This window comes from Oryctolagus cuniculus, chromosome 1 (assembly GCF_964237555.1).
Source record: "Oryctolagus cuniculus chromosome 1, mOryCun1.1, whole genome shotgun sequence".
Classification (NCBI taxonomy): domain Eukaryota; kingdom Metazoa; phylum Chordata; class Mammalia; order Lagomorpha; family Leporidae; genus Oryctolagus; species Oryctolagus cuniculus.
In genome coordinates, this window is record NC_091432.1 from 230279574 (window position 1) to 230419389 (window position 139816).

General features: G+C 59.0%; 1 protein-coding gene across 1 annotated transcript; it reads left to right on the forward strand.

Annotated features, from left to right (window-relative positions):
- Positions 1 to 882: 882 nt before the first annotated feature.
- Positions 883 to 74339, forward strand: LMX1B (LIM homeobox transcription factor 1 beta). Its single transcript, XM_051836100.2, has 8 exons — positions 883 to 1155; positions 1916 to 2102; positions 66131 to 66363; positions 68603 to 68784; positions 68928 to 69005; positions 69183 to 69249; positions 70653 to 70796; positions 70914 to 74339. The coding sequence occupies exons 1-8, from the start codon at positions 1017 to 1019 to the stop codon at positions 71069 to 71071; spliced, it is 1188 nt and encodes a 395-aa protein (XP_051692060.1). The 5' UTR covers positions 883 to 1016; the 3' UTR covers positions 71072 to 74339.
- Positions 74340 to 139816: the final 65477 nt, after the last annotated feature.

The window sequence follows — 139816 nt, forward strand, 5'->3', positions numbered from 1 at the left end:
ACCTCGGCCGACGGTCGGGGTCCCCGGGCGGAGCCGCTGCGCACCCCGCCGTCCGCGCAGTCGGGCCTCGCTCGGGGCCACTCCTCTTAGCGCGGCAGCTTTTTACAAAATATTAATAATAAAGAAGGCACGGGAGGAAAAAGAAAGCCTTCGCTCCCCAACTCCCAAATCAATTTTTCCAGGGGTGGGGCAGAGGGATTTGTTTCGGAGGCGACCCGGACTTGTGCGAGGACCGGCGGGCCGGCCGGCGCGTCCCGGGCGCTGGGGCCCGCTCGCGGGGCCGGGCGCGGCGCGGGGCGCAGGCCCGGGGCGCGCGGGGCCGGGCGCGGGGTAGGGGGGGGTGGGGGGCGGCGCGGCACTATTTGACGTGGGGCGGCTGGCGCGTCCCGGCGCAGGGATACGAGGCGCGCCAATGAGTTCAAATGTCAGGAAGTTTGGGAGGGTGAGGCGGCCCCGGCCGGGGTATCCCTCCGCCGCCAGCCCCAGCTCTAAACCGAGCGGCCCGGCGGGCGCACCATGGCACTGGAGTAGTGCGGGGAGCGCTCCCGCAGCCCGCGGCCAGCTGCGCCCCGCCCGGGACCCCGCTGCGCCGCCCGCGCCCCCCCAGTCCGCAGGGCCGCCCCCGCGCCCGCCCCTCCCCCGCCCGCGCCGCCACCGCCGCCGCCACCGCCGCGGCCGCCGCCTCCTCCCGTGGCTCGATCCGCGCCGCCGCTGCCGCCGCCGGGCTCCGGCGCTAACAGGCAGGTGACAGAGGAGCCGCGCGTGGCTGCGAGTGCCCGCAGAGCGCGGCGCGGGTGCAGCTGCCCCGGCCCGCCCGCCGCCGGGGCCCGGGGCCAGCGCGCCGCCGCTGCACGCTCGCCGGGGGCAGCGGGCGGCCCCAGCCCCAGCCCCGGCCCCGGCCCCAGCCCCGCGGGGGCCGTGCCTTGCCGGCTCCAGGGCCGCGGCGGGCGGCGGGCGGCGGGCGGCGGGCGAGGGAGCAGCCCGGCCGGCGTGGTCCGCAGCGCGCCCCGCGTCCCATGGATATAGCAACAGGTCCCGAGTCGCTGGAGAGGTGCTTCCCTCGCGGGCAGACGGACTGCGCCAAGATGCTGGACGGGATCAAGATGGAAGAACACGCGCTGCGCCCCGGACCTGCCACTCTTGGGGTGCTGCTGGGTGAGTGCGGGGTGGGGAGCTCGGAGGGTTACGGGCAGGGGGCACAGGCGTTGGCGGATAAAGGAAATGTGTTTTTGCAAGAGGACCCGGTGTAGGGGCGCAGAGGCGGGATTCCTGGAGTGACCGCCCGGACAGGCATCCTGGGGGGAGTACAGGTGTGCAGGGACACCCGCCCGCAGGCGAGGGGCCAGGACAGTTAGAGCCGCCGCCTGCCATCCTCTGCGGGGCCCCGGTCTAGAGTGACCGCTCCTGGCGGGGGAGGGGGCAGCTGGCAGGGGCGATGGGGGACCAAGCGGCCACCTGGGCGAGCCTCGGAAAGGTGCCAGGGCACCTGGGGAGGGGGAGCCGCTGGCAGGAAAATGTCCCGCGGGCTGCCCACACCGCCGATTCGGGGGCGATGAGGACACGGAGGACCGCGACCGGGGCCGTGGGGCGTGTCAGCCAGCGAGCGCCGCAACCTCCGCCCGTCTGCCTGGGTCCCCAGCCGGGCGCCTGGCCGTTTCCATGAACGCCCAGCGCCGGCTCCCCGGAGAAGCGGAGAGCGCAGCGGCCGGCCAGCACCCGAGGCCACAGCCTCTCAGCGCCGGAGCCCGCGCGCGCGGGGACGAACTGCCCGGGGCTGTCCGACCCCTGGCGAGGCGGCCAGCGTTCCCGGGCCGCCCTCGCCCTCGGGTCCGGCGACCTCGGGCGCCGCGCGCCGGGGACGCCGGGGCTGGCCCGCGCGGCGCTGACGACCGGGCTGTCGCCCTGTGCGCTGCAGGCTCGGACTGCCCGCATCCCGCCGTGTGCGAGGGCTGCCAGCGGCCCATCTCCGACCGCTTCCTGATGAGAGTGAACGAGTCCTCCTGGCACGAGGAGTGTCTGCAGTGCGCGGCGTGTCAGCAAGCCCTCACCACCAGCTGCTACTTCCGGGATCGGAAACTCTACTGCAAACAAGACTACCAACAGTAAGCGCCTCTCGTCCTCCCCTTCCCCGCCGCCGCCACCCGGCCCTGGAGCCCGGGCCGGCCCCCTGCCAGGCAGGGGCCGCTGCGAGGGCCGTGCGGGCTGCGCCACTCCGGCTGCAGCGTCCTGGTCCGTGGCTGCTCCTTGCCATCTGTTGTCCCGGAAACCTGCGCTGCGCCCTGAGTTGGGGAGCGAGTCAAAGCCGTGGGCCGACAGGGTGCCTGGGTCTCGCTGAGGCCTGACTTGGGGACCACGACTTGACTTCTAAAGGAAACTGGTGCTGTAGGGAGCCAGGCCGGGCGTTTGCACCTCTCCAGCCCAGGTACCCCAGGGCGGAGGCACAGTGCAGGGCTCTGAGGAGCCCAGGCAGCAGGGAGCCCCCACCCCAGCGGGCCGCCTGCTGCCCGCGGTCCCTGGTGGAGAGAGAGGGGTGTCTCCTTCCTTGAGACCGTTCCATGCATCTCTGGAGATGGCCAGACTCGCACTCGGGAGTTGGGAGTGGTCTGCGTTTCCCTCCACCGGAGGCCTCCTTTCCTGCTGCCTGCTGGGCGAGGACCCTGGTGTAGGCCAGAGCCCGTGAGCTGATCACTGCGTGCTGACTTTTGTCTTTAGCTGTGATGATGGTTTTGTGTGGCTCGGGCGCCCGGGACGGATCAGAGTAGGCGCAGGCCTTTTGTTTTGACCTGCTAGGTCGTGTGCCTGGCCGCGTGAGGCGGCAGCCGAGCAGGGTTGCAGGGATTCCAGGAGTGGTGCTGCAGACAAGCGGGGGCCTGGGAGAACCTTTTGGGGGTGCCCAGAAAGCAGGCGTGGATGGGGCTGCAGCGTGGGGAAGCTGCTCAGTGGTTGAGACTGGGAGAACTGTGTGTGCCCACGCTTTGGGGAAAGGCTGGTGCCTAGGGGTGAGTGCAGCGTACCTGCTGTGCCCAGAGATGTGCCTGCTCTGCCCAGAGATCGCAAGTCCGGGGCCTGACTGCTTCACTGGGGCCTGGAGGTCGGGGGGCTGCAGGCTGGAGTCCTGGAAGGGGCTTTGGGTTCTATCCCTATAGGCTCTGGTCCTGCCCTCCCAGGCTGGGGAGGGACAGGAGCTGCTTTTTGTGCCTTGTTCTTCCTGCTGGCTGGGGGCTCTGCGGGTAGGAGTTGGGGGTCGGTTCCACGGGTCAGCTCTTCTGCTGGCCCCAGAGCGTAGCTGAGGCCGCCCGCTGAGTGTGGAGCACCCCGGGCTCTTGTTGATTTGGGCTCTTGCTGCACGCTGAACCCATCAGCTGCAGCAGGACATGAAAAATTGGGGATGCCGGTTTGGGGGGACAAAAGTGTTTGGGGGCTTTGGGTCAGTTCAGGGAGCACCTCCCTGAGGTGCACCAGCCTCCAACCATCCACGCCCTGCGCTCTTGGCTTCCTGGAGCTGAGCTCGGTCCGGCAGTGTCACTCACCGGCCTCAAGGACTCAACACGTGGGGGCGGGAAGCCTGGAAAACTGGAAATGGGCTCCTGAGTCATCTGTGTGATTAAGAAAAAAAATTTTTAAGTGCGTTGGAAAGACTCTTCAACCTCACCCACCGTAGCCGTCGTCTTACAGAGCCCCTCTTTAAAAGAGGGAAGGGCGGCCCCTGGTTCTCCAGACCCAGAACCCTCAAGTCCCCACATTTCAGCCGGATGTCGCCTTGGAAATGAACGACTAACCCACTCATTTCACAAAACAAAACGTTTTCGACTGCGTTGTCCAGAGTGCATTTGTTTTAAAAAGGAAAGGAGAAGGTCGCGCGGGAGCCCGCTGCCTCCCGCCCAGTCAGGGTGTCCGGAATGAATCCTGGTGCCCTCCAGTTCCAGTCTGGGTCCAGCCGGGCTGGAGCCTCTTGGGGGGCACCATTCTCTCAGCCCACAGTCGCCTCCTCCTCCTCCCCTGTCCCCTCTTTCTTCCAATAATGCCAATTAGGTATCTGCACCAGGCGGGCCTCGAGGCTGTGCTGGGGGCAGGGGGCGGGGGGCGGGGTGGGTTGTTGTCAAGACAATCCCGGGACAAATACCCCGCAGGTCTCGAATCAGCGTTTCCCGGGGAGAGCGAGGCGGAGGAGCAGGCGGGACCTCTTTGGGAAGCAGTGTTCTCTCTGCACAATGAAAATATCTTTTTATTCACAAATCCCTTTTTTCCTTTGTGAAGCGCAAATGCATATTTATTTCATCTGCTCGCAAATGCTTTTCAGACGAGGATCCAGGCAAGCGGGCGCGGAAACGTGCCTTCTCGATCTTGCCGGCTCTGCGGCAGCCGTATTGGGAAATTAACACCCCCCCACCATAACTTTTGAAGACGTTGTCCTCGGCCCGCAGAGGAGCGGCCGGCTTCGGTCCTTGCACAGAGGTTGCCATTTTTAGCGAGCGTCTCCTCCTCCTTTCGATTTGTTCTCCAAGACCCCGGGCGCCCAGACGTGCAGAGTTACTTTACGCACCACGGGGGTGATTTGTAGCACCCGCTGAAGCCCAGCGGGGCGTGCTGGCCGAGCAGAGCCGAGCGCGGGCCACGGCTCTTCTGCTCCTGGCTGGGACTCGGAAGCAGCCTCGGCCCCGGTGCAGACAGAGAGCCTGCTCGGAAGCCGAGGGCAAGCGCAAAAGCACGGACGCCGCTTTCTGCCGTCCACTGGAGAACCCTTTTTTTTTTTAATTATTAACAAACAAACAAAAAATGCCAACATGCCCCCCTCGCACTATTTTTTTCCCCTTGGCGGTTTGGCCCGAGAGAATTATGTAACGCTCCCTCCTCGCCGGTCTGCCTCTCGTCTGGAAAGGGTTTCTATCCTGAGGAGGTGGCCAATTCCTGGAGGAGGCTCCGGAAAGGGGGAGAGTCCAAAAATCTGTCACAAAATGGAGTCTAATCACTTGTAAGACAGCTCCGAGGTCTGGCGACCGAGCCGCGCTGGTGTGCGAGCCGCAGCCTTTGTGCGTCGCCAGACGCGGGGTGGCTGCCGGGGCGGTGCTGCCACCTCGGCGTCCCAGGCTCGGGAAGGCTGCCGGCGGCTCCTGCCTCTGGGCTGCCCCGAACTCCCCGGGCGGCCCTGCCCAGGTAGGATGCGCCCATCCCGGCCGGCCGGAAGGGGACAGCCAGCCTTTGATCAAGCTTCACAAAAAGCCCTCTGAGTCCCCGGGGTGATTTTTTTTTTTTTTTTAAATTTCCCCCAGCTGGCTGCGGTGCGCTTCCCGGCACATTCCTTTCCTTAGAAGTGTTTACACCGGGAAGGGCCTCCTCTCCCGCAGCACCGTGGCCCAGGAGGGAGCAGAGCCAGCTCCCAGCCTTCCCCCGCCAGCAGGGAAGGCCTCCCACGGGCCTGGCGGCAGGGTGCCACCTACCAGCTGCCTCCTTTTCCCCAGTGAGGGCCCCAGCCTGCACAGCTCCCCACTGGTGCCCCTGCCACAGCCCCGGGGCGAGGGCCCTTCCTGGAAACCCCGTCTGCCTCGCAGGAGGAACCAGGACTCTGCCTCCCGGGGTGCCTGCCCTGGGAGCTCTAGGGCTCGCTCCGCCAGCCTGGCTCCCGAGAGTCCTGGACCCCTCAGAGGCGCCTCCCCATGCACCCCCCCCGCACCTGCCACACGCAGGCCGACCCTGCTGCTGAGCAAACGCGGTTTTCCTACTCCTGGGCTGCTGCGACCTTATTTGTTTCCCGGATTATTCTCAAGTCGGGGAAGCTGTGGGGGTCTCCGAGGGAGTGTGATTGGTGGCTCTCAGCCCTCCCCCCACCGACCCCCGCCCGGTGCATGGTGCATCAGAGCCCTGGCATCCACCTGATTCTCTTCTCTACAAGGAGGACCTGTCCACCTGGGGGAAGCACTCTTATAAGGGCTCCCAATAAGGCACCCCAAAGGGCCTGGCACCCTGCCTGGCGTGTTGTTAAAGCCCTGGAAATCATCGCTGTGTCTGTTATCACCCTCCGCGTGGCAGGGTACGCGCCAGACTGCCAACAGGTCCTGTCCTGAGGACAGCTGGCCTGCTGGGCTTGCCTTGCCACACGCCCGCTCCACGCCAGGCAGGACAAGGGCTATGAGGGTCTTTGCTTTGCCTGAGCTGGACATGGGCAGGGTCCTGCTTGCCTTGGCTGTGAAAAGCACCTTAGACCCTGAGTCAGACCTGGGTTCACCTCCCTGCCCCCCCCCGTGTGTGATCTCAGCCAAGAGGCTTCCGTTCTGAGCCCCCCACTTCGCCTTCAGCCAACTAGGAGGGTGATGGTATCCCTCGGAGGATTACCGGCGCACCTGGTGGAGTCTTAGTGAATGTTCCAGTCTCCTAGGGATCCGTCAGTCATCCTTCTGACCTTGCGGGAAGGCGGAGGTGCCAAGTACACTTTGTCAGGGAGCGCAGGTACGGGGCAGCCGTGTTATGCTGGGAAGCCGTCAGTGTGGCCGAGGTCTCCGGATGGCTTGGAGAAAACCATTCTCAGTAATACAGTTTCATATTTGAAGAATCGTGCGTGCTGGTTTTTGTGATTCGAATGACAGAAGATAGAACTCAACGCACATCTGTGGCTGCCAGTGGGCTTAGGAAGAGGGTGTGTGAGCGGGGCGAGGAGATCCAGGGGTCTGTGCAGCTCGGAGAAAGATGAGGTTTAAAAAGAAACCATTCCAGGACGTCGGGTGGAGGGCCCTCCGGCTCAGCCTCCATGGCCTGGTGAGGTTTTTGCCAATGGTAGGCTGGAAGTGCATGGCCAAAGAGCCTCCTCTTGTCCTGTGGCTGTGTAGGTTTTTAGAGAAGGAGCGGGGGTGGGGAAGCAGCCGTGCTTTGGCACCAGTTAGGGAGAAGGAAGGAGGATGCTCTCGGTGACATGAGTTATAACTTCCAATTTGCTGGACACCACCGGCAGGCCTCGGCTCGGGGGCGGGAGCAAGGGAGGGATGGTCCGCTCACCCAGGCCGCTGCGTGTGCCCTGTCAGTCACGCCGGTGCCAGCGGCCCGGAGCCCGTGGCTTTCTGGCTGACCCAGCCGGAAGTTCCTGCAGCCCTCTCCAACCCGAGATTCTGTGCTGATGGCAGCAAAGAGCAAAACCAAAATTACAGACATTCGTGGCCACTGCAGTCAGAAGTGGGGAGGTGCTGCGGGGGAGGGCGGGGTGAAGGCGGACCCGTATTTGAAGAAGTTGATTCAGGAAGGCTGAGGAAGCGGAGTGGCCGCTGGTGCTCCCCATTCATGTCATAAATGTCTCCTGTCATTTGATGCCAAAAGCAACACGATTTGGTTCCCCGGTGGCCTATAGGGTTTTTCTCTCTCTCTCTCTCTGCCCTCTTTTTTTTTTTTTTTTGTAGTAAATGTTTATTTGTTAATAATATACTTTAAACAGCCCAGCCCTGACCTCAAGTCTCCTGAAGCATCCATCTTCTCCCAGAAAAATGTTTCAAAGTTTGTGTAATTTGGGGGGAAGGTGTAACTGACAGGGCAGTGAAGGGCCCGTGTTTGCTTTAACTACTGCTGCGGTGTGGAGCGCTGGGACATAAGGGGCCACTGTGCTCCGAGTGGCAGCTTTCTTGGGTTTCAGGCCTGGCTGACAGCACTTCCTGGATGCCCTTACCTTTGCCTGCCCGGCCGGTACAGATGCATTTCTGCTCGGGCCCTTCCTTTGTTACTCCCTGGGCACTCTCGATGGATCCATTCCGGCCCTGAAAGGAGGCAGGGGTCTGGGGATGTGCAGGCATATTTGGAAATCGGGGCTTTGTCTCAGCTGGGAGCCCGGCTTGGAGGAGTCCCTGGACAAGTGTGTGTGCAGGCTGATGGCAGAGCACCTGGCTGGGAGCTGGGGGGAGTACTGCAAAGGAGAAACCCGGTTCCTACAGTCTGGTTCCAGGAGAAACAAAGCTGTTTGCTTCCCGGCTTCCGGCAGGGTTTGGGGAGTGGGGTGGGGGGAGGTGGAAGGTCCCAGGGCTGCTCAGAACAACAGAGGTGCCCACTAGGGCTGGCAGGAGTGAGCAGGGCCACCGAGCTGCGGGTAGATGGAGGAGGAGGAACTGAGCGTGCCAGCACAGGGGGCTGCAAGGGGGTCCCTCCCCAGCCCGCGGGCGCCCTGCGGGATGCTGCCGCGGCGGACAGCACAGGAGGAGCAGCAGCGCAGGCTTGGGACGAGCTGGGTGTGACTGCTGCTCGCTCCGCCAGCCTCCTGCTTTCCGGGGGAGGCTCTGGTCTAGTCGCGGGATGCCCGCCTCACGTAGTCTACTTACAGGGCTCCCGGGGGTGGGGCGGCCCAAGCCTGCTGAGGTGAAGAGGACCAAGTACCCCCCCCCCCCCCGCCACCTCCTCCAGACGGAGGGCCCTGGGCAAGGCACGTTTTCTCAGAGAAAGAGCAAGGTCGTTGGCCCTTACGGATGGGGAGCAGAGAGCCTGTCGTCTCCTAGTGTGCCTTTAGGGGAGGACTGATGGCTCTCCCCAGCCTCTCTTTCCCCTTCTGTGAAATGGGGGTGATAATTCCAATGTCGCTGCTCTGAGGACTCTGGAGGACAAACCCGACCCCCTGTGGATGTTTTCTGCCTTCCTGCGGGGAAGTGAGCAGCCAGCAGCCCCGTCTGCCCTGCGTGGGAGGCCCCAGCAAGTGCAGCCTCCTCAACGAGCCTGGGCCACCCTTCTGCTCTGCACCCGGCTTTGGGGCCCCTCTTTTCCGTTTTTCTCTGGAGAAGGGAACCCGAAGGCAGAGTCGGGCTGTGCAGGGGCCCAGCGGCCACCGAGGCAAGGTGGTGCCATTGTCCCAGCAGAGCGTGGAGCATGGGCAGTGCCGCCCAGGAGCCACCCTGGTGCATCTGGGAGGAAAGCACATGGGCGCGTGCTGGGGCCAGCGGAGGTCACTGGCATTGTTGCGCTGGGAAACTGAGGCTGGGGCGGTTAAACAGCTTCCCCCGCCCCAGGGCTACTGCGGAGCTGACTCCCCCCCCCCCAACTCGGTAACTTCTGAAGCCTGGCGGGAGCCCTTGGGCCTTCGAGAAGCCCCGGGGTGCTGCCTCCCGACAGTCGAGAGCTTCCCTAGGGCGCCCAGCCTGGAGCCGTCAGTGCGCTCCCGCACGGAACGCCCCCTGGCCTCAGGACGAAGGGGGTTAGGATGAGCGCCGTGCCCGCCGCGGCGCGCGGGCGGGGCGGCCTCCACCCGCGCCCGGCCCTCGGCCGTGCCTGCTCCTCGGCCTCCGTTCCCGGGAGCGGGGCCGCACCGTGAGCGGGCGCGGGTGGCGGTTGATGAATTTCGGTGTCACCAGGGGTTTAGCCCGGATTTGGGAACCGCGCGCTCTAATACGCGCACACGGTCCTGCCCTTTCTAAAGCGCAGCCCTTTTCACCCAGCCGCTGATTTATGAAGGAATCCGATCCCGGGCCGGGCTGGGCTGGAGCCGGGAGCCCAGGGCCCCGCAGCAGCCTCCGGACTCCCTTCGCCTTTCAGGGTGCGGAGGGAGCGGCTCCCGCGGCCCCGGGCTGGCGGGGGAGATCGAGCGTCTCCGTGCCGGGTGGAGCGAGGCCCTCGCCCCTCGCCCCTCCCCGAGCCCTGCCGCCGACCCCCTCCGGCAGGCCCGAGATCAGTTTATGGAGGCGAGAACCCGGCCTTCGAGGTGCGCTGAGGTGGCGGCGCCGCGGCCGCAGAGCCGAGCCCCGCGCCGGCTCCGGAGACCCCAGCCCCCGCCCTCCCTCGTGCGTCCCGGCCCGGGGCTGCGGGCGGGCGGGTTTTTTTTTTTTTTTTTTTTTTTTTTCCAGATTGGGTTTGCAGGGGGGAAATGTGGTTGTATCAATCCACAAATATTTACTCTTAACAGACTTGTATCTGTGGAGATTTCGAACAAAGACAGTTTAGGGGGATTACAAAAACCCTAAACCCCGTTTTTCCCCCGGACTTGGTGCTTTAAATGCCAATTACAGCCGAGCCATATCCAACAGCAACGGGGAAAGGCGGGCAGGGTCCGCAGAGCGAGTGGGGGGCGAGTCCGGCCATTAAATGTAACTTTTCATTATGAAAAGGATTTCGCCGGTTTTATCTTCTAATAAGATTATGTCACGGACACAAGTACCTAGGATGGTGCTGAGTGACAGGGCTCTGTCGTTTAATCAGCGGCTGCGCCGCTCGAACCGCGGGGCCCTTTGTCCGGCCGGGTGAACGACGGAAACTTGCCGGCCTAATCCCCTTATTCATGTCAAGCAGAGAAAAGGAGCGGAGCACCTTACACCATGTCCCCTCCACCCCTGCCGAGGGCGGCGGCGGAAGGAGGGGGCCCCTTTCGTTTGGAGCTGGCCCGGTCTTGCAGGAGGGGAGGTGGCTTTGCCCGAGCCTCAGTTGCCAGTGCCTGTAAAATGGGGGCAAGGAGCAGAGCAGAGCCGAGTTGGGGAGGGCTGGTTTGGCCTCCGCCAGTGCGGAGTGAGGGCCCGGCTGTGTCTTCCTCTCCCCGGAAGAAGTGGCGCACGGGGAGCACGCCCGCCACCCCACCCCCACCCCGTGAAAGCGGGATTCAGATGGAGAGGGAGGCGGCTGGGGATGCCAGGCTGGGCTCCTCCCCGGGGCAGATTTCGTTGGCTCCCTGGGACGGGTGTCACAGCCCCAGCGATCCGGCCCTTCCCAAGCACCGGGCCCCTTTCTTCAGAGGGCGAATTCCTTTGTTCGACCCCCGAGGAGGAAACCCGCTCCTCGCTGGCCTTGGCGCCTTTCTTCTCGATGTGGTCGCCGCCGTCCCACCGTCCCGCAGACCATCCCTTTGCATGTCGCCACCCTGCCCGAGGCTGGGCTGCCTGCTGGCGCGGCTGGAGGTCCAGCCCTGGCGTCGGCACGGGTGTGCGGACCTTAGCTGCCGGCAGCCGCCTCTGTGCGCAGTGGGGGAGCTGCGGGTGTCCCGGGGGCAGCACCCGGTTTCGGGTCAAAAACCAAAAGCAAAACCAACACCCAGCAGAGGAAGCCCTCTGGTACTGGGGCTGTAATTAGCACCCTCTGGGGGCACTGGTTGGCAGCCCAAAGGCCTCTGAGTCGAGTCAGGGGCGCCTGAGCCGGAGGAAGGACTCCGGGGGAATTCGTCTCTGATCTGCCGGGCTCCACGGCTTTAAAAGAGCCTAGACTGTGCTCCGGGGAGCCCCGTGGGCCCTGGCTGTGCTCGGGACGCCTGGCTGCACGAGGCCTTCTCCTGCCCTGAGCCCAGGGGAGGCTCGGCCTGAGAGCACCGTGTCACCTCGTAAAAGCGACAGGCAAGGGCTGTTTTATGGAGAGGCAGAAAGGGCAGGAAGTGATGCTTCCATCGCAGTGCAGCTGCGATGGAGGGAGCCCGATCCAGGCAGGGATGACCAGGACGACAGGGCAGAGCCATTAAGCTCGGGACAGACCCGCGAGTCCCAGGCTCACCTCCCGCCGCCCCTGCCCGAGCCCCCTCTGCGGTCCCCAGCTCAGCCGACAAACCCCAGCCCTTCCTCCTAAGCCGAGGCTGAGGGCGGGGGAGAGACTTTCTCCCTCCAAACACTTGATACCAACTTTGTTTTTTTGGCAAGAAAAATAAGCCTTGTTTGGAAAGGGGGGGGGGGGGTCCTTCGAGGAGAGCGGGAAGGAGCGGCCGGCGGCCGGGCAAACTTTGCAGATTAGGTTTCAGCGCCTCCACCCCACCCCCAGCCCGGCGGCGGTGATTTGTGTGCGGGGGTCTGTGACCCCGTGAGCATCAAACGGCCCGCGGGAACCGGCCGAGTTCAGAGGGACAGTGGGCAGGGGGCGGCCTAAGACAACGCAGATGGTTCCTATCAGCCGGGCCGGCCGCACCCTGGGCCCGCAGAGTCCGCCCGGCGGCCCTGGCTCCTCTGCTGGGGACAGGGAAGAGCCCGGGTCTTCCGGGAAGGCTGCTACCCGGGCGTGCAGTCCACGGCCTCGGTGACACAGGGTGCCTCCTGCAGCTGGTCCGGACGCCGACCGGTTCTGGAGGAGCCTGGCACCCCCCCCCCCACCCGTCTGCCCAGAGCACCCTTGGAGTGGGCACCAGGCAGGAAAGGAGAGCGTCAGCTTCCTACCCCACCCCTGCCCTGCAGGCAGCTGGGGCTGGTTTACGTCATCACGCCCCTCCCCCGAGGGTCCTTATTGGCCTTTTTACCCAGGGAGGTGCCCTGCCCTCAGCCTGCCCGCTGCTGAGGGTCTGTGAAGCCCCCACCTCCCTCCCACACTTGCTTGCTCTGCACTGGTAGAACGCTTCTGCCCCTGCGGGTCCCCCTGAGCCCTGCTCCTGGCCCCAAGGGACCTCGGTTCCTTCCCTCCCAGCCCCAGGGCAGAGCTGAGCAGAAGAGTCCCTTACCTTGGCCCACAGCCTTGCTTTGGGGCTGGGGCTCTGCCCAGTCAAGGAGGGTGCAGCTCTTTTCCCCACCAGCCTTGGGCTCTGAGCCTGCTGCCCCTCCCTGCCTAGAGCTGATGGCCGGTACCTGGCTTTCCTGCAGCCTCCAGGGGTCCTGACCACAAGCAGGCTGCAGCCGGGCCACACCCACGGCCACTTGAGGCCGATTTAGAAGGTTCCAGCTGGAAGCCACTTGCCTGCAGGGTGAGGCCCAGGTGTAGCCAGGACCTGTAACAGGGTGGAGATGGGAACCCCATCAGCATGCTGCCAGGCTGCTCCACGGTTTTTTTTTTTTTTTTTCCCCCAGAATTCTCTCCTGGACTCAGACTCTGGCTTTAACATTGGCTGACTCTGTCCTCCCTGGGCCGGGGTCTCTGGGAAGGGTGGGTCTTTGGAGCGTGGCTCCTAACAGGGAGCCCCAGGTGTGATTCTGAGTTTTCTGGATAGCCTGCAGCCACGTAGGTTTGGGACTTTCATCTTCTAGGCTGGATGTTGAGAGACGAGAGCCAGGTGAGCCGGGCCCGGGGCCGAGTCCTCTTCCCTCCATCCTTCCGGCCTCTTGATTCCCCAGACGCGCTGGGTTTGGCCTTGTCTCTGCGCCGTGGGTCATGGGGAGGCCAGCAGCGTGGCCAGGGCCATGAAGGGCCAGTGGGCTGGCGAGACCTCTGGAGGCTGCGTCTCCCAGGGTCCCTGCCTCGGGGGAGCAGCCGGCTGGGTCATCTGGGCACGGAAGACACATCTGCCCTGCACATGTCGGAGGTGAGCGGAGGACATGTGGTTTGGGACGTGTTATCTTAATCGTATTTATTAGCCAATCCTGAGAAAAGAAAAGAGTTTGATATTGTAATGATTCGGAAAAGATTCCCAAGACTACAGAGAGACAGAGCGGGGCAAGACCGCCAGCGACAGGGAGTCTCATCTGGGCTCGGGCCGCGGCTCTGGAGAAGTTCTTTGGGTCGCTGGAATCTCCACGCTGTGAAACAACACTTTCCGCTTTCATTTTCCCAAGCAGAGATCTGAAGCGAAATTAATTACTCCGCCTTGACTGATAGTTGTTTTGTTGGAGTATGGTTCTAATCCTTATTAACATTCTCTAAAGTCAGCCATGAAATATGGCTTTTACACCACACTCTTTGGCATATGTTTTTCTTTTCCAGGATATTTTTCAGGCTATCTCCCAGGCTCACTGCTGTTCATTAGTTTTGCCATAGGTCTAGAGTTGCCATCCTGAGCGGGTTCCTTGCCGAGTGTGGCCAAGTGGGGCGGGTGGGGGAGGGGGCAGTTGACACATCTCTGCTTGCGACGCAAATTGCTTCTGATTATTGAGCTTTGGATGTTTTCCTTCATCGTGTTTTTATTAAAAACGCCAGTGTCTTGATAGTGTCTTCAATTAGGTTAAAAAAAAAAAAAAGGCAAAGGGAGGTTCCCCTTTCTATAGCAGTGTGTAAAGAAAATAGTTGTTACGACCGCAAAATTGCCATCCAAGCCTGGTTCCAGTAAAGGCAGCCCTGCTTCGACAGGCCCGGCAGGCTGGGTGCTTTTTTGTATTTTTATTTTTTCCCTTAGCATTCCAGCTGCCTGGGAAACAGACCCGAGAGGAAGCCCCAGATCTGCAGGGTGCGCGGGCACCTCGCAGTAGCTAGCGTGTCCCGAGTGTGTGAGCTCCCGGAGGCCCCAGCTGCACGGGGTTCTCAACGGGCAGGCAAGGCCAGGAGCGCACACAGCCGCGGCAACAGGACCGTCACAGCTGCTGCTCGTGAGCACTTCGTCCCGGGCCCTTGGTAGTCTGCGGGGAAACCTGGGGGCCGGGACAGAGACGCTGAGTTGCTTGCCCAAGGTCACACAGCTAGGAGGCCGAAGTGGGAGTTGGAGCCCAGCCATTGTGTGTCAGGGAGACCCTTCAGCAGTCCTTGGGGAGGGCCAGTGCGGGCCTCTTGTTGGGACTGGTGCCCCCGTGGCAGCCTGGCCCTGGAGCTCAGCGCCTGTTGAATGAATGACCAATGTGCATGGCTGCCTGTGGCCTGGGAACAGGCTTCATTAATCTCATTTCCCATCCTGCCATCGGGGAAGGTTGGCCTTGGAGCTGTCCCCAAGGGCACACAGCTTCAGATGGCGGTGACCCGGGCTGCCACCTTCTGGGCAGGGTTGTGTCTAGATGTGGGGCTGAGCCCCTGACTCCTTGGGTCTTGGAGAGAGTTCCTGAAAGTGCCAGTTACAGCCAGGTGCCCACCTGACAGAACTGGGGTACAGAGGGGTGAAGCCATACCCTAAGGATCACACAGCCACTAGGGGTGCACGGCCAGAGCCAGCACCTGGGGGTGCCATGACCTGCCCTGTTTTTTTTTTTTTTTTTTAAGATTTATTTATTTGTGTATTTGAAGGAGTTTGCAGACAGAGGGAGGTCCTCCTGGTTCACTCCTCAAATGGCTACAGCAGCAAGGACTGGGCCAGGCTGAAGCCAGGAGCTTCTTCTAGGTCTCCCACATGGGTGCAGGGGCCCAAACACTTGGGCCACCGTCTGTTGCTTTTCCCAGGCCATTAGCAGGGAGCTGGGTCAGAAGTGGAGCAGCCAGGACTCGAACCTGCACCCATATGGGATACCAGCAAGTCTAGGGCGGTGGCTTTACCTGCTCCGTCACAGCACCAGCCCCAGTGACCTGCCCTGTTGACCGCTGCTCAGCCTCAGGGAACTAGGGCCAAGCCTTCCGGGGTGGGGGGCTCTCCCCTGGGCTGGGCAACTACCCTGGCAGCAGGTGAGGGCAGAGGTGCCCCATGACCTGCCAGATGGGCATAGCTGCATCCCCTCGGAGACCCACTCTACAGATGAGGAGACCGAGGCCCAGGGCACGCAAGTGATGTTCCCGGGTCGCACAGCCGCTGAGCAGCTGATGGGCCTCATGCTCAGGATTGCTGGCTTCAGGTGCTGCTTCTCCAGGGAGATTAAATCATCGTCACCATCAACCTTGTCAGCAGCATCCCCTGAGAACTTTGCAAATATGCAGTGAGAGCCCCAAGGGTCAGAGAGGGAGGGTGATTTTCCCAGGCTTGCACAGCACGATCTGCCCTCCTGTTCAGGGGTCTCGGAGGCTGAGGGGGCAGGGGAGCAGGCCTGGCCGCGCACGGGAGCACAGCCAGCCCTCCCAGGGCCACCTGCGCTCCTGCAGTGCCTTCCTGGCTCCGGGCTGCCGGAGCAGCCACTGGGCAGGCGCTGCCTGCCCTTTGAAGGGACTGCCGCCTGCGTGTGTCACTTTGAACTGCAGAAGGGGCCTGTGGCGAGGGCTTGGCCTCCTCCCATGTGCCCCCCGCCTGCCCACCCCTCCAGATCTTGTTCCAGCCGGCAGGCCTGGAGCCGGAGGGGCGGGCAAGGCAGCAGCCCCCCTGTGGCACGTTAGCCTGATAAGTGAGCAGCGACAGAGCCCTGGAGGGGGCCGGGGCGGCCGCCCACGGCTCAGCCCGTCCCACGTGCTGGCCGAGTTCAGGCAGTCACCCGCAGACAGGCCGTCGCTGCTGCACAGCACAGATGGGAACTGCAACAGCAGTGCCGGTGGCGATAATACTGATCTGAGACGCACCGGCATGCTTTGCAGCTCGGGGAGCATCAGGGACGCCCCTGGGCCGCACGGGGTGCATGCTCTCCTGGCCGGCAGGAGGGTGTAGGTAGGAGGCTGGGGCAGCTAATAGTCAGGAACCCACTGTGGGTGGGGTGGGGCCTCTGGGCTCCCTAAGCTGAGCCAGGATGGGGTGGGCTCACTCTGCCCTCAGGGAGCTCCCAGGCTCCGGGAGTGGAGTGCAGGCTGCGACACAGCCCCTGTGCCTGCAGACATCTTGGGTCTTGTGGCTTCAGACCTGATTCCTTAACTAGATTCTTCTGGAGCTCGGGGCCTCAGAGTTTGAGTTCCTGGCTGTGTGACCATGAGTTCAGTGGTTTACCTCTCTGTGCCTCAGTTCCCTCAAAGCCCAACGAGGGCTGAGATCGAAAGGAAGGAGTGGGCAGGCGTGGTCCTCCTGCTGGGGGTGACGATGTTCCCGTGGTCCCTTGGGCCGGACCTCAGCAGGTGTCGAAGGCACCAGGCCTTGTCTGGAACAGGGCATAGATGGTGCTTAGTAAAAGGGACGAGGGCAGGAGCTAGGCCAGGCTGGACCGCAGGCTTGGCCTCTTCCCTGGATGGTAAAATGAGGATGACCAGAGGACCTGGCTGCCGTGGTTGTCAGCAGGATAAGTGGGATGTGCACCCAGTCAGCAGGTGCTGTTTTGTTCGGGGGAAGGGCCCTGGTCAGTAACCCAGGAGGCCAGCAGCGAGAGTCTGTGCTGGCCACCAGGGCAGCAGCCCGCAGGTGGGAGGCTGAGCGCGGGGACTTGGGGAGGGCACTCCAGGTGGGCACACTGGCAGCAGGAATAGGAGGGGTTAAGCCTGCAGCCGGGAAGGGCGGGCGGGGACAGTGAGTGTGGCCGGAGCTGCCTGGGGCTGCGGAGCGGAGCAGGCAGGGGCAGTAGCTGTGCTGCAGGGTTCGGAATTCATCCTGTGGGCAGGAGGGAGCCATTGAAGGTTATTGGGCAGGGGAGTGATGGGGACTGGAGAGGCACTTTATGGAGATGACACTGACAGCTGCGCGCAGGGTTAGGGACTGGCAGGAGGAGGGCAGGGGAGGGGCATGGGGGTGTAGGTCTGAGCCAACTTCCAGAGGCAGCTCGGAGGGTTGAGGGGAGGGCGCAGAGCAAAGGGAGGCTCGCAGAGGCCTGGGGCTTGGAGCCCCCCGGGTGCCTGGCTACGGCCCTGGGACCCTGAGCTCAGCCAGATCCCCGGATGGGCGAGAGACTTCGTGGGCAAGGGGCCTGTGAGTGAAATTCTTCATTGTGGAGCAGGCGGCTCTGCATTTGCCTTTTGTGCGCCGGCAGCTCACCTGTGTTCCCACGTGGCTTGTCCTCACCCAGGTCTTGCTCAGGCTGTGGCGGTCACCCAGGACACGTCTCCTGGCCTCCATCATCCTTCCTACTTCTGGAAAAGGCCTTACACGAGACTCTCGGGCTCCGTGGCGTCTCCCTGGCTCTGCCTCAACCCCTAGGCCGGGTCTGTCCTTGGCACTTACGACACATGTGGGTTCCTAGTTTTGTGCAAGGACTGGAATCCTCAGGGTGGGGCGGCCCCTGGTGGAGGCCTGTGCACGCTGAGGTCTGAGAACCGCTGTCCAGGTGCCCCTGAGCCTGGCACCGCGCCCGGCCCTGAACAGGTGCTCGGTGTCCGTGAGTCGTGTGGTTGTGAGTGGATGAGAATGAGCTGTGGCTGCCTGGCCGTCTCGGAGTGGCAGCGCGGGCTGGGACTGAGCAGGTGCAGGTCTGGACAATGCTGGGAGTCCTGGGGACTGGCCGGGGCAGGCTCTTCTCCCTCCCTCTGAAAGCCCAGGACGCTGGGGCCAGGCAGGGACATGCCAGGCAAAGCGAGCGTCCCTGGGAGCAGGCAGGGGCAAGGCCACAAGGCCCCCAGCAGCTCACCTCCTCCCAGCTCCTCTTGCACTGCTCAGCCGCAGCGCCAAGGATTTGTATTATCTCATTAAACCCTCACAGGTCTATGGGCAGGGTCTGTTATAGCCCCGTTTCAGAGATGTGGAAACTGAGGCCCAGGCAGGGGTGTCGGCTATCCAAGCTCACACGGCACTGCACCAGCTGGCCCCTGCAGTGCCCGTTCCTGATGCCCCAGGGAAGTGCCTGGCATACAGTAGGTGCTCAGCAAGCATTTGAGGAAGGCAGGAGAAGGGTGGAAGCGGGAGGCCCCGTCTGCCCACCTGACCAGGCAGGACCGGGGTCATCACAGCCTGGCCTGGCCAGGATGAGGAGGGGTGGGGGGCCCAGAGGAGAAGCCCTGGCCTTGGCAGGATCGGGTGGGAGGGGCTCCAGGGAGCATCTCAAATGCCCGGTGCAGGAGCAAGCTCCCTTGCCCAGGAGGGCCTGGAGTGCCCAGGAGGGGCCTTGGCGATCCGGGTCTGAAGACAGTGTCCATTTCAGGCAGGCCCTCGCGGGTACTGGGGAGGAGCGAGGGGGCCAGCTGGACGCCGGCCCTGCTGCGGGGTGCCCAGCCGCATGGCCCAGCCCAGGGACTGTCCCCACCTCCTGCACCAGCCCCTGTTAATCCGCACCCTAGAGCGTCAGGCTCTGGGCCCTGTCTAATCCCAGGTCTCCCCTCTCTGTGAAGTGACCGTCCTGTGTCATTGTAGAGATTAGCTAGAAAAGGATGTGGAGACACTCAGCGCAAAGCTCAGAGAAGAACGAGGGAGAAAGACGTTTCCTGTAGAGCTGCCGTTATGTGGCGTCTGCTCTTCCTTTAGTCACGGCGGGGACAGTGACGAGGCAGCGCTGGCGTGGCCCAGCCCCAGCCCTTGTGGGCCTTTTGGGGGTGAGCTGGTAGATGGACGCTCGTTCTGTCTCCCAAATATGTTACTTAATGCATTCGTTAAAGGAATCATCACGGGACGGATCAGAGCCAGGCCCTCCAGAGCCTGACCCACCCCTCCTGCTCCCCCCGCCTCTGCCTTCCCGCCAGCGCCCCCCCCCCCTCCCGAGGGAGCAGGGGACAGAGACCTGGACCGTCCTGGCCCTGCTGGACTCGGAGCAGACTGCTGCTGGGGAGGCCCCAGAGCTGCGGCCGGCGGGGAACATGTGCGCAGCGTTCAGTGCTCCTCCCCCACCCTCACCTCTGCCCCATCCCTGCTCTCGTCCCAGGTCAGTGCCGCACAGCCCGGCAGGTTTGAGCCAGCATCCTGCGCCTGCCACGTGCCAGCCCCGCCTCTCAGGAAGCCCCTGAGGTGCCCGGGATGTGTCTGTTGTGCTGTTCCCATTTTACAGATGGGGACACTGAGGCCAGAACCTGGCACCGGCAGGCTGACCCCCTTCCCTCGTCTTGCCCGCTCTTCTTCCAGTTGCTTCTTTGTCCTCTACTGGCTCCGTGTCCACCTGTCACGCCAGAACAAGACACCCTGACACTCACCAAGGCAAGGGCTGGGCTGGGGAGGTGGCTGCAGAGGAGGCGCTGGGGCACGGCACTGCTGGCTGGGCGTCTGCTCCTGCAGGGCTGCCTAGCCCAGACGGCGCTCCCGGATCTCCAGCCACGACTGTGTGCCACGTCACCGTCGCACGGTCGGCCGTGGAGGGGTGACTGGGTCACAGGCTGTGGGCCTGACCTTGGGCCCATCACTCTCTGCCGCTTAACCTCAGTTAACTTAACCTCAGTTTCTGCATCTGTAAAATGGACATTCTGAAAACCCAGATCGGAACTTCCAGCAGTGGAACTGTGATATCTGCTCGTGATGATGACAACGGGGAATGTCTCATAAAGCGCAACCAGGGAAGAGAGCTCAGAGAGGTTAAGCAGCGGCTTGGTGGTCACACAGCTGGGAAGCGCGTGCTTTGCTCTGAGCCTGTGCGGAGTCGGAGGACTGCACCACGTGGGCGCCATGAGCTGCTGCCTCTGGGGAGGAGGGAGTGGGGGGGCCTGCAGCCTGCTTTGGGCCGTGCAGTCTGAGCCAGTCCCTCAGTGGTGGGCAGTGCTGGGGGGCATCCCACTCCCATAGCCCAGGAATGGGCACAGGAACAAGGAGTGACGGGAGTGACAGCCCCCGTGTCGCAGAGCAGCCTGGTGGCCACGTCTCCCTTAGGAGCCAGGGCCCCCCGTGGGGCCTTGCCTCTCCCTTTTTTCTGGCATTTGCTGAGCCTGCTGAGGACAGACACAGCCCCCCGCAGAGTGTCCCGTTTCAGGAGAAACATATGTCTGGCAGTGGCTTGGAGGACACCCTGATGGAGGAGGCCAGGCGCTGTGGTCCCTGGGGAACAGACTGGAGGCATGGAGGAGGGCTTCCTGGAGGAAGAGCCATTCAGGCTGAGAGCAGAGGGAAAGAAAGCAAGGAGTGGCTTTCAGGGAGCAATGATTGTGCATGGTCTAGGAGGTGGTGCTGGGACAGTGACCTTTCCTCCAGGGGCCCCTGGAAGGGGGGAGGGGAGAGGAGTCTGGGCAGGGGTGGGTGGGGTGTGGGACACACACTAACCGCTGTGTGGATGCAGGGGAGGGGCTGCGGACACGGAGGGGGCGCTGCAAGGCGGTGCTCAGGTATGTGCACCTGTGTGTGCGTGTCAGGAGCTTCGTGGGTGCTCCACCCTGTCCTCGGGGCCCCACCCACTGCGGGTGCTCCGTGCATACGTGCAGGTGAATGTCAGTGGGCGCCGGGCATCATGCCTGTGAGTGCGTGCACGTGAGTACGCGTGTGTGAGTCCATCCACGATGGAGGGGTGGTGCTTGCTGGGTCTGTGTGTGTGTGTGTGCACATGCATGGCGAATCCTGGGGTGGCAGCCCCTGGCCAGCCTCACTGCCTTGGAGGGAGCCCAGGAACCACGGGCGGGAGGGCAGGCAGCTGTTGGGCTGCTGTGGCCCAGCCCAGCCTGGCATAAGACCGCTCCTGGTCTGGAGAGCCAAGACTGGCCAGAGGCCACCAGCACGGGCTCAGCTGAGCTTTCACGCCGGTGCTGTGAGAGGCGTTGCTGCCGCAGATCGTCCCAGCTCATGGCTGCAGTGCCGAGCCGGCTCACGCGGGCAGGTGGCGGGAGGCGTGTGCTGCGCTGCGCTCGGAACATGGAGCATCTGGAGGGGCAGGCCCAGCGCCTCCTCGGGGACCTGGTTGCTCCCCTGCAATCGAATGCCAGAGCACGGGGCCGGGCGCTGCCTGTGTCGGTGTGCACATGTGTGTGCACACGCCTGCGTGTCACCCTCTGCGTGTGGCCCCGCTGCGAGCACAGGTGGCCATGCTCTGTGAGTCCCAGCATGCGGGAGCGGCCATCACGTGCAGCACGCGTGCCGTCTTGGGGACACTGTGTGGGTGTTGGCGGTGGTGGGCTGTGGCAGGGTGTGGCGAGGGGACACCAGGAGGGTGTGACAGGCGCTGGGCACGTGGCCCCTCCTGGCCTGTGACGTCTGTGGCCGAGGCTCTGCGGCTCTTGCCAGTGTTGGTGGGAATCTCCTCTCACCTTTATCGCAGCTGCAGTGGCCACAGGCAGGTGGGCACGCAGGGTGCAAGGGAGTGACAGGCTGGGCCAGGTGGGGGCAGCCAGCAGCTCTTCCCTCTGGTCTCTTCTCCATGCTGGGGCCAGACTTGGCTTCAGGCCCACCCAAGACCCCTCCCTGACGTGGGAGGCGGCAGACCCTCCATCCTTCCGCTTCTGGCCCCCACCTGGCAGGCTGCTTTGGGGCCGTAGTCAGGAACCCCGTCAAGGCGCCCAGGTAGGGGACTCAGGGCCCGAGTAGGCTCAGGCTACCCAGGGAGTCATGCAGAGAGGGGGGCCGGTCCCAGGAAGCCCCTCCCTGCTGGTAGGCTTGGCAGGTGGATCCTGACACACGTGCTGCAGTGGGTGTGCCCCTGTGGTATGTCCTCACAGGTGTGCCGCCCCGTGTTCCCCAACAGGTGTGCCCTGACAGGTGTGCCCTGGTGGAGTTTCGCTGGGAGGAGCGAGGCACGCGGCCGGGCCTCTGCACCCTCCCGGCTCCCGCCGGCTGCCCTGCCCGCAGCTCTGCCCCCTCCCCCTGGGGGGAGCTGACCCTGACCCCCCACGTCCCAGCTCGGGGCTCACAAAGGGAGAGGAGGGACGAGAGAAATCGCAGAGATTTGTCTTGTCGTGGGCTGACAGCGGAGCGAGTGATTGCCAGGCCCGCTTGGCAGTTTTTAATCATTTTATCTCTGTTCTCGGCTCTCCGGGGAGACAGCCAGTGCTTAGCAGTCTGCTCAGAAAGACCTCAGGGCGCGTGGCGCAGCGGCGGCTCCGAGCTCCCATTATTAGCTGTGCTCTTCGGAGCGCGCCGCGATCTCTCCCGGGGGAGCCGGTGAAAAATTAACACGGGCCGGCGGCGCGGGCGCCCGATGTAACTGTAATTACTCCATTGATATTCCTCGCACAATAGCGCTGTCATCAGTCATTTACATAAACTTTCTCCCCGCCAAGCCGGGCGGAGGTGCCTAATCCTATTGGGTGCCTCCACTGCATGCATTATACATGCGCCTAGGTGAGGAGGGGGCGGGAGGGGCAGGAGGGTGGAGGGAGTCGTTGGGTAGCCGAGCTGAGAGGAGGGGAGGGAAGGAGGAGGAGAGAGGAGGAAAGGGGTGGGAAGGGAGTGGGGAGAGGCTGGGAGGAGACCGCTGGGGAGCCGGCTAAGGCCCCCGGCAGGACAGAGGAGGATCCAAGGGGCTGGAGCCCAACGGGACTGGGGTTCAGCTCGGCTCAGGAGGCTCCCGATGAAGTCCCCAGGGCCGGAGGAGGGGTGCGCCCCCTGGCTGGCCTGTGCCGCCTCCACCTTCCGACTGACCTGGAGCAGGTGAATCGGATCCTGCAGGGGGCCGGCCCAGAACACAGCGTGGCCAGCCCCACCCTGGCCCGCCCCCAGCCCCTCTCCCACCTGGAGGGCGCGGCCCTGCACCCACTGGGAGTGTGGGCTCAGGCTGCCGGCTCTTCGGCTGCTAAGGAGTTAAAATGGCCCTGGAAATTACCCGGTAATGACCTAATTAAAGACTTCAGGGCCACCTACTCCAGGGTGGAAGCTAATAACACAGTCCCTGCGGAGCCCCCTGTTATTGCTGCAGCCTCGCCCCCTGCCCACCGCCCTGGGCGGCCCCCTCCCAGGCCCTGCCTGTGCAAGCTGTCAGGGACTCCTGGGGAGGGGCAGGGCTGAGCCCCCAGCTGGGGCCTGGCGGGCTCTGGATGGGACCGAGGGGAGAGGCCCGGGATAGTCAAATTTCCGTTGCTGAATATTTAATGAAGCCTGGGCGGTTTATTTGGTTGGCCTGTCGATTTTTATTCTTCTGTCAATAGCTTCTCATATGTGGGGCTGAGATGATCTTTAGCAGGGCCTCTCCAGGGACGGCTACCACTAAATGCAATTATGGATTTTATACCTCAATGTGTTTGATATTTCTACTGATCTAATTTGCAGCCTGGTAGTTTATTGTTTGGCATTTTAATGGCGTTCAAATGCTATGGGAAATTTGATTTCTTTTTATAATTCCTCCTTAACACAGTTAATGCGGGTGGCGGGATGGCCCAGATTTGAGAGCCCAATGTATGGAAGAAAGCAGAGGGAAGACAAGAGAACACACCCTGGCGTGGATGTCAAGGTGTGTGTTCCGGGGAGGGCTGCCTGCCTGCCTCGGGGCGGGGCTTCGTGGGCCTTCCCTGAGCTCTGTGCTCCACAGGCCTTGTCACACCACCCCCTCCCAGTGGCTTCAGGTCCTGGCCAGTCTCTGGCCACCGCCACTGGCGTCTGTGGCCTGCCCTTGAGAACCGGGGCTGCACCAGTGCTAGCTTTTGGGACTGGAGGTGATTCTGTGACGTGCCTGGCGTCTGTGTGACCAGTCCTGGCAGAGCCCTGCCACGTTCACCGAGTGTGGCCTCTCCCAAGCCCCAGGTCAGGGATGGCGCCACTGCTGCTCCTGCCTGAACCTCTCCCGCCTGACCTGGCCTCCTTGGCAAGGCTGGGCATGGGGGCAAGGCCAGGGCCAATTCGTCCCTAGCCCTGGGTTCTTGGAGGCCATGCCAGCCTCCAGGCGAGGTCAAGGTCCCCACCTGCTTGAAGCAGCTCCCCTGAGCTGAGCTACCTGCCGTCCTGATGGGGAGTCCTTTAGTTAGCACAGCAGGGTTAGCACGGGAGCCCCCTGCCCGTGCAGGGCAGCCCAGGCCTGGTGACCAGTGAGGGTGGGTTTTCTAGAACATTCTCTGAGGAAAAGGAGTCCGGAGGGCTGAGCAAGCTCCTCCAGTGACCTGCGTGCCAGTGAGCAGGGCAAGGGGTGGAAGGCAGGTGGACTGAGCGACTCCGTGGGCCCTGGATCCCCCGCCCTGGCGGGCAGGCTGCTGGGCGGGGCAGGCTCGGGACCTGGTGTGGAGCAGTGGGGAGCCCCCTCAGGCCTCCTGGCAGGCTCTGAGCAGGCTCCTCTGGGAACTCGAGGTCTCCAAGGGTCCCTTTCCTGGAGCCGGGGCTCTGGGGCTGGCGAGTGAGTGGCACTGCCCCTTACGGGGCACTCAGACTGTGTGCAGAGCAGGGACTGCGCGCTCTGCATGCGGCCCCTCATTGCAGCCTGTCGGTATCCCCATTTCCCGGAAGTGTAGACTGAGGCTCTGGGAGCTTCGTGTCACCGGTCTGAGGTCACAGCTAGTGGCAGGACAGGACAGGAACCCAGGTGTGTGTAGCTGCACAGCTGCTGCTCCTGACTGGGCTTCTAGTGTGGTCTTCAGTGGCTGTGGTGGCCTGAGGTGCTCGGGGAGAGACGGTCGCCCCTCACTGCCTCCTCTCCTGCCTCCCCTGCTCTCTCCAGCATCCTGGCCCCAGTGGCCATCCTGGAGCCAGTCCCAGCCTGGAGGCCACCACGCTGCTGGCAGAGCTGCAGCAGGTCGTGTGTGTCTTGGGAGACTTCTGGACCTGCTGGTCACCCTCTCCACCCTCTGGGGGTCCTGGTCTCACCGTATCTCCCTGGCTTTACCCGTGTCCCATGTGCCTCCCACAGAGCCGCTGTGGACTCCCCAGTCCCACCCTGCATTTTGTCCTCAAGTGTGAGCAGTCCCAGTACCAGCACACACTCACGGAGCCCCCTCCAGACCACGCCCTCACACTCCACTCACAGCTCCACTGCAGGGTGCACACTCAGCCCATTTTACTGATGTGGAAACTGAGGTGCAGAGCAGACACATTCCTTCTGGGATCCTGCCTGACTCCAGGGCTCCCCCAGCTAAGCAGTTATTCCACCTGTAGCTAGTCTCCAAAAAGATGTAGTTAGTTAAAAAGCAGAGTTAACAGAGAGAGAGGGGGAGAGTCAGAGAGAGGTCTGCCATCTGCTGGTTCACTCCCCAAATGGCCACAGTGGCCAGGACTGGGCCAGGCCAGAGCCCGGAGCCTGGAACTCCAGGTGTCCCACGTGGGTGGCAGGGGCCTAGGCACATTAGCAGGGAACTGAATAGGAACTAAAATTGAGCAGCCAGCACTTGAATCGGTGCTCATGTGGGATCTGGCACTGCTGGTGGTAGCTTAACCTGCTGAGCCACAACACCAGCTTATCTTATTTTTAAGACTGATTTATTTAAAAGGCAGAGTGACACAGTGAGATGGATGGGGGAGAGAGAGGGCGGGGGAGGAGGGAGAGAGAGCTTTTATCTACTGTTTCACTCCCCAGAGGCCTGTAACGGCTACAGCTGGGCCAGGCCAAAGCCAGGAACCTGGAACTACATCCAGTTTCCCACATGGGTGGCAGGAACCCAAGTACTTGGACCATCAGCTGCCGCGTCCCAAGTGCATCGGCAGGACCCCGGATTGGAAGCAGAGCAGCCAGGACTCAAATCGGCCCTCGCAAATGGGATGCCAGCTTTGCAAGTGGCAGCTTAACCTGCTGCGCCACAGCACCCGCCCTCGCCCACAGCTTCCTTGTGTGTCCCCTGGGACCTGACACCATGGCCATGTGTTCATGTATGTGTCCCCAGCCCGCCTGGGAGGCCCGACAGGGCAGGGACAGGTCTGTCCTGCTCACGGTCTGACCGCTGCCACGAGGGCCTGGCACACGCCAGATCCCAGAAAGACTCCCGCACGTGATACCCCACGGTGGCACGCGTGCCTGCGGGAGGAAAGCCCTGAAGCCCCCACTCTCGACCTCTCCTTGCCAACTCTGAGATCCCGGGCTCGGCCCCGTCAGCAGCTCTCGGCCCCATCCCAGTTCCGCCCATGCCCTGGGCCTCTCCCCTCCCCCACTTTCCTCCTGGCTCTGCCTGCGTCCACACTGCTCCCCCTGCCCAGGGCCTTCTGCTTCTGTCCTCAGGCGCACCCTGCTTGCTCTGGGCCTCCCCACCACCCCCCGACCCGAGTGCAGCCTCCCCATCACTCCCTGGGCAGCCTCAGCTCGCCACATCGCTTTGCCAGCCAATCACCTGCTGCCCTGGTATATCCTGGGGGCGGGACTGTGCCATCCTCGCCTAGACGCTGGGCCAGGTCTTGGAATGAATGAATGAGAGAACAGAGCGAAACATGGGGAGGAAGCGCTTCTGGGGTCATCTCGGGTCAGTCCCTTCTCATCCGGGAGGTCTGACACTGACTGGCCTCCTGCTCCTTCTGAAATGTGGACAGGCGTGCTGTCAGCAGGTGATGGACAAGCAGCCCCCTCCGGCGACCCACGCTGTGTCTAGGTGTTAAGTGGACTGTCCGCCCCCCACCCCCAGCCAGCAGTGAAATCAGAGCCGAGTAATCTGATGTCCACTTAGGAAAGAAAACAGGACCCCAGGCCTGGGTGCGCAGGGGACAGTCGCCTGCACACGGGGTCAGCCATCAGGGGCCTGATAGGATCTTCACAGCTTGTTGTCCTGGGCAGGCGGACTTGTGTGCACAGCTGGGGGGCCGGGGAGGGTGCGGGGCCGTGAGTGCTCTTGGAGACGGCACAGGAGGAAGTGGGGACTCGGCCGTGTCCGACCCTGGCAGCGCCAGCCGTCTGCCTTGGAGCCTTCAGCTGCATCTTTCACGGGGGGGTGGGGGGGCAGTGTCCCCGCCTGCCCCGTGTCCTTGGGCCAGTCCCACCCCCTCTCTGAACCTGCACCACCTTCTCTTCGCTGGGGCGCACCATCCCCCCTCCTGGACTGTGGGTGAGATGTAGCGATATCCTGTTTGTCCAGGACACAGCGGGACAGCCCCACAGATTAGGTGACCACGCATTCATTGCCCAAACTGGGACGCGTTCAGAGTAGAAGGGGTGCAACTGAGCCTTGTGCTGAGACCGCAGGCGTACCCTGGGCCTCCTGGGGTCTTCAGTCCCCTGTCCATTCCCATGGGTTGAGGTCAGGCACGTCAGGGTGTGCCTGTGGCCTCCCTTGTCTCTCCTCAGCTCCTGGGGTCTGTGATGGGATTTCGTAGACACAGCTCTGTGCATGGGGCGGCACCTGCTCGGCCAGTTTCTGTGTTTTCTCACTGAAGCATCACAACAGCCCTGCGAGTAGACTCTACTTTTATGCCCATTTTGCAGATGAGGGTACTGAGGCTCCAGGGATTAACTGACTTGCCCAGATCTCATAGCCAGGAAGCAGCAGAACCAGAGCAGCTCTGATCAGCTCCCAAGCTGGAGACTTAACCACTGGCCGGCCTTGCCCCTGCCCGGCCACTGCCAGCCGGGCAGCAGAGAGGAGAGGAGGCCGGGCTGATAAAGGGCCATCTGGAGGCCAGGTGGGGGTCCTCCTGCCCTGCCAGGTAACCAGGCCCAGCGGGCCTGGGTGTCCTGCGCCCCACCAGCGGCTTCCCAGGCTAGAGTCTGTCCCAACAGCTCAGCAGCTGTGTGGATTAAAGACGGAGCTGGGAAGAGTGAGCCGCCAACTGCGGTTCTGCAGAACCTGTTTGATGGGTGAGCTATTGATGGAGGTTGGGCCCCGCCCACCTCACCGTTAGCGGTTAGGGTGATGGCGGCAGAGGATGGTGGGGTCAGGCAAGGAAAGGGAGAGCCCAATGCTAAGCACCCCATCCTACTCCCCCCCCCCCCATAACTTGTCCCCACCACCAGCACCACCAGGTCTGCCCCTCCACCCAGCCTCAGGGCAGTTGTCTCTGGGGAGCCCCTGCCCCCGTCCCCAGCACCTGGTCCTGCGCTGTGGGAGGGTGGAGTGAGCTGGGCAGAGCAGGTGAGAGAAAGGTCTTTGCCCTCCAACTAAACTGAGGGGGAAAGCCGCCGCCTCCCCTGGGGCCGGGCCTGCCCCTCCCGAGCCTGTCCCCTGTCCCCTGGGGCCAGCAGTCCTCTGACAGAGTGGATGCAGAGGGAGGTTCCTGGAGGAGTCCGCCCTCCCCAAGCGGCTGTTGGGGGACAGGCGTGCTTCGCTTGGGAGTCCCTGGAGCAGGACAGGCCCTTTCAGCATTGCTGTTGATTTCCTTAGAATTCCTGCCAAGCGCTGACAGGGACAGAGGGCCTGGGGGCTCCCGCTGCCCTCCCAGCCCACCTGCTGTCAGTCTTGCTGCTCCCGTCTCCCACCTGGCCCCAGCAGCGGCAGGCTTCTTGCCTCTGCCTTGTTCCGGCTTGCTCGTGACTTCTGTTCGTGTCACCGGGTTTCTCCAGAACTCTGCCCTCGGCCCTCCGCGGACCCCTCACCAGCACCTGCCGGGAGCCCTGCTCCTGGCCCCGTCCCCAGTCCTACAAGGGGGACAGACAGATGTGGCGTGAGCCCTGCTGTGCTGGAGCGCATCCCAGAGCCTTGCAGGGAGTAGGGCCACCCCTATCGCAGCCCCCCGGCGGGGTACAGGGTTGGCACCGTTTATCTCTTTGACGAGCATCTTGTTCCGTGAGCAACCTGGGAGGAGACAGTTGTGCAGACCCCTTAAGTCGGAGGTAGCACCGGCAAGGCTGCAGGGTGGAAGGTGTTCCGTGCAGGGGCCTTGAGCCCCCCCCCCCAGGCAGGGCAGGCAGGGGCCACTGAGGAGCACCTCCAGGAGCACCTAGTGAGGAAGTGGAGCTCATCCCAGCACTGTCAGAGTCCCAGGAGCCACTCCAGAGCGATGGCGCCTGACATGCGTCACAGGGCAGGTGCAGTGCAGTGCTGCCCACGCCCCGGGGATGGAAGACCTCTCTCCCTTCCTCACTGTGTCTCTGCCCTTCAAATAAATCAACACATCTTAAAAAATAAAAGCAGAAAGGTGTGCTGATCCCTGAGGTGCTCTTCTTCATCCATCCCCCATCTACCTGTGTTCCCACCCACCTTCCCCCACCCACCGCTCCAGCCATCTACACTCATCCACCCCCCCACATCCATCCATCCACCCACCCCCTCCACATCCACCCCACATCCATCCACCCAACCCCCCTCACATCTACCTACCCTCTCATCATCCACCCCCCCACATCCATCCACCCCCCCCTCACATCCACCCCCACATCCATCCACCCCCCCCCCTCACATCCACCCCCACATCCACCCACCCACGCACCCACATATTCACCTGCCCACTCCATCCATCCATCCACCTACCCACCTTCACATCCATCCATCCACCCACACATTCACCTGCCCACTCACCCACCCACCCACCCACCCACCTTCACATCCATCCATCCACCCACCCACACACCCACACATTCAGCTGCCCACCCCTCCCTCGCTCCCTCCCTCCGGTATCCCCGGGTTTCCACTGCGTACACATGCCGTGTTAGACACCTGAAGTCACAGAGTAAAGCCTGCAGGTGGAACATACCCTCCTCATGCCCACTGTGCCTCCCAGTGGGGTCGGGTGCAGCCTCCCAGGGTGAGGTGGCAGGTACAGCACTCCCCCTCCTGCGTGGCCAGGGCTGTTTGCACATCTCTGAGATGAGCCCCTCAGCCCCCGGTTCCACTTGTGGAGGGTGAGTGGAGTCCGGCTCTTACTGACAGTGTCCACACACACGCTGCCCAGCAGACCCTCGTTCCGGTCACCAGGTCTTCCTTGTGCTCCCCCCAGGCCAGACCTGCTGAGGGGCCAGCAGACAGGGTCCCCGCCTGGGGGATCTCACGCTGCACGACCTGTGCTGGCTGTGGAGTTGCCCAGGTAGATAAGCCGCTGGTTCCAACATCGAGGAGGTGTGGGTGGAGCAGGGACAGGTGTGACTGCGCTCTGGCGCTGGGGCTACTGGACACTGGTGGTGGACACTGGTGGTCAAGGAAACCTCTGCTGAAGAGGAAAAGGAGCTCGCTCATCCTGTGGTTCAGTCCCCAGAAGTTCACAACCGCCAGGGCTAGGCTGGGCCAAAGCCAAGAGCGAGCCCAGAGCTCAGTCCAGATCTCCCACCCAGGTGGCAGAGGCCCAAGTCCCTGGACCACCACCTGCTGGCTCCCAGGTGCATATTAGCAGGCAACTGGGTGGGGAAGCAGAAGTAGGACTCCAGACCAGGCACTCCGATGCGGGACGCAGGTATTCTGAGAGGCGTCTTAACCTCTGCCCCAAACACCCAACCCGACAACAGCTTTAGAAAACCGCCATTACAAAAGCAATACATGCTGGGGCCGGCGCTGTGGCACAGTAGGTTAATCCTCTGCCTGCAGCACTGGCATCCCGTACGGGCGCCGGTTCTAGCCCTGGCTGCTCCACTTCTGTCTTTTTTTATTTATTTAAAGATTTATTTATTTTACTTAGAGTTACAGAGAGGCAGAGAGAGAGGTGTCTTCCATCTGCTGGTTCACTACCCAGATGGCTGCAATGGCCAGAGCTGGGCCGATCCGAAGCTGGGAGCATGGAGCTGCTTCCGGATTTCCCATGCGGGTGCAGGGGCCCAAGGACTTGGGCCATCTTCTACTGCTTTCCCGGGCCACAGCAGAGAGCTGGATAGGAAGTGGAGCAGCCAAGACTTGAACCGGCTGCCATATGGGATGCTGGCACCGCAGGCGGCGGCTTTACCCGCTACACTACAGCACCGGCCCTGCTGCTCTACTTCCAGTCCAGCTCTCTGCTGTGGCCTGGGAAAGCAGTGGAAGATGGCCCAAGTGCTTGGGCCCCTGCACCCGCATAGGAGACCTGGAAAAAGCTCCTGGCTTCAGACCAGCCCAGATCTGGCTGTTGTAGCCATTTGGGGAGTGAACCAGCAGATGGAAGACCTCCCTCTCTCTCTCTCTTTCTCTTTTTCTCTTTCTCTGCCTCTCACTATTTGTAACTCTACATCTCAAATTAAGAAAAAAAAAAAAAAAGCAATACATGCTAGGGAAAGTTCAACATATACTGACTATGTAAATAAGGATGTGTGGGTTCCCTCCCACCACACCCCCTAGGCCAGCCCAGACCCTGAAGCTAAACTCCAGTAGGAGGCGGGACAGCTGTAGCTGTCATTCTACACACTTCCGTTCAGTTCTGCACGCGTGACTTCTGGGCGTGGTGCACGTGTGTACCGCATGTACTGTTCGGGGCAGTCCCTTCCAGGGTCTCCTCGCTGCTGGCCCAGGCTTTGCCACACTGGTGCCCTGACAACACCGACAGCAGGGTTTACTCCTGGCCACTTGACCCCTTGATTAGCGCTCCCATCTGCCGTTTGGTTAGCGGCTCCGGTGGGTGCATTGTGTGCCTTCCAGGGGCTCCTTCGGGAATCCCTGCTTGGAGGACACTTGCAACTTGCAGCTCCTGCACGGGGCCGTAGGAAACGGGGGCCACTCCCAAGGCCGCCCACCGCTCGGGGAAGCACAAGTTTTAGCACAGCCGTAGGCCCGGCTCCACAAGCCCTCACTGTACCCCCCAGAAATCTCCCGCCTCTGGAGCGGCCAGCCTAGGGCAGTTCCGGGCATGCACTGGACGGGTTCACGGGGACGCAGGCTGCTCTCCCCAGAGAGCCCGCATCTGCCCCCAGCCCTCCATCCCCCGGTCGCCTGGAAGCCGCCCTCTCTGCCCAGCCCCTCCTGCCTTCCTGACTCTGGCTGGTCCCCAGGGGCTGGGAAGGCAGCTCTCCAGTGTGTGGCCCAGGCTCTGGGCGCAGTGCATTTTTATTTCTCTCGGAGCGTTGTGAAATGCCTAATGCCCAGTAATGACCTCCTCCTCGCTGTACTGGCAGAGGGGACGGTGGAGAAAAATGAACCGTGGCAGACGCGGACTCCATTTGTAACAATATGGAAATTGATTGTTGAGCCAGAGGAATATTTTGTAGTTTGCTTAGCTGTGCTCGGCACTAATAGCCGGGAACATTAGTGAACCCAGGGCGTGAGTTATGGGCACATTAAGGAGGCCTCGAGGCCCCACAGGTCTGCCCGCCCTGGGAGAACCAGGTGGGCTCTGCAGCTGGAGAAAAATGCAGCCCCTTCGTGAGGGGGGCGGGACCAGGGCTCAAATCCCAACTCCTCCCTCCTGTGTGCTGCTACCGCAGGCGGGTGACCTGGCCTGTCCGTCCTGGTGTTCCCTGATGGTCCCTCAGCACGCGGGGCCCATGCACACAGGGACAGCCAGCGGTGCAGCTGCAGGTGACAGCAGGAGGGACGGGGCTGCCTAGGGGCGTTAGGGATCACCAGGATGAAGGAGCCTGGCACTGCAGAGGGCTGCAAGCTGGGACCAGGTCATCAGGGGAGGGAGACCATGGGGGCGGGGCCTGAGTGCCCAGCTCCCCTGAGCTACCTCTGTGGTGTGCTGACTCCCGCAGAGTCAGCGTGATCCCAAGCCCTACCCTTTTAGAACCTGGCCTGCTCCTGTCGTGGGACAGGCACCCACCATCCTTTGCTAAAGTCAAAGCCATCTGCACCCTCCCCTGCTTCTCTCTCCCTCCTCTCCTGCACCCTGGCTGTTGGACTCAGCTGTGCCCCTCTGCTTCCCCCCACCCCAGGCCTCACTATGCTGCCCTGGACAACTGCATGGGCCTCCTCCCGGCCCCCTGCCTGCCGTCTGTACCCCTGCACCCTGCCGTGGGCAAACTTCCTAGGACCGGACCTTGTCCCTCCTCCTTCCCTCTCTAGCACTTTCCAGGGACTGCAGACCTCTGGGAACCTTCGGGAAGCATATCTGCTGGCTTGTCTCCCTGCATCCTCGCAGCCCATCTTCTGTGCGTGTGTGCTTCTGGGCCAGGATTCTGGAACTTGAGCAGGCATCAAACAAACCCCTGGATGCTTGTTGAACTAAGAATTTGCACATCTGACAGAATCCCAGGTGATGCTGAGGCCGCTGTTGTAGGGAACCCTTAGACATCGATTTCATTCTCACCACCAAACCTCTGCACCTGCTGCACCTGCTAGTGAAATGTTTCCCCTTCTGGGGGTGGCGGGGGGGAGGGACAAGCTCCTCTGCAGCCCTGCCTGTCTCTGCCTGTCCCCCCGCATCCCCAGGCGGGGCCGGCCAGGTACCCCTGAGCCCATTGACGAGTGGGCTGGGCAAAGTTTGTGCCGAGAGGCTCGCTGTCCTGCCCAGGAGTCAGCAAGTTGTCCGGGCACGTCGAGCAGGGCACCCGCGGCCACGTGGAAGGACACAGAGCCGGGGCCATCGCTCCCAAAGGCCGTCAGCTCTGAGCAGTCAGCTGACAGGCAGGCAGGGGCTCCAAGGGGCAGCTCCTGTTTTGTTTTAATCACGTCTGAGCTGCTGATGCGGCCCTCCCTGGGGACAGCGAGGGGGAGGCCAGCTCGCGGCGAGCGGTGGAGGTGCCTCTGCAAACAGCCTGGGAACCCAAGTCAGCAGTGGGGCAGGAGGGCCTGCCTCCAGAGAGAGAGAGAAGGCCGGCTGCTCCGCCCAGCCCCTTGCCCTCCCGAGGACAGAGTGGCCGGAGCCCGGCAGGGGCCACCGAGCCACTGGAAGTTGTCGGCCGCAGCAGAACTTGGAGCAGCTCCTTTCTGTGGGTGCCCTGGGCTGCGGGAAACTGCTCGCCCTACCTATTTTAAACACCAGTGTGATGGTTTATGGCCCATAGAGGGATAATTACGGAGTGCAGAACCGGGCTTTTACGGCCCTCCTCCCCGGGGCGCACTTAGGGAACAGTATGTGTCATGTAGCCAATTTAGATAATGATTCTGATAAAGATAAACGGAATTGTTTATTATAAGTAATTGGGACTGCAAAGGCCCAGATGAAGCCAACTCAAGATGTGGGGACAGGGACAGGGCCTGGACGGGGCTCCAGGGCTGCTGCGGAGACTGGCCTGCCCCCTTTCTGTCTGTCCCTCTCCCGACTCCCCCCTCCTCCCCGGACTGGGGACTGAATGGATCCTCCTCCATCCTGCAGCCTGCATAGAGGCGGCCCTGGGGCATAAATAAATCATGGGGTTTTCTGTTGAGTCAGCTGAGCCAGGGAGGCACCTGGAGGGAGAGGCTGGGGGGGGGGGGCCTCCTGACCTGCCCCGGGGGTGGGGGGCAGCCTCGCTTGTCAGCCCCCTGTGCTCCCGAGACCCCTGAGGGCTGCCTTCCTCCTCAGCAGGCAGCTGGCAGGTGCAGGGGGCTGGGGTGCAGGGGGCTGGGGTCAGCCCAGAGCTGAGGGCTGAGGTTTTCCCAAGGGGAGGCAGTGCCCACCCCGCCGCGGGGGGGGGGGGGGTGTCTTTGAGGATAAACAAAGAGAAACCCTTCCATCGCTCCCTGCAGGCGTGTGCGCACACACCCACCCACACCTGAGAGCTCTAATTATACCGCCTGGGTAGGGTCCTGAGAACCGCCCTGTAACCCGCTGCCTGACCCCTCCCCCACCCTGTCCAGTTCCTCTCCCACCTTCCGCGAGCACAGCACCGCCGTGTCCCCAGGTCTCGAGATCAGGTTGGAGGACCTGAGTGGCGGACACCACAGGCTGGGCCATGGAGACCTAAGACAAAGCCCCGAGCCGGGGTGCCTGCGGTGGGGGACACTCAGGGGTTCTGTCAAGCAGGGCCCTCTTCCTCCCGCCCCCTGTCCCCCACCCCGCCCTCCCGCAGAGCCAGGTGTAGGGGCCCCGGCTGGGCTGCCTGAGGCCACTGCTCGCTGGGGTTGAAAGCCAAACCGGAGGAGCCGCCTGCCACGGTGCCTGTGATGGGTGTGATTGAGGGGCTGCCGGCCGGGGCGGCCCCTGTGCCAGCAGCAGCGAAGCCTGCCGGAGTCCCAGGAGCAGCGGGGATTCCCCCCCTCCCCCCCCTTATCTGATCTCCGCGGAGAGAAGGGCTCGGGTTCAAAGGCGGCCTGCTTATCAGCTGGGATTTGTTTGGGATGATAACCACACCTGGCGGGGGCAGGCTTCCTGCAGGTGGGGGGAGGGCCGCCTGCCCTAGCCGCTGGGCTGCTGGGCTCCGGGTGCGGGTGCGGGTGCGAGTGTTGGGTGAGCAGAGCAGGCTGTCAGTCGGTGTCTGTGTGTGACTGCATGTGTGCAAGTCCAGAACAGACCTGTCCCCCACACTGGACAAAAGGAAGGGGCTCAGATGTGGCCTTGGGACCAGACTGTGCCCTGCCTGGCGTCCGTGCCGGCTCCACCTGTGTTCTCCCCGTGTCATCAGATTCCGGGACCACTGGTGGGTGCAGCAGGGACTCCTGCTAAGGCGTGGCCCGGAGCAGGAGGTGCTGATGCATGAGGAGGGGCCAGGGCCGAGGCCAGTGCAGCCGGGCAGGAAAACAAACGGAAGTCCAGCGGAAGGGCCAAGCTACCCCACGGTGGGCACCGCGAGCGGGCGGTGGGGGGCTGCCGTGGGCCTGGCCCTGTTGGTGCCACCCGTTGACCTAGCTTGGTACCCACCCCGTGATTCCTTCCCAAGAGATATTTTTTAAATTAGAATTTATGGTTGAGGTAACTGTCGATTCCTGTGTCCTTGTAAGAAGTCACAGAGCCGCCCTTTACCTGTCTGCTTTTGCCAGTGGTGGCATCTCGCACAGTGTCACAGCTGGATGCAGACCCCGCACACAGATGTGGCTCACATGTCTCTGGTGTCGTGCGCATGTGCGCGCGCGCGTGTGTGTGTACGCACATGTGTGCTTTGGTGCAGTTTGATCAGGTGGGTGGGGGTGGGGTCCTATGTCCACGGGTCCTGGGGTCCACAGGCCACCTCCTCCTGATGCCCTTTTATGGGTACACCCACCCCTTCCCACCTGCAGCCCCTACCTCCTGGGCTGCTTTATTCAGTCTTGGTAAATGCCCCCTACCCCAGCTGGACATCAGAGCACCCTGCTCCCCGTCTGTCAAGGAGACCTGGGCACCACCTCCCCGTGCACTCCCGGGCTCCCCCCACTCCCCACGCTGCCTTGGCTCTTCTCTCCCTGTGCCCGGGCTTGCCAGCACCCCCGCTGCCGTGCTATCACCCAGCACTCTCTCAAACCCAAACCCTCGTCAGGAGTCAGCCCCATCACTGCTGCCCGGCTCTCAGGGAGAAGCTAGCCTGCCTGCCGGCCGCCTCCAGCTGTGTTCATTCCGCCCGTCTGTCTGTCCGTCCACACTGCGGCATCCACTCCCTGGCCAGGGATACGCCGCCGTCCCGCTGTCGCTCCGCTTCCCCTCCTGGGTTGCAGCACCAGTGCTGTCCTGTCCAGGGAGCCTTCCGGACACCCTCCCTGCCCAGGGTGGCCGCTTCTTGTCCGGCTCCCCGTCCCCAGCCCCCAGCCCCCAGCCGATGTATTGTCAGGCTCTGTTTACTCGCCTGCCTTCCCCCAGAGACGGCAAATAACGTGAAGCCAGAGCCTGTCTGGTTCCACGGCGGGGATCGGGCGCCCGGCTCGGGGGTTGGCCTGCCCGATGAATGGGTGGGTGGCAGTACACGGGCCAGCTCCTGTGCTTTCTCCAGGTGGTGAGACTGCGAGGGGCTAGCGTGGTGCCGGGAGAGACTGCTTCTCTCTTGCCCAAACCCCAGAGTGGGGTCTTTCCCACGTGGCTCAGTCTTCTTGCGGGCAGTCTGAGCAGCCAGAGAGAGAGAGACCACTATTGCGTGCCTTCTGGGTGCCTCGCCTGGAGCAAGCCGGGGGTCAGGGCAGTCAGCGGGGAGTAGGGAGCGGGGAGAGCTGTGACACCCTGTGCTGGGTCTGTGTCCCCGCCGTGTGACCCTGCGGAAGGCCTGTGAAGTAGTGCTCGTATCTTCCTCCTGTGGTTCTGGGGAGGGGCCGGGGGCGTGTTGGGCAGAGGAGAGCCGTGCTTTTGAAGGCTGGACTGGCAGCTTGCGCACAGGTGCCCTGGCCTGGAGCCACAGTCAGGGGGTGTCTGCAGCTCCACCCTCCCCTTCCACGGGAGGGTCTGCCTGGCCTCGCTCTCCTGGGTCACCCTCCGGCAGGTTCTCCTGGAGGAGCAAGCTGGTAGGGCTGAGAGAGCTGGTGGCCGGGGTCGCCTGCCTGGCACAGAGGAACTCTGTCCCGTGATGGCAGACAGACAGGAAGGGGAGCCTGAGTTCCCCTTATCACAGGTCGGAATCAGGACTGTGCTCCCGCTGCGTCCTCCGTGCCACCGGCAGCAGGGAGGGAAAGCGTTGTGCTCTTTTGTTCAGGGACTTATTCTGGCCCCGGTACATAGCAGGTGCTCAAGAAACACTTGTGGAGGGGCGAACCGACCTGGGGCACTGAGCCCTGGTGGGAAGCAGACGTAGACTGCTGCTTTCCCCTTGTAAGTTTTATCCATTTGCAAGGCAAAACGGCAGAGAGCGAGAGGCCTTCTGTCCACTGGTTCACTCCCCAAGTGGCCGCAACAGCCACGGCTGGTCCCCACTGAAGCCAAGAGCCAGGAACTCTGTCCTGGTCTCCCAGATGGGTGGCAGGGACCCAAGTACTTGGGCTGTCATCTGCAGCGTTGCCAGACACATTAGCAGGAAGTTGGGACCAGAAGCTGAGCTGGGACTTGAACCCAAGCACTCTGGGCATCTCAAGTGGCAGCTTAACGCACTGTGACAAATGTACCCCTAGGGCCCCCACTCAGCGAGCCTTAGCCTACTCATGAAATTGAACGCCACCGTCCTGGGCATCGGCGGAGTAAGGTTGTAGGGGAGTGACAGCGGCGTGGCCAGTCCACGGCTGCTCTGTGCCTGTGAGTCATTTCTCAGGTGCTGATGCATACCGGCTCCCGCCAAGAGGGTGTGAGGCAGCTTCTAAGTCAGATTCTTAAAAAGCAGAGGACCAAATCCCTAGCGAGTGGAAGGTGCATGGCAACTAGTGAAACCTGCAGGCCTGTGTCTCACGGAAGTGGAGGGTTGAGCTGTGCACAGAGCACCCTGGCAGCCATGAGAGAAGGGCAGGTAGCACAACAGGGTGGAGAGTTCACACCGTCTGACATCAGGAGCCCATGAGGTTGGTTGTGTGTGTGTGTGTGTGTGTTTGTGTTAGTGGTAGGCGATGTCCTGTTATTTTTCTTTCGCGGGTATCTCATGTGAGAAATGGAAGACGGGCAGGTGTCAGAGCCCCAGCCCTCGCCGGTGCCGGCCCATCAGAGGCTCTCAGGAATCCTTTGATGGAGTGAAGTACTACCCAAGGTCCTGGGCGCCTCCTGCTGGGGCTCACTGTTTCAGACAGACAAGGACCAGCTCGGAGGCTCTGGAGCTGGGTGGGTGGGGAGGAAGAGATAGGAGGCTCCCGGGAACCTCTGGGACCAGAGGCAGGCGCAGCTTCCTCCTGCCATTGCGTTGGTTCCCACGGCCTCACCAGGGTAGCACCAAGCTCTCTGGCAGGCATCTGGAACAATTGGCCAGCTTGGTCTCTCAGCCCGGCACCTGGGCATGCTGGGCCAGGTGGGGGCTACATCCGGGACCTCATCCCATCAGAGATGCCTCCAGACATGGCTGAATGTCCCCTGGAGGCCACGGGCACGTCTGGTGGAGGAGAACCACCGAGTTGGAGAAACACCAGGCCTCTGGCCTTACCCTTGGTGTGGCCACATCTGGGGACGTGATGTGCCGTACCCCAAAGCCACCTCCAGCCCAGAGACTCTTACCCTCGCCTACTGACAGAATCATCTGGGGTGGGGACACTGGCACCTGCCCTCCACTCACGTGGCCCCCCTGCCACTTTTTAAGCAACATTTTGTGCAATTTAAGAAATATTATATTTTGGGCCGGCGCCGCAGCTCAGTAGGCTAATCTTCCGCCTTGCGGCGCCGGCTCACCGGGTTCTAGTCCCGGTCGGGGCGCCGGATTCTGTCCCGGTTGCCCCTCTTCCAGGCCAGCTCTCTGCTGTGGCCAGGGAGGGCAGTGGAGGATGGTCCAAGTGCTTGGGCCCTGCACCCCATGGGAGACCAGGAGAAGCACCTGGCTCCTGCCATTGGATCAGCGCGGTGTGCCGGCCGCAGTGCGCCGGCTGCGGTGGCCATTGGAGGGTGAACCAATGGCAAAAGGAAGACCTTTCTCTCTCTGTCTTTCTCTCTTACTGTCCACTCTGCCATCAAAAAAAAAAAAAAAAAAAAAGAAAGAAAGAAATATTATATTTTGTTCTGGGATTTCTAAAAAGTAAAACAAATGGGAAACATGCAAAAGCAAAGCAGTGCCTCTGGTGAGGAGAAAATCCCTCCCACGGCTTCATAACGTGGGCGTGAGACTCGTGACAATAAAACCGGAGAGAGGAGGGCTGAGCACCCACGTCCCCCGCGGGAGTGCCCGGCTCCACGCCTGACTGCCCTGCTTCCCAGACAGCCTCCTGCTAACACATCCTGAGAGGCAGTGGATGGTCCAAGTCCGTGGGCACCTGCCACCCACACGGGAGACCCACGTGGAGTGCCAGGCTCCTAACGTCGGCTTGACCCAGCCCTGGCTTTGCAGGCATTTGGGGAGTCAGCCAGCGGCTGGGTGATCTCTCTCTGGGTCTCTTTGCCTTTCAAATAAAAATTTAATAAATAGGGCCGGCGCCGTGGCTCAATAGGCTAATCCTCCACCTTGCGGCGCCGGCACACCGGGTTCTAGTCCCGGTTGGGGCGCCGGATTCTGTCCCGGTCGCCCCTCTTCCAGGCCAGCTCTCTGCTATGGCCAGGGAGTGCAGTGGAGGATGGCCCAGGTGCTTGGGCCCTGCACCCCATGGGAGACCAGGAAAAGCACCTGGCTCCTGGCTCCTGCCAGGATCAGCGCGGTGCGCCGGCTGCAGCGGCGGCCATTGGAGGGTGAACCAACGGCAAAAGGAAGACCTTTCTCTCTGTCTCTCTCTCTCACTATCCACTCTGCCTGTCAAAAAAAAAAAAAAAAAAAAAAAAATTTAATAAATAAATACATTTAAAAGGTGCTTATCTTTAAAAATCATAAAAAACACATGCATAAAAGCCGTCGGAGAGTATCTTTAAAGACTGCACGGTGAATGATGTGAGACACAGGATGCCCGCGGCAGGCAGGGCGCACCCAGCCATCTGGTCCCACTCAGGTTCTCTGCACACAGAGCATCCGCCAGTGACTTGTTTCCAGGGTCACCCCATCTGTGGAAGCAGGGGCGGGGCCGGGGAGGAGACCCAGGGGCTGAGGATCCCAGAAGCCTCGCTGGGAAGGGCGGCCGCGCATCCTCACTTGCGGAACGCCTGCCGCTTCCCCAGCCAGCGTCTTGGAAGGGGGAGGAGCTTGCTGCGTTCATCCGTCCTGTGGGGCGGGCGGCTGGCTGCCAGGGAGGGTGCGCAGAGTGCCATCCGCCTTGTTAGGCGTGGAACATACAGAGACGGGAGGGGAACCTCGGGGAGTTCCAGTTCTGAGTCCACCTTTCGCTAGTCGCACACGTCCTGTTGTGCAGGCGGCTGACTGTATAAGGGCACCCAGGTGACGGGAGTGGGGAGCTGTAATCCACCTTGCACTGGAAACACACACACATAGACATACATAGTACATACATCAAACACACGTACATGCACACAGTGTTGAGAGGCGGAGAGAGCGAGGGCAAGCAGGAGCTCCCCTCTGCTGCTCCCCTCCCCAGAGGCCCTCAGTGGGAGCAAAGCTGGGAGCTGGGAACTGAATCCGGTCTCCCAGATAGGTAGCAGGAACTTGAGCCGTGCCGTCTGCCTCCCAGGGTACAGGTCGGCAGGAAGCTGGCGGCAGGAGCCAGAGCGGGGTGCGGTGAGGTGGGACGGCGGCGCGCCTCCACCCTGCGCCCTCTCTCCTGGCACACGGCTGTTCTGGCCAGTAGCGGTGCTTTCTTCATTGAGCAGTGCCATCCAGCGTGTCACCTGGGAGAGGTGACGGCAGGTAGAGCAGAGCTCAGAAGTGGGGCTGGGGGACCGGAGCCAGGAGAGCCAGGCTAGCCAGGCTGCAGAGTCCTGGGCGTGAGGAGCAGAGGGGGCATGCTCAGCCCCGTGCAGAGGTCAGAAGTCAGAGGTCAAGGAGTCCCGAATAAGCAGGCCGTGTGCAGTGAGAGTCTGGGACGGTCTAGGGCTGGGGAGCACTCGTCGGCCCTGGATCCTGTGGCCGCTGGTCCGAGGGGGCTCAAAGCAAGCCTGAGGCCTCCGGCGAGGCCTCCAGGGCCCAGGGGCGCCCCACCTGCTGACCCTGTGCCCTCCCTGCCGCCTGCCAGCCCCCTCCCTCCGGTCCAAATTCCCACCTCCTGATTTGATTTGGGCAGGACTAATTAGATATAATTCATTATCTCCCAAAATGAGATCAGAAATCAGGAGCTCTCCCCAGAAGAAGGTGGCCTCGCCCTCATCCATCACGCGTCTAAGTAACCAATTTAAAGTCAGGCGGACGAGCGCCGCGGCGTTATTACCTTGTCATAAAGAGTTAGGGGGAGGCCCCCGAACGAGGCAGCGTTATAAATGGTTTTTATCACATTAGTTTGCAGTTATTTGTCATCCACTTTGCTTAAGATAAATGCTGAACAAGTAATCAAATTATCAAGCCCAAACCTCGCAAAGTCATTTGCATTCATCGAAGCCGGAGACGCCAGGCGTCCAGATGAGGAAGCCCCTGCCCCTGTCAGGCCTCGTTTGGTGGACGGGAAGTCCATGCCGGGCGCCCAGCCCAGCCCCGGACACAGGACGGGAGTTGTGCGTTCCCGGGGCATCGCGGATGGGGTCTGCGGGTCCTCTCCCCCACGTGTGCGCAGAGGGAGAGGCAGGCAGGTGCACCCGCACACACGGGCACGCTTCTCGCTGGCGGTTGCTGGGAGCCTGGTGCCTTTTGTCTGGCCGCAGAAGGGCCTTGTCACAGGCCTGAATGGACCCCTGGCCCCCACTGAGCAGGACAGCTTCAGGCGACTCATGCCCCAGGCCCGTCTGGTTCCTGTCCTGGCCACCAGTGCTGGGCAGGTGGTGAGGAGGGTCCCGGGGCTGGGCGGGCGGTGTTCGGGGACACCCGCTGACCTCCGCCCAGCTGGGCCCAGGAAGGGCCCCCGCAGCAGCAGAGAATGGCAATTTCACGCCTTCCCCCAGGAGGCCGGCCTGGGCCCCAGCTGGCCCTGCAGACACCCAGCGCGCCTCGCCCAGCCCATCCAGCCTCTTCTGCGCACAGGCAGGCCAGGGCTCCTGCTGCAGGCACTGGCTTAGCTTCGGAGTCCGGTGCAGTGTCCACACTGGTGTCAGAGGGTGTCCTGGTGTGGCCCAGGCAGCGCGAGCCTCCGTGGTGACTTGGGAGACTGCCACTAGCGTGGGCGCTGGAGCCCGGCTGTACCACTGAGACGCTCTGGGCAAGTCACTTCAGCCTCTGCCTCATCTGAAAGCTGGGCATTCATGGGACGCAGCACAGGAAGCTACGCAGCGGAGACCTTGCCCGGCCGTGGGCCGCTCAGGTGGCAGCAGAGGGAGGCCTGCGCGAGCTCGGGGGTCTGAGCCCCGGCGTCCCTGTTCCCGTGTTTCCTGAGCAGCTCCCGAGGCCTGGCACCACCAAGTCCGTGGAAGTCAGCGCCCGCTGTGGCTCTCGGGAGGACCGAGGTCACAGGCGACGGGACGGGCAGTGACAGGGGACTCTGGGAGGCACTGCGATGGGGAGTCGGAGCAGAGGCCTGCAGCCAGTTCGTGGGACCCCCAGAATCAACACTTGGGACAAGATCTGGGGGAAGAGGTAGCCAGGGAAGGACGAGGGGAAACATCCCCGAGTAAGACACTTCGTTCACGGTCCTCCCTGGCGGTTCCAAGGCCAGTGGGACACCCACGCAGGGCCCCCTGGCCTCTCCCCAGCAGTGCCATGAGGGCCAGGCTGGGCTGTGAGCAGGGCAGCAGCACTGGGCGTGGGAGTCTTGAAGCCGACTGTGGTCGCTGTGTGTTTATGGGGCAGTGGAGCAGTTGCTGGGCCAGCCCCGGAGGCCACGGAGAAGTGGCCCTCGGAGGAGCCACAGACAAGAGAGGTGCCTCCTACCTCCACCCCTAGCTGGGGTGGGCGCAGGGTGGGGGCTCTGTGGGGCCCCGCCCACTGCTTCTCCGCCCCCAGCGCTGAGCTGACACCTGGGAATGCCAAGCCCCTTGTTGGGGGAGCTGGCCTGCCCCTCGCTGTCCTCCAAGCCCCCAGGGGTCCCTCTAAGGTGTGGTCACCTGCAGCAGGGAGGGAGGACACCTGGCCAGGCTTGACCTTTGCCCCTGCCCTGGAGGCCTGCAGCGCCCCGCCCAGTGGGCTCCCGCAGCCCCTGCGCCTCTCAGTCATCACCCCACCCTGGGAACAGCTGGTGCTTCCAGGGAATTACCTAATGAGTCAACAATGCGCGGATTGTGGAGGCAAAGGATGGCGGCCAGGGGCCCACTGGGCACAGGGACACCTGCGGAGCAGCCCCCACAGGGCCTCCCAGCCTCGCACCCAGCGTCCCACAGACCCAGATCCTACCACCCATCCAGATGGTGCCACTGGCCCGCTGTGTGGCCTCATCCCGGACACCACCTCTCTGGGCTGTGGGTTTTCCTGTATACAAATGGGCTCCCGGGGACCTTGTCCTAGGAAGAGGCTGTGGGTGGCACTGAGCAGGAGCCACGCTCAGACCAGGGCAGCCTAAGGACAGTAATAGTTCCAGACCGACGCAGGAAGCACTCCTGTGTCTGTAGCTCCACAGGATCCTTGCCTGGGCATTGCCCTGGGAGCCTCAGTCTCCCCAGTTGTAAAGTGGGGCGGGGGCTTCTCTGCCTGGTTCCTATTCCTGGAGACCCACTGGCATGGCCCTGAGAAGTCTGGAGAACCAGCCCCCTGGTCCGGTGGGGCAGGCGGCCGCTCCCACCCCTGGCTCGCAGGGTGGGCCTGGGGGCCTGGAGAGGTGCAGGCGGAAGTGTGTGAGGCTGGGCTAGGAGCTGGTGGGCGGCTTGCTGGAGCAGGCCCTGAGCTGGGCACAGAGGCCCCATTGTGCTGGGCCTGCGCGCGTGGCCACGGCTGCCGAGTTTCGAGAAGTGTCTAGACAGCGCAGCCCCAAGGGTGGGGCCGTGTCACCTGGGGCAGTCAGGGAGGCTGGTGCCCTTGGCTCAGATGGGACAGACAGAGGTGGCTGGGGCGGTCAGGAGAGGCCCATACACTGCTGGTGAGGAGGACAGGCTGGACAGGGACCAGGAGGGGAACTGGATTTGGCAGACAGAAAACCCCCGGGGGCCAAAGCTGACTGTGGTGTTGTGTGTCCCGGGGTGGGCGATTCTCCTTCCCTGAGCCTTCCTGGCCTCAGCTGAACACCCTGGAGGGTTCAAGAACTCCGGGGTCAGATGCCAGCTCCGCCGTGCCCGCAGGTGTGTGGCCTTGGCCAGTCTCCTCCTCTGTGACATGGGGCCAGCACCAGTCCCTTCCTGCTTTCCAGATTGATGCTTAGCGCAGGGCAGCGAAGGCTCACGGCTGCGTTCTGGCTGGCCTCCTCCTCCCAGCTGGTTTTGGATGAAACGGGCTTGTAGGTGGCTCACCAGCCAGCGGGGCCTTTCCTGGCAGGGGATGCCAGGGCCCTGGCCTCACCTTGTGGGCAGTGGGCTCTTGGAAGAGCAGGCCACCCAGGGACAGGAGCAGCTGGCCCAGCCTCCTCTGGGGAATCTCCCGGGCCTCCCAGCCTCCCAGGGCGGGCTATTTTTAGCCAGGTGGATGGAGAGGAGTAGCTGCTCTTATCTGCCTGGTATTTTTGGCACTTCCTGACTGACAGGGCTCTGCTGCTCTCCTGCACCAGCCCACGGGGACTCCAGGTGGAGGGCAACGCCTGTCCAGGCCCCCCTGCCTCTGACAACACCCAGGCCACCTGCGGCCAGCCCCAGATCCGAGCCTTTGGGGTCTCCTGGGTGTAGCGGGGAGCCCTGCCACATTCCCCTCCCCCCACGCTGTGTGGTTCCCATGGCAATGAGCAGAAATCCCCCAGCCTTCCATCCAGGAGCCTTGTTTGTTTTGCCTGCCTGAGCCAGGCCCCCAAGCCCCCACCACCACCACCACCACCAAGCCCAGCCGCTCCCAGCCCATCAGCGGCAGGCCTGGGGCTGCAAGAGGATCAATAGCCCCCCTGCCCTTCCAGACGGGCAGGGGCGCTGGGCAGGGAGCCAAGAGGTGTGGCCTCCGAGTCCCCTCCTGCCTGGAGGCTCCCTGGCCGGGTGCATAGGAGGGGGATGCGGCACTGGGATGGCGCGTGGTCCATATGGGTGTTTGATAAATGTGCAGGTTATCCGCGTCCTTCCTGACCTTGGCCTGAGTTCTTTGCCTGCGGGAGCATCAGTTTCTCCACCTGTGAAATGGGGGCGACAGTGGCCTCCTGGTGGGGGCAGCTGAAGCCCTGAACAGGACCCTGGCTCCGCGGGACCCGCTGGTGCCCTGACTGCCGCGGTGGCTGTTGTCGTCCCCGCATCGGCTTGGGGCGTCCCGCTCTGCCCCAGCCTCCCCCGTAACCCGATGCGGGGGGAGGGGCGGGCTGCCGGGCAGGGCCCATTGTTGGCCTCGCAGCGCGGGCCTGGGGCGCGGGGGCGGGGCTGCCAGCTGTGCGGTGACATTCCGCAGCCCTGCTAACCGCCGCTCCTGACTCGGGCGGCTAAATTGAGTCTCGGTTTCCTTAAAATGACTATTTATTGCCTTAATGCAGTACTGCGTATTTACTGAGTGTTGCAGAAAAGCTGGCCCCGCGCGGGCCTTGGCTGCCGCCCGTCGGCGGGACAGTCCGGGAAGGGTGGTGGGGAAGGGGGCGGGGCCGCCCAGTCCAACCCCCACCACCCTCCCCTGGGGAAGGGGTGCTCCGCTGGACGCCCCCACCAGCCGTGGAGAATCGCTGGCCTGTGAATGGAGCAGGCACCAGCTGCCCCCCACCAGCCCCGGGGGTAGCCCGCCTCCTCAGTGGGGCGGCCTGTGCCAGCCTGGGGCATCTCAGCTGTGTCGCCCCCTCCCTCCCACATGGAGACCCCACCCCCAACCCCCATAGCAGGGTCTGGGCCCTCCCTGCGGGCCTCGCCATTGTCTCCAGGGTGAACGCAGACGCTGTGGCTGAACGCAGAGGGAATGCACATTGAGGGGCTGCCTGTGCTGGTGAAGGTTAGGTGGAACTGGTCCTTTGCCTACAGCCACGGTGCCTGGGCACCCAGGCCAGGTGTGCCCAGCACCTCAGTGGTACCCTGCTAACACCCTGCCGGGGAGCTGCTGATTGTGTCCTATTGCACAGATGGGAAAACTAAGGGCTGGTGAGAGGCAGAGACTGGGTCTGAACCCAGATTTGGTGCCTACTCCTTACCTTCATGATCACCCAGGGCCCAGGTCTCAGGGCAGCCCCCCGGGGGGATGTGGGAAACAGGTGCCCTCCCCGGAGGAAGCACCCACTGAATGTAGCCTTGCAGGATGGAACGCCTTCCCCAGGCGGCCCTGGAAGTGGAACAGTGAGTGGGAGAGCGCAGAGCCCCGAGCCCCGGAGGCTCCTGGAGCTGAGGAAGTGGGCGGGGCCAGGTGTGGGAGGGAGAGCTGCCCTTGTGCCCTGGAGTCTGAGGGGGGCAGAGAGAGAGGGGAGGGGGAAGGAGAGTCAGGTGTCCTGGGGCATCTTTATCAGCTGGGGGGGGGGCTCAGGCCCCAAAGAAGTGGGCAGTTTCTGTGATGACCGAGAGATGCTGAAATCATCAGAGCGAGATTCTGATTCCCGAAGAACCAGGAGGCAGCAGGGTAGGGACCAGAGACCAGGGCCTGCAGAGGTACTGCAGGGGGTGATGGGAGAGGAAGAGGGGTGGGTGAAAGGTCAGAGGTCCTGACCTCAGCCCCAGGGGGTGAGGATAGGGGCCTCACCTGCAGAACAGCTGGCCAGAGGGAGCTGAGCTTAGGGAAGTGGCAGGTGGGTCATTTTCCTTCTTTCCCATCTCTCTCTCTCTTTCTCTGTCTCTCTCTCTTTCTAAGATTTATTTATTTGAGAGGCAGAGTTACAGAGAGAGGGAGAGAGGTCTTCCATCCTCTAGTTTACTTCCCAAATGGCCACAATGGCCAGAGTTAGGCCCATCTGGAGCCAGGAGCCAAGGTCTCCCATGTGGGTGCAGGGACCCAGGCACTTGGGTCATTCTTCACTGCTTTCCTAGGCCACAGCAGAGAGCTGGATCAGAAGTGGAGCAACTGGGACTTGAACTAGTGCCCATATGGGATGCAGGTGCCGCAGGCAGACGTTTAGCCTACTATACCACAGTGCTGCCCCCCCCCCCGCCCCATATCTCTTACATGTGTTTTATATGCATGCATATGCTTATATGTACTGTTAAAGTCATTTTTTGCTCACTGTCAAGTAAATTCAGGCAAGGCAGACATCACACAAAATGGACGAACAATCCTGAGCCCCCACCCCCACCCAGAGGCTGTCCAGTGACTGATGGGCACGCATTCCAGACCTCTCCTGTAGGTGGAACAGGAGTGAGCTCCGTGCACACCCAGCCTGTGTAGCTTTCCCCAGGATCTGCTCTGTGCTGGCCTGTCCCATGTGGCAGCGTGCTGAGGGCACAGATCCACCTGTGTCTGTAGCCACAACATAATGGCCCAGGGACAGCCCAGTCGCTGTGACACACACAGTGTGTTGGCAGGAGTCGTGGGACAGAGACCTTCCCCGGACAGCCACAGAGCCTCCCAGGAAGCAGGCGGGAAAGGGGTCTGGAGCTGCGGGGAGGAGGAGGGGCTGGAAGGAGGGTCAGTGCTGCAAAACTGGAGGTGGCTCCATGGTGTTTGGCATCTGAGTGACATTGGAAGCTGGAGAGGACAGAGCCCTGAGGGGCCCTGCAGGCAAGAGCAGGTGCAGAACCCAAAAGCTGCGATAGGAGCTGTCTTCAGAAAGTCCATGGAAACACGGGGTGTGGAAAGGCTGTGCGTGGATTTCAAAATTGTTTCTGTACCAAAATAGGCTTTTTTTTTTTTAAAGATTGATTTATGTGAAAGGCAGAGTTGGGGCTGGCATTGTGGTGTAGCAGGTTAAGCTGCAGCCTGCAGTGCCGGCATCCCATATGAGCACCAGTTTGAGTCCTGGCTGCTCCATTTCCTATCCAGCTCTCTGCTGTGACCTGGGAAAGCAGTGGAAGATGGCCCAAGTCCTTGGGCCCCTGTATCCACGTGGGAGACCCGGAAGAAGCTCCTGGCTCCTGGCTTCGAATCGGCTCAGCTCTGGCTGTTGTTGTAATCTGGGGAGTAAACCAGCAGATGGAAGACCTCTCTCTCTGTCTCTCTCTGCCTCTGCCCATTGTAATTCTGCCTTTCAAATAAATAAATAAATCTTTAAAAAAAAAGTGGCAGTTTAACCCACTGCCTCATGACACTAGCTCCTCCACAAACTATCTCAAATTCTGCATGTGTGTGGAGTGAGGCCAAGACCCTGTGTCTTGCAGAGTTCCAGTGGCTCCGAGGCAGGTGCAGAGATGGGCGTGAGCTCCGACGGCAGCGCCCCCACAGTGCCCAGCAGCTGCTCAGTTAACTTTGGTCAGCAGGCTCCACACAGGAACCACAGAGGCCCGTGGTCTGGAGAGCCTGGTGTGCTCTCCCCGAGAGGTAGTTTGGGGAAAAGAGGCAAGGGATGCAGGTTCATGGAGGATGGCAGGCGCAGGTGAGGGTGTGGTACCCGGGGGTGTGGGCAGCTGGGGAGGGTGGGAGCTGGGCAAGTTGGGGACCTGGCCCTGCAGGGTAGGAGAGGGAGGTCTTTGGTGTCTGGGGCTCAGAGACAGCGGCTCTTACTGAGGCCAAGGATCTTCAGGGGCTGCAGCCTTTGGGGTGAGGGTCCTTCCAGGTTGCAGGCAGAAGCAGAGGTGAGGCTGGGAAGAGGTGTGGGAGTCACTTCCTGAGCACTGTCCTGGGCTCTCGGCATTCACCATCCACTTGTGCCCTCACCAGAAGCCTCCCACTGTCCAGGTGCAGGAAGTAGAACAGAGCCTGTGCCAGGCCCGGGACTCAAGGGGCTCTGGAGCACAGCAGCCTGAGTGTGGAGCAGCCCAGCCCCAGGGAGGCGGAGTGCGGAGGAGGAGGGGCGGAGAAGCGGGGGGGGGGGGGGGCGGCGGTGAGGCCCCAAGCAGGACCGGGCTGACCGAGAGAGACAGAGACACTGACCGGCCTCTGCTGGGCCTCCCCAGCCCGCCTGGCAATGCGCCAGCAGCCACTTCTGGGATGCTAGCCCTTCCAAGATGTCCCCTGGGCCCTGTACACCTGTGTGTGCCCTTGTGTGTCTGTGCACGCCCTGTGTGTGCCTCTGTGTGTGTCCACATGTGCCCTGCGTGTCTGTGTGTGCCTCTGCATGTGTCCATGTGCACCCTGCGTGTCTGTGCACGCCCTGTGTGTGCCTCTGCGTGTGTCCACGTGCACCCTGTGTGTCTGTGTGTGCCTCTGCGTGTGTCCACGTGCACCCTGCATGTCTGTGTGTGCCTCTGCGTGTGTCCACGTGCACCCTGCATGTCTGTGTGTGCCTCTGCGTGTGTCCACGTGCACCCTGCATGTCTGTGTGTGCCTCTGCATGTGTCCACGTGCACCCTGTGTGTCTGTGCATGCCACATCTGTGCCTCTGCATGTGTCCACGTGCACCCTGCATGTCTGTGTGTGCCTCTGCGTGTGTCCACGTGCACCCTGCATGTCTGTGTGTGCCTCTGCATGTGTCCATGTGCACCCTGTGTGTCTGTGTGTGCCTCTGCGTGTGTCCACATGCACCCTGCGTGTCTGTGCATGCCACATGTGTGCCTTTACGTGTGTCCACATGCACCCTGCATGTCTGTGTGTGCCTCTGCATGTGTCCATGTGCACCCTGCGTGTCTGTGCATGCCACATGTGTGCCTCTGCGTGTGTCCACGTGCACCCTGCGTGTCTGTGTGTGCCTCTGAGTGTCTCCAGTGAACTCTGTGTGTGTCTATGTGGACATCCGGCCCACTCGCATGTAGTGCGTGTGTACGTATGTATTACAGTGTGTGTCCCTGTGTGCTTGTGAGTACTCAGGATGGTTCTGGGCTAAGACCTAAGGCTCCTTAGCTCCAGGGCAGGGCTCAAAAAGAGGTCATCAGGGCCAACATCTCCTGCATCTGGGCAGCTTGCTTCTCTGCCAGTGCCCACAGCTCCCAGGCCACGAGGCAGGACGGGAGCCAGTGACCAAGGCAGCAGCAGGGGAGGCAAGGGAGAGGGACCAAGCCTTCAGAGGAGGCTGAGGGCTGGACTCCCAGGCAGGAGATTGACAGCCTGCGGGTGGCACCTGCACAGCCCTGCCCTGAGTCCTGACCTCGCGGCTTTTCCAGACCCCTGGCACCAGGAAGGCACTAACCCCTAGAATTCCCAGGAGTGTCTCTGGCCTGTACCTCAGCTTCCCAAAAAGGCGGCCAGCAGGGCTGGGTCTCCCAAGCAGTCACTTGACTCTGGGTCTGGGGGACCCCCCTCCAAGGGGACCTCTAAAGCAGCTCCAGAGCCTCCCAGGGCAAGCCGGATCAGCATACGTGAGCCAAGGCAGCGGCGGCACCACCACGTCTGTGTGTGTGTGTGTGTGTGTGCACGCGCGCGCACACGTGGGAGCGTCAGCGCTCGTGCCTGTGTGTCAGCGTGTGAGCCTGCAGAGTCCAGTCTGCACACAGAGTGGTACACGCCTGCTGTCTTTGGCTTCAGCAGCAGGTGCCAGTGCACGTGCAAGTACCTGTGGGTCATAGGTGTGCAGACGGTAGGAACCAGCTCAGATCTGTAGCCCTGTTTCACGTGTAGGCACGTGACAACAGCAGGGTTGGGCAGGTGGATGGGTAGGTGTTGGAAGCTAGATGTGCCCGAGTATAGGAACGTGCGTGGATAGTGCCAACCTGCACAGGTGTGCCGGCAGCTGAGTGCAGGTACCTGTAGGCTGTTGGCGGGTGCAGGGAGGTACCTGTAGGTCTGCACTCAGGATACCTGCATCCTGGGGCAGTAGCACATGCCACAGGGAACCCACGTGAGTGGACACAAGGACCAGGGGCCATGTGCACCCACAGACCTAGGCCTCGTCTCTCTGACCCCGCCGGCTTTCCCCACCGTGACCGCCTGGTGGGGACCCTGGGGTGCACAGACAAAGCCAGGGGTGTGCGAGGCGGCAGGGTGGGGGTCAAGGGGTGCACACGGCTCCCGTGCCAGGTCGCGGCTGCAGGAATTAACTCCTACTCTAGCATGCCCAGCTCTGCAGCTCCACGGCCGCCTCCAAGCCCTGAGCTGGGGGAGGGGACCCCGCTCGGAAGTGGGCCGTAAATTTCTGGAGATGCTTTAATTTTTTAAAAGCCCCACGTAGATGCTTTGCATTGCGCAAACCCACAAATATCGGCTAAATGAGGTGCGGTGCCAGAAGGCCCGGCTGGGCCTGCAGCCCGCCCGGCAGCTGGGCCCCGGGCTCAGCTGGGGCCCCTGGCCTGGCCAGCCGGGCGGAGGGGCCCATCTTTGTTCCGAGCGGGCTCAGGCTGCCGAGTGGCTGGGTAAATAGTCGCCACAGTCATCGCGGGCTGATTCCAACTAATTAAATCCTGCGCCAAGAGCCCACTCCAGCCAGGATCCCGAGAGGCCAGGAAAACACAGCCGCCCGCCCCATGGGCTCCGCTGCGGGCTCTCTAATCCCGGATCTTTTGAAAGATAGGCGCGTCCCGGGATGAGGGGTCAGCGGCCTGCCCTGGGCCGAGCGGTGGAATTTTTCAATAACCAGCAGCTGGGTCACCAGGCACACAAAGGCGGCGCAATATCCTGTGGGCTTACTGGGGAGAGCAGCTCCCTGAGGCCCGGCCAGGGCCCCCCGCCGCCCGGGCCCCCAGCGGCCTGCACACACGGGGCAGGGGGCTGCCCAGTAAATTCATCTTCCTTATTAAAACCCAGCCCTGATGCTCCCGGGGCCCCAGCTGCGCGTGGTGGTAGGACCTGCCCCCGGGCAGGGCTGCTGGGACCAGACCCCAAGCTGCCCAGGGCAAGGTCTCCAGCTCTGGAGCCGGCTGGGCGGGGGAGCTGGATCCCGCGAGGCCGGTGTGGCTGAGGAGGTCCCTGGCTGGGCCGCGCCCTCAGTAGTGGCCTCTGTGATATGGGATCATCAGTCACCATCCAGGGTTACAGGGATTCGGTCGGAGCCGGCGTCTGATTGGAGGGGAGAGGGTGACCAGGTCGCGGCAGCTCCCCCCTCCCCCGTCTCAATGCTCTGCTCCAGATCCTGGGGTTCCGGGGCCTCCCCCGCAGGCCCGTGGGGGAGGCAGGAGCCCACGAGGGGCTCATGCGCTGTAGAGGGCTGTCCGTGGCAGGAGCCGTGCAGCACATGTGAGAGTGATTAGAAACTGCAGAGACCCATTTTATTTTATTTTATTTTATTTTTTTCCCCAAAGAAACAATAGTTGCCCCTCTCCGGAGTCTGGAATGTTTTACGCCCAGGGTCTGGGACCCCTCATTTAAATTGGCTGCGAAGGGACAGGCGCGGGCGAGCCCCGGGAAGAGGTTGTTAGAGATGCAAAGCCGGGGCCCAGGAATTTACAATCCGTTACTTGAGAGGTGTCCTGCCCCCCCCCCTGCCCCATCCAGGCCCTCTCAGGCCCAGCATGTGCAGTAAAGATGTCACATGGAGGGGGCGGGCGGGTGGAGCCATCGGGGCCTGCCCTTTGGGAGGGGGTTCATAGCCCAGGGCAGAGTCCCACCGCGTGTCCCCATCGGACGAGCCTGGGCAAGACATCCCTCCCCGGGCCTCTGAGCGAGGCCTGAGCGCATGGGAAGCAGGCGTGTTGGTCCCTGTCACACCCTGCCCCAGTAATGCCAGCTGGGAGGCAGGTGCCGGCCTGGCCACGGTGAGGGCCACGGTGAGCCCCACGGACCCATGGTGCCATGTGGCAGGGCCTGAGTCAAAACCGCACCCCTCCCACCGCCCACTCACCCCACACACAGCGCCAGGAAGGCTGCCCACACACAGCACGAAGACACTCTTTCCGCCTTTGCCAAATCAAACAGGCCTTATCTCTTTGTGGGAGTTCTGGTGCTTGGTGGCTGTGAGGATTGGCCCAGGGCACACGACCTCTCTGAGTCTTAGTGTCCCATGTGTGACCTGGGAAGAGCCGGACGGTCCTTGCCTGCCAGTGTGGAAGGGAGGTGAGATCAGTGCAGGAGCCGGGCACGCAGCAGGCGTTCAGGAAGAGGGGCTGGCTGGGCCAGGCCCGGAGCCCCTTCCCAAGTAGAAGGACACACGGAGGGACCCAGCGGGTAAGGGGACAGCCACCAGCAGAGGGGTGCTGGTGGCTGCACTGTGTAGGTCCCACAAGCAGCTTGCCACCAGGGAGGAGGGTCCGATCTGAGCAGCACCTAGGAGCCTGATGACGGGGCAAATAAAGGGACAGGTGCAGGGGGAGAGGGAGGGGCCAAGGACAACTGTGTGGGCCTTCAGGGTGATGGTGGCAGACAAGGTGGCACTGGGTTGGGGCCCCACAGTGAGGTGGGCAGCTCTGCTCCTCGCCCTCGCCACACACGCACACACACACATGCACACAGTCTCAGGCAGCCCGGGAAGCGGCAGGTGCTCAGGTGGGGCGGCTAGGGAGCTGTGAGAAGAGGGCAGGGTGGGCGAGCCGGAGAGCCCCCCCGGCTCAGCCCTGTCCCGCGCAGGCTCCGAGGGCTCGGTTTCTGCTGTGGACAGAGAGGGGGCCTCAGGGACCCTGCCAGGGCGAGTGCGGTGCTGTGAGTCTCCCTGAAAAGAGTGAGCACCGCGGAGCGAGCATGCTGCTCCCTGCAAGCCTCGCGGTGCCCGCTGGGCCAATCGGTCACTTCAGCCGCCGGCGCCGGCGCCCGCGCCCCAGCCAGAGCAGGGCCATCCTAGCCTCAGACGTGAGCTCCAGCAATCTCCGCACACAGGCACGGTGGGAGGGGCGGGGCTGGGGGCACAGCCCCAGGAGGAGACAGTGTGTGTGTGCGTGCACACACGACTGTGTGCATGTGTGTGTGTGCGTGTGTGGCGGGGGCGAGGAGCAGAGCAAACAGCGGCTGCCCTGCCGTGGCCAGGTACACACGCCTGTTTGGACAGCTGCCTTGTCTGTCTGTCTGTTTGGGAGATGCTGGCTGATAGATGGGGGTGGGCCGAAGGTTAACCCCTCGCTGCCTGCAGGGCCTGCCGCGCGCTCTGTGCCTCCTTCCCTGGGCTAGGAGGTAGCACGGGGGTGGTCCTGGCTGCTCTCGAGGGGCCGCCTGTGGCTGTGCGGCAGGCGCAGGGCTGGGGCCCAGGGCGTGGACAGCGGTCTCTTCCAGTGGTGACCAGGGACAACGTCTGTCCCTCTGCCTGTCCAGAGCCTTCCTCGCCCCACACCCGTGCCCTGGGGAAGCTGCCACAGCTCCGGTTCGGCCTGGGGGCTGTGGTGGAGGGAGCCGGGAGGAGGCACGGTGCATGGGCAGAAACGGGGTTTGGGCCGGCTTGGGGCAGCGGGGCGCTCATCAGCCTCCTCCTGGGTGCCTGCAGAGCCTGCCTCGGGCGAGATCGGACCCGTGATGAGTCAGATGCTTGCTGCTGTCAGTGCACTGAGACCCGGGCGTGTCCGTGGGGTGGCCCCGTCCACCACCGCGTGGCCCCATCTCCCCAGTCCCTATGTCACCTTTCTGCTCCCCTGGGCGCCTCACCCCCACCCTGCTCTCGCCCTGCCTTGGGTCCCCTGATCTGCAGCAAAGTGATCTTTTAAAATGTAAGTCCCCTGGGCCGCTCCCCACCTCAAACCTTTCAGTGGCTCCTCCTGGCCCTGGAGATTAAGGCAAAGATATTTCAAATGGCCCCAAGGCCATCGACAGGGCACAGGTTAAATAAATTGGGGCTGGGGGGGGGGGCAACACCAGGCGCTCCAGACCCCGGCTGGGAATCTGGGCGCGCGGCTCTGCGGGCAGGAGCAGGAGACCTGGAGTCTGTTAGCGTTTGTGCGAGAACAGAGGGAGGAGCAGGACGGAAACTGGGCCGGAAAGACAAAAGCAGGCGGAGGAGCGGAAGGGCGGCTGGGCCTCGGCTGGTGTGTGGATCGAGAGTCTCTGGAAGCCCGCCTCCTCCAGGGAGGCGACCTGGACGGGCAGGGCTGCGACAGACACCCTCTTGGTACATTTCAGTGTTAAATCGAGGAATGTGTTACCTGTTCAGAAAGGAATGATTTTTAAAATGCAAACTTTCCAAGCAGGTGGTCTGCGAGGCCCTGGGCATGCCACCCCCTGCACCTTTCCCCTGGTCCTCGGTCCTCATGTCTCCGGACCTCTGCACACACCGTTTCTCTGCAGCCTGGCCTCCGGCTGGCTCCCGGTTCTCGCCGAGTCCCCCTGTCTGAGCCCCAGCCTGTGCGTCCTGGCAGGGCCTCCTCCAGTGCAGGCTGGAGGGAACCCATTGCGCCTGTCCTCCTGGTGGGCATATAAATTCAAGTGCGCAGAGCCCAGACCTGGCTTGCTGCACCCTGTCTGCAGAGCCCAGCAGTGAGGCTGGCCCGCAGGCATAGGAGGCATCGGGGAGTGGATGAACCAGAGGGGGGGGTAGAGATGGCCTGGGAATGCCGCGCCATTTCTCGCCCTGTCCTGCGGGTTCAGGAAGGAGGAGCATAACTTCGTGAGCCAGAGGTCGTCTGATCCAAGCAGAGCTGTGCCAGGCGCAAAGACCAGGCAGCTGGAATTCCTAGCGACCTGTCTGCCAGCCCTGGTTCTGCCATGCCCGAGCTGAGTGTCTTAGGCAGGTGAGCTCCGTCTCTGCGCCTCAGTTCGCTCGTCCGCAGAATGGGGGTGTCGCTGGGACCTCTCGGGGTTGCCGTGGCTTCCACCAGGGGGGAAGGCACGCACACAGTTGGCGCAGGATTAATGCTGGGGGGACTGCTGCGGGCGCTGGGAAAGGGTTAAATCTAGGCGCTTTTTAATTGTCAAATGACTGCGGGCGATTAGCACTGGCAGCTTCCTCAATAATCGCTCTTCTCTGTACCTGCTGGGAGCTTAATTAAAAAACAAAGAGGCTCAATTTAAAGGCCATTACTATGCTAATGCAGCCAGGCGGGCGGTGATTAAGCGGCTGGGGCGGGCAGCGGGCGGCTGGGGCGGGGCGCAGGGCGATCAGTTACCCACTAAACGGGCGGGTGGTGGCGAGCCGGGAGTGCCGTGTGCCCGGCCACGCCCGTCCGCCCACAGCCCAGTGCCTGGGTGTGCTGGCTCCCCAGCAAAGAGCCCGCCCCGGGGGCCAAGTGCAAGACACCCGCGCCTCTGTCCCCACCCTCGCTGCGCTGCTCCCCGGGCTCAGCATGGGGACCTGCTTCTCTCGGGCTCCATCCTCAGGTCTCTGCCGATGGCTCAGCCTCCGTGGCTGGGGCCGTGACAGGACACAGGCTGCAGGCAGGTCGCGGGTGCCCAGACCTCTGAGGCCTCCCTGCTCCCAGCCTCAGGAGAGAAGGCAGGAGTGTCGCGGTCAGCAGCCAGGCTGGAGCTGCGTCTCGCCAGCGGCTGACCTGAGTGGCTGGAGAGGCCCCTGCCCATGGGAGGCTCTGGGCACCGGGCTGGGCTGCTTCCTGCCAGTGCAACATTTAGTAGGCACGTGGGCCTGGTTTGTAGCCTGGGTTCTAAGGACTGTGAGTGACGGTGCTGGAGGTGGCTGGAAGAGGCTTAGTCCAGATCTTACAAGACAGAGAGACACACACACACACAGACACGCTAGGACCAAGCTACAGAGCTGGTGCTACCTCTGGCTGCATTAAGAGGAGCATAGGACAGGAAATAAAGGAGGAGACAGCCGGTCCTGCCTGTGCAGGCAGGAGCTGCTACGCCCCTGTGCCTAAAACGCTAACTACGTGGGCAGACTCGGGTTCGCTCAGAAGGTGACTGGGACATAGAGAAACAGAGACAGGCACAGGAGCCTGGGAGACTTAACCAAGGCGGTGTTTGGAGAGCAAGAAGGGGTGCACTGAGTATGGGGGGGTTCCCAGCTGAGGCCACTGCCCACGTCACACCCCTGACCCCAAGCCTGTTCCCGCCAGCTTCCTGGTATGGTCTGTGACAATGAGCTTGGATAAATGTTGGTAACCATCCTGCCTACGCCTGGGGGAATAACCAGGAGAGAATACTGGTAACAGTGCAGCCCCACGGTGAAATGTGTCCCTGGCCACACATTCACCAGAGTCCATCAGTAAGAGCGGCCCCGGGCACACCCCCAAGGATGGAGCCAGCCTTTGTTGAAATGTTCCCATGAAAAAGTCATTTATCTCAATGAAAAGAATTTTCATGAAATAAAAATGGAAAAAAGTTGTAAATTATTTAACTGTACTAGAAAGCAAATTGATCAAAAATTCAGATTGCCTTAATGGGATTTTGTTCCAGGCAACACTTGCTCAAAGAAAGTTTGTCATGGATGGCCTGAATCCCGAATCCTTGGGGTCGGGATGGGGGCACTGAAGTACCAGCCTGCCCGAGTGTTAGGCCCGGGGGTGCCCAGTGTTAGGTCCGACTCCCCTGTTGTCCCAGGTCCTCCCTGGGGACAGTGACCCTGCCTCTTGTTGCCCATCACAGAGCTTGGTCATGCTGGGATTTTGTCAAATGCTGATAGAACAAGCAGGTCTTAGAGCGGAAGCCTTCAAGGGCAAGAGGTCCGGAGCCACAGGGCCGGTGCCCAGTGCTCGATACAGTGGTTAGGTGGCTGCTCGGTACACCCACATCCCATACCCAAGGGTTTGTGTTCAAGCCCAATAGTGCCACTGTCCATTCCGCCTCCTGCAGTGTGCTCCCTGGGAGGCAGCAGGTGGTGGCTCAAGCACCTGGGTCCCTGTCACCCTCATGAGAGATGCAGATTCAGTTCTGAGCTCTTGGCTTTCACCTGGCCCATCCCCAGCTACTGTGGGCATTTGGAGAGTAAACCGGTGGATGGAAGATTCTCTCTCTCCCTCCCTCCCTCTCTCCCCCCCCCCTTGTCTCTCTCTCCCTCTCTACTCTCTAATAAATTTCTTACCAAGAGAGGAGTTGTGGCACTGGCTCTAGCACAGAGTGAGTGCCTAAGTATGATGGGTGAAGGCTGGATGGATAGTTGAGTGGTTAGATAGCCGCAAGGGCAGATGGGTAGGGGATAGATGGGTGGGTGGGCGGGTAGAGGGATGAATGGATGAATGAGAGAATAGATGACGGATGGTTGGGACATTGGGTAGGTGGGTAGATGGATGGATGGATGGACAGACGGCTTGGTGGCTGGGTGAGTTGCTAAGAAGATGGATGGAGTGGATTGGAGTGGATGGATGATGGACAGGGGAGTGGACGAGTAGTTGGATGGACAGATGGGGTGGATGGGAGTAGATGGATAGATGGACTGGGTGAGTGATTGGATGGATGGTTAGATGGGAACAAAACAGATCTGACCTGTTCTCTCTAGCCCAATAATCTAGGACTTCAGCCTGACCACTGTGTCTTTGCTTCACAGTTGGCTTCTGTTTTCTTCATGCTTTGCTTTTTTTAAACTTCTCGCTCCCAGGAAGGCCTCTGTGCTTCCCCGCCCCCACACGGAGCCCCACTTCTGAACCCTGGGCGGTCTCCAGGAAGTCTTCCCCGATTCCCTGATACCCGGCCCTGCCCAGCCCCTGGCGGAGTTGCATCCCCAAGCCCTCCCTGGGCACATGCTGGCTGTGCAGGACCCCAGAGAGAGATCCAAGGGCTGTGTGCTTCCTGGTGTGGTCTTTGTCCCTCCCAGCTGCACTGGCCCCTGCTTGAGGCTCCCACCTGCCCCCATCCCCAGTCCCTGTGACCTCAACAGCCCAGCTCCGGCCCTGGCACTGAGCGCCACTTCCTCCTGGTGAAGAGAGAGGGGGTGGTGCCCCAGGCTCGAGGAAGCACAGGCCCAGGCATGTAGGGCACATGCGAGAAAACTTAGTGAGAAATCAGCGCAGTAACTGCTACTGGACCTGGCAGCAGGAGCCGTGACCCCAGTGACCCTGGGGAGAGGCGACCTGGAGCAGCCCAGAGGGGCTGCATGAGCAGCTGGGAGAAGGCTCCTCTGTGGGACCATGATGCTGGGTGAGTGAGCGAACAGCGAATCGCATTTGCCCGTGGAGGGGCAGGAAGAAGAGAGGGGAGAGTGGAAGTGAAGGCAGACGCAAGAGCACAGGTGCACCCCTCGGCGTGGAGCTCACGGGCCCCTGGCTCTCGGCTTGGCCTGGCTCTCCACAGCGCCTCCGGTCTGGCCCTGTGCAGTGACCCCGGCTCGGCAATGGCCCTAGATGCTCCCCTCCCACCTGCCCTGGACCTGCGTCTATCCCAGAGGGCGGGAGGGCTCCTGCCTGTCACCGAGAGGGGCTGCCTGTTCTCCCCAGATGGCAAAGGGACACCTGGATAGAGGTCTGGGCTGTGCCCACACCACTGCCCCAGGATCAGAGCCCCAGGGTGGGATGCCAGTGGTCAGGTGCCAAGCCCACTGACACAGCGTGTGTGTGTGTGTCTTGTGTGTCCATGTGTGTGTCTCTCAGTGTCTTATCTGTGTGTCCCTGTGTATCTGTGTGCGTGCACCTGCCTCTCTCAATGTCCACACATATGTGTCTGTCTCTGTGTATCTCTGTGTGTCTGTGTGAATGTCTGTCTCTGTGTATCTCTGTGTGTCTGTGTGAATGTCTGTCTCTGTATCTCTGTGTGTCTGTGTGTGTCCGTATGTGTGTCTCTCAGTGTCTGCATCTCCGTGTGTGTCTCTGGGTCTGCCTGTATCTCTGTGTGTCCGTACATGTGTCTCTCTGTGTGTCTGTATCTATGGGTGTCGCTGTGTGCCCACATCTCCGCGTGTCCACGTGTGTGTCTCTGGGTGTCAGTGTGTCCCGGTGTGTGTCTGAGTGTGTATGCCTGTATCTCCATCCTGGGCCCTGCCTGAGCCCAACTCACAGGTGCAGCCGCCTGCACACTCAGTGCGGCTGGGACCCCACTCCGGACCTCCCCGCCCCTCTGCTGCTCTGCGCGTCCTCTCCTGTCCCCTCCCTCTCTGCCTACCTTCCTGTCCACGTGGAGCCGCCTCAGCCCCTCCCCTGCTGCAGCCTCACCTCTCCTGGGACCACAGCCTCCACTTCCCCAAGCCTGCCTCCCTGCCTCCACCCCCAGCTGTCAGTGTCGTCACTGGACCCGCCTCCCAGCCCTGTCCAGCTCCCTCACCTACCCCAGCTTGGCCCTGGGTGGTCGCCAGAGATGCACTCAGTCCCCAGGGCAGAGCCCTGGCAGTGTCCTCTGCAGGGACCCGGTCCCCTGGAGCTGGGCACCGCCCTGGGGGTCTCAGTGTCCCCCCACCCCCACGGCGGCAGCCCTGCTGCAGTTCACCACTTTTCTCCAGATTGTCACCCTCATGGCCTGGGTTTATCCGTGTGCTCAATCAGGACCCGTTTTACTGCGGCAGAAGGAGCTGGCGGCAGAGGTGTGCCGAGGGGCTGTCCCGTCGCTCCGTGCCCTATCCTCGCCCCCAGCCAGTGCCCACACACAGTAGGTGCTACACAAGTGTTCGTGGCATCGCAGGCAGCCCGGCGTGGTATCCCGGCTCCTGGCTGGGCTCCCCTCCCTGCCCCTGGCCGGTGACCTCCGGCCCGGCTGGGGGTCCCGACAGCGCCCCCGGGGCGCGGATCAAAGGGCCGCGGGGCCGCCCCGCACAGCTGTGTCTGCGCCCGTCCGCAGGAAGTGGCGCGGCGCGGCATGGCGCGGCTGCGGAGAGGCCCCGCGAGGCCCGCGGCCGCCGAGCGGGCGAGCGCCGGCCACGCCGCGCATTCCAGCCCGTGATGGACGCGCGCAGCGGCCCCGCCTGCGGCTCCCGCCGCCGCCTGCCCGGCCCGCGCCGCCGCATCAAAGCAGATGTTTGCAGCTGGTTTGAGTTGGAGCCCCACCAACAGGCCCCTTTTTGTCTCAAAATAAAAAACAGCTACGCCCGGAATGATAAGGACGCAGCAGGCACGTGGGGGAGATGTCAGCGAGCCTGCGGGAGGAGGCGGGCAGCTGGCCGCCCCGAGTGACAGGCGGGCTCCTGCAGCCGCCGCTGGGCCCCCAGGCTGTTGGGGGCGGGGTGGGGGGGTGTCGTGCTCCCCTTGGCGCCGGTGCTCGGTGCGAATCCTTCAGCCCTGTGTTGACGGTCTTGGGAGCCGCCGCGCTGAGCACGGCTCCGCCTCCCACCTGGGAAGGAGGTGTGGGCCTTAACGAGGTGGGGACCCGGCTCCTTGATTTTCAGGTGGGAAATGGGTTCAAAGGTGCAGGCGCCCAAGGCCAGGCAGCTGGGAGGTTCAGAGCCATTCCCTCTGCCCCCTGGAGCGGGCTCCCCTTTCCCCGATGCCCCGCCCCCCCCAGCAAAGCCCCTGTCACTCTCAAGCCCTCCGCACACTCCACCTCCGTGGGTGGTTTGCGGGTGAGAGAGAGAAGGGCGGCCCCTGCCCCTGAGGACGGACTCGGTGAGGGCCTGACAGATGGGGTGGGCAGCGCACCTGCGGACACTGTAGGCACTGGGCTAATCAATCAGCCTTGGCCTGGGGTTAACACATCAGATTCTTCATGGCCCAGTGAGGGAGGGGCCAACACCCCCTTTTACAGAAGCCAAAACTGAGGCCCAGAGCGGGAATGGGAAATATTCAGAGCCATTCAGCGGGCGCCGGAGATGTGGAAAGCCACACTCTTAAGGCGGGGGGGGGGGGGGGTGGCCAGGAGCTCGTGCGTCAGTGGGCAGGGGGATTAGGGGACATGGGACACAGGGCAGGTGTCTGAGGGAGTCGCCGAGTGTGGACATGGCACCCCCAGGCCCTTCCCTGTTCCTGGGGTGCAGCGAGTGTGGGGAGCTCTGCTGCCAGCTTCCGAGGCGTGGCGGGACTTGGCTCGCAGGGACCTGGACCCGAGCTGTGTGGTTGCGAGGTGGTCGGGGCGCCAGACAGGGGGTCCCTGATCTCGTTACCTGCTTTCAGACCCTACAGGCAGACTGTCCCATCTGTCCTCGCCCTGCTTGGCTGCCTGGTTCATTTCTCACAAGGTTGTTCATTCACTCAGCAAACACCCGCTCTCCACCTTCTCCCTGCCAGAGCCCACAGGGTGAATTAGACCCAAGGGCTTCCAACTCACCAATGGCTGGAGAGTGCCTTGGACTGCAGGCATCACGGAAGGCTTCACGGAGGTGGTGACACCTCAATCAGGTCTTGGAGGAGGAAGAGGAGTTCCACAGGAAGACAGGCCTTGGAAACAGATGAAGTGTTCAGTGCTAAGGCAGCAAGCAGGGGCTTGCTGCGCCCAGGGCGGTGGAGCCAGGAGACCCCGCGGGGTGGGGCCTTGAATACCAGGGTTAGTTCTTCCGTCTCATCCTGAAGCCGTTGGGTGCAGAGGCCAAGGAAGCACCCAATCGGATTTGCTCTTCAGAGCAGGCAGAGGGAACCTCGGGCCAGTGGAGCAGCGCAGGGCTCTGCTGAGCCCCGGGGCTGCCCCTTGTCGTGAGCCCCATGGACAGGTGGGCACGTGAGTCTCGGGAGGAGGGGGGACGTGGGCAGGTCCCAGTGCCGGAAAGTGACAGAGCCAGGACCCCAGGCCGGGTGCCCGCTGCGTGGACTCGCAGAGCTGCAGTGTCGGCAGGGTATAGGGAGCCGCTGTGTCTGGAGGGAGGAGCATCAGCCGGCATCGCCGTCTCCACGATGGCCGACAGTCTCCGGGAATCCATCAGATTTGTGGTCCATGTTCAGATGCTCCCGAAAAACACTGGTGTTTCAGGGTTTCGTTTATTAGCTGTATGAGTGTAATAAATTGGGCATTAAACAAATAAACCCATAAAAGGGAGAGGAGACGGAGACGTGTTCTCATAGCCTGGGACTCTTCATGGGAGAGAGGCTCTAAAAAGGCGCTTTCCACCTCCGTGGTCACAGGTGATCCCGCCAGGGAGAGACGTGGGGGTGGGGGGAACGACCTTCAGACCCGGCTTTGCGACCAGGCTCATGCTGCGTGGTGAGAACCTGGGGCGAACCAAACCCCTGCTGGGGGCAGACGGATGTGGGCGTGGTGCCCAGAAGGGGTACCGGGGGCACCGTGCCGGGAGGGGGTGTTTGGGCATCCGGGGTGACCTTGAATGAAGAACTTGCCCTTGCACCTTGGTGTGTTCATCTGTAGAACAGGGCCCCGGCGCTGTGGCACAGTGGGTGATGGCAGTGGTTCGAGTCCCAGCTGCTCCGCTTTGAATCCAGCTCCCTGCTGATGCGCCTGGGGAAGCAGCAGATGATGGCCCAAGGGCTTGGCCCCTGCCACCCACACGGGAGACTCAGATGGAGTTCCTGGCTCCTGGCTTCAGCCTGGCCCAGCCCTGGCCATTGCAGCCATCTGGGGAGTGAATCAGTGGATGGAAGATCTCTATCTCCCCCCCACCCCGCCTTTCTCTGTCACTCTGGCTTTCGAATAAATAAAATAAATCTTTTTAAAAGGACAGGTAGAAAGGGCATCTCCTTGCAGGCTCCTGTGAGGATTTGCCAAGGTGATGCTGCTGCCTGAGGACAGAGCATTGCCGGGGCTCACTCGTGGTAACGAGCCAGGTGACCGAGCCAGGAACGGCCCGGCACACCGGAGGGCTGGCCCAGGACCCAGGGTGGGCAGGCAGGCAGGCGAGGCTGGGACCAGTGCATCCACGAGGCTGCTCCGGGCAGCCGGGAAGAGTGGCAGGTGTTTGGGGAGGGCTTTCCTGGGCCACCGGAGGCTTCAAGTGCATCCTTGCAGCAAGCTCACCACCAGGTGTGACGGTCGCCTACTCACAGACCAGGACTCAGACCGCGACAGGCTAAGTGTCCTGCCCAGAGCCAGCGGAACCAGGATGCAGGCCCAGGCTGTGGCCCTGTGCCCGCCACTCCATGCTGTGTCTTTCTGCTGAGAGGTGGGCGGTGTGGTCAAGCCCATTAGACAGAGAAGTAAGCTGAGGGCCGGAAAGCCGAAATCGCTTGCCCAGTCACCAGCCTGCCGGCAGCGGAGCCAGGCTGGAAGCCCAGGTCTGTCTGAGCCCGGGGCCACCTGCCCGTGGCTGGGCCTGCTTCTCGGCCCTGCTGGCGCCCCCGGCCCCTCCCGCGCCCCATTAGCAGTGCTCAGCCTGTGCCGGTAGACAAAGGCAAGCCCGTGGCTGGGAGTGAGTATTTCACGCGTCCCCCCTGGTGTTTTATTGGGCAGAGAGATGCTCGGAGACCCAGCGGATGGCACATTCTGTTTATAAAGTGCACGCCGTTTGTTTTATTTCCAGGGTTTTTGCAATCTAGATAACAGATGACGCCCCGAGCGGCTGGCGCTGCCTCTAACGGCGGCCAGGAGCCTTTGGAGGAGTATTAATAATAGATTGTGTTGATGACTTTGGAGAAAGTAGCAATCGACCCCCTGCTGCGAAGGCATTAGCGTGGCTGTTCCCGGCACAGGCTTCGAGGTCGGTGTCAGCCACCAATGCAGGTCAGCCTCGCCACTGCCCCCACCCCCACGCGCAAGGCCGCCTGGCTGCCCGGCTGGAGGAGGAGTGGCCCAGAGGCCAGGCTGCAGGCCTCGGCTGGGCTGCGTGGGGAGGGAGCATGGGGGCCACAGTGCGGGACACTCCTGCAAACCCGGGGACCTCTACGTGAGGCGGCCGCGGACGGTTGGGCAGGTTGCATCCGGTGAAAGGGTCAACCCAGACCTGAAATCCAACTCGTGTTACCCCTGCCAAGCCATGTGTTGTGTGGGCTCCTGGCTGGCCTGCTCCTCACCCACTCACCGAGGCCTTGGGCATCAAGTGGAGCCAGGTCCCACCTGTGGAACCCCGGGCAGCACTGGGTGCCCGAGGTGCATGTGTTGTCACCCCTCCCCCAGCTCTCCACCCTGGGTCATCACTTCCTGGAGACATTCCCCCTTCTACGGCCTGGTGAGCTGACACTGGATGAAAGCTCAGGGGTGCATAGGGGTGGCCCCCCTCCCCCAGACTGGGGCATCAGAGAAGGCTTCCTGGAGGAGGTGGTGTTGGAGTTGGGCACTGCGGGATGAGTAGGAGCCTGCTGGGTAGAATAGAGAGGGGGTGCCCTGGCCAGTGCCAGGGCAGCAGGCAGAGCTGGAACTGGGCCTGTCCACCGCACCCCAGCCGCTCGCTGTGGGCGGTGCTGATGGCAGCCGCGGGCAGGGGGGCGGCCAGCGCGCCTGCGCAGCTCCAGAACCGATTAGCAGAGAATTGCAGCTGTAATCTGCGCCCGTGGTGGTAGGCTGTAAAGAGGGCTGGGACATGCACAGCGCTCCCAAGGTGGCGCCCGCAGACGTGGCCCGGGGACGCGGCGGATGAAAAATGGTTTTAATTCCCTCCCAGCAGCAATAATTTGATTCTTCATAAATTTTTCCATCAAAGTGTTGTTGAGGCTGAGTTCCCACAGAGCAGGGCACGTGACGGGGTTGCGGGGTGCTGGGCGGAGGAGACGGCCCTCCCGCATGCGCCTGCGCCCAACTCCGACGCCCTGGGCTTGTCTCCTGGGGTGGGAGGTGAGACCACGCCGTCGAGGCTGGGCCGGCGTTGACTCCCCCTGGGCCTGGGCCAGCGCCTCAGTCTCCTTGTCCTAAAATGGGGTGGATGCTCACTCTCATCTCCCAAGATCGTGGCAGGGACAGAAAGCCCCTGAATTGCCCAGAGCCGGCTGCACGTGCGCAGTCACATCAGGGCCAGTGGTCACGTGGCAGCTGAAGGGGGGGGGGCTTACGGAGGCGCCAGCCCACCCCAGGGGCAAGGGAACAGGGCACGGAGAGGTCCCTGCAGACTGCTCCATGGGGGCTGCAGCCTGGGGGAGCAGAAGGTGCCGAGGGAGGGGCCTTGAGTGCCAGGCGTGGGAGCCTGCATGGTCTCTGGCAGCACTGGGGAGCCATGGGAGAGGCTGGCGCAGGGGAGCAGCGTTGTGAGATGCGAATTTGGAGAGATGCCCTGGGCCTCTGCGGGATGGGCGTGGGAGGCTGAAGGGGTGGAGGGGCTGGGAGCCCAGGGAGCGGGGCGCTGCTTGGAAGTGGGGGTGCGGGAGGAGGAAGAGCCCTCTCACGGACAGGGGAGGCTGGTGGTGTCCTGCACACTGCCCTCTGGTGGCCACCGTGGCTATGAGCGGCGCCCCTAGGAGAGGGGCCCCAGTGGGCAGCCTGGAGCGGCAGCTGCCCCCGGAGGACCCCTTGCCCAGCCCCGACCCGCGCCGCTCTGTGCCCCGCAGGCTCTTCGCGGCCAAGTGCAGCGGCTGCATGGAGAAGATCGCGCCCACGGAGTTCGTGATGCGGGCGCTGGAGTGCGTGTACCACCTGGGCTGCTTCTGCTGCTGCGTGTGCGAGCGGCAGCTGCGCAAGGGTGACGAGTTCGTGCTGAAGGAGGGCCAGCTGCTGTGCAAGGGCGACTACGAGAAGGAGAAGGACCTGCTCAGCTCCGTGAGCCCCGACGAGTCTGACTCCGGTGAGCCCCGGCCCGCGCCGGCCGCAGCCACACCAGCGGGGTGCCCGCTGGACCTGCCCGTGATCACACACGTGCACACCCCCAGGTGTGTGATGTGCACACGAACCCAAGCGTGCAAAAGCCCCTACTAAGGTGCACACGCACGCACACGCAAGACTCGGTACGCGTACAGCTGCACGCGTGTTTGTGCACATCCTCAGTGCACCGTGGCTTGTGCTGTACACACGCACGCATGCACGCACACGCACAGGTAGCCGACGCCCTGGTTGCTGGGAGTAGGGGGGAGTGGCCTGAGCTGGGAGCAGGGAAAGGAGGTGTCCTTAGGGTCCCCCAGAGCCACTCGGTCACAGGAGCCTGCCCACACGGGAAGGTTTGTCACAGCCAGGGCCCGCGGTGGAGGTGGTGGGCGGTGTCTGCCTGTCCCCGTCTCTCCCCGGACAGGGATGCACCATGACGGTGCTGCGGCTGCCTGGACCCCTCTGGGCCAGCAGAGGCCCAGGTGCCCCTGGCCGGTTCAGCCCGGGCCTAGGAAAGGGAGGGGACTGGCCCCTCCAAAGGGCTCGCACCCTGAGGACGGGAACAGACAGAGGCAGTCAGTTCAGACGCGGGCAGGTGGGGAGACTTGGCCATCCTCTGGGCTGGCACCTCTGAGACCCTGGACTCCAGGGCGTAGAAGTGCTGTGTGCACCTGGTGGGGGTGGGGTGTCGCTGGTTGGATACACCAGCTGCATGGCCGTGTGTGAGCCTGTGTGTGCATGTGTGTGTGAGAGCACTCTGTGAGCTGTGTGTGTAACTGCATGTGTGTGTGAGAGCACTCTGAGTGCGCATATGTGAGAGCACTCTATGAGCTGTGTGTATAACTGTGCATGTGTGAGAGCACTCTGTGAGCTGTGTGTGTGCACGTGTGTGAGAGCACTCTGAGCTGTGTGTGTGCACGTGTGTGTGAGAGCACTCTGTGAGCTGTGTGTGTGTGTGGATGTGTGTGTGAGAGCACTCTGTGAGCTGTGTGTGTGCATGTGTGTGTGAGAGCACTCTGTGAGCTGTGTGTGTGCACGTGTGTGAGTGCACTCTGCGTACATGCGTGTGTGAATGCGCTGTGCATGTGAGTGCACTCTGCGTGTGCATGCGTGTGTGAATGCACTCTGAGCTGTGTGCATGTGCATGTGTGTGTGAGTGCACTGTGCGTTCATGTGTGTGTGAGAGCACTCTGTGAGCTGTGTGTGTAACTGCATGTGTGTGTGAGGGTACTCTGAGTGTGCATGTGTGAGAGCACTCTGTGAGCTGTGTGTGTGAGTGCATGTGTGTGTGAGGGTACTCTGAGTGTGCATGTGTGAGAGCACTCTGTGAGCTGTGTGTGTGGATGTGTGTGTGAGAGCACTCTGTGAGCTGTGTGTGTGAGTGCACTGTGTGTGTGAGAGAACTCTGTGAGCTGTGTGTGTGCACGTGTGTGAGAGCACTCTGTGAGCTGTCTGTGCTCCTGTGTGTGCACGTGTGTGAGAGAGCACTCAGCTGTGTGGGTATGCATGTGTGTGAGTGCACTCTGTGGGCTGTCTGCATGCGCTCAGACCTTTGCAGACCCACGTTCCAATCTGCATTTGCACGTAGATCAGTGTGTGCTGTGTGCGTGCCCACACATGTGCCCGCTGTGGTCGCTCACACTCCTGTGTGTGAGGGCCTGGTGCGTGTGTCTTTGCTGTCAGTTCCCAGTCCCTGGAGCCCCAGAGTGGAAGGTTCCTTGCATTCTTGGGACTCTGGAGCCTGGCTGGCATGGGGCCGGCGCAGTGGGAGCTGGCTTTCTGGAAGGCTGGCTGGTGTGCTGTGCTGTGTCCCAGACAAGGAGCGTCCCAGACAGGCTGGCTTTGGGGAAACCCAGGGCCAGGGTGGCCTCAGCCCTCATCCGGGGCTCCATCAGTCCTTAGGAAGCCAGCAGACTGGCCTTGAGGGAGTGGATGTCGTGGGCCTGCATACCTGTGCTGGCCTGTGCCTTCCTGAGTGTACACGCCCACAAGTGCCTGTGGGTGCTGTGACAGCGTGTGCCTGCCCCTGCGTGGGCCTGCAGCCTGGGAAGGGGACGCTTTGCACACCAGGGCACAGGAGCAGAGGCGAGCAGAGCCTGTGGGGAGGGGCCCTGGGGAGGCACAGCAGGTGTCAGCCACAGGGGGCGGGGTGGGCAGGGCAGAAGGTTGGGACCTGGGACCACCCTCAGCCCTCCGTGACAAGCCGAGTTGTGTCCCCACAGTGAAGAGTGAGGACGAGGACGGGGACATGAAGCCAGCCAAGGGGCAGGGCGGCCAGAGCAAGGGCAGCGGGGATGACGGCAAGGACCCGCGGAGGCCCAAGCGACCGCGGACCATCCTCACCACGCAGCAGCGGCGAGCCTTCAAGGCCTCCTTCGAGGTGTCCTCCAAGCCCTGTCGGAAGGTGAGGTGCGGCTGGAGTGGGACGGGCAGACCCCACCCCTGCGGCTGCCCACACCACCTGCTGTCCTGCTGGCGGGGGGCAGGGGACTGGGCGGGGCAGCCCTGCCCCTCGGGGTCTGACCCGTCCCGCTCTCTCCGGCCCAGGTCCGAGAGACCCTGGCGGCTGAGACGGGCCTCAGCGTGCGTGTGGTGCAGGTGTGGTTTCAGAACCAAAGAGCTAAGGTGAGAGGCCCCTCCCACCCCCGCTGGCCCAGGGCAGGGCTAACAGCACAGGGCCACGCATGTGGAGGGGCCGGGAGCGGATGGGGCGGGGGTGGGGTGGGGAGGAGGGCCTGGTGTGGGGGCAGGGGCTGGACGGGGCAGAGCCGGGCCGGGGTGACCTGTGCTGCTCCCCGGCAGATGAAGAAGCTGGCGCGGCGGCACCAGCAGCAGCAGGAGCAGCAGAACTCCCAGCGGCTGGGCCAAGGTGAGCCTGCACCCCAGGGCCGCGGACAGAGGGGCCGGGCCGTGTCTGGTAGCGAGACTCCCAGGAAGCCTCCCGCCAGGGCAAGCGGAGCCCGGGACCCCTGTGGCCTGCAAGCGCCACGCTGAGATGTGGAGAAGCGATGGGACCAGCGGTGGGGACCACGGGGCGCGGTCGGGGAGCAGGAGACGGCAGGGCGGCCCGTGGGGGCGGGGGCAGGACTTCTGCAGTCAGAACGGCGCTGTGTTCCCAGCTCACGGGTGCACGGGGCTGCTCCCGGCGTTGCTCTCGCTTGGTCTCGCTCCCTTCCCAGAGGTCCCCTGTGGAGGGGTGGGGGAGTTCGTCCTGTGCCCTGTCTCAGCTGCGCTTGTGCCTGCCGTGGGCAGACAGGCTGTTGAGGACTCCAAGGTGAGCTCCTGCTGGATGGTGAGGGGCCAAAGGCCAGGCCACCCTGCCCCGGGCTTTGTCAAATGCTGTCTCCACTTGCGTTGGCCAGGGCCGACCCCCAGCCTCCCACGGGCCACAGAGCCCTCATGGTTGTAAAGGAAGTAGGTGGGGCCCAGAGCTACCTGCTCCAGCTGAGAGGGAGGCTCCTGGGGCTCAGGGCACGCTGGGAAGTGCCTTCTGTTCAGGCCAGGCCCAAGGCCCCAGCGCTTCCTGTCTCCTGTCCACCCCCTCCTGGGGCTGTAGCCACTGCCTTGGGTCCCAGCAGCTCCAAGCTGTGCTTTGCCCTGCAGCCCCGCCCTGGACACAGCCCCCCGACCCGTGCTCACATAGCCCACACATGCTCCACATCACTGCCACGTGCATGGGGCACGCCAGCCCCACCCCCCACCTGAGCCAGGAGCCCTGCAGCCCTCCCTGTGGAGGCTCAGTGGCTAGTCAGGGAGGGGCTTCTCATTTGCAGCCCCGCGCCCCACAGCTGCCCTAGCGGGGACCCTCCTGTCTGCCGGCAGCCTCAGGGGGACCCCCTGACTCGGCTCAGCCCCTGAAGTAACCACACGACCGGCTGGTCCTCTCCCCACACCGCCACGGGGCTGGGCCGAATGATCCCCCCACGGTGTCTCTGTGCCTTGGCCACCTGTCGCCTCCCTGGCTGGTCCTTGAAGCCACACTGAGCTGGCCCCTTTCCTCCAGGAAGCCCTCCCAGGCCTCTCTGGCCCGGGTTCTGCTCCCTGAGGCCGTCACCACTGCCTGCCCCGGTGTCTGCTCCCGGAGGGCCCCAGCTCCTGGAGGGCCGGGCGGTTGGGGGTTGGGGAAGGCGGGGTGGGCTTTGGATGACGCTGATTCTGGACAAGGAGCCGGGCAGCCGCAGCCAGCGTGAGCAGGAGGGACTCCCGGGGGACACCTGTGGGGCCCCCCTGGGGCTGCCAGGGCCGGTGTGTGAAGGCGTGGCCTGTCCCCAGAGGTCCTGTCCAGCCGCATGGAGGGCATGATGGCCTCCTACACACCGCTGGCCCCGCCGCAGCAGCAGATCGTGGCCATGGAGCAGAGCCCCTACGGCAGCAGCGACCCCTTCCAGCAGGGCCTCACGCCGCCCCAAATGCCAGGTGAGCCCATGAGCCCCCACAGTGAGCCACCCCCGCGCTGCCCCTCCCCCTGCCCACCCGCCTCCTCCTGCTGGGAGGGCCCCAGTGCTGACGTCCCTTCTCCCCCTCCGGCCCCAGGGAGCGACTCCATCTTCCACGACATCGACAGCGATACCTCCTTAACCAGCCTCAGCGACTGCTTCCTGGGCTCCTCGGACGTGGGCTCCCTGCAGGCGCGCGTGGGGAACCCCATCGACCGGCTCTACTCCATGCAGAGTTCTTACTTCGCCTCCTGAGAGCCGGCCAGGGCGCAAGGACGCTAGGGTGCAGGGCCAGGGGCCAGCGGGCCTCAGCAGCAGCCGCCTGGACATCCGCTACAGACAGCCATACGGGGCCCTGCCCGCGGCCAGCCGGGCCTGGCCAGACAGGCAGCCGGGTGCAGCCTGGGCGGGGGCTTGGGCTGCCCGCAGGGACCTTGCTCTCCACAGCCGCTCTTCTCGCCTCCCAGCCCCGCCCCGGCCCCATTGCCTCCTCCCTCCCCGTCTCTTTTTTGGGAAGCTTAAATTCTCTCTATTTTTTTAAATGTCCTCTCTGTGTCCAGCCAACCTCCCCGCACGGGCCCCAGGATGCCGATGCTGGGGCGCAGTGCCCGTTAATCCACGAAGCCAGCGCTCCCGTATCCTGCGCCAGTGCCCACCTCCCTGTCTGAGCCTTGGAGCAGAAATAGCCAAGAGCCCGGCAGGTGTGCCAGGCTCACCATGCTTTGCCAGAAACGGTCACCGGCAGCTTGCGGGGGGAGGATGCTGTGGCCAGAGCCAGGCAGACCCAGAGGGACAGACGCACACACAAGGCACGCACACAGGCAGAGCGGGGCAAATACGCACACAGATCCTAGCGACGCTGCGAGAGGCAGAGGGAGAGTGGGCGCCCAAGGGGAGCAGGGACCCCCGTCTTCTTAGAGCAGTTAGAGAAGGCGGGGTGAGCATGCAGGGCAGCCCTAGCCAGTACTGTAGCAGCCCAGAGGGAGGCCCCGCCCTCCCCTGAGCCAGGTGGGGTCAGGCCAGTGGCAGAACCTCTGGGTGGAGGGGACCTCGGGGTTCACCTGTGCAGCACCCCGGCTAATGTCCGGCTCCCTCCCGGGCCACCCCCAGCCAGCTGCCCCTTCCTGCCGGCCGTGCCTCGGCCTCTCTCAGCCCTGAGTCTCAAAGTCACTGTCTCCTCCAGCCCTTCCTGGCAAAACCACACTCCTCGCTGGGCTCTGGCTTTCCCCGAAAGGTGTGGGACGGCCAGGGCCGCCACTCCGCCTGCCGGTGGACACCAGCCAGCCAGGCCTGCCTCTGCTCATGCACATCTGGCCTTGGGAAGCCTCCCCGCCCGTCTGCGGCCCCCCGGCCCCCACGCACAAGTGACAGCTAAGCCACCGCCCTTCTCTGTGTGTGTGTGGGGGGGGGCGGTGCACCTGCTGGCACACCCCAGAAGAACCCTGCCTTTTCCTGGGTCCCAGCTCCTCTTGTGAGAGTGGGTTCAAATCTGCGGCTCTCCCAGCACACGCGCCTGTCAGGGGTGTGGGCCTGGGGCCCGCTGCGTTCCCACCGCACCCCCGCCCCGCCCTGTCCCTGTCCCTGCAGGTGGCAGAGGTGTGTGTTGGGTGCCCTGCCCTGTAAGCCAGACACACCCATCTACCCTCCCTATGCAGCCAAGCTGATGGCCCCATGGCCCTCAAAGCTGAGGGGCATAGGCCACGCCCCTGGGCTCTGCCTGGCCCACCTTTGAGCAGAAGCGACGGGGTGTCTCCCTCCACCTCCGGACCCCTCTCGGTGTCTAGGGAGCCCGCGGCCCCTCCGGAGCGCCCCGGGCCAGTCCCAGCTCTCAGCCCTCACCCTGCTCCTCCCCAGGCAGGGTTGCCCCCGGGCCTCTGTGTTCCTCATGTCCCAGACAGAACTTGGCCGAAGCCCCAGCCTGCCCGGGTTGTAGAGGCAGCCGTGCTGAATTCAGGGGAGGGTCTGCCTTCTGCTGGGTGAGCAGGCCTGAGGCAGGCAGAGACACTGCGGGCAGCCCCTGGGAGACCTGGCCCTCCTCCCCCAGGCTCTCTGTTGGAAGGGCAGCAGGAGTGGGTCATCTGGTCCACCCCCTTGTCTTTCAGCCAGGGGAGGGGGTGGGACCTGCCCCAGGGTCTCCCAGAGCTGCAGCCCGTTAGCAGAACCATTGCTAGCCCCCGTGAGTGGCCACTAGGTAGGGGCAGGACTTGTTCTTAGGAAACCTGCTGGGCTCTGGGGTCCCTGTTCCCCATCATGCTGCCCCAGGGCCAGGAGCTGGGTGGGGACCCCTAAGCACGTGACCCAGGTGGGCGAAGTCAAAAGGGACCTCAGAGAGCCCTCCACCCCAGGACTACCCACTGTCCACGTGTGGCTCCCGGGCCCCGGGCTCCCCGGCGCTGACACCCACTGTGCCTGGCCCTGGGCGAGGACGCACGTGTTGGGTGCTGGGTGGCCTGGGCGGTTCCACCCCCGGATGTGGTCAGGGACCTGTTTCTCAGACGAGGGCGCTGAGGCTGAGACGGAGGGGGACATGGTCAGGGTCCCCCAGCAGAAGTCCACAGGGTTGGGTGGGCTGAAATCTGGGATCTGGGGCCAGCTGACGTGGGCAGATCCTCCAGCTCTGACTGGCGGGGAGGGGGTGGGCGGAGCCAGGACAGGAGCCCAGCAGCCCCCCAGGGACCAGGGTGGGAGGCCCCAAGGGAGGGGGAGGAAGAGGCAGAGAGAGAGACTCTGGGAGAAATGCCAAGTTTTACTTCCGTGCTGGGGACGTCGAGGCCCAGAAGGAAGGACTCTGCCCCAGTACCACGGAGTCGGGGGGAACAGGGGACAAGAAGCCCAGCCCTGACCCCAGCCGGGGCCTCATCTGCCCACTCCAGGGAGGCTCCCAGGTGCTCTGCTGTCCTGGGGGGACTCCAAGGAGGCTGCCCGGCAGGGGCAGGCCAGGGGGCGAGGGGGAGGCCCTGGAGCTGCATCCCACCCACTAGGGCCCAGCAGGGTCCAGCCCCCCTCACAGGTCCGGGGGCAGCCTCTTGGCAGTGAGGCTGCCTCCCCCTGCCGATCCGATGATGCCCCTGTCACTTCGCACACCGGGAGCCTCGGGGGAGGCCCATTGGCCGCCACCTGCCAGGCTCTAGCCCTGAGCCCTGAGCACCCGCTGCGGGGGAGGGGCTGGGCTGCTGCCTGTGGGAAGGGGCTCCACGCTCACACACCAGACGCACTCGGAGGCCTGGGACCGGGGGAGCAGGAGGGCCCTTCCCCCAGCCCAGGGAGGGGGTCCCACGGGAGCCCGGCCCACTGGCCAGTCCTGTTTTCCTTGTACAGACTCACTGCCCACGCGCCATCCCCAGACACGTTTTATTTAATAACTTGTCATTGTTAAATTATTTATTAGCGTTTACCATATCACCGCCCCGCCCCGCCCTCCACTCACCTTCCGCCTCTTCCCACAAACGCAGAAAATGGAACCAACCACGGGACAAGCCGAGACGTCGTGTATTTGTAAATAAACCAACCTGTACGCGCCCGCGCCCGTGGTGCCTCTCCTTGGGGGGCGGGGCAGGGGGCGGGGCCTGCGAGCCACACTGGCAGGTATCTTGGTGGCCACCAGGGAGGAGGGAGGGCATGGGGTTCAAGTCTTGCCGCACCCATCCCATAATCCTCATCTCCCCCATCCATCCTGAGCCCTGAACCCTCTCCGGCCTTTGATCCCTTCATCCCCTCTCCGTTTCACCCTGTCCCCCTGCCCATCACTCATTCATTCATTCCTGTGGCCAGCTGGTCTTTGTGAAGGGCCCCCCAAGTGCTGGCCACCAGGCTGAGAACTGGGGCTCCGTGGCTCCTGCCTCAGGTAGGCGGACAGTGTGAACTGAGCTCAGCTGAGGTCCAGTGAAGCCTTGCCATCGCCCTGTCTGGGAGAACAGGACATCGTGGAAGGCTTCCCGGAAGAAGTGGTGTATTAAACTGAGACCTGGCTCAGTGGGGACCCAGAGTGGGGAGGGCTGTCTGGATGTGTCCTAGGCTTGTGCACGGGTGGGGGCCGGCGTTCAGCGTGGTGGTTCAGATGCGGCTTGGGATGCCTGCACCCCGTATCAGCACGTCTGGGTGTGCGACCTGGTTCTGCTTCTGACTCCGGTTTCCTACTAACGCTCGCCTTAGGAGGCACCCAGGTGGCGGCTGAAACTGTTGGGTCCCTGTCCACTCACACAGAGACCTGGACGGAGTTCCCAATGCCTGGCTCCAGCCTGCCCGGCCCTAGCTTGTTGGAGGCACAGGGAGAACAAGCCAGCGGGTGGCAGCTCTCTCTCTCCTTTCTCTGAACGGCTCAAATAAATAAAAGCAGAACCGAGAACCTCGCGGGCAGGCTAAATCTTGTACCTCTCCCATCCACAAGGAGAACTGAGACTGGAGGCAGGAGAGATGCGCCGAGGTGGGGGCAGGACTGGGTCTGCGGGGACGGGAGGGCTGGGTGGAGGTGAGGGGGTCGGCTCATCACCTGAGTGAGAGGTGACCACGAGGAGGAAGAAGGGGACAGAGCCCAAAGACCTCAGTGAGGGGAGTCCAGGCGGCATCTGGGTCCCCGGGTCCCTGGGCTGGGGGGCAGGGGGATAAAGATCTGGCCCCGGGAGGGTGAGCCGGGCATCTCCGGAGGGTCCCAGCAGAGGGTCCCTGCGGTGCAGGGCAGGCAAGTGCACCCTGGGGAACGCAGAGCGGAGGTGGAGCCCTGGTGACCTGGGGAGCCCTGGCTGTGGGGTCCGGGGGGCTGGTGCGAGGGGTGCTGGGGTGGAGATGGTCGTCGGTTCTCAGAGGACGTTGCTTGATGTCTCGAGGGTCCTCCGAGTCCCTGGAGGGCAACCCCAGTGCGCGCGTGCGTGTGTGTACACGCGTGTGTACCTGTGCAGTGGCGGGTTGGGTTGCCAGCCGGGCAGCTGATCCACACAAGGGTATGCGTGCTTCGTCTGTGCATGTCTGTGCGTGTCTGTGCATGCCGTGTGTGTCCTGTCTCCCCCCCACCCCCACCCTGTGCTACATGTCAGCCTTCCACACCCCTGTGGCCGCGTCACCCCAAGGCTTCGTCTGCCCCGGGACGCCTGCGCCCCCTAGGGGCGGGCTCCGTCCTGCGCCCTCTCCTGGCCTCACTGTTGGAAGCCTCGGGGTGACCCCCAGAGCTGCCTGGGCTGCCAGGGGCGGAGAGATGCTGGAAACCTCCAGGTCATTTCCTCGCTTGCACCCCAACAACCCCGAGAGGCAGAACCCCAGGTCCGTAGAGCAAGCCGAGGCCTAGAAGCCAGAGTCACCAGCTCAATATGCCAGAGCTAACCTGAGGCAGCAGGACCGCGATTCGAAAGCAGCGTTGGCTGCAGACCCGCGGCCTCACCTCTGCCCCAGGAGGCCCTCGAGCTCAGGCCCAGGGGCCGGGGGCGAAGCAGCGCTCTCCTACCTTCAGCGCGCCTCATGGTGGCTGCGAGATGTGAGGCCAGCCAGCACCCAGGCAGGACCCTAGGGGCTGCCAGCATCCGAGCCGGGGTCTGGGCTGTGTGAGGGGGCCCCCACACCCCACCCCTCCCCGGCATTGCTCAAACTCCTGTCACTCCAAAATGTGGGGGCAGTGCTCATCCGTTTCACTCCGTCACCTGCCTGTCTCCCGGCCCAGAGGTGTGGCATTGGGAGGAGGCAGTGGGTGGAGGCTCTGGGGACTGGAGAGGGCCTGAGACAAGGCCGGACCGAAACAGGACCAATGCTAGCCCATGCCTGCCACTGGCAGAGGTCAGCTCACTGACCCTCCAAGCCACTGGATAGCCCATTGCACAGATGAGCAAACCGAGGCTTAGAGAGAAGAATTTGGCTCCAGGGTGTCGGATCCAGGAACTTGGTGTTGCAGAGGGCCCCGTAGCAGTTGAACAGGGACATGGGGGTTGTGTGGGAGGAGCATGACTCTGAGCCCACCCTACACCGCCTGTCTTCAAGGGGTCTGAGGCCTGGGGAGAGGGACACAGCCCCCAGCCCTGCCCCTGGGGTCCCTGGCAGCCAGCAGCCCCTGCAGACTCCCCGAGGGCCCTCAGCTCTGGACTGGAGAAGGCTGGCTGTGCCCAGCAGGTGCACAGAGCCGACCTGGGCTCGGATGGGCGTGCGCGGTGCTCCGAGTTCTGCTTGTTCCTGGGAGCCCCGTGGGGCAGGATGAATTCTGTGCATGTGGCAGTCCCCATGGCTCCTCCCGGGAGTGCCGCTCTGCCCCACGTGCCCTGGCCAGCTTCTGAGTGTCCCCGACTCCACGCCAGGCCCTGGTGGACAGGGAGACCCTCTGTCGGTGGCCTTGACTTCAGAGCAACCCCTGGAGCTTGGCTGGAGAAGAGAGGCTTCCCACATCGCTCATCTCTCTGCTCTCCCTGCCCCTGGCCCGGCAGACCCTGCAGACCCCAGCCCGCCTGGGCACAGCATAGGAAGGAATGGTAAGAAAGGCATACGTATAGGATGCCAAAGGAGGCAGGGGCTCACCGGCTGTGCCCAGGGCAATCAGGGAAGGCCTCCTGGAGGAGGGGGCATTTGAGCTGAGCCTCCAAAGATGGGCCAGGCTCGGTCGGGCAGCGAGGAGCCCCTGCGACCCCACTCGCCGGTTTTGCTGGGAATCAAGTGGGCGCTCTGTGGGACATGGATACGGCCCCCCGTTTCCGTGCCGGCTCAGGTCCCTTCCACGAAATATATTTGCATAGATCTGGCGACACCGTCCTGTGTTAGCTGCCACCTCCGGCTGGCTTACCACGCCTCCCAGGAGCAGTGGCAACAGCCGAGCCTGCACGCGGCCAAGCCTGCACGCGGTCAGCAGGGTCGCGGCTTTTTTGGGAACGTGTTCGTCTCTGGGTGCAGAGGCCCAGCTGTGCGAGTCCGCGGCCCGAAGAGAAACCCACGCAGACACCGCCGCGCCCACACACCAGATCCGGGCTTTCCCTGGCTGCTCCTTCTCTGTTTTGTCTTTCACTTGTTTGAGAATCAGGGAGACAGAGAGAGACAGCAAGCGAGCACTCCCATCCATTGGTTCACTCCCCACGGCCGGGACTGGACTAGCATTGAAGCCAGGAGCTGGGCACTCAACCCAGGTCCCCACGTGGGTGCCTGCCACCCAAGCCAGCACACTGTCACGGGGGGGGGGGGGGGTCTGTATTGGCCGGAAGCAGAGGCAGGAGCTAGATCTGAGCCCCCAGCCCAGGGAGCAAACATGAGGCGCAGGCGCCCTACCTGCCACACCCAACACCTGCCCCCTGTCCTGGGAGCCCCTGGGGGCTGGCACCAGGGTCCCCTGGAGCTTGGAGCTCCTCATTTGCGAAACACCCAAATGGCATCGGCAACGATGACACACAGGAAACGTTTGCCACAAGATCAGGAGGCCCTGGTGCATCTCCACCCTCGGGGCATCTCCGCGTGGGTTTCCGTGGGCAGCACCCACGCCTGGCCACCCTGGTCAGAGTGCCATGCGCTTTGCGGCTCGACTGACCAGGAGCTGCTTGCGTGTGGCTCCTACAGCTGCAGTCACTCGTCAGGCCACCAGGTGGCGATCGGGAGTCAGGCAGGCGTGGGCCCCGCTGCGCTCAGAGAGGTGCGGGTTGCGCTGGGGAAGATGGACCCTTCTCTGAGGCTGGGGCTGCGTGCCAGGTACTGGGTGGGTGCCCTCCTCAGGGGCCCCCAGGGCTCCCCACCGCAGCCCTAAGAACTAAGGGCGAGCACTCCCACCTTCCAGAACAGGAGAGTGGCTCAGAGATGTTAAGTCACCTGCCTGAGGCCACACAGCCAGGAAGTGGCAAGCCCGGGTCTGGCCTCTGAAAAACGAGGCCAGGTGAGAGGCCGGTGGGTGGAATAAAAGTCACAGCAACCTGGCCTGGGCACTTGCTGCACTCCAGCCCCTCTCCCTGACTCCTCCTACCCACCCATTTCACTGACAGGGAAACTGAGCTCCAAGGAGTCTAAAAGCCGAGGGAGGCTGCTTATCCACCATGGCCCGGCCCTGTGAGCCCAGAGGGAGGACCCCACACTCCCTGCACCCCCCAGCCCCGCCGCCCCTGCTTCCCTCTGAGTGGATGCCAGCAGGTGTGGCCCCGCCCCGGTCCCAGGCTGGCCTCAGCTTCCCCAGGACCACCTCTAGGCACCTGTCGGGGGGCCTCCTGGACCAGAGTGAGGTCCTGTCCACCCTCTAATGTGCTGCCCCCATGCATGCTTCTGGAGCACAAGTCATGGCTGAGAGCCCCTGCCCGGGGTCTGGGCTGCAATCTGACCATTTCTGTCCCTGCGACCCACCTACCGGCCATGGCAAGGTGTGCCACCCCCGACAAGGTCAGGGGCTTCCAGGAGCCATTTCCTGTGAGGCCAGCCTTCCGTTCCTGCTTCTCTAGGGCCAGTGGGTGGCAGAGAGGGGAGCGACACCTGGGCGGTGCGTGGGCCTGGGGGCCATGCCAATGGATGCGTCAAGGCGTGGGCAGTGGGAGACTAACCCCGTCAGTCAGCCAGGCCTGGGCCCTGTGGCTCCAGTATCCATTCCCTTCCTTATGATTGGTCCAAGGGGGTGAACTTGGGGCCTGCTCTTTGGATCCCCAAACAGGGATATGTACATCCCTGCTCCTCACCACAAGGGGGAGCCCTAGAGGCCATGGCCAATTCACAGCCGGAATGGAAGCGGACAGGTGCACAGGGAGGTAGCCCCAGGGCCCCATGGGGTCCACGGTTGCAGGGCTGACAAGTAAACAGCCAACTAACCCTCAATCACTTACGCTGTTCTGAATCTGTCACTTGTCACCACCGACTGAAATCCCCACTGTCTCCCAGAGCCGTTGCGTGACTCCATGAACTATTTCCAGATTCCTGACGTAGAAACCGGTGCCCAACAGAAAAAGTAGCTGAGCTAATTCTCAAGGAGCCCAGCGGGGGCTTGTGCACCTCGTCTCCCCTCCGCCCTCCTGTGACATGGCCGCACGTCCTCTGTGCAGACGCCACCCGGTGCAGTGGGTTTGAGTGAGTTTAAGACATGTCATTTGAGAGGCATTTTCTCAGTAGACCGCATCCTACGGGACGCTGTCAGAGGCGAGGGTGACGGGTCTGGACGTCGATGGTGCCAGCTCCTGCACCCCAGCCCTTGTGGCTGTGACCCCTGCCTGGGGTGGAGCCCCTGGCTTGTCCCCACCGCACACACACACACACACACACACACAGAGCGCAGCCTTCTGCCTCTGCCACAGCTGGAGCCGGCAGGCTGTGCCGCGGGGACAGGCAGTGCAGCAGAACTGAGCCAGTGAATTACTGGTGCTGAGTTACTAATAAGCAAGTAATCAGGTTATACCCATCGCAAAAGTGTCCACAAGCCGAGTGATGGTGACAAGGGCGGGAAGCCGGAATGACACCCTGCAAGAAAGACGGGCAGCCTCGGAGGGTAACCATGGCGACCCAGCACCAGCACCGGACGCACCCTGGGCCGGCGCACCGAGCGTCAGCCACTGGAGTTCTCTCTTCAAGGACTGCTCGCCCCAGCCTGCCGCTGAAGACCCGGAGGCTCCGAGAGAGGAAGCAAGTCGCTGAGGGCCACGGAGGGAGCGGGCTCCCGGCAACAGACAGCCGAGCAGCTCCGCCCGGAGTGGAGGTGGCGCTGTCCCCCGATCTTCGTAAGCGGCCAGGGGGCTTCCGCAGCTCAGGCTCCAAGGCAGGGAGGGACAGGGGACGGGGGCTCCTCCCAGAGGATGGGGACCTCCTCCCAGGGGACGGGGGCTCCTCCCAGAGGATGGGGACCTCCTCCCAGGGGATGGGGGCTCCTCCCAGAGGATGGGGACCTCCTCCCAGGGGATGGGGGCTCCTCCCAGAGGATGGGGACCTCCTCCCAGGGGATGGGGGCTCCTCCCAGAGGATGGGGACCTCCTCCCAGGGGACGGGAGCTCCTCCCAGAGGATGGGGACCTCCTCCCAGGGGACGGGAGCTCCTCCCAGAGGATGGGGACCTCCTCCCAGGGTTCGGGGGCTGACGGTGTGGCCCATCCGGAGCTTCTCCCTGGGCCCTGGCCTGGGGGCTGGTTCAGACAGGACAGCACAAGCGACACAGGGAGAGGAGGGGACCGGTGGCCAGGGAGCACAGCGCCGCCATCGCAGGCACATCCTGCAGCCCTCTCACACGGCCTCGTGCTGTTTGGAGACACCGGGCAGAGCCACGTTTCCCTGACACAGGCCTCCCTGGGGAAACGCGTCGGCCACACCAGGAGCCTAGAACGTTGGAGAAAACCACATAGAGCAGTAGTGGGGACCGTGGGAGTCCAGACATGGGAACAGGGGCCCGAGCTGGGCTGGGGGGCTGCACAATGCCAAGGTGGGGCCCCCGGGGACCTGGCCGTGCTCCTCGGGCCTTTTCCAAGTTCCCGGGGAAGGTGGTGATGCCTCAGGGCCAGAGAGAAAAGTCTTCCTTTGCCGTTGGTTCACCCTCCAATGGCTGCCATGGCTGGCGCGCTGCGGCCGGCGCACTGCGCTGATCCAATGGCAGGAGCCAGGTACTTATCCTAGTCTCCCATGGGGTGCAGGGCCCAAGCACCTGGGCCATCCTCCACTGCACTCCCGGGCCACAGCAGAGGGCTGGCCTGGAAGAGGGGCAACCGGGACAGAATCCGGCGCCCTGACCGGGACTAGAACCCGGTGTGCCGGCGCCGCTAGGCGGAGGATTAGCCTAGTGAGCCACGGCGCCGGCCTACTTTTATTTTTTAAAGATTTATTAATTTCTGTATTTGAAAGGCAGAGCAACACAGAGAGAGAGAGAGAGAGAGAGACTTTCATCTGCTGGTTCACTCCCCAAATGGCCAACAGGTGGCGCTGGGCCAGGCCCAAGCCAGGAGTCCAGTGCTCCATCCAGGTCTCCCACGTGGGTGACAATGGCCCAAGTGCTTGGGCCATCCTCTGCTGCCTTCCCAGGCTGTTAGCAAGGAGCTGGACTGGAAGCGGAAGAACCGAGACTCCAACAGGTGCTCCCATACGGGATGCGGGTGTCACTCACAGGTGGCGGCTTAGCCCGCCAGGCCACATTCAAATCTTTAATCCATCAGTGATTTCCTCTTGGACACGGTGCACTCAGGGTCTCACCGACTGTCCTCCCCCTTACACCAGAGTCGGTGCCTGGCGGCCAGGATCTGAGTCGCCCGGGCTGTCGCGGGTCAGCCAGGGCCCTGAGCCCTGGGCCCGTCGGCGTCGCCTGGGGCCAGCGCCACATGATGGCAGTGACTGGCTCTCGACAAGGCCTCCACCTGGCCCCGAGTCACGCCCCAGGCCTCTGTGCGTCCACACCGGCTGTAGCATCGGTCTGAAAAGTTCCTTTACAAAACCCCTGGTGGGTTTTTGATCGGAATTAAATCACTCTTTTGATCAGCAGGGAGAATTGATAACATTGCAGGCAATAAGTCTTTCTCTCCTTGAACAGGAACAGCCTCCCTGTTTATTTAGGCTGTTAATGTTTTCCAATAAAGTTGTATCATTCGCTGCATCAGGCCTCACTCCTCTTTTATTGCATTTATTTTTAGATTCTTTTCTTTCTGTCACTATTCTAAATATTTCATTTTCCTGGATTATTTACTTTCAGAAGCTAGCGTAGAGAAAAGCAATTTAGTTTTGAATATTGATCTTCCATTCTGCTACCTTGATATATCCTTTCATCAATTCTAATAATCTCTCAGTAGATTCTTGCGGATTCTTCTGTACCCATAATCACATCATCTAGAAATGATGATGATTTGGCTTCTTCCTAATCATTGCATCTCTCCTCCGCTTTGTCTTAAACACCTTGGCTAGGGCTTGGATGTTCATTAGGCTCCTGTCACCTGGGGCCCTTGTCGTATTCCGTCACAGAGAACGCTTTGTAACCTCTGACTACTGAGTATGATTTTGCTTAATTTTTCAAGTTAAGACGATCCCCTTGTATTCCTTATAAAATAAGAATTTTAATCATGAAAAATTTTTTTAAAAGATTTATTAATTTATTTGAAAGTCAGAGTTACGGAGAGAGAGAAGGAGAGGCAGAGAGAGAGAGAGAGGTCCTCCACCTGCTGGTTCACTCCCCAGATGGCTGCAACAGCTGGAGCTGTGCTGATCTGAAGCCAGGAGCCAGGAGCTTCCTCTGGGTCTTCCCATGAGGGTGCGGGGCCCAAGGAGTTGGGCTATCTTCTACTGCTCTCCCAGGCCACAGCAGAGAGCTGGATGGGAAGTGGAGCAGCCGGGACTTGAACTGGTGCCCATATGGGATACCAGCAAGGCAGGTGGTGGTTTAACCTGCTACGCCACAGTGCCAGCCCCAAGACATTGGTTTTTATGAAGTGCTTTTGCATAGATTTTCTCCTTTAACCTGTCAATGTCACCATGTATATTTATACATTTTATATATAGATTATATGGCATATAACATGCTATACCGTATAAAATATACTGTATATTAGTATGTCACATAACTAGAAGCTATCTGTATGCTGTGACAGCACTGGTACTGAAGGGCATTCTCGTGCGCTGAGCTCCCCAGCAGTCGACGCTGGGTTTGGAGCTGGCTGCCGTGCCGAGGCTGTCCTGGTCAGGCTGGGGTTCAGCTGGCTTCACAGCGTGAGCTGAGCCAGCGCCCCCTCATCCGCCTCCCCCGAAGCACGGGTCTGGCGTTGAGGGGCTGCCTTCCGAAGGCTGGCAGCCGCCTGGGCTCTGCCCGCTGTGTGGACACTCGAGCGACCGCGTCCGCTGGGCTTCACGGTCCTGAGACCACGCAGGCTTTTGATTTCTTCTGCAGTCAGTTTTCGTAAGTTATGTGTTTCAAGGGGTGTGTTCATTCTGCTTGTTTTTAAATTTACTGATACAAAGCACTACAGGGTATTCTCTTCTTGAAAACCTTTTTAATTTTTGCTCTCTCTCTAGCAATATTTCCTTTCACATTCTAAATTTTTTAAAAGTTTTTATTTATTTATTTGAGAAGTAGAGTTACAGTGAGAGGGAGAGACAGAGAGAGAAGTCTTCTTTCCATTGCTTCACTCCCCAAATGGCCTCAACGGCCATTTTTTAAAAATGTTTTATGTTTATTGGGTAAATTTTCTTTTTTAAATGTAAGCATTTAAAGCTTTAATTTTTCTCAAATTACCACTTTTGCTTCACTCCATTAATTTTAATATGGAATATTTTCTTTTTTTAATTTAATTTTTTAATTTTTTATTTTTTGACAGGCAGAGTTAGGCAGTGAGAGAGAGACACAGAGAAAGGTCTTCCTTCTGTTGGTTCACCCCCAAAATGGCTGTTGCGGCAGGCGCGCTCCGCCGATCCAAAGCCAGGAGCCAGGTGCTTCTTCCAGGTCTCCCATGAGGGTGCAGGGCCCAAGCACTTGGGCCATCCTCCACTGCCTTCCCAGGCCACAGCAGAGAGCTGGACTGGAAGAGGAGCATCTGGGACAGAACCCGGCGCCCCAACCAGGACTAGAACCCGGTGTGCCAGCACCTCAGGCAGAGGATTAATATGTAATATTTTCATTCATTTCTAAGTCCTTTTAAAATTTCCAGTGTGATGTCTCTCACCTACAAACACATGAACCATGACTTTTTTTTGCTGCTTATTTTATCACTAAATTTTAAGGGGTGACAACAACGTGAGCTGTTTGGTACCAGTGGTTATCATTGTTGAGAGCTTCGTTCTGTTAATATGCGGTCACCTCCCACGAACTCCCGTGTGCGTGGGACGTAGTCACCTCCCATGGAACTCCCGTGTGTGCGGGACGTAGTCACCTCCCATGAACTCCCATGTGCGCGGAAGGCACTTGTGTTCTGAATTGTCAGAGTTAGGGTTGGGGTTTATGTATGTCCATTTGTTCACGTTTGTTAATTGCATAGTCCAAACCGTCTCCATCTTAATATTTTTCTTTGCTTGAAATACCAATAACTGGAAGAGATATGTGGAAATCTTCCATAACAAGCACAGACCTACCACTTTTTCTCTGTAGTTCTATCCATCCTCCCTTTGTACATTTTGAGGCAATATTATTGGTCGAATTGTTATATATTCTCAGTATGCTAAATTGTTATCATTAGGAACTGTATCTCTTACAATAATGTTTGACTTAATGACTCCTCACTTATATTAATTAAGCCACTCTAATTTTAATTTGTTGGTATTTTTTCTGTCATATCCCTTTGAATAGCTTTATTTTCAGCCTTTTGGAGTCTTTGTATTTTAGGACTGGTTCCTATAGACAACAGACAGCTGCATTTTAAAGTATTGTGTTAAATCATCTCTATCCTTCAACTAGAGAGTTTAGCATAGCTACAGCTCTTAACAATAGATTTGACAAATTTGGACTTGTGTCTGCCATCTAACTTTGTGCTTTCTTTTTCTTTTAAAAGATTTATTTATTTATCTGAGAGGCAGAGTTACAGAGAGGGAGAAACAGAAAGAAATCTGCCATCTGCTGGTTCGCTCCCCAAATGGTCCAGGGACTGACGTCAGCTACTGTCAGGTGCTGACATTCTGCTAGGAGATGCTGGTGCTGCCAGCAAGCAGGCTTAGCCCCCTGCCCCACAAAGCCGGCCCCCTCTGGCACTTCTCTGGACGCTTTATACATGATTCCTTTATTCTGCGTTTGGTCACCGCAGCAGCTTCGGCGATGTCGAAGTCGACTGTCTCACGGCTGACTCGCTCACGGCCGCTTGTTTCCCTGTGGCTTGGCGACTGCTGGTTGTGAGCTCAAGTTTTGCAGAATTTAATCTGTGGGACTCCTGCGGGCCGTGGTGGAGGCGTGTCCCTGGCGAGGGTCTTTGCACCTGCTTCTGCCGAGAGCCAGGGGCTGCCATTAAGCTGGGACTACCGTAAGCCTCTTTAAGACTGTGGCTCGGTGCCGGGGTTCCAGGGTCCCGTCTCTCACCGTGCGCTGCCCTAGCCTCCCGTGGCCTACGACCGTGCTTACTGCCACACTGGCTGGCTTTCACGCCCCCCTGGTCGTCACACGGCAGGGTATGGTTTCAGCTCCCCAGTGTCTGGGAAGGGCGGTCGCTGCAGAAGGCAGGTAGTCCTTAGCGCTTTGCCTTCCTTTCTGGCGCGCCAGCAACACATGAGAGATGACGGCTTCTCTTGTTGTTGCGATCCACGTAGCATCCAGTGGTACCCAGTGGGAGGGCCTTTCAGAGTGCTGTCCCGCCATTTGGCCCAAAGTGGACACCTCATGATGCAGTCGTGATCCCCATTTTTTTTTATTTAATTTTTTTTTATTTTTTTGACAGGCAGAGTGGACAGTGAGAGAGAGACAGAGAGAAAGGTCTTCCTTTGCCGTTGGTTCACCCTCCAATGGCTGCCGCGGCTGGCGCGCTGCAGCCGGCGCCCCGCGCTGATCCGATGGCAGGAGCCAGGAGCCAGGTGCTTCTCCTGGTCTCCCATGGGGTGCAGGGTCCAAGCACCTGGGCCATCCTCCACTGCACTCCCGGGCCACAGCAGAGAGCTGGCCTGGAAGAGGGGCAACCGGGACAGAATCCGGCGCCCCGACCGGGACTAGAACCCGGTGTGCCGGCGCCGCAGGCGGAGGATTAGCCTAGTGAGCTGCGGCACCGGCCAATCCCCATTTTCGAGATGAGGAAACTGAGGCTCAGAAAATCAACTACCTTGCTCAAGACCACACAGCCAACCAGTGGAAGCGTCAGGGCTCTCTAACTCCGGAGTCTGGGTGTTTCACCAGAGAAGAGACTTGTTCAGAGGGGAGCAGGCGTCGCCAGGGCTCAGCAAGGAGCCCAGGAGCTTCTGGTGGGGGAGCAGTGAGCACACAGCACAGAGTCCCCGCGGGGAGCCCGCCCGCACTGCCACCCAGGGATGGAGCCAGCAGGTGCTTCCCACACAGGTTTCCATGACAACCAATCACCCTCTGCCTTGTGAGTTGCAGCAACTACAGGCAGTGCGTGGCACATTCCTGAGAGCTGAGTCCGCAGTGCAGGTGCGTCTCCCGTAGCCTCGGGGACGGCGTGAGGTGGGCTGGAAGGGCAGGGGCTGTGTGTGACACTCGCAGGAGCCATCAGACTACTCCCTGGCTCCCTCTCTCCCATACCTTGGTTATGTCCCGGGGCCACAAAGAAGCCAGGGACTGCCCAGTGCCAAGTCCCGAGCCACCCCAGTGTTCTTCTTTTCCTTCCAGACCTGGGCCCCGCCCATGCTTCCCCCCACAGCTCCCAGGATCCTCTCATAGACGAGGGCTCCTGCCCTGGGTGAGTGGTCAGTCCAGGCAGGCCCAGACGGGTCCCCACCACCCATGGCCACCGGTCATACGGGGGCATGATGCAACCCCCTTATCATCACGGTTCCCCAGGGATGGGTGGGAGACAGGGTCCCCACCCAGCAAGGAGGCTGCCATAAACCCAGTACCCGGGCCAGCTGTGCTGGCGGGGCTGGAGGGAGCGATGACCCTGAGAGATGTCTTAATGCAGATGGTCAGGACTTAGACAGTGGACGTGGAAGGGATGGCTCTAACCCGTGAGGGACCACAGCAGGGGGTGGGGGAGCGGGGGAGGGGCTGCTGGGTCATGTGGAGGTGACCGCTTTTCCTCCTGCGGATGCCTGTGGTTTTGCTCCCTGTGGGGGAGATAGCCAGGACACTTCCTCTCCAGGTCAATAAAGAATGTTCCAGAGCCTTCTTCCGCCTGGGGCTCTCAGCAGGCGCCCACCACCACGTGGGTGTTTTCCAGCTCTGGCCCCTTGGCTGTGTGACCTCGGGGGTGCTGAAGTAGTACCCAGTACCCTGCAGAGCTGAGTTCAGATCCTGACTCTGCCCCCGCTGGCAGTGTGTGTCGGGCAGCGCTCCCCCCCCCCCCCCGGGCCTCCCGGGAACACCAGACCCTCTGCTCACACAGCCGCCCCTGCACACCCCGCCCCCAGTGCCTTCTGCTGTGCACACCCCCGCCAGGCCCCTCCAGCTCACACAGGTCTCCTGTCTTCCCTCTCTCACTCCCTCCAGATCCTACATCTCTCCTGCCCCCAGACCCCAGACTGGACAGGTAGAGTCCCCACAGGTGCCTGAGGGAGCAACACTGGGCACCAGAGACCTCCCTGACCCCTCCCTTCATCTCCAGCCCCCAACCTGCTCTCCAGGCAGGTGCCAGACGGGGCAGCTGGATCAGGTGACCTGGCCTCGCTGGTCTGCCCTGCTGGACTGGTACACTTGACCCTGACAGGTGTCTCCTGCCCCCGGAGGAGTTGGGGAGAGGTCAGCTGGGACTCCAAGGCCCACTGCATCTCTGCCCCCTACTCCCTCTTCTGGCCTCCCCACCCCCATCCCACCACCTTCTTCGGGGAGCTGAGATGCCCCCCAGGCAAGCCCTGCTCTTGGGGCCCCATCCCAGGCCCCTCCGGGAAGGACCCAGGGAAGCCCAGGGGGTCGCGATCTGGGCGCCCCGCAGAGGCCGTGCACCCGGGGCCTGACCCGCGCCCTGCCTGGTGGGGCAGCCCCTCGCCGGCCGGGGGAGGCTCCCAGACCCGGCACCCGCTTCCTCCCCGGGGCGGGGCCCGGCGGCCACGGGCCAAGCGCAGTAAAATTTAAAGAGGTGAGAGAGACACTTCGCAGAGCCTCGGCAGCGCGGGGAAATGAAATAAGGCCTCCCTGCGGGGCGCCCGCCGCCCGCGCCCCGGGTCACCCGGAGGGGCCAGGTGCGGCCCGCGCTCCACGCCCGACTCCCCGGGGCCGGGGCAGGCTCCCCTCCCCGCGCGCCTCAGCGTGGGAGCGAGGCCGGGCAGCCGCAGGGGCTGGGTCGCAGCAGGCCGGTCCCTGTCGCTCTCCGCCTGCCCACGCGGAACCCGAGCCCGCCCCACCCCGCTGGTTCTGACGCCTCCCTCGGGGTCCGCGCCCGCCCTCCCCGCGTCGTCGGAGCCCCCCTCCCCGTCCAGTCCCGAGCAGCCCCCGCCTTCCCCCCCATGATGGATGGAGCCTTCAGGGAGCCATCGCGGGCGGGCTCGGCGCGGGCGGAAATGAAGAGGATAAGATCTTCCAGCCCAGCCGCCCGCCACACCGTGATATCCGCCTGCGCGCTGCGCGCCCTGATGGATGAGGCGGAGCGCCCCCACCCTGCCCGCGCGGAGAGCCGCGCACCGCACACCCCGCACAGACCGGCACACACCGCACCGCGCCCCTCCCCCCCCCACGGCTGGCCTGACCCCTCCCCGGCACGCACACACCACGGTCCCTCCTCCCTCGACACAGACGCGAGCAGGACCCTGCCCTGGGCACCAACCTGTCGGTACCCATTTGCCCATCAGGTTGCCAGTCCCCTGCGCAATGCGAGTAGGCATGGATTTCGCAATTTTTTCGCACCACAACAATTCCATCTTCCATGAGTTTTTTGAGCACCCGAGCCTCAGGGGTCACTCAGGAAGAGGGCGTGGCCACTGAGCCGCTCAGCTCTGGCTGTGGGGGTGGTCTTGGAACAAGGAGCAGGACAATAACTGCTCATTGTGCTCGCCCTCTTGCCTAGCCATGTAACAGTCCAGGCTTGGCACGGACAAGGGGCAGCTGAGGGGCCAGCGCGGTCCAAACAAGCCTCGCCATCAGTGTTACCATGGTTACCATCTCCCTAGCGCTATCACTGCACCATCACCGTTGCCATGGTTACAGGCGCCGCATCGCCACGTTTTGATTCTCATCGCCATTCCCATTCATTCGTTCACCTGCTGCGTATTCACTCTCATCAGCTGGGGATACAGAGGAAGATGGATGCCATCTGTGGGAGCGGGGAGATAAGCAACCCCCAGTGGGCACTTTGTGCAGAGCCCTGAAGAACGGTGAGGCCTTACCACGTGGAGGCTGGTCAGGAAGAATGATCTGGACGCTAGGTAGGGCGGCACAGAAGAGACAGGAAGCCAGCAGCAGCAGCAGCGCCTCCTGGTGGTGATCCGTGTGCTCAGCGAAGGGCGCACTCTGGATGCCACAGGCAGGCAGCAAGGAGAGGCAGCCATGGGGCCCAACAGGAAGGGTCTTGAATGACCAAGATTCCCCATGGCAAGAGGTTAAGAGCAGGGATTCTGGGGGCTGCGGTGGTGTAGCAGGCTAAGCCACTGCCTGTGACACCAGCATCCTTTATGAGTGCTGGTTCGTGTCCCGGTTGCTCCATTTCCCATGCATCTCCCTGCGAATGTGCCTGGGAAAAGCATTGGAAGATGGCCCAAGGACTTGGGCCTCTGCCACCCCCGTGGGAGACTCAGAAGAGGCTCCTGGCTCCTGGCTTTGGCCTGGTTTAGCCTTGGCCATTGCAGACATCTGGGGAGTGAAGCAGTGGATGGAACATCCACTTCCTTTCTCTCTAACTCTGACTTTCAAATAAATAAATAAATCTGAAAGAAAGAAAGAAAGAAAGAAAGAAAGAAAGAAAGAAAGAAAGAAAGAAAGAAAGAAAGAAAGAAAGAAAGAAAGAAAGAAAGAAAGAAAGAAAGGGAAAAGGAAGAAAGAAAGGGAAAAGGAAGAAAAGGAAGCAGGAGTCCTGGCTTCTGGGGGTTGAACCTTCTGCCCGAGTCCTGCTGTGCCATCCACTGGCTCAGGCACTTCGGGTTCGTGGAGCCTGCACTGTGGAGCCCCCTTAGGAAGTCTTTGGAATGCCTTGCTACTTTTCACATGGAAAGGGGCGTGGGAGAATCAGTGCTTGTCTTCCCCCTCTGCCTTTGGAGGCCACACCTGGAGGGTTCACTCCCTCACCCAGCATGGGAGGCGAAGGCCGGGGATGTACATCCAGGAGCGTGGGACCCTGTCGCCTGTGCTCTGTGGGGCAGGCGGGGCCGGCAGGTCTTACCCTTGCACGTGCTGCACAGCTAAAGGCTTGGCCCCCGTACCTGGGCCAGGTGACCTGACTCTAACCGAGGTTTCCTGTCAAACCCACTGGGGGGCTTTGTAGAAACAAGGACCTCGGGGGGCGGGGTCCTGACAGCAACCCCCGAGGGATTCTGTCGCAGGCACCCCCAGTCGTTTCCTGCCATCTGGGCTCCTACATGCCTGGGCAGCTCCCCTTCCTGTCGCAAGGACACTTGGCCGTGGTGCCGGCCCACTTCACAGGCGTGGCTGGAGAGAGCGGTCCATGCTCTTGTATCACTCAGTTGATTGGCTCAGAGACAGGCAGGTGGCCCAGAGTAGGCTAATCAGAGCCCTTCCCTAAGATTTTGAGACATCTCACATTACAAAAGTGGCCGTTCCCAGGGAAGACAGAGAAGAATGTAACAAAACCCTTCTGTTTGACACCACCTTGGGCAGCCGTTAACAACACAGGTGTCCTTGGGGGGGGGGGGGGCAGAGTCCCTGCAACTCCCAAAACCCATGGATGCCCAAGCCCCTTCGGAACAATTATGACCTCCAGGCATCACCCCTTGCTTTATTTATTTTAATATTCTTTTCTTATTCATTTGAAAAGTAGAGTTACAGAGAGGCAGACAGAGAAAGGTCTTCCATTCGCTGGTTCCCTCCCCAGATGGCCACAAAGGCCAGAGCAGCGCTGATCTGAAACCAGGAGCCAGGAGCGTCTTCCGGGTCTCCCATGCGGGTGCAGGGGCCCAAGGACTTGGGCCATCTTCCACTGCTTTCCCGGGCCATAGCAGAGAGCTGGATCAGAAGTGGAGCAGCCGGGACTAGAACCAGTGCCCATATGGGATGCCGGCACTGCAGGCAGCGGCTTCACCCGCTACGCCACAGCGCCAGCTCCTCACCCCTTGCTTTAAATCTCTACAGATGACTTCTAACACCGAATGTGGTGTAGATGGCTGTCAGACGGCATTGTTCAGGGCACAGCGATGAGAACAATTATCTGTGCATGCTGAGCACAGATGCAATTATTGTTCGAATGTTTTTGATCCTCGGCTGGTTGAATTGTTGCGTTCTGTTCATGCTGACAGCAAGGCCAGCTGTACTATGAAGTGTGTATGGGATGGTTCTCAACTTGTTCTCACCCAATAGCCTTTTCTGAGCTGTGTGCATGTTGATATAGGCGTGACCCCGGTCGTATGAAGAATAGCCCACCGTGTGAAAACGCCGTAATTTCTGTACGTAGTCCGGCTCTGGGAGAAATAGCGACTGTTTTCAGGTTTCGCTGCAGTGCAGGTGACCCTGCATGTGAGCGCCTTGTGAATGTCTCTTTGTGTACAGGAGCCAAATGTCTCTGGCGCATACACTGAGGCGTGGAATTGCTGGGGCCTGGGGTGTGTCTGTCGTCAAGCTGTCTTTCCGGATTGTTCCCCAAAGCTGCGCTAATTCAGCCTCCCACGGGCAGCGTGCAAGGGCCGTTGTGTCCGCACATCCTGCCGAGGCCCGAGTGAAGGCCAGGCTTTAGGTGTGGCCCACGAAGGATGTGCTATGGTATCTCATTGCGCATCTGTCTCCCCTGATTACCAGCGCACGGAGCATCTCCTCGTTTCTTTATGAGAAACCCCTGTGCTCTCCTCTGCATCCGAGCTGTTCACATCCTTTGTCCTTGTTGCTTGTTTTTATCTGATTGAGTTTAATAAGTTCTTCTGTAATCTGAATATTGTTCTTTTACAGTTCTGTACTTTGAAAATATTTTCTCCCGCTTTGTCATTTAAAACGTTTTGGAAGACTGCTATTTCCAGTTTTATTTTAATTTCATTTTAAAATGAGAAATAGTATATAGTGTGTACTTATGGGGTACCATGTGATATCTTGATATGTTTACATTATATAATTATTAAATCCAGCTGATTGATAATTCTATCACTTTATACTTTTTTGTGGTGAGAACAATAAAATCCACTCCTTCAGTAATTTTGATTCAAAGTCTTTTTTTTTTTATTTGCAATCTCCTTCTTTGAATATAATGGCTTTGCAAAGAGAAAGACCAAACAATGGAGCAGACGACAGTCACAGTCCAGGGCTCCGTCTTCTTCACGGCTGGGACTTTTCTCCCTCTCTTCTGATCTCTTTTTTTCTCTTTCTTGTTCTCTTTTCCTTTGCTTAAGAAATTTTTTTTCCTGGGGCTGGTGCTGTGGCGTAGCAGGTGAAGTTGCCGCCTGCAGGGCCAGCATCCCACATGGATACCAGTTCAAGTCCTGGCTGCTCCACTTCCAATCCAGCTCTCTGCTATGGCCTGGGAAAGCAGAAGAAGATGGCCCAAGTGCTTGGGCCCCTGAACTCCCATGGGAGACCTGGAAGAAGCTTCTGGCTCCTGGCTTCGGATCAGCGCAGCTCCGGCCATTGTGGCCATCTGGGGAGTGAACCAGCAGATGGAAGACCTCTCTTTCGCTTTCTCTCTGCCTCTCCTTCTCTCTTTGTGTAACTCTGACTTTCAAGTAAATAAATAAATCTTTAAAAAAAAGGAAATGCTTTCCTGTGGCAGCATTTGTTCCATCAGTTAGGGTGGCATTGGGACGTTTACATCCGTGCTGGAGCACCTGTGGTCAAGCTCCTGCTGACGCATACCCAGGGAGGCAGCAGGCAATGGCTCAAGTGGATGGGTCCCTGCCGCCCGCGCGGAGGCTTGGCTTGAGTTCCAGCTCCCGGGTTTGGCCTGGCCTTTGAGGACGTCTGGGAAGTGGACCAGCAATGAGTGCTCATTCGCTCTCACTCTCTCTTTCTCTCTCTCTCTCTCTGCCTCTCTATCCTCACTCTGCTGAGACAGAGAAAGAGACAGACAGAGAGAGGGATGATAGATAACGCTGATAGGTAGGTAGGTATAGACAGATAATAGGTGGTAGAAAGATGACAGATGACGTACATGGATGAGAACAAGGATGATGATACGTTGATACATATGTAGACATCAAGCAGAAGTTGCGGGTGAACTAAGATGTTGCGGGGGTGCCAGCGTCTCATATCAACGTGCCGTGGTCTGAGTCCAGGCCGCACTCCCAATCCCAGCCTGACTCCCAGGAAGCAGCACAGGGTGGGTCACGGCTCCAGGAGCGGAATCCCTGCCACACACAGGGAAGACCCGGACTGAGCTGCCAGCCCCGGCTTCAGCCTGGTCCAGCCCCATCTGTTGCAAGCATATGGGGAGTGAATCAGCATATGGGTGATTCTCTCTCTCTCTTTCTCTCTCTCTCCCCATCTCTTTCCAATTACATAAACACATTTTTTTAAAAATTAAATAAAGGTTTGATCTCTTTTTTAAAAAGAAAGCAAGCTCTCCTAGCCAGGATCTTAGGTATTAATACTTCCTTCTAATTATTTAAAATCTTGGCTTTGTAACATGAAAGCCCCTACTGGCCTGGCCTGCACTTTTATTCGTGGCCGTCTCCATTGGCTTTCCTCCTGAGAGCCACTCGGCCAGCACCGTGCGTTCCTCGGGCCCCCGTTTGCCTGCTCATGGGTGACACTCTCGCTGTCTTACCGTTCACACAGGAGTCCTCCCCGCGCTCTGCCTGCGTTCTGTTTCCAGCGCTCTGTTGGGTCTGTCTGCTGTCCTCCCGTGCCCCCACCGCACAGTTCTGAGGCTTACATCTGCGGAAGGAATCTTGATAGAAGGCAGGTGTGACGGAGACTGGCCAGCTGTGCTCTGCACCTGTTTCCGCTTGCGCTCAGGGCCACAGCTGGGTTCTGTCTCACAGCTGCTCTCGTAAGTAGGTGTGGTCATGTGAGTTCCGGCCAGTGATGAGAAGGGAAGTGATGTAAACCAGGCATTGTTCATGCCTGTTTGCTTGTTTGTTTTTATTCTTATGAAAGGAGAGAGAGAGAGAGAGAGAGAGAGAAAGAGAGAGATCTTCCCAGCTGGTTCACTCCCCAAATGGCTGGGCTGGGCTACGCCGAAGCCAGGAACCAGGAGACATGAACTCCACCAGGGTCTCCCACACGGGTGGCAGAGGCCCAAGCGCTTGCGCCATCTTCCACTGCCTTCCCAGGTGCATCAGCAGGGAGCTGGATCAGAAGCAGAGCAGTCAGGACTCCAAACAGATGCTGGCGCGGGACACCAGCCCCATGAGCTAATTTCTTTTTACATCAGAATATAACGAGGCGATGGAGCACGGAGTTCTGCCGCAGGGAGTCCACTCTCTGATCCTCTGATGACGGACACGTGTCGTTCTCCATTAGGCCAACCCCAGAGGACGCACATGAGGGACGTTTAATGCAGACCCCGGCAGGAGGGGCAGCTGTGTCCACGCAGGTTCACGCCGCCCAGAGTAGGGGGGCATGTTGACGGAGCCGGGGCAGGGGCGAGGAGGAAATCTCTTTGCCTTCTGCTCACGTTTGCTGTGACCCTAAAAGTGCTCTAAAAAATTCAGTCTAATGGGCTCTGAACATATAGCTGCTGCCCGTGTCACTGGCATCCTGTAAGAGCGCCAGTTTGAGTCCTGGCTGCTCCGTTTCCAGTTCAGTTTCCTGCTAATGTGCCTGGGAAGGCAGAAGAAGCTGGCCCAAGTGCATGGGCCCCCTCACCCACGCAGGAGACACAGATGGAGTTCCAGGCTCCTCACTTTGGCCTGGCCCAGTCTCAGCCATCATGGTCATGTGGGGAGAGAAGCAGCAGATGGAAGATCTCTTTTTGTCTCTCCTTCTCTCTCTGTTTCTCTACCTTTCAAATAAATAAATCTTTAAGTTAAAAAATCAGTATATTAAAATATATTGAACATAATAAAAAATTCTGGAGATTCACCATCTTTGCAATATGGAGGTTTATATTTTTTAATTTTTATTTATTTATTTGGGAGACAGAGAGAGGGAGAGACACAGAGAGAGATCTTCCATCTGCTGGTTTACTCCAAAAATGGCCACAACAGTCGGAGCTGGACCAATCTGAAGCCAGGAGCCGGGAGCTTCTTCTGAGTCTCCCATGCACTGCTTTCCAAGGCCATAGCAGAGAGCTGGATCAAAAGAGGAGCAGCCGGGACATCCATTGAAGATTTGTTTTGCCAGCATTTTACAGTGATCCGCGCATCTGTGCTCGTAACTGGGCTGGGACTGCCGTGTGTGCTCCTCACGCCACTTTCCCAGTGCTGGTGTCCCAGCTGTCTCAGCCCAGGGCGGGGGGGGGGGGCAGGAGCACCAAGGCCCCACTTGGGATGCCCTCGTCCTACACCAGCGGGTTGGGTTCAAGCCGCAGCTCCACTCCTGATTCCAGCTTCCTGCTGGTGTGAACCCCCGGGGTCAGCCCATGATAAGTCAAGTGCTCAGGCCCTGAGTGTAACCAATCTAAAACCTCTGTCTTTTAGCGGGTGAGGTCAACCAGATTGCATTTATTGTGACTGCTAATTTATTTGGAATTATTTACAACATTCTATTTCTTGTCACCCTGTGTCTCCTTTCTATGTTTTTCTTTCTCCTTTATTTTTTTTAAGATTTATTTATTTGAAAGTCAGAGTTATATAGAGAGTGAAGAAGAGGCAGAGAGAGAGAGAGAGAGAGAGATCTTCCACCTGCTGGTTCACTCTCCAAATAGCTGCAACAGCCGGAGCTGCGCCGATCCAAAGCCAGGAGCCAGGAGCTTCTTCCGGGTCTCCCACGTGGTGCAGAGGCCCAAGGACTTGGGCCATCTTCCACTGCTTTCCCAGGCCACAGCAGAGAGCTGGGTTGGAAGTGGAGCAGCCAGGACTTGAACTGGTGCCCATATGGGATGCCGGCACTGCAGGTGGCGGCTTTACCCCGCTACGCCACAGTGCGGGCCCCCCCCCTATTTTTTTTTTTTAAATCTGTGCTTTTTCTTGTTCGTTACTTCCTTCTTTCTTGCCTTTTATTGAAAAATTAATCAATTTTCCTTTTCCCTTCTATTGGCTCATAAGTTCTATATTCTATTTATGCTACTTGAGTATTCTTACATTTTAATGTAATTGGTACAGCAAATTAAAGAGTTAATAATCCATGTGTACACCATTTTCCATAATAATCCAAGTAGAAAGACTAAGATATTTAATTCTTACATCAGCCCCATCACCTATATTTTTATGGTCCAGCATTTAGCGTCACCTTATTTTTTACTCTCCCATTAGCCGCTAAATATGTTTCATAGCTCAGCCTTACCGTATTTTATCAAATCGAAGATGTCATCGATTGTAAGAAACACGATGATTTTACGGACCTCTGAGAAGAAAACATGTGACATCAGCAAAAATGGCAGAGCAAGGACCTCTGAAAACGCCTTCCGCCAACAAAGCAATAAAAGCCTGGAAAAAATCCTCAGAAAAATCGGCCCAGAGCCCTGGAAATGATTCAAAGGCTCGCAGCAATCTTGAGAGTGTTTATTTAAAAAAAAAAAAAAAATCGAATCTCAGTAAAAGTAAGATTTGCGGCATTTAAGGCTCCCTGCCCCCATCCCCCGCTCCCAGGTCTGCAGAAGCCCCGCCCCCTGCAGCTGGGGCCCCGGGGGCAGCACGGGAGTGGCCCTCGAGGCCCCGATGGCCATGGCCGAGCCGTCACCACCTGCCGGGGCGTGGTTCCGCGGGCACCCGCGAAGCTGTCCGTTTGACGGTCTCCGAGCTCACTCGCTGCCACCTGCCGCTCTCCAGGGCGGGGTCAGACCAGTGGAGGCAGCTGTGGAACACGGGGTGCCTGAGGCCGCAGGAGCATGGGGACAGCAGGAGCCCCACTGGGGAGCGGGATGGCCACACTCCAGGAAATCACGAAGACCATGCACAGAGGTGTGCACACACACGCATGCACACACACGAGCACACGCACACACGAGCACAGGCTCAGGGCCGTGTGAGAGGCCTGCAGCTCTCCCCTCTGGCTGACCTTGAGGCTCAGTGCAAACAGGGGGTGAAGGTGAAAGTGAGGGTGGAGCTGTGGCCGGCCCACCTGGGAGTCGAGGCATGTCCCTCCCCTCCCCCAACACACTCACACATATACACGCACATATACACACGTGCACACACACACACTGCACACATATTCACATGCATGCACACACATGCACACAAATATGCGTATACACACATGTGCACATATACACGGACACATATGTGCACGTGCACACATACACACATGTGCATGCACACAGATATGCACAAATGTGCCCATACGTTCACATATATATACATACACGCACACACGTACACGCCCATGCAGACACATACGTATGCATGCACATATACACATATATACACACATGCACACACCCATGCAGACACACATATATAATATACATACACACACATACACAGGTATACACACACATACGCATGCATGTACACACACACACACACACGGGCCCTGCAAGGACCAGGACACTTACTGGTTGCGGACACATGAGGACATTTCTGCCCAGCTGTAAGCTGACCAAGCAGAGACTCCGGTGGCCACCGTGACAGAATGCCGACTACAGAATTCATTTTGAAAACTCACTAAACAAACAATGACGACGAAAACGACCACCACAGCAAACCCGGGGGCCTGGGGGGACTGGGGGGCTGGGGGGCTGAGAGGGTAAGGGGCTGAGAGGCTGAGGGGCTGGGGGCTGAGGGGCTGGGGGGCTGAGGTGTTGAGGGGCTGGGGGGCTGAGGTGTTGAGGGGCTGGGAGGCTGGGGGGCTGGGGGGCTGAGGGGCTGGGGGGCTGAGGGGCTGAGGGGACGAGGGGCTGAGGGGCTGAGGGGTTGGGGGGCTGAGGGGCTGAGGGGCTGAGGGGCTGGGGGGCTGAGGGGCTTGGGGGCTGAGGGGACGAGGGGCTGGGGGCTGAGGGGACGAGGGGCTGAGGGGCTGGGGGACTGAGGGGCTGGGGGACTGAGGGGCTGGGGGACTGAGGGGCTGAGGGGCTGAGGGGCTGGGGGACTGAGGGGCTGAGGGACTGAGGGGCTGAGGGGCTGAGGGGCTGGGGGACTGAGGGGCTGAGGGACTGAGGGACTGAGGGGCTGAGGGGCTGGGGGGCTGAGGGACTGAGGGGCTGGGGGCTGGGGTGTTGAGGGGTAGGGGGCTGAGGGGCTGGAGTTTCCGAGCTGCTGCAATACAGCATTTGCAGCCTTCAGGGTCCAGGCCTGGGACGGGCAAAGAAACAAGAAGGAGGTCAGTGGACCCAGAGCCTGGGCTGCTGAGAAGATCAAAGTCAGCCTGCGTGTTCACGGAGCTCCAAGAAACCCTCTCTGGGAAACGGAAGGGGAGTGTGAGAATCGTGTCTTAGCAAATAGAGGCTGTTGGTGAAGAGAGAAATTCTAGAAAAACAGATGGCGGGACCTGGCCTGGCCTGGCCGGTGGACTGTCGGGGAGATGCCCGCGTTCCCTGTGGGCTGGGTCTGAGTCGCAGCTGCGGCTGCTGGTTCCGGCCTCCTGCCTACAAGGACTCTAGGAGGAGCAGTGACGTTCCTGCCGCCCGTGTGGGGACCCGGATGGAGATGCCAGCTCCTGGTCAGCCCCAGGCAGGGGTTGTTGTGGGCATTTGGGGCGTAAACCTGAGGGTGGACGATGTCTCCATCTCTTTCTCTGCTTTTCAAATAAATAAAATTTAATAAATAACATACGATGAAGAAATTAAAACATTCCCACATAAAGAACAAATAGAGAATGTGTTGCTTAGCCGGTCAGCAGTAGCTGACCACGTTGTGGCGTGCAGGTAAAGCTGCCACCTGTGACACTGGCATCCCGCATGGGCGCCGGTTCAAGCCCCAGCTGCCCCAACTCTCTGCTAATGACCTGAGAAAGCAGCAGCAGATGGCCCAAGGACCCCTGCATCCGTGTGGGAGACCCAGATGAAGCTCCTGGCTCCTGGCTTTGGCCCCGCCCCGCTCTGGCCTTAGGGTTTCAAATAAATAAATGAATCTTTTTTAAAAAATCACAGGTAGAGTAAAAAATTAAGCAAATATAAAAGAGTATAAATGTATTTTTGTTTGTAACTATTTTTCTATTATATGACTTAAAAGACAGCTGCATAAAGCAATAATTTTTATAAATCTATGTTGGCAACTTCCAATGTAATTTATATGACAGTAACAGGACAAAGAAGCAAAAAAGAATGGAGCTATGTAGGGGTAAAGTTTTTGCATAATAATTTAAAATTGATATTAATGTGAGCTACATCTTTATAAGTTAAGATAGATGCTAATTCTTTTTTATTTTATTTATTTGAAGATCAGAGCTACAGAGAAAGGGAGAAACAGAGAGCGAGGTCTTCCATCTGCTGGGTCCCTCCCCACATGGCAGCCATGGCCAGCACTGGGCCAGGCCGAAACCAGCAGCCAGGAGCTTCAGCCAGGTCTCCCACGTGGGTGGCGGGAGCCCAAGCACTTGGGTCATCCTCTGTGGGTTTCCCAGGTGCATTAGCAGGGAGCCGGATCGGAAGTGGAGCAGCCCGGACTTGAACCAGCGCCTGTATGGGATGCTGGCCTCTCAGGTGGTGGCTCAACCCACTACGCCACAACGCTGGCCCTGATAGATGTTAATTCTAATCCTGAGTGTAACCACTACGAAAAGAATTCAAATAAGTAAATGAAGTGATAAAGGGAATGAAAGTGGTGTACTAGAAAAAATATGTTTCACATGAAAAAGGCGGTAATAGAGGGATAAGAAAAATGCAGGATCAGAAAGGAAACACGGGTGAACTGCAGAGTGAATGTGACCTTGTCAGAAATTACAGCGATGCAAGTGGCTTAAACGCTCCGATCGAAACAGAAATTGGGAGAATGGATTTTTTTAAAAACAAGAAGAGTTGGGGGCTGGCATTGTGACCCAGGGGGCTAAGCTGCAACGCTGGCATCCCATATTGGAGTGCTGCTCCACTTCCAGTCCAGCTTCCTGCTGATGCACAGGGAAAGCAGCAGAGGAGGGCCCAAGTGCGCGGGCCCCTGAGACTTGTGTGGGAGGTGCACATGGAGCTCCAGGCTCCTGGCCCAGCCCTGGCCCGTGTGGCCGTCTGGGGAGTGAACCAGAGGATGGAAGACCTCTCTCTCTCTCTCTCTCTCTCTCTCTCTCTCTTTCTCGCTGTGTGTCTGTCTCTTCCCTCTCTCTGTCGGTTTGCCTTTCAAATAAATAAATGTTAAAAAAAAAAAAAGATTCAACTCTATCCTGGCTACAAGAGATAACCTTTAGTTTCAAATATATGAGGGTACTTCAAAAAGTTCATGGAAATAAAATTAAAATATAAATTTATTTTGGTGCAGGAAATTTGAAGTATATGTGTAGTTTTTCATAATATACATCTTTATTATTTCATAACATTTTTCAAAAACTTTTGGATCAAATGCATGGATTTTTAAAAATATTTGCACCAAACTAAACTTATCTTTTAATTCTATTTTCTGAAGTATACTTCTACAAATAGGTTAAATGTGGAAGCTTGGAAAAATATATACTATAGAAATAATGACCAAAAGAGAGCTGGCATAGGTAAACTAACATTAGTCAAAACAGACTTTAGGACAAAAATTGTTACTGGGGACAAAAAATGAAATTTTAGAATAAAAAGGTATACTATTTTAAGGAGCTATAATTATTATAAACATATAAATTCTATGTTGTAAACACACAACAGAGTCTCAAAATGCAAAAAGCACCAGAATTGAAAAGAGAAATGGACGAGCCGACGATCATCGTCGGAGACTTTTCATCATTTGTAGTCGTGGCTAGAACATCTGCACAGGCCAACAAGGAAACAAGACCTGAAAAACGTGAGGCACCAACTGCTCTCACAGGCATCGGTGGACACTCCGGCCAACCACAGCAGAACACACGCTCCTCACCAGTGCACCTGGAGGCTTCCCCCGGGCAGAGCATGCGTTAGGCCACCAAGGTCTGAACGTGTTAAACACATCAGAATCACACAAAGCATCTTCTCCAATCAGAGTGGAATGAGATCAGAGGTCAGCAACAGAAGGAAGCTTGGAAATTCACAAAGATGTGGAATTCAACAACGCCATCCTAAATAACAAGTGGATCAAAGAATCACAAGGAAATTAGAAAAGACTTTGAGATTAATTAAAATGAAACACACACACACCAAACTTGTTAAAACAATACAAAGAGAGAAATTCCTAGCTGCCCATGCCTGTATCAAAAAAGAAAAAAGCTCTTCAATCAATCACTTGGGGCTGGCCTTGTGGTGCAGTGGATAAAGCTGCCACCTTCAATGCCAGCATCCCACATGGGCAACCAGTCCCTGTTCCGGCTGCTCCATTTCTGGGAAAGGCAGCGGAAGGTGGCTCAGTCCTGGGGTCCCTGCCATGCACGCAGGAGACCTGGATAAAGCTCCCGGCTCCTGGCTTCCGCTTGGCTCAGTCCGGGCTGCTGTGGCCATCTGGGGCGAGAACCAGCGGATGGAAGACCTCTCTGTCTCCCCCTCCCTCTTTCTAGCTTTGACTTTCAAATAAATAAATAAACTTTAAAAGATCAATAACCTAATCTTCCACCTTAATAAACTACCAGAAGAGGACAAACTAAACCCAAAGCAAGAAGGAGAGAAAGACTGACAATGAAGATGAAACCAACGCAGCAAAGCACAGGAAGACAACAGAGGAGGGGGCATTGGGTGCCACGGAGAAGCCTCCACCAGGCACGCCCACAGCCCACTGCAGAGCGCTGTCAAGTCCCGCCTCTGTCGTCCACTCCTGCTTCCGCTGACGCCCACCCTGGGAGGCGGCAGCTCATGGATCAAGTGCCTGGGTGCCTGCCACCTGGGTTGAGTTTCTGGTTCCTGACTTCTGTCTGGTCCAGCCCTGGATATTGCAAGCATTTTGGGGAGGACATCAGCAGATGGGGGATCTCTCTCCCTTTCTGCCTTTCAAATAAATACAGCACAAATTTAAAATTTTTTTAAATATAGAAAATTCAACAAAACCAAAATTTTTTAAAAATCACCAAAATTGACAACTTTTAGCAAGACTAATGGAGAGTGAGAAAGAGAGAGAGAAAAGACTCAAATTACAAAAATCAGAGAGGAAAGAAGAGAGAGTCCTACTGACCTCACAAGAATAAAAAGGATTTTAAGGGAATATTGTGAACAAACAAAACAATGAAAAAACAAATGAAATGGATAAATTCCTAGAAAGACACAAATTACTAGACCTGAACATAAAAATTTAATATCTTAATAGACCTACACCAACTAAAGAGGTCAAATTAATAACAATAATAATAATAATCTATCCAGAAAGAAAAGCTTAGGACTAGACAGCTCCACTGGTGAATTCTACCAAATGTTTAAAGTAGAATTCACCCAAATTCTTCACAAACTCTTCTGAAAACTAGAAAATAAAGCAATCCCCATGTGTTTTATGAAATTAATGCTATCCTGATACCAAGATCAGACAAAGGCATCACACATGCAAAACACTGCAAAACACCCCGATCCCCTGTCGGTATACACATAAACGTGCTAACAAACCGACTCTGGCGACATTTGAAAAGGTTTATGCACCACGACCAAACAGGTCACATTGCAGGAACGCAAGTTGGCTCAGCACAGGACAAGCAGCCCCTGTGATGCACCATGTTCAGAGACAAAGCCATGCAAGCAATAAATACAGAAAAGCATTTGACAAGAAAGAGCGAAGCTGCCAGTGCATTCTAAAATACTCACAAATTGTTTGAAAGGCAGAAAGAGAAAGAGGGGGAGGGGGAGGGAGAGGGGAGGGGAGGGGAGAGGAAGGGAGAGGGGAGGGGAGGGGAGAGGAAGGGAGAAGGGAGGGGAGGGGAGAGGAAGGGAGAGGGGAGGGGAGGGGGAGAGGGAGGGAGAGGAAGGGAGAGGGGAGGGGAGGGAGAGGGAGGGAGGGGGAGAGGGAGGGAGAGGGAGAGGGAGGGAGAGGAAGGGAGAGGGGAGGGGAGGGAGAGGGAGGGAGGGGGAGAGGGAGGGAGAGGAAGGGAGAGGGGAGGGGAGGGAGGGGAGGGAGAGGGAGAGGGGAGGGGAGGGGGAGGGGGAGGGAGAATCGATCTGCTGACTTGCTCCCTAGAGGGGCACAACAGCCAGGGGCCAGGAACTCCATCTGGGTCTCCCACACGGGTGACAGGGACCCAAGCACTTGGACCATCATCTGCTGCTTCCAAGATACATCAGCGGGAAGCTGGATTCCAAGCAGAGCAGCTGGGACCCTAACTGCACTCCGGATATGGGACGGGGGTGTCCCAAGTGGGAGCTCAACCCACTGCACCACAACGCTGGCCTCTGAGAGCCTCATTTTGACACAGATGTTTATGATTGCTATGCATGTATCAAAGGAAAATACAAGCAAAATTAGCCTGGTGCATTCCTAAGATTTCCTCACAGGGTACAACACGTCTGAAGAATCAGTCAGTATGTGTGTGTGTTCACATACTCAAAATCACCCCAGTCCTCACTCCTGCGATGGGAAATCCTCGTATTCCCTCTGCCCTCAGCAAGCACCCATCCGCTGCGGCTCCCTTCCTGGGAGGGTGAGTGGAGCCTTCGTTTCTGGGCTGTACTGGGATGGTATAGGTTGCTGTTTACTTACTTGAAGACATGAGTGTATAACAGGTACCCACAAAGACTCCTGTATTCAGGAGCCAGCGTGTGACACAGCAGATCAAGCTCCGCCTGTTACACCTGCACCCCATATGGGCTCCGGTTTGAGTCCCGGATGCTCCACTTCCAGTCCACCTCCCTGCTAATGCACCTGGGAGAGCAATGGAAGATGACCCAAGTGCTTGGGCCCCCCACCCCACCCACTTGGGAGACCTGGATGGAGTTCTAGGCTCCTGGCTTCGGCCTGACCCAGCCCTGGCTGCTGCAGCCATTTGGGGAGTGAATCACTTCTCACTTTCTCTGTCCGGACCTCTCTGTCACTCTGCATTTCAAATAAATAAACTTAAAAAAATACTTCCTGTATGCCAGTATACTCCCTCCTACCCCATCATAGAAACCCAAATTCCTGGTAGATTCTGGGATCATGCAGTCCAACCATGTGGCAAATCCTTCCCTGTCTGTCACTTGTTGGGCATGAAGAACCCCATGTGGCTGGGTGGCAGGCTCAGCTTCCAGTTTGCTGGGACCGCAGCTTTGCCCACTAGTGGGGGCATCCCTCTCTTGGGAACCAGATCTGCAGGGACATGAAGCAAGAGTTCAGTAAGTGAGCCTTCGGGTAACAGGGAACGGAGCCTCTCCCGTCCGCACCTTCTGATTCCAGGACTGGGATCCTGTTTCTGAAATAAATGAGCCCGTGTACTGGTTAGTGTTGGGAGACTTTGCCGTAACCCTACACAGGGTCACACTCTCGTCTTCAAACGGCCATCTTTTTTCTTTTTTCTCAGGCCAGCTGCTGCCGGGCGGCAGAGAGCATGCCAAGGGTGGTGAATTCCACAAGCCGTGAGCCTTCTGCCACCCGCGTTTCATTTGCTGTGACATTAGATCTCGGGACAGAAGCGATGTGGTGTGATATACCACAACGGTGGGTTCGGCTGTGGCTGGCAGTCTCACTAGAAGTGCTAGAAGCAGGAAAAGCGACTCCACGTCTGGCCCGTGCGCGTCTATTCCCGGGAGGACAGAAGGCAGCCCCCACGTGGCTGGCTGGTCCCTTAGGAGCAGGGTCACACAAGGGCTCAGTGTTGGTTTCTGCTGTTGGCGGGCTGGGCACTCACTCAGCAGCGGTTTAGTCTGATCAGCTGGGGGAAGTTGAAGACCACGCCCTGAGCGTGTGACTATCCTCCACCCGTCTCCACGCCACGTGTTCACAATCCCACTGAGCAAGGGCAGGCGCAGCTGTGGAGTGAGGTTGACTGCAACCCCCAGGACGGGTCCTGACCGTCCCCGGCCTGAGTGCTCAGATCCTCCTCCGGGGCCAACCCTGCGGCACAGTGGCTTCAGCCACCTCCTGGGACATCCTTGTTCCACATGTGAGTGCCGGTTCAAGTCCCAGCTACCCTGCTTACGGTCCCAGTTCCTGCTAATGCCCTTGGGAAGCGATGCATGGTGGCCCACGTGCTTGGGCCCGTGCCAACTACGTGGGAGACCCGGCTGGAGTTCCAGTCCTAGCTGTTGCAAACATTTGAGGAGTGAATAGTGAACGAAAAATTTCTCTCCTTCTCTCCCTCTCTGTGTCACTCTTTCAAATAAATAAACAAATATTTTTAAAGGGAAACGTCTCTCCCTTAAGGTTGCTCTGTGCCGAGACCTGTGTGAGACATAAACTCTGCACACTGCGTGACAGTTGGGAGAGATTTGTTCACATATTTCTTCCCTAGACCTTTTTACCATCGGTTTTCCAATCTTGCTCTTCCCAAGTCCCTGGCCACGCAGTGGGGCCATCAGCCGCTTCCTGCGACGGCTCTTCCGTTCTGTGAATTCTGCCCCTCCAGACAAGAGAGATGAGCGGCACTGTCACCTGGACACGTGCAGCCTTCCCTTCTCCCTCCGCCCTCCAGAACATTCCAAGTGTGGCTTTGGCACTGCAGGGGTCACCCCCAGGGGGGTCCAGCATGGCACACAGAACTCCAAATTTTCCTCTCCGAATGTTTCCCTCCTCGGCTAACCGGTCACTGGGAAACACCCCCATGTCCCGCGGTCCCCCTGAATCCAGGGAGCTCAGTCCCATGGCTTCCTGTCCCACTCCAGCAGGGACTCAAACCTGCACAGCTGGATCTCCCTCACCTGTTCCAGGACCCTTGGGGCCCTCCAGATCTGCAGATGCTCAAGCCCCTTCTATACAGTGGCGCCGTGCTTGCAAGGCACCCGCTCACCTCCTCCTCCACGCTGGAGACTGTCTCGAGGTTACTCACAACCCCCAGTGCCAGGTGGGTCTGTGGACACGACTGCTTCACTCTGTTGCTTAGGACCTTGTACTGCAGAGTCTGTGCTAGAGAGAGCACAGTGAGAAGGTCTTCTGGGCCCTCCCCGAGGACGTGGCAAAGGAATAGGTGAGCAAGTCTTTTTTAAAAAATTGTTTTTATTTATTTATCTTCATGTTACTTGAGAGACAGACAGACAGAGATTTTTCCACCTGCGGGTTCACTCCCCGAATGGCTACAGCAGCCAGGGCTGGGCAGGGCCGAAGTCAGGAGCCTAGAACCCCACCCGGGTCTCCCACATGGGCGGCAGGGACCCAAGAACTTGAGCCATCATCTGCTCCTCCCAGGATGCGCGTTAGCAGGAAGCTGCATCAGAAACAGAGGAGCTGGGACTTGAACCAGGCACTCTGATTCAGGATGCAGGCATCCCAAGCAGCGAATTAACTCACTATGCCAAACGCCCACCCCATACAGGCCTTAAATAGTAAATCCATTCCAGGGCCGGCGCTGTGGCGCAGTGGGTTAATCCTCCGCCTGTGGCGCCAGCATCCCATATGGGCGCCAGTTCTAGTCCTGGCTGCTCCTCTTCCAATCCAGCTCTGCTGTGGCCTGGGAAAGCAGTGGAAGTTGGCTCAAGTCCTTGGGCCCCTGCACCCATGTGGGAGACCAGGAAAAAGCTCCTGGCTTCAGATCGGTGCAGCCCCGGCTGTTGTGGCCATTTGGGGAGTGAACCAACGGAAGGAAGACCTTTCTCTCTTTCTTTCCCTCTCACTGTCTGTGGCTCTACCTCTCAAATAAATAAATAAAATCTTTAACATAAATAAATAAATCCATTCCAACATTTCCCTAAGCCTTAGATACCTCCCCGCATGGTATATCAAGGAAGCTATTTAAAAACCTTGTTCGGTGTGGACCACGCTCAGAGTCAGGTTTCAATCAATTGAGAAAACCGTGAGAGCCACTCCCGACCCCTGAGCTACCGCGATGCAGTTAGAATCTTTGCTTTCACAGTCACATCAGCAAACGCAGCCAGCTCCCACTTAGCACTCCTGCCCCAGACGTGGCGCCGTCAGGGCCCACCCTCTTGTTGGGAGAAGTCGGGGACAACTTGCACGCCCTCCTGGGGTGCACCAGGTCTCCTGTGTCTCTCTGTGTCCTCGACCCCTGTTCGGTGGGTCTTGAGTGTGTCTGCGAGGGGAGGGGCGGGTCTTGAGGAAGAACCCCGCTCCCCTGCAAGGCCACCATCTCAGGAGAGGCCGTGAGACGGGGGTCTCCAGGCCAGGGGTCGGTGGTTTCTTCAGGAGGCAAAAAAGGCCGGCAGGACTTGGGGCTCCAGGTTCTCGCCCCCCACCCAGTTTTGAGGGTCCTCCTGCTTCCCTGTCGATGTCTGAACCGCGCCTCTGCACAGCAGTGAATCCGTGGGCATTGTAACTCAGCCACCCAGCGGCTGGATTTGGGTCTCATCTTCAGAAACCACAGCTGGCAGCTCTGGGGGGTAAGTTATTCTGGGCATGCGTAAACGCTTCCTGGTTCTTTACCCAGTTCTCGACCTGAGAATTTCAAGCCCCGAACTCATTGCCTTCTCCAAATTTGCCAGTGCACCGGGAAGCAAGCAACCAACCAAGCAAGCCAGCAACCCCTGGGTCCTTGTGCCTTAGCTGTCCACTGAGAAGTTCTACGGCAGGGGCTCCTTGGGGCACCAAAGTCTCGTCTCACCCCCTGGAAACAGCTTCCTGCATTCCTCCAGCTCTGCTCAGAGTGGACGTCCACGCCGGGCTCCCGTCCCCCACGCTCTCTTCCCCTGGCAGTGCACCGACACCTGAACTGCAAATGCACGTGGTCAGGGCAGCAAGGCCACCGGGAGCGCTAGGGGATGCAGATTTATTGTGGGGATTAGGCTTGACACAGCTGTGGGTGGAGCCGGGGAAGTGAGGGCCCAGAGCGGGCCGAGGGATCAGAGGCCAGGTCACGAAGCAGCGCGCCGATGCAATGGCCCCGGGTGGAATCGATGGGGCCGCACACATCCAGCCGCGGGAGCGGCCTTCCAGACCGGTCCACGGGACGCCATTGCTCCTCCGGATGTCTGCCGCTAAGCCTCTCTCGGTGGGTCTGGGGCTGCTCTGGGGAGAGAGAAAAGACGGGTTGGGACCCGCTGGGCACCTCAGCACACGCCCACAACCACAGAGGAGGAGAGAGCGGCGGTGGGTCCTGCGCCCCCTCGCGCCTCCTACACCCCACTTCCCCTCGTGGTCAACTATGCCCCGGAAGGAGATGGTGGCAGACGGGATTCACAGCCTAATCAAGGCAACCACAGACACTACAGCACAGGGCATGTCCTACTGTTACAAGTTACCCCTTCAGAGGCCGGCTGAGGCTGGTTTCTGGTTCAGGGCTCCAAACGGCACGGACAGACTGTGATCCGCCCAGCCTGGCTCCTGGGGCCAGTCTGGTGCCATCAGCTCTGCCCGGGTGCACATGCCACAGGGCCTGGGGGCTCGCCCCTAGGGGGTCACAGGACAGTTCTGACAAGACAGGTGCTTCACAGCCCTCATCTGCTATCATCTGCAGCCAAGAGCTTGGAAGAGCCACTTGTCACCAGGGCAAGGCGCCCTGCTCACAAGAGAAAAGTCCAGGCTGTACCCATGCCAGGAGCTCACACTCCGTTCCTGGGGGCCGGGACAGCAGGAACCAAAGGGGAAACGAGAGTCCTCGCCCTCCACTTGCCCAGGCGTTTCCCCGCGTGCCAGGCGCTGCCCGGGCCTGGGACTCACGCAGTGTCAGCTTGCGGGGAGCTTTCAAATGAGGTCTGACGTAGCTGAGCCCGGCACCGCAGGAGGAAGGCACCGGAAGAGTGGGAGTGCCCAGGAGACCACAGCTCCTCACCGCGGCAGCCCCAGCAGTGGTGCGGTCTCCCGGAGCTCACTCAGCGCCACGCACTGTCCCCTGAGAAGCTCGAGTGTTCACGCAGGAAGATTCCCGGAACCTCGGCTGCCTCCCTGGGAGACAATTCCCGTTCTTTTAGGGGCTGCTCAGTTGCGGGTGGCGGCAGGAGGGAAGGTGGGGAGAGAGAGAAAGAGAGACAGAGACGGAGAGACAGAGACACACACACACACACAGAGACAGGGATCAGAGTGTCAGGGTGAAAGGCGCAAGGTGTGCGGGATTTCTGTAAGTGCCGACTGTTCCCCGGTGGCAGTCGAGGTCCAGCAGAGCAGGGAGGGGAACTTGTGGCAGGATCCAGCTCATCCCACCTGCTCACCTGCATACCCTGGGGATACTCAGAGCCTGCCTGTGGAGAAACTGAGGCAACAGGAAAAATAAAATAGGAAGTTTTACAAATGAATGCAACTTAGGGGCTGGCACAGTGCAGCATCCCACACGGGCGCCGTTCGAGGAGTCCCGGCGGCTCCACTTCCCATCCAGCTCCCTGCTGATGCACCTGGGAGAGCGGAAGATGACCCAAGTCCTTCCTTGGGCCCCTGCACCCTCGTGGGAGACCTGGATGAAGCTCCTGGCTCCTGGCTTCAGCCTGGCCCAGCCCAGACTGTTTGGCCACTTGGGGAGTGAACCAGTGGATGGAGGATCTCTCTCTTTCTCTTTCTCTCTCCGCCTCTCCTTCTCTGTAACTCTGACTTTCATATAACTACGAAATTTTAAAACAAAAACACAAAAACAAATGTGCAACTCAGAGATGGAGGGAAAGTTTGGGGGGAATGGGCACCCCGCCCCAAGCCCTCCTCCTGCCCCTCCCCCGGCCCCGGCACTTGGCTTCCGGCTCCCTCCCTGCTGCAGGAGCGATACGGAGCACTCCGTGGTTAGCCGTTATATATTACTGGTCACATATTTTACACTCGGCAGCATGAAAAAAGGGCATAAAAGTGCAATTAAACGTCTGAACTGTTGCTATTTTGGAAATTAAAACAGCCTCCATTATCCTCGGCAGCTCCGCTCACTGACTCACGGCTGAGGCACGGTCCTTCCCACCACTTTAACCGACTTCTTTCCCATAAAAACCCCTTGTTAATGGGTCCCCGGGGACCCCTGAAAATAACAAGATCTGTAATAAAGAAATTAATAACATGCAGAACGGCCGCGGCTAAAAAGCTTTTTAGAATCCGCGAACCATTCTGTGAGGGAGGAGGGAGACTCGCAGGCAGACCCCACCCACGCCCACTCTGATTTCTGGTTGGTGGCGGGGGGTGGGGGGCACGGTGGTCCCTCAGCTGCAGTGGGAGGGCATCCCCGTGGTGGGGGGACTTGGCCACCCCCGGAGCCAGCCGAGCCTCTGCTTCCTGCGTGTCCGCTTCTGCCTGCCTCTGCACTCTGCTCTCACGTCTCTCCCTCCCGCTTCCTGTCTCTGCCCCTGTCGTCTCTATCTGCTCTGCTCATTCTCCGTGTAACTGTCTCCTCCTTCTTTCTCTCTTTCTCCCTCTCCGTCTGTCCCCTCTCCCTTTCCTCCTGCCCCCACCTGTCTCTTAGCCCTCCCCCTCTGCTGGCTCTGGTCCCCACTGTCACCTGCCCACCCCATTGCTGCCTCTGTCCTGCCTCCCTCTCTTCTCATGGCTGCTCTGTCTCCCGGTTTTCTCTCTCTTCATTTCGCCTTCCATCCTCTCTCTCCTTCTCTCTCTTTTTTTTTTTAATTTATTTTTTATTTTTTATTTTTGACAGGCAGAGTGGACAGTGAGAGAGAGAGACAGAGAGAAAGGTCTTCCTTTGCCGTTGGTTCACCCTCCAATGGCCGCCGCGGCCGGCGCGCTGCGGCCAGCGCACCGCGCTGATCCGATGGCAGGAGCCAGGAGCCAGGTGCTTTTCCTGGTCTCCCATGGGGTGCAGGGCCCAAGCACCTGGGCCATCCTCCACTGCACTCCCTGGCCACAGCAGAGGGCTGGCCTGGAAGAGGGGCAACCGGGACAGAATCCGGCGCCCCGACCGGGACTAGAACCCGGTGTGCCAGCGCCGCTAGGCGGAGGATTAGCCTAGTGAGCCGCGGCGCCGGCCTCTCCTTCTCTCTTAGTCGCCTCTCTGTATTTCCGTGTTTCTCATGCACCACTTAGCAATGGGACACGTCCTCAGAGGTGCCTTGCTCGGCAAATTCGTCATCATGTGAGCATCACAGAGCTCACATCCACAGACCCTAACACGCACTAGGAGACATTAATTTTTGTCCTCTTTTATTTTCAGAGGGACTGATGGAGCGAGCTCTTCTATCCGCGGTCCATTTCCCAAATGGACACAGCTGCCAGGGCTGGGCCAGGCTGAAGTTAAGAGCCCAGAACTCCATCCAGGTCTCCCACATGAGTGCCAGAGACCCACATCCTGGAGCCGTCACCTGCTGCCTCCCAGGGTGCGCATTAACGGGAGAGCGGACCAGAAGTCAGTAACCCGGACTCGAGCCGGGCGCTCTAGTATAGGATGCGGCTATGCCAAGCAGTGCCCTAACCACTGCACCAAGCACCCACCCCTGTAGGTGGCAAAGTCATGGAAACGGCTGTGGCCGGTGGGATCCATCACTGACCAACACGCCATAGGCATGTATATGCGTGTGTGTGCATATGTGTATAACTCATACATGCATATCTGTCACACCTTTATCTCATTCTTCCTCAATCACCTTCCTTCTATATCTTGGTCTCGCTATGTCTCTGTCTGCCCTTTCTTTTCTTTTTTTTTTTTTTTAAGATATATTTATTTATTTGAAAGGCATAGTTACAGAGAGGGGGAAAAGGAGAGGCAAAAACAGAGAGGTTTTCTTTTTTTTTTTTTTTTTTTTTTTTGACAGGCAGAGTGGACAGTGAGAGAGAGAGAGACAGAGAGAAAGGTCTTCCTTTTGCCGTTGGGTCACCCTCCAGTGGCCGCCACAGCTGGCGCGCTGTGGCTGGCACACCGCGCTGATCCGATGGCAGGAGCCAGGAGCCAGGTGCTTTTCCTGGTCTCCCATGGGGTGCAGGGCCCAAGCACTTGGGCCATCCTCCACTGCACTCCCTGGCCACAGCAGAGAGCTGGCCTGGAAGAGGAGCAACCGGGACAGAATCTGGCGCCCCGACCGGGACTAGAACCCGGTGTGCCGGTGCCGCAAGGCGGAGGATTAGCCTAGTGAGCCGCGGCGCCGGCCTAGAGAGGTTTTCCATTCTCTGGCTCACCCCAAATGGCCACAATGGTCAGAGCTGGGCCAATCTGAAGCCAGGAGCCAGGAGCTTCTTCCCAGTCCCACATGGGTGCAGGGGCCCAAGCACTTGGACCATCTTCTGCTGAGTTTTTCCAGGTGCATTAGCAGTGAGTTGGAACAGAAAGAGCTCCCAAGACCTGAACCAGCACCCACATGGGATGCCGGCCCTGCAGGCAGAGGCTTAACCTTCTATGCCACAGCACTGGCCGCTCCCCCTTTCTTTCCTTTTTTTTTCTTTCCTTTTTTTTAAAGATATATATATATATATATATATATATATATATATATATATATTTGAAAGTCAGAGTTACACACAGAGAGAGAGAGAGAGAGAGGGAGAGAGAGGTCTTCTATCTGCTGGTTCACTCCCTAGATGGCCACAATGGCCGGAGCTGTGCCAATCTGAAGCCAGGAGCCAGGAGCTTCCTCCAGGTCTCCCACACAGGTGCAGGGGCCCAAGGACTTGGGCCATCCTCCACTGCTTTCCCAGACCATAGCAGAGAGCTGAATGGGAAGCGGAGTGGTGGGACTCGAACCAGCGCCCACATGGGATGCTGGCCCTGCAGGCAGAAGCTTAACCTTCTACGCCACAGTGCTGGCTGCTCCCCCTGGCTTTTCTGCTTCCCTCTCCCATTTTCCTGGTCTCCCAGAACCCCACAGGTCTCTGTGCGAATGCAAGCTCATCTGAGGGAGAGCTGAGATGTTCCCAGACGCTTGATTTGCAATTTCAGTGGCCACTAAGGAGATGCAGCTGTCTGGAAAGGGCCACAGGCCCCTGGAACTTTCTCTTTCCACCCCGGAAGCGGCCGGGGAGGCCTTCCAGGGCGTGTGGTCAGCCACGGAAGTCGAGAAAGCTCCCTCCACACACCTCCACTACTGACAACGACAAGCACTGGGGCCAGGCAGGCCATGTCCCGGTTCCACAGCTTGACTCACTTGCCCACTGGCTGCGGGCCTTGGAGCAGATCACGGAAACTCTGAGCCTCAGTTTTTGCATCTGTAAAATGGGACAGAAGTAAGTTTTTTGCAATTTAATAAGGAAAACAGAAAACATGGCAGAGGGATTTTTTTTTTACAAACGATCTAGAGCCTCCTCCCATCAAGACGTGGAGCCTTTCTCCCCACTCGCTGAGTCTGGGCTGGCCATGTGACTTCCTAGGCCAGTGTAGTAAGTGCATGGGCCAGGTGCTGGCTGTGGGCCTGTCGTCACCACTCATGGGACTACTGCCATGCCATGAACAAACTGGGCTAGCCTGCTGGGGGATGAGAGGCCCTGGGGCTGAGGCAAACTGTCCCAGCTGAGCCATCTGAGGCTGGTCACCCCCAGCCAATGAGGCAGCTGACTGCAGACAGGTGGACAAGCCAGATCAGCAACCGCCTTGCTGAGCCCAAACTGCTGACCCATGGAAAATAAGTTGATGGTTTTAATTTTTGTTTACTGGGGCCAGCGCTGTGGCGCAGCGGGTTAATGTCCTGGCCTGAAGCGCCAGGCATCCATGGGGACCCACTGCTCCCCTTCCGATCCAGCTCTGCCATGGCCTGGGAGAGCAGTAGAAGATGGGCCAAGTTCTTGGGCCCCTGCACCTGTGTGGGAGACCTGGAAGAAGCTCCTGGCTCCTGGCTTGGGATTGGCGCAGCACCGGCCTTTGTGGCCACTTAGGGAGTGAACCAGAGGATGGAAGATCTCTCTTTCTCTCTCTCTCTCTCTCTCTGCCTCTCTTCTCTCTGTGTAACTGTAACTTTCAAATAAATAAATAAAATTTTTATTTATTTTAAGATTTATTTTTATTTATTTGAAAGAGGGACAGCAAGAGAGAGAGAGAGAGAGATCTTCCATCTGCTGGTTCACTTCCCAGATGGCCATGATGGTAGTGGCTGGGCCAGGCTCAAGCCAAGAGCCAGGAACTCCATCCAGGTCTCCTACGTGAGATGAGAGGTCCAAGTCGTTGGTCCATCCTCTGCTGCTTTCCCAGGCACATTAGCAGTGAGCTCAAACCAGCACTCTAATATGGGATCCAGCATCGCAGGCGGTGGCTTCACTCGTAGCACCGTGCCGACCCAATTTTTATTTGTTGTAAAAACTTAGATGGGGGCTGGAGCTGTGGCACAGTGGGTTACTCCTCTGCCTGCAGTGCCTGCATCCCATATGGGCACCAGTTCTAATCCAAGCTTTTCCTCTTTCAATCCAGCGCTCTGCTATGGCCTGGGAAAGCAGTGGAGGATGGCCCAAGCGTATGGACCCCTGAGCTCGCATGGGAGGCCCGGAAGAAGCTCCTGTTTCCTGGTTTCAGATTGGCCCAGCTCCAGCCATTGTGAGAGTGAACCAGTGGATGGAAAACCTTTCTGTCTCTCCCTCTCACTGTCTGTAACTCTACCTCTCCGATAAACAAATAAATAAAATATTTTTTTAAAAAAACTTACATGAAAGGCAGAGAGACAGCCAGAGATCTCCGTCACTGGTTCACTCCCCAAATGCTTGGGGGCTGGGCTGGACTGAAACCAGTTGTCCAGAACTGCGTCCCCGTCTCTAGATGTGCGGCAGGGACCTAAGTACTGAGCTGCCTCCCAGGGCGCACATTAGCAGGAAGCTGGAGGCAGGAGCGGAGCTGGGACTCAGACTCAGACACCCGAAGTGGGAGCAGGCATTCTTAGCTGTACAGCGCAGGAGGACGAAGTGGATTCACACTGCCAGACAACGGATGGCCCGAAACTTTTCTCTCGCAAAACAGACGCTTTGTCCCCATTAAACAATAGCTCCTCTGCCAGGCCCACCAGGACTGCATTCCCTCTATCTCTGGACCTCTCCGAGCACCTCAGCTCAGTGGAACCACAGAGCATTTGCCTTTACGTGGTTGGCGAATCCGCTTACTCTAACGCCCTCAAGAACAGCCATGTTTTTGATGTTGTTTGTGGCCACTAAATTTGGGGTAGTTTGCCACTCAGCAAAAGACACATAAATATCATTACCCACACACACACACACACACACACACACGTGTTTTCTTCTGTTGCTTGATTAAAAAATTTTTTTACCAGAGTTGGCATTGTGGCATAGCAGGCTAAGCCTACGCTTGCAAAGCCAGCATCCCATATGGGCTCCGGTTCAAGACCCGGCTGCTCCACTTCTAGTCCAGCTCCCTGCTAGTGTACCTGGGAAAGCAGCAAATGACAGCCCAAGTGCTTGGGCCCCTGCACCCATGTGGGAGATCCGGAAGAAGCTCAGGCTCTTGGCTTCAGCCTGGCCAGCACCAGCCAATGCAGTCATTTGGGAAGTGAACCAGTGGATGGAAACTCTCTCTCTCCCTCTCTCTCTCTCTCTGTGTGTGTGTGTGTGTGTGTCCTCCTCACTCTGTAATTCTGCCTTCAAATAAACAAAAACTGAATCTCTAAAGAAACTTTTTTACCTTGTCTCTACAAGTTTGAAAGTCATACACTCCATATCTGTTCTTTTAATGGTTATCTTTTAAATTTTCCTCTTAGATTATTTAAACACACACTTTTCACAGAATTTTAAAAGTTAATCAGAATCTATGCCATTCACCAACAAAATTGGCATTTTTTCTTTTAAAATTTATTTATTTATTTGAGAGGCAGAGAGAGGAGAGAGTTTCCATCCACTGCCTCATTCGTCAAATGCCCACAATGGGCAGGGGGCTGAAGTCCAAAGTCGGGGGCCATGAACTCAGTCCGGGTCTCCCATGTGGGTGGCGGGAACCCAGACCCCGGAGCCACCACTGTGCCCCCAAGGGCATGCATTAGCAGGAAGCTGGAGTCAGACTCAGGAACTCTGTAGGGGACATGGGCGCCTTAAGCACAAGGCTAAATGCCTGCCCTCGACCTTGTACATGTGGGGAGCAACTCGGACTAGACTAAGTTACTGGAATTAAGACTTATTCTATGCATCTGCTCTCCCACAATATGGCGCTGGGAGAGGAGTAAACAACTTCTACACAGCTGCCTCTCGCCAATTTGAGCTGCAGGAGCTGATCTTGCTCCTGATTGGAGGAGAGCAGCATGCTCGGCGTGTGGGTAGCAGAGTTGGGATTAGTGGAAGAGGACTATAAAGGAGCAGAGAGACAACATGCACCAGGAACATCTAAGGGGAATATCGGGATAACATCTGAGCAGCCCCCGAGAGAGCCGGCCGGCGGTGTGCCGCTCCCCCGCAGAAGTGGGGAAAGTGGCAGGGGGAGCCACCCTTCCACGGAGGTGGAGGGACGGCAGCCAACCCGGGAAGAACCAGCAGCAAACCCGGGAAGGGCCGAGCAGACAAAAGAACAGCGCAGGGTCCTGTGTCGTTCCTCCGCGAATGGGGGAGTGACAGTAAACACACACACACACACACACACACACACAGCTTTTCCTGTTTCCATGTGTGAGCAGCTCCCCGCCCGTCGCTGCTTCTTCTGGCCAGGCTTTCCATCTTTCTGGAACTCAATCTCATCATCTGTACCACAGTCTGTGGGGGGCGCCCTTCGGCTTTGTGGAAACCTTTGGTCTGCCCTCATTCACCCTGACATTGGAGGGTTCAGACTTTGACGTCCTTGTGTCCGGTTTTCTTCATCCAGCGTAGCTGATGAGAAGTCTGGTTCCGTTCAATTTGCACTTTTTGTAGGTGATTCACCTCTATTTGGGGGGAGGGTGGTGAGATCATTTTTATTTCTATAAATCTGGTAGATGTTTGTATTTTGGAATCTAGTCACATTTTAACTTTTCTTTCATATTTTTCTTTTTTTCTCTTTGTGTTGCATTGTAGAAAATTATTTCAGCTTGATCTTTTAGCTCATTAGTTTATGCTCAGTGAAATTTTTCAAAAATCCAACGGTTATATATTTCTCCCTTTTTTTTTTTTTTTTTTGATAGGCAGAGTGGACAGTGAGAGAGAGAGAGAGAGAGAGAGAGAGAGAGAGAAAGGTCTTCCTTTGCCGTTGGTTCACCCTCCAATGGCCGCCGCGGCCGGCACGCTGCGGCTGGCGCACCGCGCTGATCCGATGGCAGGAGCCAGGTACTTCTCCTGGTCTCCCATGGGGTGCAGGGCCCAAGCACTTGGGCCATCCTCCACTGTACTCCCTGGCCACAGCAGAGAGCTGACCTGGAAGAGGGGCAACCGGGACAGAATCCGGCTCCCCGACCGGGACTAGAACCCGGTGTGCTGGCACCGCAAGGCGGAGGATTAGCCTAGTGAGCCGCGGCGCCGGCCTCTCCCTTTTCTTATGAAATTTATTTGACAAGCCTAGAGACACACTATGGACAGAGCACCTGTCTACTGGTTCAGTCCCCAAATGCCCACAACAGCAGGGCCTGGGCAAGGCCAAAGTCGGAAGCCAGGAACTCTACCTAGGTCTCCCATAGGGTGACAGGGACCCAAGAACTTGGACCATTGCCTGCTACGGGTGCCCATCAGCAGGAAGCTGGAGTCAGGAGAGGGGCTGGCACAGGCACCCAGGCGCCGACCCGGAAAGCAGGCACCAACCCACGTCTTAACCCCTGCATCCGATGCCCGCCCTTGTTTCCTAACTTTCCTGCCTGTCGCTGGCCTGTCGCTGTCTGGTGGAGCTGGCCTCCCCGGTGCTGGGCCGCTCTCCATGGACGCCCACCGAGCGGGGTCCCCAGCACAGCGCCTCCTTCCTCCTGCCGTGGCCATGTGGCTCCTCCGCCTCCTGCGCTGGGGCCTCCTCTCTCTCTCCAGGGCTCAGAACGCTCTCTTCCTTGCTCTCCAAGGACACTTCACTTCTCTTAGTTTCTCTTCCTGTTCCCTGCAGGACTTGCGGAAAGACGGGCACATTTTAGAATTGGCACCATCTCGGCCAGGAGGACAGATTCCCCAGCCGTGAGAATTGAGCATTCGGCAAATTGTGACCCCAAAGGCTCATGGTGGGGCCAGCACCTCTGCTAACCAGGGCCAGGGCCCAGGAGCACGAATTCCAAGAGGCGCCAGCAGGAGCGCCATGCCTGCCTCGGGGGCCATGCTGTTCCCGCCGCCGCCTCTCGCTCTTCTTCCACTTCTTCCGCCAGCCCCAGCAAGTCGTCGCTTTATTAGTTAAAGCTCAGAGTTAAACTGACTTAAAAAAAAAAAAAAAAAGCTACCAGTCTAAACGAAAGAGGAGATTCAGGGCCCAGTGTTGTGGCACTGCATCCCACATGGGCGCCCGTTCGAGTCCTGGCCGCTCCACTTCCGATCTAGCACTCTGCTATGGCCTGAGAAAGCAGTAGAAGATGGCCCAAGCCCTTGGGCCCCTGCACCCACGTGGGAGACCTGGAAGAAGCTCCTGGCTCCTGGCTTCAGATTAGCGAAGCTCTGGCTGTTGAGGCTAATTGGGTAGTGAACCAGCAGATGGAAGACCTTTCTCTCTCTCTGCCTCTCCTTCTCTCTGTGTGTAACTCTGACTTTCAAGTAAATAAATAAATAAATCTTTTTTTAAAAAAAAATGCACCTGGGGCCGGCGCTGTGGCTCACTAGGCTAATCCTCCACCTTGGGGCACCGGCACACCGGGTTCTAGTCCCGGTTGGGGCACCGGATTCTGTCCCGGTTGCCCCCTCTTCCAGGCCAGCCCTCTGCTGTGGCCTGGGAGTGCAGTGGAGGATGGCCCAAGTGCTTGGGCCCTGCACCCCATGGGAGACCAGGAGAAGCACCTGGATCCTGGCTTCGGATCAGCGCGGTGCAACGGCCGTATTGCGATGCACAGGCCATAGTGCGCCGGCTGCAGCGGCCATTGGAGGGTGAACCAATGGCAAAAAGGAAGACCTTTCTCTCTGTCTCTCTTTCTCACTGTCCACTCTGCCTGTCAAAAAAAAAATGCACCTGGGAAAGCAGCAGAAGATGGACCAATGACTTGGACCCCTGCATCCACGTAGGAGACCCCAGATGGAGTTTCCAGCTCCTGGCTTCAACCTGGTCCAGGCCTTGCCTTTATGGGCGTTTAGGGGTGAACCTGCAGACAGAAGATCTTTCCATGTGTAACTCTGCCTTTCAAATAAAAAATAATTTTTTAAAGAATATTGGAGGAATCTTAGAGAACACAGCAACAGCCAGGGGCTGGGCAGCTGAGCCTCCACGGTTGGAAATGGAAGGGGGGCGGTCACCACGAGCCCCTCCCTCCCCAGGAACCGGACCTGCCCCCTGCAAGGCCGCTCCCTCCCCCAGGTGGCCCACCGCAGGGACCGGCCAGGGCAGAAGGCAGAGGCCAGCCTCCTTGCCTCGACGCAGGGCACGTCTGCCAGGCTGTGCCAGCTCTGAGCGCCAGCGAGATCCACCCCTCTCCCTCCGCCCACCCTGCTCCCTCACTCCCATTCTCAGCGAGAGGCAGGTGTGCGTCTCTGGAGCAGCCGGTGAGCCTCAGAGTCCCCGCCCAGGGGAGTCCCAGGATGTCCCATGTCAGAGCCTTGGGCTCACCCCGGGGGCGCTACCCCCTCCAGTGTCCCCAGGACCCAGCAGCTCAGGCCCTGGGAGGCACTGGGCACTTCCCGTCTGCACTGCGGTTCCCCGAGGGCCTGCATCATCACCCTCGAGGGACAAAGGCTCCTGGCCCAGACACTGCCCCGCAGAGCTGGCCGCCACTCATCTGTCCTCGGAGTCACACTCACACTGCGGCTCACGCTGGTCCCCCCAGGAGGAGCACCCTTCCCACTTCGGCAAACTCCTACTCATCCTCCTTGGTCCGGCTCCCATGCCCCCTCCAGGAAGCCTTTCCTGACCACCACACACAGGTGGAAGCGTGGCCTTTAGCGCTCCGGCTGCAGCCCCCAGCCCCCTCCATGCATCTGGGTGTCGTCCTCAACGGGACGGGGCACCCGTGCAGGCCAAAGCTCAGGTTTGCTTCTCCTCGATGCTGCCGGTGGCCAGCAAGCTCTGCCTTGGACTGCAAGACCGGCTCGGCCCACGCCACGAGCTGTCTGGTCTTGTCCCAGTGAGGCCTCGACTTCTCGGAGGCAGAGTCTCTGTCCAGGGTGAAACTACTCCACTTTCTCGAATCCAGGGGCCTGCTTCTGTCCCGGCCTCTGCCCACAGCCAAGGAGGGGAAGCCCCAGGGAGGCTGCGGCAAGACAGGCAGCGGGGCAAACATTACAAGGCCCTGCCTCCAGGCGGCCATCTACGCCTGCACACCTCTGAGAGCCTCCTTTCGTTCCCTTTCCTTTTGAGACAGAGAGAGATGGAGCTGTCCCATCCAGAGTTCACGCCTCAGATGCCCGAAATAGCCAGGGCTGGGCCAGGCCAAAGCCGGGAGCCAGGAACTCAATTCAGTCCTCCCACCTGGAGGGATCCAGCACACGAACCATCACCTGCTGCCTCCCGGGAACTCAAAACGCAGGCCCTGCGATATGGGACGTGCGCATCCCAGACAGCGTCTGAACGCCTGCCCCGGGAGCCTCCCTAGATTTCACTCCCTGGGCACCTCAGCGGCCCCAGCCCTGCCTTGTGACAGCCACACCTGACACCTGGGGAGCAGGTACCCTATGTGGTACTTTGCAGGTTCACTCAGCACTCCTATGAGATGGGGCCCTCGTCATCTCCCTTTAAAAGTGAGGTGGGGGCTGGCATGGTGGCATAGTGGGTAAAAGCCGCCGCCTGCAGTGCTGGCATCCCATATGGGCTCCAGTTTGAGACTTGGCTGCTCCTCTTCCAATCCAGCTCTCTGCTGTGGCCTGGGAAAGCAGTGGAAGATGGCCCAAGTGTCTGGGCCCCTGCAGCCACAGGAAAAACCCAGAAGAAGCTCCTGGCTCCTGACTTTGGATCAGCACAGCTCCAGCCATTTCAGCCATCTGGGGAGTGAACCAGCAGATAGAAGACCTACCTCTCTCTCTCTCTCTCTCTCTGCCTCTGCTTCTCTGTAATTCTGCCTTTCAAATAAATAAATAAATCCTTAAAAAAAAAACAGGTGAGGATGACAAGGCATCCAGAGAGGTGTGGCACAGAGCCTCGCGCCCAGCCTGGCCTGGCTCCCTCCTGCCTGAGCCTGGAGAAGGAGCCCTTTCCCCTGAGCCCCACGAGGGTCTCCCAACAACCCAGACTGTTCCCACCTCTGGGCCTTTGCACGTGCTGTGTGAGGCCAAGCGGACTCTTCCGATGCCACAGTTGCCTGCACCCTCCCAAGAGCGCATGCAGTGGGTGCAGGGGGCTCCCCGGGTGCAGTCTCGGGTACCGCGACTCCTCTGCGGCCACACACAGCATTGGTGCCAGGGCTGGGGGGTGGGGGCGGCTCCGTCCTCCTGCCTCCCCCAGCCTCGACTCTTCTCTGAGCCCTTCCAGCCACCCTCACCTCCGCAAGTATTTATGGGTTTGTCCATAAAAGGACAAGCCACCCTGATAAGATAGAAACGTTTTATGGGGCAACAAAAATATAGATAAAATTTTATAGTGCGAATCAGGATGAGGAAAGTATTAAGTTCCACAAACACCTTTAAATTTTAAACAGCCCCCATTGCAGGGTCCCTGGAGCCAAACTTAAATAATGGATCAGAAAGGGGATAAATCTCCCGGGTCCCCCGTGTGACAGCGGGAGAGATCTGATCGACAAGCAGACGTGGGGGGAGGGCGCGCGGCCAGAGCAGTGCGGGGCCCTGGCGGGCCGCGGTGCGGGCACAGAGCCTCGTCTTTATTGTACTTATAAAATATACATGGCCCTTTATTGAATTGCCTGCTGTCGAAATCTGCAAGAACGTTATTGCCTTTTACTGTCCTAGAGAGAAGCAGAGCAGCAACATCTGTGTAATTTCATAAGATGCAGGGGCCATAAATCTGATTGTGCCGGATATAAGATCGATCGTAAAAAATCGCACATTGAACGGGGATCGGGGACGCTGGGAAGCGGCCGGGGCGGGCGCCGCTGGGGGGTGGGGTGCAGCTCTGCACCCGGCGTGCACGGCACCGGGTGGGGCTGGGACCGGCAGGTGCCTTGGCGGAGCAGGGCCCTCTCTGTGGGCTGGGACCCTCACATGGCCCCGGGCCCAAGAGGGGAGGACCCTAAGTGGGGTCAAAACCCTCTCCAGAACCCCGGGAGACACACCTGTGGGAATCAGGATCCCGGACTCACTGTCCTTGGTGTGTGAGACAGACGAGAGGATGCAGACACACACACACACTCACTCAGGGCACCCCACGGTCAGACACCCCCGGGACACACTCTCTCCAGTGCCTGTCCCAGCACTGATGAGTCAGGGGTCCGGTCTCTGCCTTCCAGCAAAGGCGTTGTATCTTCCGTGTCAGAGAGCTCAGCTCTTTTGAACAAGGCTCCAAGTGTTTGCAGAGACCGCAGATAATCACACACACCCTCTCTTCCCGCTCTGAGCGTGGAATGCGTGAGAAGCCAGTTCCAGAGCCGGAACCAAAAGTCAGCTCCGAGCATGCGCGGGCAGGACCCCTCTCATGCTCCCCCCACCCTGGCGCTGACCCTGCCCGGTCCAGGGAAGCCCAGGCCATCCCATCCTGAGCAGGCCAGCAGGGGCCACAGGCGCAGCTCGGTTCCTGCCCCCTGCACTCACCTGCCAAGCCTCACCTCCCAGAGGGCGGAGTGAACGGGAGATGAAGGGGGCCAGCAGTGGCCCTGGTGGAACAGGAGTCCTCACAGCCCCAGAACACCTCCGTCCCACGGGGCCGGCGCTGTGGCCCAGGGGATTAACCCGCCACCGCAAGGCCGGCACCCCACAGGGGCATCTCTCCCAGCCCTGGCTGCTCCACCTCCAATCCAGCTCCCTGCTAATGCACCTGGGAAAGCAGAGCAAGATGGAACAAGGACTTGGGACCCACATGGGAGACCCAGAAGAGGCTCCTGGTCCTGGCTTCAGCCTGGCCCAGCCCCTGGCTGTTACAGCCACTTGGGGAGTGAAATAGCAGTGGAAGATCTCTCTCTCTCTCTCTCTCTCTCTCTCTCTGTAACTCTGCCTTTCAAATATCAAATACATAAAATAAATCTTTTTCTTAAAAAAAGAGGCAGGCCTCGGCCAGTGCCACAGCTCACTAGGCTAATCCTCCACCTGCAGCACCGGCACACCGGGTTCTAGTCCCGGTCGGGGCGCCAGATTCTGTCCTGATTGCTCCTCTTCCAGTCCAGCTCTCTGCTGTGGCCCGGGAAGGCAGTGGAGGATGCCCAAGTGCTTGGGCCCTGCACCCACACCCGCATGGGAGACCAGGAGGAAGCACCTGGCTCCTGGCTTCAGATCAGCACAGCACACCGGCCATAGCGGCCATTTAGGGGGTAAACCAATGGAAGGAAGACCTTTCTCTCTCTCTCTGTCTCTCTCTCTCTCACTGTCTAACTCTGCCTGTCCAAAAAAAAAAAAAAAAAAAAAAAAAAAAAGAGAGAGAGAGAGAGAGGCAGGCCTGATGAGAGACATTGGGTGCCACCTTTGGAGGGGAGAATGTTGTTCCTGAGGGACCTGTTAGCTCCCCAGAGAGCGGGTTGTTCTGGTCCCCGGAGGCCCCTGGCTTCCGGTCTCAGCACGTGATCTCCCTGTCACCCGGCTTGCACCGCCATGCCAACCGCCTGCTGGGACGCAGCCACAGGGCCGCCCCAGAGCCCAGCAGAAGCCAACACCACGCTGCCGGACCGCCAGGGCTGCGCTAAGTAAACCTCCTTGTGTTTACCAAGTGCCCAGCCTCAGGGGTTTCGCTGCAGCAACAGGGAATGGCTTGGTCCGATCTGTGTTCTCACAAGCCCTGCAGGTCTGGACCCCCACGGGGTGTGGGTTAGTCGGGTGCCCTCTCCTGTCCAGGTGCAGGCACCGTGGGGTTGAGGGTGGGTGGGGATGGGGCTCTGCTTTCAACCTCACCCACGTGGTCGGTGGCAGAGCCCAGCTGCTGAGGGTGGGAGGAGCCTCAGTTCCGTCTGGCTGGAGCATACACGTTGCAGAGTGGGAGCTTTCACATTAGAGCTTGCGATCCCCCCTCGCAGGAAGATGGTGTAGCAGGATCCTTCTTAGCTATCCCATCAGCCATTGCCATCCTGTTTTCCCTTGCTTGCCCCCTCACTGTAGGTCCAACGGTTGTCACTCCTCTACCTAGCCTCCCTTAAGACGGGAACAGCCATGTCAGCATTCCAGGTGGCTTCTGGGTAGGACGGACCTAGTTACATCCATGTCTCCCTCCTTCCTACCTGGGACACAGACTTGCTGTCTGGAAGGGTAGCAGCCACCTTGTGACCACAAGCTGACAACGGCCAGGAGAGAAAGTCCCACCTGCTGAGAACACGGACTCAAAGCCAGGCATGGAAAGGCGGGCAGACGGCCAGAAGCAGGATCCCTCCCTCTGGGCTTGTCACACGGGATCAGGAACTCCGATGTCTTAAAGCCAATACCTACTGGGTTCTGTTACCGGCGCGGCCAGGGGCTCCCTCTGGCTGGCTGCTAGTGAGAGGCCGCGGGGGAGGATGCAGCCCTGACAACGGTGGCCCCCCGTGAGTGCAGTCACCAAGGGCAGGGCGAGATGGACAAGTGTGGGAAAGAGTGGCCACCCCCTTCAGCGCTCTTGTGCTGCGGCTGGAGCATAAATCCACTTAGCCTTATTAGGGAGTAATTTGGCTGTATCTAGTGCTCTGAAATGCACACACGCGCTGACCTAGAAACCGTGCTTCTATAAATCTGTCCTAAGGAAACCGTCACGTGCACGTGCAACGTGACAAGCATGGGAATGTCCGTCGTCGCATTGCTTAGCACGGCTTAGAACACGAGCAGCTGCTGTCTCTGCCAACAAGCACACAGTTAAGTAAGCGGCAGCGGAAGCCGACACTATCCAGCGTGGTGGCCACGGCCACGTGTGGCCTCGGGGCCCCGGAACTGTGGCCCGTGCAGGGCTGTCATTGCGATGCAGGGGGTTAAGTCTTCACCAGCACCACTGGCATCCCGTATCAGAGTGCTGGGGTTCGAGTTCCTGCTGATGCACCCAGGGAAGGAGCAGATCACTGGCCCAAGTACGTGGGTCCCTGCTACCCACATAGGAGACCCACATGGAGTGCCTGGCTCCTGGCTTCAGCTTGGCCCAGCCCCAGCCATTGCAGCCATCTGGGGAGTGAACTAGCGAATGGAAGATCTCTCTCTCTCTCTCTCTCTCTCTCTGCCTGCCAAGTAAATAAAAGTAAATAAGTCTTTGAAAAAGAAATGTGGCCAGTCCAATCTGAGATGTGCTGTAAGAGTGAAATATACACTGGGTTTCAAATATTTAATATTTTTAAAGAATGTAAAGGGGCTAGAGTTGTGGCATAGTTGGTAAAGCTGCTGCCTACGATGCCAGTGTCCCATATGGGCGTCGGTAGGTTCCAGTCCCGACTGCTCCACTTCTGATCCAGCTCCCTGCTAATGCACCTAGGAACACAGTGGAAAATGGCCCAAGTCCTTGGGGCCCTGCCCCCACGTGGGAGACCTAGAGGAAGCTCCTGGCTCCTGGCTTCACTCTGGCCCAGCCCTGGTTGTTGGAGCCATTTGGGGGGTGAACCACCGATGGAAGATAGCTCTCTCTTTTTGTGTCACTCTGCTTTTCAAATAAAGTAAATCTTTTTTAAAAAGAATGTAAATAGTTCATTAATGATTTTCTGTTGTTTCAAGTGTAATGTGCTGGACACAGGGGGCTAAGTAAAATATACTACAGGTGAAGCAGCCTTGATCTGAAGGGGTGCGGACTTTGGGTGTCTGGAACATTTGCATGTGTGTAAAGGGACGTCTTGGGCGCAGGACCCAAGTGTAAAGGCAGCATTCACTGATGTCCCATAGACTGTAGCGACATCGTCCAAGGGTAATATAATTTTGTACTAGGGTTTTTTTTTAAAGATTTATTTTATTCATTTGAGAGACAGAGTTACAAAGAGAGGTAGAGACAGAGAGCGAGGTCTTCCTTCCACTGGTTCAGTCCCTAAATGGCTGCTCCAAAGCCAGGAGCCAGGAGCCATGAGCTTCTTCCAGGTCTCCCACGTGGGTGCAGGGCCCAAGCACTTGGGCCATCTTCTGCTACTTTCCCAGCCATAGCAGAGAGCTGGATTGGAAATGGAGCAGCTGGGACTTGAACCTGGTGCCCATATGGGATGCCGGCACTGCAGGCTGGGGCTTTAACCCGCCAAGCCACAGCGCCGGCCGCCTCACTAGATTTTTAATAATCATGCCGTGGGAATTCCTGCTTGTGGCGTCACATTGGTGTTTGAAACATTTTGGGCTGGCGCCGCGGCTCACTAGGCTAATCCTCCGCCTTGCAGCGCCGGCACACCGGGTTCTAGTCCCGGTCGGGGCACCGGATTCTGTCCCGGTTGCCCCTCTTCCAGGCCAGCTCTCTGCTGTGGCCAGGGAGTGCAGTGGAGGATGGCCCAAGTCCTTGGGCCCTGCATCCCATGGGAGGCCAGGAGAAGCACCTGGCTCCTGGCTTCGGATCAGTGCGGTGCGCCGGCCACGGTGGCCATTGGAGGGTGAACCAACGGCAAAAGGAAGACCTTTCTCTCTGTCGCTCTCTCTCACTGTCCACTCTGCCTGTCAAAAAAAAATTTTTTTTTTTTGATTCTGGAGCACTTTGGATTTAGAATGTTCAGGTGAGAGATGTCCAATTTGCATTCAAATTAATCCCACTTGTCCATATATATATATATATATATACACACACACATTATTTTTTCAACATAGCTGCTAGAAAATTTAAATTGCATGTATGCCTCATGTTAGGCTTCCACCGGACAGGGCTGTTTTGGACATGGATAGAATGCTACCCAGGCTTTAGAGTGAGGGAGCTACGAGTGTGCATTGAGAAACTTTATCCAATTAATAAGCCATCGAAAGAACAGGAAAGTCAGTACCACCCCACTTTTGGTAAAGAAAGAAACGTGTGTTGTGTGTGCAGGCGGACTCGGGAAGGGACATCCTACACCACTAACGGGGGACTTGGGGTCAGCGTGGGGAATCACTTCATGCTTCGTACACCTCTGTTAGAATTTGATTTTGTTGGACCGAGCACATATTTCTTCCGTAACCAAAATGATTTTTAATGGGAAAGAGAGAAGTCGCCACAGCAAAACAGCAGCAGCCACGTTACTCACAGAACCCAAGTCTTTGCAAGCCAAGCTTCTGTCAATCTACAGGGGCTGGGCAGAGGAGAGAGGCACAGGGCAGCCCAGCCAGACCAGGGGTCTGCACAGGGGACAAAGAAGCCAGCACCCTGGGTACAGGCACTACCCCTCAGCACCCTGGGTGCACGCGCCACCCCTCAGCACTCTGGGCGCAGGCACCACCTCTCGGCACCCTGGGTGCACACGCCACCCCTCTGCACCCTGGGTGCACACGACACCCCTCTGCCCTGAGTGCACATACCACCTCTCTGCCCTGGGTACACACACCACCCCTCTGCCCTGGGTACACACGCCACCCCTCTGCCCTGGGTACACACACCACCCCTCTGCCCTGGGTACACACACCACCCCTCTGCCCTGGGTACACACACCACCCCTCTGCCCTGGGTACACACACCACCTCTCTGCACCCTGGGTGCACACACCACCCCCTCTGCACCCTGGGTGCACACGACACCCCTCTGCATCCGGGGTACACACAATACCCCTCTGCCCTGGGTGCACGCACCACTTCTCTGCCCTGGGTGCACACACCACCCCTCTGCACCCTGGGTGCACACGCCACCCCTCGGCACCCTGGGTGCACACGACACCCCTCTGCCCTGGGTGCACACACCACCCCTCTGCCCTGGGTGCACACACCACCCCTCTGCACCCTGGGTACACACACCACCCCTCTGCACCCTGGGTGCACATACCACCTCTCTGCACCCTGGGTGCACGCACCACCCCTCTGCACCCTGGGTGCACACAACACCCCTCTGCACCCTGGGTGCACACGACACCCCTCTGCACGCTGGGTGCACACAACACCCCTCTGCACCCTGGATGCACACGACACCCCTCTGCACCTCGACCACATCTGCCCCACTGCTCCATGCTCCTGCCCCTCTGCTTGTCAAACACAATTTTCTCTGTTGTTGTTAATGGACACACGATAATTGTTCCCTTTCTGGGCTCCAGCGTGACCGTGAGTACACGTGCACTGTGTGTAGCGACCAAACCAGCAGAGTCAGCATCTTCACCTCCCACGTTTCTCACTGCGCCGTGTGCAAAGCCCCAGACTCCTCTCTTGCCGTCTTCATGGCGCACACGGGGCTGCTGTGAGCTGGAGTGACCCTTGCCCATGCAGAAGGGCGTGAGAGCTCGTTCCTCCCAGCCACCTGCCTCCGGCTCCCCCAGGCTCCACGCCACCGGCACGCCCTCTTGAGGAGACCCCGGGGGTGGGCTTTCTGTGGGCTGCTGTTTGGTGACTTGGGCAGGAAGTTCGCCTGCCTCAGTGGTCCCAAGAAAGACTCATTTGTAAGAAGCAGAAGCAGCGCCAGCCAGCTGGGCACCAGCATCACCAGGTCTTCACTTCTGGCAGTCTCCAGAGTACATGGCTACGCGAGAGGCTACGCGAGAGCCGGAATCCTGGGTTTATATCTGCTTCCGCCACTTCCATCACTGCGGGCCCTTGAGGTTTGTGTGTGTGTGTGTGTGTGTGCCTCGATTTTACCATCTCTGATACGGGCATAGCAACAGCTCCTACTTTATAAATTTTGTGTACAGAATAAATGAACTAAAGCATTTAAGATGCTTAGGAAAGTGCCTGACAGAGTTAGCACCTTTGCTCTTTGTATTTCTAGTGACCAACGTTTTCTTTTAAGATTTATTTTATTTATTTGAAAGACAGAGTTACAGAGAGAGGTAGAGCCAGAGAGAGAGGTCTTCCTTCTGCTGGTTCACTCCCCAAATGGATACAATGGCTGGAGCTGAGCCAATCCAAAGCCAGGAGCTTCTTCAGGGTCTCCCACATGGGTTCAGAGGCCCAAGCACTTGGGTCATCCTCTGCTGCTTTCCCAGGTGCATTAGCAGGGAGCTGGATTGGAAGTGGAGCAACCGGGACTTGAACCAACGCCCATTTGGGATGCCAGCACTGCAGGCGGCGGCTTTAACCCACTGCACCACAGCACCAGCCCCTGTGACCAACTTTTTTTTTTTTTAACTATTTGACAGGCAGAGTGGACAGTGAGAGAGAGAGACAGAGAGAAAGGTCTTCCTTTACCGTTGGTTCACCCTCCAATGGCCGCTGCGGCCGGCACGCTGCGGCCGGCACACCACGCTGATCCAATGGCAGGAGCCAGGTGCTTATCCTGGTCTCCCCTGGGGTGCAGGGCCCAAGCACTTGGGCCATCCTCCACTGCACTCCCGGGCCACAGCAGAGAGCTGGCCTGGAAGAGGGGCAACCGGGACAGAATCCGGTGCCCCGACTGGGACTAGAACCCGGTGTGCCGGCGCCGCAAGGCAGAGGATTAGCCTAGTGAGCCGCGGCGCAGGCCCTGTGACCAACTTTTTAACTCATAGACTTGGGAGCCATGCTATGCAACCATTCAACCAAAGCTCTGAGACGGCATCAGATTCTCTCAGAAGCGGATCAGACACCACAGTTCCACAGTCGCTGTTATATTCACTCAGATTATGCATTTTTCCCAAATCCCCCTAAACGCTGTATCACACATCTACGAATTCATTACTTGGTAAATGCTTCCCAAGCCTCCGGAGCAGCAGACGGCCCTCCGGCAGCCCACAAACTCCCCGCTGCCCCTGTGGGCGGATTCCACCAGAAGTTTCCTTAAAACGGATTCCGTGAATTTTTAATCCACTTCTTCATTATTCCCACACCGCTGTTTGACCTTTGCGGGGCCACAGGGATCGTGCCAGACCTTGAAGAGGAAGGACACTGTGGCAGGCAGAGCCGAGGTTGCCCGGTCACGCTATTGTGCCTCCCAAGGCCACACCTGGCCACACCAGGAGGAAGGGGCTGGACCCCTGCTTGCAGTGACAGCTGACTGGCTGCACACAGAGGCTCTCCAAGGCCCACCTTGTCTTGCAACCTGGCACCTGCTGGCCCCGTCCACCTCCTTGGAGAAGCAGCCGCCCCCATTGGCCCAGGTGTCTGTGCTGGAGAGCCCTGTGAGAAGCCTGGCTGCTGGGAGCCTCCCTGCCAGCTGGAGGGTGCAAGGTGTCAGACCCAGGGGGCCACGGCGGGCTGGGCGGACTCTGCAGAGCGCACACCTTGCTGTTATTTTCATTGGCGTTCCCTTTAATGCATGATTTCACTTTCAAAGCATCAAGTTCAAGAACCCCTGCCCCCAGGATTAAGCTGTGAGCCCTATGTCTCGGAGACCTTGTCAGAACCTGAGAGACACCAGCCAGACTCCTAGATATGCAGACAGGAGCCGCCGTGGACACCTAGCAGGCCTGGCTCCTAGCCCTGCAGCCAATAGCAGGGCGATGCCAACCACATGTCTGTCGCTCACCCTATCCACCCCATCCAAAAACTACCCGTCCCGTCTTCCTGCTCTGCCATCAGTCCTACACTCGCAACGCCGCCCGACCCTGGGCAGACAGAGAGGGTAGCAGGAGCAAAACCGTCATGTGACCGTCCTGCCGGGGGGTGGGCATCACGCGCTCCAGGCCTGCCGGGGCTCCAGGGTGAGTGTCCGCATCGGGTTTTCCCTTGCGTCTTCAGAGACCTTCGGTCACAGGGTTCTCTCCTCCGGGCCCCCTTGACCCAGATTCCGGCTGCTCGCTTCCTCCCTCCTCAGCTCTGCAGAACCGGGCAGGACCTGCTGAGGCTGCGCCCCCCGGGCAGAAGCACCCGGATAGCCTCGGCCGTGACCCACCACGAGAGGAAAGTCCACATGCAGACGCTCTGCACTGCAGATGTTGCAAGTGGGATCTGCACTCGGGTCTACCGGGGACCCTGACGTCTGGGCTACAGGTCAAGCTCTCCAGGTGGCCCTGTTGCAGCTCTTGTCCCCAGGCCCGACAGGACAGCAGGGACTCACATGCACACCGACAGCCCCCATGACGGCAGCCCACACGTCTCTCCGTAAGCTACAGCTTGCCCCTTGCAGACACTCACGTAGGGGGGTGGGGCTTGCACAGTGTGGCGCCAACTCTCTCTTGGTCACCTACTCTCTCTCTGTATCGTCCCACAATGCAGCTGGCCTCCCAGTTCCCACTGGCATCTGATGTCTATCACTCAGGGCTTGTTCAAAAATTTCATTTCCAGGCCTCACAACACGACTGCGGTGACAGCAATGCAAGAATCGGAGCTAGAGGAAAAATGGCTACCAACCCCCAGGCTGCTTCCAAGGAAAGGAACCAAATGTTATCAGCGGTCACCTAATTAGCACCCTGCAAGATGGAAAGGACTGTGACCCTAGAACTTTATCCAACCAGATATGACTCACATGGGATGAAAGAGTCTCAGACATGGGGCCGGCGCTGTGGCGTAGCAGGTGGATCCGCCGCCTGCAGTGCCAGCATCCCCTATGGGCCCCGGTTCTAGTCCCAGCTGCTCCACTTCTGATCCAGCTCTCTGCTGTGGCCTGGGAAAGCAGTAGAAGATGGCCCAAGTGCTTGGGCCCCTGCACCCGCATGGGAGACCCAGAAGAAGCTCCTGGCTCCTGGCTCCTGGCTTCGGATCAGTGCAGCTCTGGCCGTTGCAGCCAACTGGGGAGTGAACCAACGTATGGAAGACCTCTCTCTCTCTCTCTTGCTCTCTCTCTCTCTCTGCCTCTCCTTCTCTGTGTAACTCTGACTTTCAAATAAATAAATAAATCTTCAAAAAAAAAAAAAAAAGACTCTCAGACACGTACCCTCCGAACATCCTTCCTGGGAAGGTTACTCATCGCAGGCCTGCGGGACCAGCAGTGCATGCTGTGGTTAGGTCACCACCTGGGACATCGCATCCCACATCAGAGTCCGGGGGTGGGTCTGAGTCCCAGCATCCTCCCAGGCCCCGCTTCCTGCTGATGTGCAGCCTGGGAGGCAGCAGTGGTGCCTCAAGCGCTTGGGTTCCTACCACCCACGTGGAAGGCCAGGATTGAGTTCTGGGCTCCTGAATTCAGCCTGGCCCAGACTCTGCTGTTGCAAGCATTTGGAGAATGAACCAGTGGGTAGAATACCTCTCTGTGTGTCTCTCAGTCTCTCTGACTTTCAAATAAATAAAAACCAGGAACAACATGGGCAGGCCTGTTGCACCAGGCTAAGATGCTGCGTGGGACATCCCCATTCCGCATCAGCGTGCTGGACTGAATCCTGGCTGCTCCACTTGCGATCCAGCTCCCTGCCAAGGTCCTGGGAAGCAGCAGACAATGCCCATGTGATTGGGTCCCACCACCCACACTGGAGACCTGGGTGCTGTTCCTGGCTCCTGGCTTTAGCCTGGCCAGCCCCAGCTGCTGTGGCCATCTGAGGAGGGAACCAGTGAACGGAAGATCTCTCTCCCTCTCTGCCTCTCTTCCTCTGTCCCTCTCTCACTATCTTTCTTTCTCTCTCTCTCTCTGTCATTTTCAAATAAACAATATTTATTTTATAAATTAATAAAAAATAAAGTTTTAAAAAGTGTGGTTTCTAAGAAACATAGTTAAGAAATCAAACATTAAGCTTATTTAACACTGTTGTAAATCTGGTTGTGAAATTTTACAGTATCTTTCAAGAAGGACTCTTAAAATATGAGGCATACAGTAAAAAAATTAATGATACGGCATCAACACCTGACGTGTTAACTGAACAACGCTTTTGATGTGCGATGATAAGGAAAGGGACTCGGGATGTCCCGAAGGCCTCTCCTGTCGGGAATCAGCACGCAGCTAACGGGCATCTTCTAGTTTTTGACATCGTTAGAAACACAATTTTAAATGTTCGCCAAGTTATTCTGTTAAAAACATGAGTAGAAAAGCAAAAAAGGAAACAAAAATGGAAGAAGCAGAAAGCAGAATACAAGATGTCTAAAACAAGATCGGTTATTAACTGTGAACGTGAACTGCTAAGTTCTGTTAATGCACAAAGATGGGACAGTGTTTTCCTAGCACTGGAGACACCCACGTCCTACATCAGAGGGCCCGGGTTCAACACGTGGCTCCAGCTCCTGACCCCGGCAGCCTGACAAGCCAGGCCCCGGGAGCGGCAGGGGCCAGCTCAGGCGGTGACGGTGACAGTGACGGTGACCCGCAAGACCTGCACTGCGACCCCAGCTCCTGGCTTTGGCCTGGCCCAGCCCTGGTTGTTGCAGGCGTCTGGGGAGTAAACCAGAGACTCATGGTGTTTTCTCTCTCTCTCTCTCTGCCCCTCAAATAACTTTTTTTTTTAAAAAAGGCTTTTTAAAATACAAAAATTCTCAGTTTGAATAAAAAAGAAACACTGTAGCTCTCCTTGTTCCAGTTGTCCAGGACTGAGTGACAACCACACCACAATCTAGTGGCCTCCCGCAGCAGTGAGCCCTCATCTCTCAGTTCTGTGGTCTGGAAGCCAGCAGGGCGTGGCCTGGGTCTCTGAGCTGCACTCCGCAGGTGGCTGTGGTGCCTCCGTGTGCTAGACTCCCTCTCCCTCCAGCTATGCGTCCTTATCCACATTGAGGCAGACACAGCTGCCTTCTTGTGTCTTAAAGACAGGTCTGGGGGCCGGCGCTGTGGCGCAGTGGGTTAAAACCCTAGTCTGAAGCGCTGGCATCCCATATGGGCACCCGTTCTAGTCCTGGCTGCTCCTCTTCCCATCCAGCTCTCTGCTATGGCCTGGGAAAGCAGTAGAAGATGGCCCAAGTCCTTGGGCCCCTGCACCCACGTGGGAGACCCGGAAGAAGCTCCTGGTTCCTGGCTTTAGATCGGCACAGCTCCAGCCATTGCGGCCATCTGTGGAGTGAACCAGTGGATGGAAGACCTCTCTCTTTGTCTCTGCCTCTCTCTCTAACTCTGTCTTTCAAAATAAATAAAACAAATCTTTAAAAAAAAAAAAAAAAAAAAAAAGACAGGTCTGAAGCTGATGCTGCATCCCTTCCTCTGCTTTCTATTGGTCAAGGGAAGACATAGGCCAACCCTATTGGAAGAGAGGGAAATAGACCCACTTCCTGGTGCCTTAGGGGTGCTGTTTTTGTTTTCTGGTTGTTGGCTTGTAATACATAGTCTTTTTTTTTTTTAAATTAATTTATTTGAAAGGCAGAGTTGACAGAGAGAAGGAGACAGAAAGAGAGAGAGTCTTCCATCTGCTGGTTCACTCCCCAAGTGGCTGCAGTGGCTACAGCTGGGCCAGGCCAAAGCCAGGAGCCAGGAGATTTATTTGGGTCTTCCATGCAGTTGCAGGAGCTCAAGCACTTGGGCCATCTTCCACGGCTCTCCCAGGCGCATTAGCAAGGAGCTGGATTAGAAGTGGAGCAGCCAGGACTCGAACTGGCACCCAAGTAGGAAGTTGGTGTCATGGGCGGTAGCTTTACCTGCTACACCACAATGCTGGCCCTGTGACCTTTTTTTTAAAGATTTATTTTATTTATTTGAAAGTCAGAGTTACAGAAAGAGAGGAAGAGAGAGAGAGAGAGAAAGAGAGAGAGAGGTCTTCCATCTGCTGGATCACTCCCTAAATGGCCACAACAACTGGGACTGGACCAGACCAAGGCTGGGAACCAAGAGCTTCATCCGGGTCTCCCACGAACAGCAGGGGCCCAAGGCCTTGGGTTGTCTTTCACTGCTCTCCCAGGCACATTAGCAGGGAACTGGATCAGAAGCAGAGCAGCCAAGACGTGAACCAGCGCCCAGTGGGATGCCAGTGTCACGGGCTGTGGCTTTACCTGCTATACCAGCGCACCACTTATGTATTTTTAAGGGAAACATTGGGATTTGAACCTAGGTAGCCCAATACCAGGGTTCATGATCATGGTCACAGACTGATCAACCACGAGTCTGAATCAGACACAGGGACCAATGCACGACAATGCACAATGGACAAGTACCTAAAGCAGAAACTGGAATCTGGGAAATCTACAACACCAAAGGCAGAGTGGGAGGTTTTAAGACACCTGTCTCAGAATTTAACAGGCCGAATATTTTTAAAACCATACAGACAATCTAAACAACAACATTAACAAGACTGTTCTAATATATCTGGATATAGTTGGAACAGCAAATACTTTTTTTTTCCCCAAATGCTCGTAAAGCATATAGACAAATTGATTAAGGAATGAGTCTGAAAGTAAACCTCAATAAATCCCAACAACAGAAGCTGCACAGGCAATTTCAACAAATCAATAGTGAAAGACAAATGACCAAACAGAGAAATGGGCGATGGACAGAAATGGACAACTTACAAATGAGGGCATATAAATGGCCAATAACATAGACAGAGATGGGCAAACCTACCAGCGAGCTTGGAACTGAAATCAAATGAACAAGATGTCAGGCGTTGGTGGGGGTAGGAAAGGCTTTTTTTTTTTTTTTTTACAGTGCTAGCGTACTGTGAATTGGCACAGCCTTTTGAGAGAACAATTTGGAAGTCCCAGTTAATAGCTTAAATAGATATGACTGTGTCTCATACCAATTCCATTTGCAAAATCTACTCTGGACTTGGGATGCTGGCCAAGAAACACTGAGATTCTCTTTTTTGCTGTTACAAACAAAAAGTCTGGACAAAATACAAAAAAAAAGCAGGCTGGAGCAGACACTGGACCTGGCAGCCGAGTTCCAGTTAAGATACTGAAATCCCAGGCCTGGCTCTGTGGCACAGCAGGCACCTCCCGAGAGCCAGGTGAGATCCGGCTGCTCCACTTCTGATCCAGCTCCCTGCTGGTGCACTTGGGAAAGCAGGGGGAAACGGTCAGAGTGCTTGGGCCCCTGCACCCATGGGGGAGACCCTGATGGAGTTCCAGGCTTCTGGCTTCAGCCTGGCCCAGCCGCAGCCATTTGGAGGGTGAACCAGCAGGTGGAAGATCTCTGTCTCACACACACTCTTTCTCTCTGTCTCGTCTTCTCTCTGTCTCTCTGCCTTTCAAATACATAAACCTTAGAGGATAAAAAAAAAAAAAAAACTGTTGGTATAAAGGTGATTCTCAAGCCTTAATTAACTTTACTTTCTTGAAATTAAAAAAAAAAAAAGACGCCCACATCTAATATGGGTGCCTGGGTTCAAGTCCTGACTCTGCTTCTGATTCCAGCCTTCTACTGATGCAGACCCCGGGTGACAGCATTGATGGCTCAAATAATTGGGTTCCCACCACCACCCATCTGTGAGACCTGGATTGAGTTCCTGGCTCTAGAGTTTGGCCAGGAGGAGGCAGAGTAGGGGCTGGGGCCATTGCAGGCATTCGGGGAGTGAACCAGTGGATGAGGGGAGAGAAGATATTTCTCTCTCTCCTCTCAAATACATAAATTAAAGTGTTTAAAAGCTACTCAGGAAATAGCAGGTGGATTGGCAAAAACTTGAAGAAATACCCCCGAGAGATGACTTTCCAGGGGTTTGTGCCTCCTTAATCACCCAACTTTGACCCAAATATGGAACAGGGCAGCAGGTGCAGGAAACAGAAACTCCAAGAAAATCTCATCTTCTTGGGCAGAGAATGAGAAAAGGAGCTTTGTGGTGGGGGGGGGGGGGTTCTGTCTCTGGGGTGAGCCTGTCACAGGCTGCACTGTGGTGGCAGACACCTAAACCCTCCAAGAGAAAGCCCACCTTCCTTGCCAGATGGACCAGGAAAAGAGCGTGGAAGTGGGGAAAAGTCCTTTATTTTTCTCTTTTCTTTCTTTGCAATGCCCTGCAGATGGCCCAAGTCACATGGAGCTAGCAACAGCTCAGGAGGCTAAACCTCTAAGAGAAACTCTGTCTCAGGAGCCAAGAGACTGGTCTAAACATACAAGTTAAAAGATAATATTGGGGGGGGGGGGCGCTGTGGTGCAGCGGGTTACTGCCCTGGCCTGAAGTGCCAGCATCCCACATGGGCGCTGGTTCGAGACCCAGCTGCTCCACTTTCAATCCAGCTCTCTGCTATGGCCTGGGAAAGCAGTGGAGGATGGCCCAAGTGCTTGTGGATGGCCCAAGTCCACGTGGAAGACCAGGAAGAAACTCCTGGCTTCTAGCTTTGGATCAGTGCAGCTCCAGCTGTTGCGTCCAATTATGGAGTGAACCAGCGGATGGAAGATCTCTCTCTCTCTCTCTCTCTCTCTCTCTCTCCCTGCCTCTCCTTCTCTCTCTGTGTGACTCTGACTTTCAAATAAATAAATAATTAAAAAAAAAGACAATATCAGGGAGCTGGCAGTGTGGCAAGTAAAGCCGCCACTTGTGGTGCCGGCATCCATATGGGCACCAGTTCTAGTCCTAGCTGTTCTACTTCCAATCCATCCCCCTGCTAATGGCCTGGGAAAAGCAACAGAAGATGGCCCAGGTGCTTGGACCCCTGCACCCATGTGCAGGGGAGACCTGGAGGAAGCTCCTGGCTCCTGGCTTCAGCTTGGCTCAGTTCTGGCCATTGCAGCCACTGGGGGAGCTAGCCAGTATGGAAGATCCTTCTTTCTCTCTCTCCTTCTTTGTGCGTAACTCTGACTTTCAAATAAATAAGTAAATCTTTTTTTAAAGATTTTTATTTGAAAGTCAGAGTTACACACAGAGAGAAGGAAAGACAGATAAAGAGAGAGACAGAGAAAGAGAGAGGTCTTCCATCCACTGGTTCACTCCCCAATTGGCCACAATGACTGGAGCTGTGCTGATCCAAAGCCAGGAGCCAGGAGCTTCTTCCAGGTCTTCCACGTGGGTGCAGGGGCCCAAGGACTTGGATCATCTTCCACTGCTTTCCCATAGCAGAGAGCTGGATTGGAAGTGGAGCAGCTGGGACTTGAACCAGTGCCCATATGGGATGCCACCTCTGCAGGTGGCAGCTTTACCCACCATGCCACAACACTGGCCCCAATAACTAAATCTTAAAAAGAAAAGATTTAACACACACACACAATACCCAACTAAACGCTGCCTACGCAAAACCATTTTAGTATAATTCCATACATAGATTAAAAGTGAAAGGGTTAAAAGAACTATACCATGTAAATTCTGATCAAAAGACAGTTGGAATGGCTATATCAATATCAGACAAAATAGATTTCCAAACAAGGAATATTACCAGGGACAAAGAAAGATATTACATAATATCCAAAAGTTAATTTACTAAGAAGGTGTAAAAATCCTAAATGTGTATTCAAGATGCATGAAACAAACATTAATAGAACTAAAATGAGAAATAGAACAATCGACTATAATAGCTGGGGAGTTTCCCCTCTCAGAAAGCAATAGGAGAAACAAACCTAATTTAGCAAAGATCTAGAAGACCTGCACATCAGGGCATCCAGGGTGCCCTGTCTGAGATTCCAGAACATTCCAGCACTCACAGCCAAATGCACACCCTTTCACATACACATGGAACATTCCTTAGGCTAAACCATATGTTAGGTCATGAAACACCTTAACAACCTGGAAATAATTGATATGCAAAATTAAATAAATTAATAATTGATATACAAAATTACAGCAAAAACCAGTAACAGGAAGATCACTTTTAAAATTCCCATATATTTTGAAATTAGGCCGGCGCAGCAGCTCAATAGGCTAATCCTCTGCCTGCAGCGCTGGCACCCCCGGTTCTAGTCCTGGTCAGGGCGCCGAATTCTGTCCCGGTTGCTCCTCTTCCAGTCCAGCTCTCTGCTATGGCCTGGGAGTGCAGTGGAGGATGGCCCAAGTCCTTGGGCCCTGCACCCCATGGGAGACCAGGAGAAGCACCTGGCTCCTGGCTTTGGATCAGCGCAGTGCGCCGGCCGCAGCAGCCATTGGAGGGTGAACCAACAGTAAAAGGAAGACCTTTCTCTCTGTCTCTCTCACTGTCCACTCTGCCTGTCAAAAAAAAAATATAATAAAATGACACATTCCTTTTTTTTTTTTTTTTTTTTTGACAGGCAGAGTGGACAGTGAGAGAGAGAGACAGAGAGAAAGGTCTTCCTTGGCCGTTGGTTCACCCTCCAATGGCCGCCGCGGCTGGCGCACCATGCTGATCCGATGGCAGGAGCCAGGTACTTATCCTGGTCTCCCATGGGGTGCAGGGCCCAAGCACCTGGGTCATCCTCCACTGCACTCCCAGGCCATAGCAGAGAGCTGGACTGGAAGAGGAGCAACCGGGACAGAATCCGGTGCCCCGACCAGGACTAGAACCCGGTGTGCCGGCGCCACAAGGCGGAGGATTAGCCTAGTGAGCCGCGGCGCCAGCTCACATTCCTTTTTTAAAAAAAGATTTATTTATTTATTTGAAAGGCAGATTTACAGAGAGGCAGAGGCAGAAAGAGACAAAAAGTTCTTCCATCCGCTGGTTCACTCCCCAGATGGCTGCAACAGCCGGAGCTGCACCAATACGAAGCCATGAGCCAGGAGCTTCTTCCAGGTCTCCTACGAGGGTG

Coding starts and splice junctions, on each gene's coding strand:
- LMX1B (XM_051836100.2), top strand. CDS start 1,017: ATGGATATAGCAACAGGTCCCGAGTCGCTGGAGAGGTGCTTCCCTCGC. Junction 2,103..66,130: donor TGCAAACAAGACTACCAACA/GTAAGCGCCTCT, acceptor TGTGCCCCGCAG/GCTCTTCGCGGCCAAGTGCA. Junction 68,785..68,927: donor CCTCCAAGCCCTGTCGGAAG/GTGAGGTGCGGC, acceptor TCTCCGGCCCAG/GTCCGAGAGACCCTGGCGGC.